The sequence below is a fragment of the Myotis daubentonii genome, chromosome 18 (assembly GCF_963259705.1).
Source record: "Myotis daubentonii chromosome 18, mMyoDau2.1, whole genome shotgun sequence".
In the NCBI taxonomy this organism is placed as follows: Eukaryota; Metazoa; Chordata; class Mammalia; order Chiroptera; family Vespertilionidae; genus Myotis; species Myotis daubentonii.
In genome coordinates, this window is record NC_081857.1 from 16,557,737 (window position 1) to 16,701,915 (window position 144,179).

The 144,179-nt window shown below is 42.4% G+C and overlaps 2 protein-coding genes across 6 annotated transcripts in view; one reads left to right on the top strand and one right to left on the bottom strand.

Annotated features, from left to right (window-relative positions):
* Window positions 1–591, bottom strand: part of PTPN14 (protein tyrosine phosphatase non-receptor type 14) — a 148,976-nt gene extending 148,385 nt beyond the window's left edge. For 2 of the 3 annotated variants that reach the window (XM_059674933.1, XM_059674927.1), the window contains exon 1: window positions 451–591. The gene's annotated coding sequence lies outside the window, so the exon portion shown is untranslated. The remainder of the gene's footprint in view (window positions 1–450) is intronic. The other variant, XM_059674932.1, reaches the window with a different exon arrangement.
* Window positions 592–30,939: 30,348 nt separating this feature from the next.
* Window positions 30,940–81,863, top strand: CENPF (centromere protein F). Of its 3 annotated transcripts, none has more exons than XM_059674598.1 (20): window positions 30,940–31,076; window positions 33,689–33,890; window positions 34,654–34,850; window positions 38,687–38,808; window positions 39,651–39,742; window positions 42,043–42,334; window positions 43,462–43,664; window positions 47,190–47,315; window positions 49,430–49,558; window positions 50,776–50,898; window positions 56,471–56,606; window positions 58,667–62,064; window positions 63,297–66,107; window positions 67,576–67,728; window positions 70,449–70,625; window positions 70,969–71,130; window positions 73,822–73,987; window positions 75,092–75,547; window positions 77,213–77,391; window positions 80,893–81,863. In XM_059674598.1, exons 2-20 carry the CDS (start codon window positions 33,729–33,731, stop codon window positions 81,088–81,090), a joined length of 9,282 nt encoding a protein of 3,093 aa, XP_059530581.1. In that variant the 5' UTR covers window positions 30,940–31,076; window positions 33,689–33,728; the 3' UTR covers window positions 81,091–81,863. The 3 variants fall into 3 exon arrangements, with proteins under 3 accessions (XP_059530581.1, XP_059530582.1, XP_059530583.1); XM_059674599.1 differs by having other exon boundaries at window positions 30,940–31,071; XM_059674600.1 differs by lacking the exons at window positions 30,940–31,076; window positions 33,689–33,890; window positions 34,654–34,850 and having other exon boundaries at window positions 38,793–38,808; window positions 39,651–39,751; window positions 42,051–42,334.
* Window positions 81,864–144,179: the final 62,316 nt, after the last annotated feature.

Here is a 144,179-nt window from a genome sequence, read left to right on the forward strand (position 1 = left end):
AAGATCCTGTCCCCCTACGGGGCAGAGGAGGGTCGGGACGCCTGTCCGTCTCGGCTGGAGCGACAGCAGTGTCCTTGTCTTTCATCCTCCTGTCCCCAGCCCCTGGGTATCGCCAGCTGCCCTTTCGAGGCCCTGTCTCGTGCCCAAAAAGCAGGAGGGAATGAGGAGGAGAGGGCGAGGGTGTGGGTTTAGCCACAAGCCCTCCAGACGGTTCTCACCTTCCCCCTTAACTCCCCAGACAAGCTGTGCGCCTCACAGCGGACGGCTCCCACCGCAACAGAGAAGTCCTGCGGCCCGGCCACCTCGCGCTCCCACTGCCCTGTCCGCGTCCGGCGCCGCCGAGCCCAAGTGCGCTTTGCCAGCCTTTGCCCAAGTCAACCGCGAGGCGCCCGGGGCGCCCAGGCGGCCCCTAACCTCGGGCCCGACTCCCCCGCCCCAGACGGCGCTTACCTGCTTACATGGCCCGGTCGGAGCCCTGGAGTCCCGCGCGGAAAGGCGGACTGTCCCTCCACCGCCGCGGCGGAGCCCCAGCTCCCCAAGGAATGGGTTCCAGTGGCTGGCGGAGGAGGGGCGAAGGGAAAGAGCCGGAGGAGGCGAAAGGGGAGGGAGGGTTCCGCCGCGATCCGGGCGCCAGAGTGCGCGCAGGGGCGCACGGAGCCAGAGGAAAGGAGAGCCCCCTAAGCCCGAGGGTGTCCCGCGCGCTGGGGGCGGAATAGGGGCGCAGCCAGCAGGCCGGGGAGGATGGCTCGAGTGGGAGGGGAGGGACCGCCAGAGGCCACTGAAGTGTCTGCGGCTCCCCGAGGACCAGAGCTGGGAGAGCAGGCAGCAGAGCGAGCCCGAGCGCAGCAACCTGCCCCTGCCAGCGCCCGCTCGGGAGGAAAAGTTGGGAAGAACTTTTAAGGGCCAGAGAGCCCGAGTGGCAGGAAACGCGAGCAGCCGGGAGAGGAGGGAGGAAGGGGCCGTGCGAGTGGGAGGGGACGGAGCAGGCGCCGGCGGCCGCGATTCCCCCACCCCCGGGCCGGCTCGGTGGCGCGGGGGGCCGGGAGGCGGAGGGAGCGCGAGGCGCGCGGCCGGGGCGGGAGGAATGCGGCCGGGAGGGCGCGCGCCGGGGGGGGAGACGGGGGCGCGCGCGGCGGGGCGGGGCGGGGGCGCCCGGGGTGCGCGGAAGCGGAGCCCGAGCTCGGGAGCGGGAGGCGCGCGGTCCCCGGGGACGTCACGGCGCTGGAATCCGAGGAATGCCGGGCTGCCCGAGCTCCTTCCGCAGGCCCCGGAGAAGTGGCGCACTTTGAACGCGGCAGGTTTGGGGAAATGTTTGTAAAGGTGGGGGCAGAGCGGGGAGGACGGGGTTCACCTCCCCGGAGTGAGAGTCGCAGGGGTGTCGAGGGAAGAGCCACCGTAGTCAGCCCAACCTCGCGGTGGGGGCGGAAAGCGGGGAAACGGAAAAGTCCCACCGAGACCTCGGAAAACCGCAGGGGCAGGACCGCGGCAGCAACTTGCCCACTCGGGCCTGGAGCAGGCACAGTCCGTCCTCTATGGGGAAGCCCCCCACGCAGGACGTCCCCATGCAGCCACTGCACTTGGGGACGGGGACCAGGAGATAATGGGTGGCTTCACCGAGCAGCCAATCTCAGGGTTCTCTCTCCAGGACACCCGGCACCTCAGGCCACTGGACCTGCTGTCTTAATCCACCCACCCCATCCCACACACACCCCTCTCCTGGAATCGCAAAAGCCGTTTCTGCGCGCCTGGAGTTGGTATAGTTCATTTTCCCGGTTCTTTCCAAGCCACAAACTCGCCCCACCCTGCCAGGGCAGGCACTGGGAGGCAACTTCCTTAGCACTTTCGGAGGTGGAGTTAATGGCCCGCAGCCGGTTTGATGGGAAAAGCACGGAGCCTGGAGAGGGACCCAAGGCGTTAGGCCTTGCGCTGCTGGTGACCGATCGGCTGACTGAGTATTCCAGCCGAAAGCCTTGGCTTCTGTAGCTGTAGAATTAAAGTTTGCCAACATTTCTGTGGTCCTTTGCATTGCTTGAAACATGCCTTAGGAATCACTCTACCAGGACTCAAGGCCCAGTCCTTCCAACTTTTCTTAGATTGAAAAGGGTCCTTGAAGTCATTGTCACAAGATACTGTTCCGAATTACTTCCTGTCCCACGGTCACAAAAATTCTGGGCCTCTTGGGAAAGAGACTGGGGAAACCAAAAAGCAAGACCTGTTATACCCGTCATGTGCAAATGTGTGGTGACTGTCTTTTCTAAGCATTTGACAATCTCCAGAACCATAGGAAGCAGGGGAGACACCAAAGGGAGAGAGAAGGGGGAGGGTGAAGGGGATTAAGATCCGTTTCTCAAACTTCCAAGGAAACAGCTGGATAGCTTCAATGTGGACTTGCTGGCTTTCCAAAGAGAATTAGGGAGTGCCTTACTGTGGTCCAGGCCGTGTGGAAAGCACTGTGGCTCTGGTGTCATTATCCCCATTTCCGAGATAAGGAAAGTGAGGCATGGAGAAATTCCCTATCTCACCCCGTCACATCTGATAATGGAGCCTCGTCTGGTCTGGCCCAAAAATGCAAGCTACTTATCTCTTCAACACTTGAACCAAACAGAATTAAGGTTAAAGATACGGAAATACCTGCAGGCTTCCCAGGTAGAACCCAAGTGCCTGCTCTTTCCCTGAGATAGAAATGCCACTTGGGGTCTTAGAGGACAGGAAGTGGCATTTGTGTGTTGTTCTAAAATCACTGTGCTACCAAACTCCCAGCACGGCAGCTAAGACAAGTGTGGCGAAGAATGAGCAAAGGACTTACATAGAGACAGACTTCCTTTTTTAAATAGGAAGTCCAACTTGAAGTGACAAAGAGCCTTTCATTCTCTGGATCAGTATGTAAGAGCGAGTCACAGGCTTCTTTCAGAGAGGAAAAGAAGCACCCCGAGTCTGCATCGCACTCGTCTCCTCCGAGTGCCGCAGAGTGAACGGGGGCTGGGTTGATGGGGTGGGTCCCAAGTGCATCACGACGGATTTACTTTACAGCTTTGTAAGAGCCTGTCGATATAAATAACTCCCAGGGCATTTCAACTTGTTGCAAGCCTCATTTCAACTACAATACAGGCAGAATCCCCAGGGCCTCCAGGATTCCTCCTACCTCAGTGTGTTCCTCGTATTAATGTATTAATGCTATACCTTCAAAACATCAAAATCACTGAAAGCAAAGCAAAACAAGCTCCCCAATCAAAGCACACTGGAGAGTAGGCAGGCTCTCTTAGGAAAACTGAGGATCTCTAGGGATCTACTCATTTTTAAAGATATATATATATATATATATATATATATATATATATATATATAATTATGATTATTTCATTGGTTTTTACCCTCAGTCTAATTCCAATTCCTAAATGGATATTTGGCAGGAACAGAGGGAAAGAAAATGGGGAGCTTTTTCAAGATGCACATCCTCTCTGTGCCCCCTGCTCCCATAGCTTATTCAGCATATTCCCTAGGTCTAAGGTAGACTTGGACGGGTGTGTACATGTGTGTGTTTGTAATATTTTAGACAGTATTGAGATGTAATTCACATTCAATAAAAAGACCAAATCTGGCATCCATACGATTGATGGCTTTTTCATATGGATACATCCACCACCCAGACCGAGATACAGAAAATCCACCACAGAAATTTCCCTTGTGTGACTTCTCAGAAAGTATCACCTCTCCAGGTTGACTTCTACCACCGCAGAGTAGTTCTGCTAGTTCTCAAATGTCATTTAACTGGAATTATATTGTGTGTGTACATGTCACAACTTGCTTCCTCCTTCTCCTATTGATATATTGGGCAGGTATATTTTGAAACATTTCCCAAGTAATTCTGTTATGTCTCCTCCAATTCAGAACCACTGACTTATAGCAAAAATATAATAAAATAAGCCTAGATTATTCTACACCTACAGAGTTGTGCAGCGTGGAGTCCATGATACGATGAGTTCTCCCCTTAGAGAGAAGTTCATAGGATCTGCTTGGGAAGACTCACTCCTGACACAGAAGACAGCCCTTCTTCCTTCCTAGTTGCATCTTTGAGGCCTTTCAGTTTGGGGAATTAACAGGGTCTTCCAGCGCTCAGCCTTTCCACAGGTTGACTAAGCCAGGGAGCCACACTACTCTCAAATATTGGTAAAATGATAGACTTTTGTGGAGGCATGGATAAGATAAAAATGCACAAGGTATATTTGGGTTCGCTCTCCGGGCTCACCTGTCTCCATTTCATCATCTTTCCTAATGTCTCAACTCTCATTCCTGAAGCCCCCTCATCTCTGGCCACCAAGCCTTCTGGCCATTACCTCTCCAGTTCATTTTTCTTTCTTTTTTCCATCTGCCAGGAAAAGGCTCCCTGTCTTCCAAAGAGCCTACTTCCTGACCTGAATCAAAGGAGAGAGGGCTCCCATATCCGTACCCGCCAACCCAGGCCCCAAATGAATTATTTCCTTGTTACCCCCTTCAGGAAAGAATGCCAAAGGTTTTTAGGTTGTATTTTTTCAAGCTGCTAGGAGAAAGTTGGATCTGTTTTCCTGGACAGTGTGCCAGCTCCACGGGGCCATGGTCCCGGAGTCAGGTCCAGTGGGCAGACTGGCTCTAGGCAGACCACAAGTTTTTCCAATAAAAATCTGCGAAGTTAAACCAATTGTTTACTCTTTAAAAGTTCCACAGGACAGCAACATATATTAATGAGGTAACTCTGGAAAAGGTAATTCACACACATTATTGGTACTTTCAGGAAGTTGTAAAAGAAGTAAAACCCAGGCCCTATTAAGTATCTTTCCATGTTCAGTGTATTCATTATCGTTCTCTACTAATTTCACCTTAGGTCATAAGCACCCTTTGAATCATGTCTTCAAGGAATGAGCTTCCTGATCATATTCACCAGGTTCCGCTTGCTGACTTTCCCCCCCTCCCTCAGCACCAACCTTGCTTTCCAGCTTTTCCTGGCTTGATGGGAACACACACATCCAATCATATCCCGTTTGGGGCAAACTGCCAAGGCGGAGTCTACCCACCCCTTATTGCTGAAAACCATCTATTATACAGAAGAGGCTTATATGACTGAGATCTCTTCTTCATTTTTATGTAAACACTTTTAAACTTTGTAATGGAAGAGAGTCATTTTTAAAAAAATCCTTCTCCACAGTCATTTACATATGGTTGTTAAAGTCAAAAACATAATCTAATGTTGTGTGCAACTGATCTGGGAGACAGGAAGAATCGTCTTAGTACAAATCCTTCGGTTGACAACGAACAAAACTCCACTTCAAATTGTTCAAGCCAAAAAAGAATATATTGGCAGGATACTGGAACGTGACATGGAATCCACGAGAAAGAAGGGTAGGACCAGAGAACCAAAAAGGTACTCTACTTCTCTCCTCCTGGCTGGGGGTTATATCCTCCTCTTGTGGGCATATCCAGGTTCAACAGCCATGCGACCCTCGGCAAAGAACTAAAGCTCTCACGCCTGGATGCCCTCACCTGTAAAGGGGGAATGGTGAACAGATCTACCTCATGGGGCTGTAGTAATGATGAGTCCATGTGTGAAAAACCCTTAGAACAGTACCTGGTTCACACTGAGCTCTCAATGCTACCTATTAATACTATCATCGACCTCATTCTGTGTCTGCAGGCTGGACTTTTTCCTTCAACGGGGATTGTGTCTCAAATCCCAATTGCCACGAGAAAGAACATGGCTTGAGTTGTCCATCTAGTGTCTTGCAGAAGGACAGGCTGCTGTGGCTGAGCCTAGCTCTTCGGGTGGGAAGTCACTTTTCAAAGAGGGGCCCAGCGGGGCATCAGAAACCACACCAATAAGAGAAAGGAGAAACTTCTCGTCAAAGGGAAGTCCTGGGAATCCCTCCATTCACTCTGTAATGTCCTACACCAGTGGTTCTCAACCTTCTGGCATTTCAATACAGTTCCTCACGTTGTGACCCAACCGTAAAATTATTTTCGTTGCTACTTCCTAACTGTCATGTTGCTACTGTGATGAATTGTCATGTAAATATCTGATAGGCAGGAGGGTCTTAGGCGACCCCTGTGAAAGGGTCGTTCGACGGCCAAAGGGGTCGCGACCCACAGGTTGAAACCGCTGTTCTACACCATCTATGCAAAGATGATTTCTCTTGTGGAGAAGGAAGTAACCTATGGAGGGGAGTGACGGAGGGAGGAGGTAAGGGAACCCATGTCCAGTAAACACTTGCAATGCTCCAGGAACAAGACTAGGTCTTGTATATGCATAATTGGAGGTAATCCTTGTGACAGTGTTAGTGTTACAACTGCATGTGTCTCTCCAAAATTCGTATGTTGGAGTCCTGATATGGTTAGATTTAGAGATGAGGCCTTTCAAGGAGATCAGGTTAAGTGAGGCTGAGTCCAGGGCAAGCAGCCAGGGAGCAGCCCGGTGTTAGGGGAGATTTTGATTTAGTGGTGAAGTCACACTTTCTGGGAGTGTAGAGTCATTTCTGTCCGCAACGTTAATCTCAAAAGGTCAGAGGTACCCCCATTTCTAAGAATAGTTATGAATCTGTCACCCATGAACTGAGCTAAACTGTTCTTCATCCCATGTATGTCCCCACCTGGGCCAGCTCTTAGGAAGGTACACAGCTCTAGAATTTACCATGGCTGGCCAAGGAGCCATCAACACCTTCATGGACTTGCATGAGGGCAGGTAAATGATAGCTGTAATTATCCCCGTCTAATCTCTAAAATACCTGCCTGTTGCCATTTTGTGGCATGATGCTGGGAACAGGTGCCAGGTTGCTGAGAATAACTGGAAGAGAGAAATTCTGAGTGGAATCTTGAAATCATGGTTCATGGGAGATAACAGAAAGGATGGTTAGGCACACTATTGTAAGAAGCCAAGTAAGTAAGCCATTTCTGAGTAAAAAGTCAATAGATCCCCCTTTTCTTTATGTACAGGGATGGGCAAAAGTAGGTTTACACAAAACACAGAGTTAATTCTTTTTTAAAAATATATATACTTTTTTTATTGATTTCAGAGAGGAAGGGAGAGAGAGAGAAAGATAGAAACATCAATGACGAGCAAGAATCATTGCTCGACTGCCTCCTGCATGCCCCACACTGGGGATCGAGCCCTCAACCTGGCCATGTGCCCTGACCTGGAATCGAACTGTGACCTCCTGGTTGATAGGTCAACACTCAACCACCGAGCTATGCCAGCTGGGCTATTCCTGTAGTATTTATTTATTATAGCATTATTTGTCTTATTATAATTGTTATTATTTCCTATTCTTACTTATGATTGATCTTTTAGTTAATGATGGCTGGTTATTTAACCTACTTTTGCCCATTCCTGTACATTTTTCAGTGCTTTTCCACCAACTTTAGGAGAAAGCTATTTGGAGCTAGGGGTCTGTCTTTACCTTCTCATAATGACAGTGTTCAGAATAAAGGGATCTGTCCAGGTATGGCCTACCTACTCTCTGATACTGTCTGGGTTTGCTAATATTTGTAGCTGCACTAAGCCTCTAAAATTGCATCTGAAATCTATCCAGCCTGAGAAAGCTAGATTCCAATCTTATGGGCCACTGACACCATCCTATATAATAAAAGGCTAATATGCAAATTGTCCCCTTGGGAGTTTGACCACTTGCTATGATGTGCGCTGACCACCAGGGGGTGGTGCAGAACAAAGGAAGGCCCTGGCCGGCAGCTGGCAGCCAGGGGAAGGAAGACCCCGATCGGCCCTGATCGCCACCCACCCAGGCCTAGGGACCTACACATGCATGAATTTCGTGCACTGGGCCTCTAGTATTTAAATAAAGCCCTGTAGGTGGCAGTTCATTAGTTTGTTTTTTCTTCATCTCTTTGGGTTCTGGGCTTATTTTATTTTTAAATGTAAATTAAACAGCCAAATGAAGTTGTCAACGAATAATAATGTAAATGGAACTACCAGATTTATGGAGGTAAAAACTGGACAGCCTTCCAAACATATTGCAAATTCAGAGATGGCTGGGAAGTAAAAAACAAGAACGGGGTGCCTTTGATTCTGACACGGGCAGCTGTAGCCAGAACACCCCTCTGAGAGGTATGGGACATCAAAGGAATCTTCTGCTGTGATTAGCGACAAGGAACAACCTTTGCTAGGGGAGGGAGAGGTCAGGTCGTGTTTGGGATGCCTTTCTCCAGAACATGGACACCCCAGCCTGCAGGGCTGAGGTAGGGTTACCTCGGGTATGGGCATGGCTGTGTAGGAGAGTCCAAAGCAGTAAATCAAAACCTCCCCTAAGACCTGGCTGCTTCCTGGATGCCTCCCCTGGACTGAGGGGTGACTCAGAATGTGACTGGCTCTGGGACTTCAAACATTTCTGAGTTATTCCCATGGGCCTGGACAAGGGCAATTAGAGGACTGGTTTGGAATGACTGCTGAGGACCGAGAGATCCCCACAGGGAAAAGCAATTGCCTAGGAAGCTCAATTTTGAGGTGTCTTCTACAACCAGGAGGCAGAGGTACCTTTTGACCTACTAAATCGTAGAGGCTAAGAAATGTTTACAAACGCAAGAAGGCACATGCTGGGCTTCCCTCCGTAATTGGCACCTCTCGTTTTGTGGGACAGGCAAGAGCAAAGTCTTCAAATGGCGAAAGAGAAACGGAATGTTTAGTAACATATGAGAACACACATGGTCTGGCCACTGGCTATATTTCTGATCTGATTTGCAGCTACCCTTCCCTGGGACACTCTGCCCCTGTCATACCCACACTCTGCCATTCCTTGAACATGCCAAGTACTCTCTCACCTCAGGACCTTTGCAACTTACTGTCCTCTCTGCCAGGAACTCCACTTTCTGGCTTGCGCACACACTTCATTCCTTGGACGGACCTTTCCCAGCTGTCCTGAATTTTTTCAAACCCTATTCTCTATTCCTTCACCCTGCTCTGATTTCCATGGCAGCACTCATGCTCCCTCATATTATATTATCTTTTTATGTTCTTTAGTTTATTACTTTTCTCTCCTCATACAACCCTCTGCCCTCCTCAGAAGTTCCATTACAGTAGAGATTTTTTGTTTGTTTGGTTCACCAGTGCATTCTGCGTAGTGCATAGTATATTGTCAACAAATATTATTGAGTATTTGAATAAATTGTAAAAAAAATATTTTTATGTGAGCATATGTGGTTATTTCCCTGTGCTTAGAATTCTACATGTATTATGCTATTTAATCTTTATAACCACCCTGTGAGGTAGGGGTTACAGTCTCCCATTTATTAAAAAAAAAAAATGAGGATTAGCGAGATGAAGTAACTTATCTGTTTGGGTTGTTATTTTTAGATTGTGATTTCTCTGTGTGTTTTTTTGTTTTTGTTTTTTTGGGTGTTTTTTTTTGGGGGGGGGGGCGGGCGATGATGTTTGTTTAAAGGACCTTGAGTTGACATATCCAGACTTACTCTCACTCTTAACACACTGTCTTTCTCAGTTCTTGAACTGCCCCTCTTTCTACTTATTTTATAATTTTTCTCCCTTTAGGCCCTATTCCTAACTTAATTCTTCTTCTCCAAACTGACATCTGACATAGTAGGTCTAAGAAAGAAACTAATTGTTCAGGTATACACTTCAGCCACATCGCTGGCTGACCTCCTGGCCTTGCCATTGACTGACTGTGTGACCTTGGGATATTCTTGGCCATTACTGCTGGAGTGATTGGCCTCCTTCAATTTCCTCTTACTCTTCTGGTGTGCCTAACAAATACACTTTGACACCTGATTCTCCAGGTTTCTTTTTTCTTTCTTTTGTTCTTCACCCTGTCCTTTCCTGGGGTCTCCTGGGGGACCCCCTCAATCTAATCTCCAGCTCATATATTTACTAGATACTTTATTTAAGCAACTCATTGAAATCTTTATTCAGTAACTACAGGATTCTTTCTTTTTTTATTTTTTAAATTTAAATTTTTTTTTTTTGCCCTGGCTGGGTAGCTCAGTTGGTTAGGGCATCATCCCAATATGTCAAGGTTGGGGTTCTAACCGCAGTCACGGCACATACAAGAATCAACCAGTGAATATATGAATGGGGGGGTACAACAAATCAATGTTTCTCTCTCTCTCTCCCTCCCTCCCTCTGTCTCTCTCTTGCCTCCTCTCTGTCCCTCTCTTTCTAAAATCAATCAATAAATAAAACTCTAAGAAAATTTAATTTTTTTAACTTTATTGAGGTATAATTGACAAGACTGTAAGATATTGTAAGATATTTCAAACGTACAACATGATGATTTGAGGTTTGGTTTGGTTTGTTTTTTAGATTCCACTTCTAAGTAATACCAGGCAGTATTTGTCTTTCTTCATCTGGCAGGATTCATTCTTAATATTTTTAATTCTTTTACTGAACTGCCTAGTCTCACTTCATGTTTCCAGTAGTATCTTCTGTCATGTCTTCAAGCATATTTATTATTCTGGTGGTAGATTCCTCTCCTGTTTTCCATGAGATCTGCGTTCTTTTGTATCCCTCAACCTTGCCATGCTCAGAGTTTGCTCTCTGAGCTCACCTCTGTTCCTGTGGGACCATTAGCCGCCTTGATGAGTGAGACGCATCATGGAGCAGGAAGAAGTCTAGCCAGCTTGTGCTTCCCCAGGTGAAATGGTATGTGTTTATTGCTGTGTGCGTCGGTGGGAGAGATACCCGAGGAACTCTGAACCATCTTTTATTTGGAGGCAGGAGCTCTGGATTATAATGGATACCCACAGAGGGGTAGGAGCAGCACGTGTGTGGAGGGGGCTTTCCAGGCACTGGGCAGACCAGCTACACTGACCGCCATGCGCTCATAGAGATGCCAGTCAACGCTCTGCCTTGTAGCTGCCCACCGCTTCTAGCCTGTGCTCTGATCTCCTGCCTCCGCAGTACCAGGAGGGGGAAGCTGCCCACGGCATTGCAGGGGTGGGGAAAAGGCAGAACTAAGAATTGTCTTCCCAAACCTGGTTCCTATTTGTGACCTCAGGCCCTCCCCATCCCTGGCCACCTTCCCTGCCGATGGACCAAATCTACTTCTATCTGCTGCTGGTTACTGAGCACAGCTCTGAGGTCTCTCATCTCCTCTGCCGTCCCTCCGCAAGAGAACACTCCTATTCACACAAACCAAGTCTAGAATGAAAAAGCTGTCAATGCCGCTTCTGAGGGCCTTTGAACGCTGAGTAGCTATTAAGGAATAATAAAGTGTTTTAGACGTGATAACTGGTATTGTGTTTATGTTAAAATAAAGAGTTCTCCTCTTTTAGAAATAAATACTAAAATATTTACAGTTGAAATGTTGTATATGGGTTTTGCTTCCGAATAAAACAGGAGGTGGGAAATGGATTGAACTATAGATAAAACAAGATTGGCAATGAGTTTATGACTGTTGAAGATGGGTGGTGGATATATGGGAGTTCATTATAATATTCTGATTAATTCTGTATAAGCAAAAAGTAATAACATTAAAAGCCTAATAGTAAAAAGTTTAAAATACATAGGTTTCAAAAATAATAAGTTCTCATTTTCAACAATATTGAAGTACATAATTAAAGGGTGGGTTGTTGCCCTGGCTGGTGTGCTCAGTTAGTTGGGCCTTTCCCCACACACCAAAAGGTTGCCTATTTGATTCCTCACCAGGCTGTGGGATGGATCCCCAGTGCGGGACGTGCAGGAGGCAGCCAATGTGTCACTCTCACAGTGATGTTTCTCTTTCCCTTCCTCTCTCTCTAAAACTCAATAAAAAATATTTTTTTAAAAAAGTGGGTTGTCTGTTTTCATAACCCATTTTTATCTAAACATTTCCTGAAGATAATCACTATAATTTTAAACTGATACAGTCAAGGTTTTTTGTGTTGCTACACACACACACACACACACACACACACACACACACACATATTTATATGGGGTTTTTTTTAAGTGCAAGAAAAAGCAGAGGCTAAGCATAAGTTATTATAATATGTAGACTGTCAGTCATTCCTACATTTTGGGTGGGACACACACAGATTTTTTTTTTTAAGTCTATAAGTATACATACCAAACTATTAATATAGGGGAGAAAATTACATTTTTATTTCTGCTCAATTTGGTATTTGAATCTATCAGAGTAAGTCCAAAAGTACTTTGTGGAGAAAACACAATATAAGAATTCCAAACTTAGGAAACACATTTGTTTTGGCGTGGGCAGAAGGAGTCTTCATAAAAACAAGTAATCATAAATATAACCAATGTCTTCATTGATTGTGAACACCACCTCAGACTTTGATTTTTAAATTTTATCAAATTTTTACGTAACTTTTCAAATGCACACACATGCACAAACCTCATGGCCTATGACCTCGATTTGATGTCAGGTGACTTAAGTCTTTAGATCAGCTCTGTATAGGGCACCAAATAATCAATCCTATCAATTCAGTTTTTTCAACCATTCATTTCAGCTAGAATTATTTAATTAAAAGTAGCTGATGAGTTAACCACAGTAGACTCATTGAGGAAAGAGAAGAAGAAAAGAAAGCTCAGCAAGCAAAAAATATAAATAGAAGCCAAGTATCATAACGACACGGACCTTACTTAAAAAACAGAGAAACACTGTGCGTGTGCATTGATCTTGTCTCTCTTGACAAAGAGCAGGAAGATGGACATTTAGGACCCCTCTGAGTGCCAGGAACCACCTACTCCCACCCATCTGCCAAGCCAACTCCATATGTTCTAGAAAACCAATGCAATATTTTTGTGATTTTTTTTTTCCAATTAAGGAGAGCAGCTTTTCTTCCCAGTTTTTCTACAAACTCCTTATAAACACATGATGGTGTTTGTGTAAAATTTCATTTATCGAGGACTATACATAGATGGCTATTGACTAATGTTAATTCTTTTCTATGTACATAGGTGATATTAACATTAATTCAAAAACATTTAATAACCCCCTACTATTTGCTAAGTGCTGATAATACAGACTTGAGTAAGATGTTTTGGGGGAATTTTTTAAACATCTTCCATTTTAGACTGAAGCAGTCCTTGTTGTCATCTTTAGATACCTTCCTGTACTTAACGCAGAATTTTGAATGAATATATGGTTTTTGATAAAGACACAGGGTCTGTTTTTTTTTTAATTATAGAACTTGTGGAAAATGGTGCATAGCTAGTTCTCTTGAGAGAACATTATTACCGCCATTTTTCTGTATTATTGAATTTAAAACACTGTTCAAATGAAATGACACTTGGCATAAAACTTCAAAAAATAATATGACATCATCGAATCATGAAAACAAAATTACGATTTAAAAAAGTGATCCTCAGCACAGAAACACCATTTTTGGCAAAAATAGAACTTTTCTGTAAATCTGTAAAAGGATAAAAATGGATTCTAACTTCAAAATTCCTAATATTTGAAAATTATACAAAGGAAGAAAACAATGTTAAAATAAAGAACAAAAAATTTAATGTAAATAATGGCTGTTCTGCAAAGTAAGTTACATTTTTGTGATATATATATATATATATATATATATATATATATATATATATATAATATTTTTTATTGATTTGCAGCCAGCAAAGTCATTGGTACAAATTTTAGTGCAGAAGACAAGTACTCTAGAAAAATCAGTTTGAGAAATCTCCCCTATATTTGTGGAGGAATAGTCATTTCTTAACCAAATTCTGTTACTAAGAAAGTAAATATTAACATATGGCCACACAAAACTATCAATTTCCTAAAAAATTGCACAAAAATAAGCGAGTTATAAAAAAGTTGGCAGGATGGGGATATATGATTCATGTATAAGAGACCCTCCACGCCAGCTGTTGGTAGCCATGCCTGAGCCACATGGCTCTGACCTCAGTGTTTGACACATGGTGAGCTCACCCAGGTCTTAGCAAGAGTTTGTAAGGGGAGAAAGTGACATTTTTCACTTGAAAATGGGATTTCATCCGAGTAGTTCAACTGTACCTCACTTTGGAGAAAACCTAATATAAAAATTCCAAACTTATGAAATAAGTATATTTGGGGGTGGTATCTCATTTAGGATAAATCACCAAGGCTATCACCATAGGCTTGTCTGTATTATGTGTACCAGTATTAATTATAAAAAAGAATTCAATATTTACACAAACTCAGTGTTTACACACACACACACACACACACACACACACACACACACACACTTTCTGATCTGGATCTGAGGTCAGACATTATTACAGGTTGTAACCACTGGGTATTGGCCTAAAGCCCCTTTTAACTCTAATATTGTATGGTTCTCTGATAGTTCTCTAAGATGTTTCCTTCTGCACCAGTGGCATGAGGAGCTCACAGTTCCCTAATATGTCCCTTCCCCAAACCTCCTATTTGGAAGTGTAGTGGTTGGGCCAGGGCTTGAGGAACTACACAAGTAGTGGACTTCCCATGGTTCTAGAACTATGGCTATTGTACATCTGGATTTTGCTGGACATGTCAGTAAAAAATACAACCTTTCAATCCCCAAATACCAGTAGAGTACTGAGGTAAAATACACACAAAAAGTGTTGTCTTTTCTAAAATCTCTGAAAAAACTAAGTTACTACATAAAGTTTTCCCAATTTCCTGTGTTTCTCCCATATAGTTTCTTAAATTTCCAGTGCCTTCCAACATTATTTATTAGTGGAGGATAGCAGTGCAAACAAGTACCAACTTATATATATGGAAATACATAAAAGACCACTGACTCTAGTTCACTAATTTATTTATGCCTATACATTTAAGCCTGTAATTTTTATTCTTGCATAAACTATCATCATTTCATTCAACACCTGTATCTTTTTAAAAATGCTATTTACTGATGGATGTTAGAGAAAGAGGAAGAGACAGGAGCGAGAGAAAGAGAAGTATCCATTTGTTGTTCCACTTATTTATGCATTCGTTGGTTGATTCTTGTATGTGTCCTGACCAGGGATCAAACCTGCAACCTTGGCCTATCAGGATGATGCTTTAACCAACTGAGCCACGGGGTCAAGGCTCAACACCTATATCTTGAACTTTGTATGTGTCAGGGCTTGTGCTGAACACTAGAGACAAGAGGGTGCTGGACATGCTCTTTGTCTCATGAATGTTAGAAGTAGTGCAGACAGAAATGTTAAATAAATTATTACGCCAAATATACTCACATGGACAAATTGTGCTAATTATAATAAAGGGGGGGACATAATATTGAGAGAAAAATATGTCTCCTAACTTAGAATTTAGTATACTTGAATCTTCAAAATAATTCATCTTTTATATCAGGTGTTTCTTATCGATCATCATGATCTCTGAGTCTAGGCTGGGGAATGTGGAACATCCTGCCTTCCTTTTCCCATCTCTCTTCCTTCCTCTCCCCCAGGTGCCAGGCACCAATTTCATTTTCCCTCTCCCTCCTTCAGAAAAGACAAACAGACACACAAACAAAAAAATAGGCCCCACTTAGATCCAATGATGGAAACCAGACCCTAGAAGAGCCAGCAGTCGTCTAGAATTAGCCATGACAGTGCTCTGCCTGCTGTAAGCGGGTTGTGAATGTGAAGTGAGAACGCATTAAGCAAATAAGCAGACGCACCACGTATCAAGACTCAGGGGGTTGGCCATGGGCCCAAACCCTATGTTCATTTTTCTGTTCTCATTTTGCTTGGCTCCTTGGCAGCATTTCAGCGTTGACTGCCTCCTTCTTGAAACCCAACGCCTCCTGGCACACTTATTGCACACCCCACCTGCCATCTCTCCAGCCACTCATTCTCCACCTTATCTCTAAATGTTGGAATGATTAGTCCCAAACAGCAGAGCCCGGTCTGGACGGTTGGAGCCTAGCCCCAAAGAGCCGAAGCTAGCTGGGTTGTGGATCATGTGGGCCACTTGGATCCTTCTTCTGAAAATGAACATCTACCCCACTGACTGAGCATGGGGGGAGGAGGGGCATGGGGCATTGGGCAGTGGGGACAGGATATTATCTTCAATTTGGTCTACCTTGCTTTCCTTAGCAGTACCAATAGAGGGGAACAGGGGTTGAAGTTAATGAAGTGGAAATGAGATTCTGAATGATCAATGCATTTCAGTGATTTCTGCTCACCCTCACAGGCTCACCGCGTGCAATTTCCTGTAGACTTCCCTGGGTAGAGCAGTCTAAACTCATGAGAAGAAATTAGCTGTCTCTCATGAAAGCTCTATTCCCTCTACCTACCTCTATTATTTTAAAGGAAGACTTAATAACTTAGGGAGGCTTGGCACACCCACCTCGGGGCATGCCTACTCAAATCCCCCTTTCTTTTCTTTTTAAAATATATTTTTATTGATTTCAGAGAGCAAGGGAGAGGAAGAGATACAAACATCAATGATGACAGTGAATCAGTGATTGGCTGTCTCCTGCACGCCTCCTACAGGGGATCGAGCCCAAAACCCAGGGCATGTGCCCTAACTGGGCATCCAACCTGGTTCATAGATCGACACTCAACCACTGATTCACACCAGCTGGGCTCCTTTGCAAGTGATCTTTTTCTTTCTCCTAATCTCTAAGAGTCCTCACAAGGCTTGCAATCATGGGAGCATTGGGCAGCAGCAGCTTGTCCCTGAACTTGTCTCAAAGGCCCCCCTTTTTCTCTAACTCTCCAGAGAGCTGGCGGTAGCCCCGCCTTGGGTCCCTTCTTTCCTGTACATTTTCAGAGAGTCAAACCAGCCCTGTCTAGTCTCTCTCCTGTTGCTTCTTCTATCCTTGTCCATTTCTCCTTTCACTGTCCCCAGCTTTAATAAACGTACTTTAAAAAAAAAAAAACACAAGCAAATAAACAAAAAAAACTTAGGGAGGCCTAGAGTAGAAAACATTTCTACTTTCTGTTTCTTCTAAAAAGCCTTTAAGATATTTTTGTTAAGAGAGAGGGGATTTTTCCCTAGTGTCTTTGGACCCATGTTTCTGAAAAGTCCCTCCATGTTACTTCTCTGCATATGGAATGTAAGTAACGTAATATACCTCCTATGTAGTAATTTCTTCCTCAGTTCCTCCTGCCCTTTTTGGAGAAGTAGCTTTCATTTTTTTCAGAATACTTTTAAATTCTCTCTAATGTCAGAGAACCTCTGCAAAAACCAAATACACGCTTTGTTGACGTGCCGCGGAGGGAGAAGTTGAAATAATATCGAGGCTGGGTGTAAAGCAGCAAAAAGTCATTTATGTCTACCTTCATAGAACAGTAAAGAATAAAAGTCAGCAGAGAAAAAAGAAAAAAAAAAGAATGAAAAGGATAGCCAGAAAAGACAAGAAGAGCTTTTGTCTTTAATTGACCATCTAGCTCAAAGGTTCTACCAGAAGTAGTGGAAATTATAACAGCTCTATGTAGGGAGAGTGCCATGGGTTGAGGTCCTTTGCTGTATATTTTTTGAGGACCTAGAGTTTGGCCTGGAAAGAGGTGAAAGGTTGGGCAGAAGAGAGGTGGAGAGAGAGAATTCCAAGCAGAGTTTGAAAGGGGACATAAAGGTTGGAATGAGCCCTAGCTGGTTTGGCTCAGGGGATAGAGCATGGGCTCACAGACTGAAGGGTCCCAGGTTCGATTCCTGGGCACGTACCTGGGTTGCAGGCTCGATCCCTGGCCCTGGTCAGGGCCTGTGCTGGAGGCAACCAATCAATGTGTCTCTCTCACATCAGTGTTTCTCTCTCTGTCTCCCCCCTCCTTTCCACTCTCTCTAAAAATCAATGTAAAAATATCCTCGGGTGAAGATTAACAAAAAAATTAAAAATTGTAAAGGTCACAATGAGCACAGTGGTGGTGACCGTGGTGGGGGCACAGAGGAAGGTGGTCTGCCTTACCCCAGGGAGGGGCTGCCTCAGAGGAAAAGGATGGAGCCTCAGAAGCTTAAGGGTTAGGGACAGGCCTCAGTGTGACTGGGTAGCAGCCTGCTCTGGTCTGTCTGGTAGGAAGCCTTCATTAAGAGCTTTTTGAACTGCCAAGGAAATTAGCTCCCAATTCCTCTGAGTTAAAGTTCAACTCCTTTCCCCTCCCCCACTCCTTCAAGATCCTGTCCTTTGGCCACAAGACCTTACCGTTGCTAAAATAATGAGGCAGAGAAGAAACGGTTGACATGTTTTCCCTAAGCAATTAATTTGAATAACTAGTGTTCTAGTATTCTGTTCGTTTGTTTTCCACTTAAAATTCAAAACAGACTCCTAACTGCTCCATACAAGGACAAGTTCTGCATTGTCTCTCTCTTTCTCTTTGTTACACACACATACACACACCACACACACCACACACACACACCACACACACATACACACCACACACACATACACCACACACACACCACACACACACACCACACACACACATACACACCACACACACACATACACCACACACACACATACACCACACACACCACACACACACGCGCACACACACCACACACACATACACACCACACACACACATACACCACACACACACATACACCACACACACACACACCACACACACCACACACACACGCGCACACACGCGCGCGCACACACACACACATACTGCCAGAGTTACAACCTCCCTCCCTCCCTCAGTTTCCAGTAGGTCCTGATCCGGCCCCTTTAATACCACTAGCTGGTAAGGGCAGCGGAAGAAATCTTAGCTTCTGACCTTCAGCTCATAAATAAATATGGCTGTGTATATAAGTTGCAGAGGAGAGCAACTAATTGTCATACCCCTTAAAAATGCATGCCACCCTCCCTCCCCCGAAAAAAAAAGATAACATTGGCCCAAGAATCTTGCATTGTTCTTCTTTCCTGAAATCTACCAGGAAGATCTCAGAGAGTGATTAGAGTTGCACAATTCTGATCCTTCGTGAGGTTCTGAAATACTCCTTTTTGGGACATACATGGCTGTGTTGATCTATATTAGATACGGTCTTTGCCCAGATGCCTAACTCAGTCTGCTCTCCCACTCTTATCTTCAAGTGAAATCCAAATCTCCAGGAGGAACTTGAAAAAAAAAACAACCACACAAACACCTGGTCTGGCCCAGAACCTTAAGGGCAGAAAGCCAGAGTAGACTCTCCAGCTGTAAGAATCAAACCATTCATTATCTGGCCTCGGGTCTGCCAGCCCAGAGGGAACAGGAAGCTTGCTTGTGAGTCCAGGGCGATGGAATGCAAAACCCCGAGCAGTTATTGCTGTGGTTTTAAGCTTTGTCCTGGGAGTTAAGAACAATCTGAACTTTCTTCTAAATAACATTCTAGTCAATAAATACCTACCTAGCACCTACGGTCTTTGAATTTACTCCAGTATGAACCCTTTACACAGTATGTTAACACCCTATTAGTTTTTAAAGCCAATCTAATGTGGGTACAGAGTGCCCAGGTCGCCTGGCTGATTAGGTTGCTATTTAAGACAGAGCAGATCAAATACCGTCCCTAAAAAGCCTTAGTAGGCATTTGAATGCCTTACGGACACCTCAGCCAGCTACTGGACAACACTGCCCCTGGGTCACACTTGATTTATAGTTTACAGATTCGTCTAGGCGTGAAGAGCCCGTTTCAGAGGAAGGGTCTGAGTTTACCATCGTTGACATAGATGGGCTTGGAGACTCCGGGCTTGTCAGAAATCCAATTTAATAGCTCATTTCCAAATCCTTTCTTGGAAAAGGAATTCAGATTACATAATCATGAAAAACAAACCTGTTGCCACCCAGCATGAACTAACATGTTACAGTACTTTATGGCCTGAGGTTATCAAGCCCGCACCCAGCTTCATGCACCAAGGAGAACAGTGGGAAAATGAAAACCTGCCAATTTTAAGTTATGCCACTTAGTCGTAGTGACAGGGGCAATTCACCTTAGGACTTGGGGTGGATTAACTAGGTGCTCATTACTGCTGATTAGGACTGGATAGTCATTAGCAACCTAGAAGCCTATTAGAGCAGTACTTTAGATGAGCTCTACTTAGTAGGAACACCACCTTGGGAGTTTCTAGTCAGACTCAAGATTCCCATCAAATGCCTCCTCTGTTGGGCAGCCTTCCCTGACACTGTCCCCCTAGGCAAGTGAAGTAATGAGCTCTGATCTTAGAACATCTATTAAACTTAACCAAATAATTCTGGGATTGTGGATTTTTAAATATTTCATTGAAGGTGAACTTGGAGATAAAAGACTCTAAATTAAAATTTAATCTGCCCTGGCCAGTGATGCTCTGTGGTTAGAGGGTCGGCCCCACGCTCTGAAGGGTCACAGATTCGATTCCCAGTCAAGGACACATACCTGGGTTGCATGTTCAATCCCTGGCTCTGGTCTGGGCATGCGCTGGAGGCAACCAATCAATGTGTCTCCCTCACATTAATGTCTCTCTCTCTCTCTCTCTCTCTCTCTCTCTCTCTCTCTCTCTCTCTCCCTCTCTCCCTCCCTCTCTCTGTCTCCCTTTCCCTCCCTCCCTTCCATTCTCTCTAAAAATCAATGGGAAAAATATCCTTAGGTGAGGATTAAAAAATTTATTTTAATCTACACTTCCTGGTTTAAGAGCCATATACAAACACTGTCCTAAGAGTCCTGCTTCAGGTTCCCAAATGAAATCTATCAGCATGAGGCTGGGTAGACGACCAGACATTAAGGAGGTTACTTTCTCATTTCAGACAGGTAGCCAAATGAGAAGGCTTTTCTGCCTCAAGCAAAACTTTGACCTAAATTTCTATTTTTAACACAGAAGTGAAAAAAAGAAAACAATTTGATTCATCAAATTAGGCAAGCACCAGCTCAGCACATAACCTTTCCTGTGGCTAATATGCTTTATAAACTTACTATGAGGTGTAAAAACCACCTTAGTTCTTCCAGCAGAAATGACAGGTGAGTGGATGACACAACCTAGCCAATGGTAAGTACCAATAACTATCCTTTGACTACTTACCGTGTGGCATGGTGCCGAGAGCTTTACAGCTTCTCTCACTTAATCCTCATGACAGCCCCAGAGTGAAGACAGGTTGAGCAATTTGCCCAATGTCTCATAGCAGGTAGGTGGTGGAGCTAGGAGGTTCTTTGGTTTGACACCTACACCCCTGCACGGTGCAACCCCCTGGTTATCCGATGGCATTAGAATCTAGATGACAAGGAGCAAATACATTCCTTAACTGCTATGATCAACAGGTCACCCTTATACATCCTGAACATCTATTCTGTCATCTTTGCCTTTTTCATGAAATAATGCCCTTTCTCTTAGAAATTAAAAATCACATGCAACCCTGAAAAGTGTGGATTGCCTGTTTTATAAATAGTCAAGGGTTCTTCCTGTTTTCTGGTTCTAGGATCTCAAAAGCAAATTCTCCTGGAAGGGAAAATATAAGGGATAATCTGGTTAGCAGATAGCAGTCGAGAGAGAAAAGCTAGGTTCCTTTAGCTGCTCCTCCTTCTCCAATTGCAAAAAGCAAAGGAGACAGGAATAAACAGTCTTCTTCAGTTCCTTTGTGGGTCATTTGCACTTCTCCTCACCCACTGAGCTCTTGGGCGGGAGAAATGGTTATTCTCCAACGTTTTCTCTCCCTTCCTGTCCTGGTGACTTTCTTTCACCTGGTAGCTGGGAGAGTACCGCCTGATGGGTTTCTACTATTTGGGGGCCTTTTGCTCTCTCATTCACACATTCTACATATATCTATTGAATATTTACTATGTGCCAGGCATTGAAATAGGCCTTAGCGTTCAATGCCCAACTTTTTTGGTGGCTACTCAGAGAACGGGTTTCCTATGAAGTCAAGCAGGCCCCAGACGCTGTTGAGATATTGCAGCTACTCTCAAAATCAGGAGTAGTTTCAGGGTTGGGAGTGTGAAGAAGCAGAAGTCCGGACCTCAGTAAGAGGGGAAGGAAGTGAACCATCATAAGGTATTTGTCTAGGGTCTGAGAAGTAAGGAATGTATGGGAGCCACGGAAGTTGCTGCCTAGTTATCTTGCATCATATTGAACGTAAAGAGCACCTTTTCTGGAACCGTAGCTCAGAGGCTCAGTATTTATGACTTCCCTTCTCCACATGCCAACAGGCCTCACCTAACACATTGGGATCTGAATGCATGTAACAGATATAGGGAGACCATCAATCTCAATTTGTCTGAGACTGTCACACTCTAGGGCTGTTAAAAACATATATATCCAAGGAAAATGTTGAAACATTTTTAAAAAATGTATTTTAGTTGATTTCAGAGAGGAAGGGAGAGGGAGAGAGAATCATTGATTGGCTGCTTCCTGCACACCCCCTACTGGGGATAGAGCACACAACCAGGGCATGTGCCCTTGACTAGAAGCGAACCCGGGACCCTTAAATCCTCAGGCTCACACTCTATCCACTGAGCCAAACTAGCTAGGGCTTAAAACATATTTATATTAATTATCTGAATATTAAAAATAATATAAGCAGAATAATTGTTATATATATGTGTGTGTATATATACACACACACACACACACACACACACACACACACACACATATATATATATATATATATATATATATATATATATAACTTATTTATATATTTATTATATACTAGAGGCCCAATGCACGAAATTTGTGCTGTAGACCCTTGCAGCCCTGGCTGCCTCACAGCCCCAAGTGCCCCCCCCCCCCGCCCTGCCCGCCCACTGATCGTTCTGGAAGGTCAGTCCGCTGTCTGCTCTAATTAGCATATTAGCTCTTTATTATATAGGACAATACACATATTATATATATTATTCAGTTTCTTAGCATTTTCATTTGCTAGTGCTCTGTTACTGAAATATATCTGAAGAATGTAGTTTTTCCAGTATGGTCTTATTATATACATATTTTTTTCATAAATTTGCCACAGTCTTTCTCACTTGACACTTCTCTGTAGCCCACAATACTTTCAACTGAGAAATCTCTCTTCAGGTGGTGAGGCTCATGGTATGCTCAGAAAAAATTCTACTAAGGAGGAGATCCCCAATTCTGTTCTTTTTAGTTCAAAATGTGTAAATATTTCAGCTGAGATATTTTCACAGATCCCTTATGTTTGGCTCCATTCAGAATAAATTTTTAAAACAAATACATTTACAAGGCAAAACTTGCCTATATGTTGTCTCTATTTATATTTTTAAAAAATATCTATATATATATATAAAAGCCTAAGTGACTGACCAGTCGACCAGTTGCTATGACACGCACTGACCACCAGGGGACAGATGCTCAACGCACAGGATCAGGCTCCCTCCTGTCTGGATCAGGCCAAAACCAGCAATCTGACATCCCCCGAGGGGTACTGGATTGCAAGAGGGCACAGGCCAGGCCGAGGGACCCCTAGTTTTGTATAATTCAGATGCTTCAAAATTGTTAGCTTTTGCAGTTTCATTCCATCCTGGGATAGAATATACATTTGTGAAATAAAAACAAGGAGCTCCATCAAAAGATTATTCCACAAGTCAGGATATTTCAAGGCACAATTATATAATTTCATAATTAAATCCTGTAAATTGATTAAGTGCTCAATGTTTAATTTATTCAATTCTTCCCTTGCTCTTATAGGATAAATTTCAATATCTCCCCATTTCCAAATTTTGTTGTTAATCACTGCAGTTCTCTAAAAGCGTAATAGAGCCCAGCCCACATGGGTCAGTGGTTGAGCATCAACCTAGGAACCAGGAGGTTGTGGTTAGATTCCCGGTCAGAGCACATGCCGGGGTTGTGGGCTCGGCCCCCAGAGTGGGGCACATAGGAGGCAGCCAACTAATTATTCTCTCTCATCATTGATGTTTCTACCTCTCTCCCCCCCTCCCTTCCTCTCTGAAATCAATAAAAACATATTTTTTAAAAAAAGCATAATAAAACATTTCTGCTCTGTAGATTTTTTATTTAGCAAGAAATTTATTGACAAGAGGATGTATGAAGAATTTGTATTTCTATGATCTTTACAATAAAAACATTTTATCTTCATTGTTAACATTTTTAACTGAATTTATGATAGCATTCATAATAAAGTCAGATGAATTTTTTTACTTTGATTCTATGAATTTTATGGAAAAAAATTGAACAATGATTGGAATTAATTTTAATTAGAAGCATCTGTTGACACATAAGAATGGAGTCATTTAGCTATCTGCAGAGTTCTTCTGTTAATTAAACGAAACACATTAACAGCTATTGCTTCATATTTCATGCTTGTTTATGAAAACCTTAAAATAATGTCTAAGGTTTAAAGTAAATTCTGGGGCCTCTATAGTATATTTATTACTTATAGTTTTCATTACTACAGGGCCCATGGTAAATGGTAAATGTTGGCAAACATTTTATTTATGTTATGTACTCATCATCAACTTTACTGAGAAATTAAAATTGTGTACTTAATTTTTCACTAAATATGCATTTTTGTTTTGGTTCTTGAACTCATTGCTGCTGAGAGGGTTCATTAAAAAATCTTTAAAAAGATGAAATAGTAATGAACAATAAAGTAAATAAATAGAGCAGTTGTAGATTTATACTACTTAGTATATAACAAAATCATTTTAGCAGGATTGTTCATGCTACTCTATATAAGCTGTGTGGCAGGCATTCTCTCTCTTTTTTTGTTAATCCTCACCAGAGGATATTTTTCCATTGATTTTTAGAGAGAGTGGAAGGGAGAGGGAGAGACAGAGAGAAAAACATTGATGTGAGAGAGAAACATCAATCTGCTGCATTCTGTGCATGCCCAAACCTGAAACCTGGGTATGTACCCTGACCAGGAATCGAACCAGCAACCTTTTGGTCACAGGAAAAACCTCAATCAGCTGAGCCACTCTGGCTGGGCCTGTGTGCTATCCTTAAAGTGGAGGAGTTAGTTTCCTGTGTCAAGAAGGGTTTTGAAAAAGTGGGAGGGGTTATCACTGATAGTTTGGATTTAACCACTTGTTACATGTCTTTGCTTAGGCTATCTCACATACTACCAGAGAACACCATGGTAGAAAGTGGAAGTACAAAGTGAGCTACCAAACCAATCTAGCATTATTTTTGATACACCTATCCTATATAATAAAAGGGTAATATACAAATTGACCAAACGGCAGAACGACCGGTCAGTATGATGTGCACTGACCACCCGAGGGCAGATGCTCAATGCAGGAGCTGCCCCCGGGTGGTCAGTGTGCTCCCACACGGGGGAGCGCAGCTCAGCCACAAGCCAGGCTGACGGCTGGCAAGTGCAGCAGTGGTGACGGGAGCCTCTCCTGCCTCCACAGCAGTGCTAAGGATGTCAGACCTTACAGCTTAGGCCCACTCCCCACGGGCCTAAAGCCGTTAGTTGGACATCTCCAGAGGGCTCCTGGACTGCGAGAGAGCACAGACGGGGCTGAGGGACCCCTGAGCGCACGGATTTTGTGCACTGGGCCTCTAGTTAATAATAATATTCTGTTAAAAGCAGTAACAACAACTCTGGGACACATTAAAACAGACAGATACCAGGAAAATAGAAATAAACCAGGAAGTATATTCACCTTATCTATTGACCACAGGAATGTTTCACAAATTTTTTTTTTTTAACAAGCAAAAGTTTATTTAGAAAGTCACAGAGGTAGAAAAAGTGAGTCATAGAATAAATGGGCTCAGGAAACAACTTAGAGAGGCAAAAGAAGAACCTATAAATGGATTTCTGTACTCCACCCCAAACCTTTTTTCTTTTAGTGTTAACGGTTTTATAGATTTTAGAGAGAGAGAGAAAGGGAGAAGGAGAGAGAAACATCAATTGGCTGCCTCCTGCATACTCCCTACCAAGGATTGAACCAGCAACCTTTCGGTGCAAGGGAGGACGCTCAATAAACTGAGTCACACCAGCCAAGGCTATACCCCAAATCTTTAAATCAGAACTGGGTACAGCCTAAAATTTTGCATTTTAGAAAAGCTTTTAATGATATTCTTAGGGAATACTAAAATTTTATTCCTGGTTTAAGGGAATTTCTTCACCTTTCATTCCAAGGTGTCAAACACCTGATCATAGATGTTGGGAGAATCATGCACTTTATTTCATGGTGAACCTAACACCTGGATCAAAACTATTATTGAAAATGAGCTGGAGACCAATTGAACTGTCATCTCCTTGAACAAACTTGTCTAGCAAGTTGAGAGATTGACTTTTGACTATATGTACATTGTCGTTTTGGAACCTTGGGCCTGTACCAGCCACTTTCTTTCTTTGGGCATCAGGTTTCCAACAAAGGAATAGAAAATATAATAAACAGTGATTTTAACACTTTGGAAGAAATAATCACCATGTAAGCATTTTTTTCCCCTAAGAAATGCTACTGAAAATTTAAAATTATATAAATAATGCCACTTTATTCACAAAATTACTGTTTCAAGGCTCATTAGAGTGTGTTTTGAATTTTTATAAGGTAATTGATTGCAGAATGATGAGGGTTTATCTGTTTAAGCTGTTTTCTTTAGTTGCTTTTTTTTTTTTTTGGCCTGTGAATTTTTGAAAACAGCTCAATCTCATTGACCTCAGCTACAAAATGAGGATTTCAGTCTAGAGGGAATCCAATGTTTGTTCTACTTTCCCAAGTTCATCTTTTATATCTTTCTTGAATGTTTGGAATTTCTTATTATGTGCATGTGTTATTACTTTGTTAATAGGAAAGATTATATAAGCAGAAGGGTTATGGGCCATTATTTTTTCTGTGGTTTTCCTCTACTCTAAACAAACAAATGTTATATTAAAACAAAGTAAACAAGAACATTAGATACATTGAAGGAAGAGAGAGACAGAGGGAGATAGAAAAGAGAATGCAGTGAGTCAGGGGGTGGGGCAGCAGTTACTTTTAAAGATTTTTCAAGGCATAGGGAATCACCTAGTGGTTGGAATAGAAAAAGCTTTTTAAAAGTTCAAGATCCTTTTTCTTGTGCTTTAGTTCATGTCACTGAGTAGTGTCCATATGGTTTGTAATCAATTTGCTTAAAACATATAGCCTTGGCTCACTTGGTTGAGTGTCATCCAGTGCACCAAAGGGTTTCCAGTTCGATTCCTGGTCAGGGCACATATCCAGGTTCCAGTTTGATCCCTGGTCAGGGTACGTGCATCGATGTCTCTTTCTTGACCTCTTTCTCCCTTCCTCTCTTTCTAAAATCAATTAAAAAACAACAAAATGTAGAATATTTTTTTGTAATCAACTTTATTTAAATCATATGAATATGTTGAATATGAAATATTTACCACCCTAAGCTTTTCTTTCCTTCTCAAAAATTCCTTAACATCCAGCTTTGAAATTCTTGTCCCAAAGAATGTGTAAGTTCACCAGTACTTTAGTCAAAAGAAGTCCAGATATGCACAAAACAAGCATAACCCTTATCTACCAGAAAACCCTGGTCTAAATCCACCTGCTACCAGGCAGATCTATTATAATTACACTTCGAATATCACAGGTGAGGTAGGTGAGGTTCCATCTGCATAACAGAAGCTTCTGATACATTTGGGAGACCAAGATGGATTTTTCACTCGTGAAAATAATAAATCATATATATAGTTTGGGTTCTCTCCAAAGCAGAGACTGAGATAAGGACTTAGACGGAAGTTAGGTTGGGTGATGATTCCAGGAAGCAAAGTGAGCAGAAGGGAGAGTGACAGGGAAGGAGGAAAAGCCAGCCGAAGGGTGCCGTTTCACAATTGTTGTGGTCAGTGCCAGGGGTTTGATTCTTCCGGGATCTCTCAGAACAGCCCACGTGAAAGGTGCAACACAAGGCCTTTATTTATCCGCTAGTTCCTGACCCCACTCATTGAGGATCGCCCCTGGAAGCTCTAACTGCCCTCAAAATTCCTGGCTGTCCTTGTATACTGGCTTAACAGGCTTCCTCCGTTTCAGAGAAAGTTCTAGAGCAGGGGACTAGAGTGATCCATGGCTTGCACTTGAGGAGGAAACAGTCTGAGCCCACACAGAACTACCTACCTACCATAGCGGTGGCTGCAATCAAGGCGGGCCAAGGGGATGCCATCAAAGTACTTGCTGTAGAACACACCTTAACCTACTCCACTTGCCTTTGTATTTTTTTAAATATATTTTTATTGATTTCAGAGAGGAAGGGAGAGGAAGAGAGCGATAGAAACATCAGTGATGAGAGAGAATCATGGATCAGCTGCCTCCTGCATGTCCTCTACTGTGAATCAAGCCCGAAACCCGGGCATGTGGCCTGACCTGGAATCCAAACGGAACTTCCTGGTTCATAGGTCTGTGCTCAACCACTGAGCCATGCCAGCCAGGCTTTCTCTCTCTCTTTAGCACGCTGTCACCTTGTCCCACCCACTTCTTTTCCCAGGGGTACCCTCTCTGAAGCCCGCCCACAGTTTTCCCCCTCGTCTTTCCAGAGACCTTTGCTGGGTCTCTCTCTGTCTCTCTGCTTCTCTCTCTCCTAAGCTCCAAGGACCCTTCTTTTGCCCCTGTAACTCATTTCCTGAGTCTATGCAGCCCAGCTGGCTCACTTCTACCTCTGTGAATTTCTAAATAAACTTTTGCTAGTATTAAAAAAAAAATTGAAGTGTAGAAATATCACAGAAATTGCTAGAATAGTTTCCATCACATAACTGTTCAAGAAGTGAATGTATTTCTTCCCTATTTATTACAGAAGAGCATAGCACAAGGCTTGGCTATAGAGTGGCCACTCAGTAGACATCTAACAGCAAGTGTAAATTTCTCATTCAAAACTCTCTATTACATGTCTTTCTATTTCTGTTTTTTTTTTAAATATATTTTATTGATTTTTTTTTTTTTTTTACAGAGAGGAAGGGAGAGGAATAGAAAGTCAGAAACATCGATGAGAGAGAAACATCGATCAGCTGCCTCCTGCACACTCCCCACTGGGGATGTGCCCACAACCAAGGTACATGCCCTTGACTGGAATCGAACCTGGGACCCTTCAGTCCGCAGGCCGACGCTCCATCCACTGAGCCAAACCGGTGAGGCTATTTCTGTTTTCTTTAGGCAGCTAACAAATCTCTCTCTATAAAAGACTAATATGCTAAGTGTCCCTCTGTCCGTCTGACTGGTCGCTATGATGCACACTGACCACCAGGGGACAGATGCTCAACGCAGGAGCTGCCGAGCTGCAGTGACTTGGCAGCGGCAGTTCTTGGGTGATGCACCCTGAAACCAGAGAGGAGGGAGCCCAATTCCTTGCGGGGCCATGCAGTTCCACCTTCAGCCATGGGTTATGTTGTTGCTGGGGCGCTGTCGGCCTGAATCTGGTTTACTGCACACTTGCATTTGTGTTCCACACCCTGTATGACAGCAACTTTACAGAGTGCCCTCTCACATTCCGGGACCTCTCGGGGATGTCAGAGAGCCGGTTTCGGCCCAATCCCCACAGGCCAGGTGGAGGGACCCCACCTACTGGAGGGACCCTGCTCACTCTGCAGACGCAGAGGAGAAACCACAGAGGGTTGGCTCCAGGGTGTGTCCGGCCTGTCTAGCCCAGTCCCGCCGGCCAAATTCTAATTAATTTTCTTTCAATGTGCATGAATCCGTGCACCGGGTCACTAGTAGTTGAATAATAATCTGGGAAGCAACGGGTTTGTAATTGGTGTTGGAGTCAGAATTTGGTTAGAATCCCAGAATGACCAGATACTACTAGACTGTATGCGCGAAGCATAGGGAATTACAAGAGACACAAGGATGAACTGAAACAGATTTTACTCTATAGGAATTTTTGAGTCTGGTGGGGAAGCCAGACATAGAAATGAATATAATGTGTAAGCATTATATTTCTAGGAAGTAATTATTTCTAAGAGGGTGGGTGAGGATAGGAATGTTTTATGAAGAAAATGACATTTGAATTGGGTTCTGAAGAAGTAGCATTTCAGTGAAAGGTCAGGGGCAATATAGGTTGTGCTAACCGTCTAAGGAAAGGTAGAGAGAGGTTTACACAAAATGTAGACTCTATTGAGGAGCATAACACCAGCAGAGATATATTAATTTAACTATTTACCCTAGCTGGTTTGGCTTAGTGAACAGTGTTGGCCTGTGGACTGAAGGGCCCCGGGTTCGATTCCGGTCAAGGGCGCATGCATGCTGGGGTTGGGGACTCGATCCCCAGTAGGGGGCGTGCAGGAAGCAGCTGATCAATTATTCTCTCTTGCCATTGATGTTTCTCTCTCTCTCCCTCTCTGAAATCAATAATATACATATATACATATGTATTTTTTTAAAAAGACAATTCATTGTTTTGCCCCTGCCTTCAGGAGCTTCTTTTTTAGTTGAATTAGGAAATGAAACAAGTACATAAACACACGCAAAACAGTGGGCTTCATAAAAAGGAGAGACTACACCTTTTTGGAGATTCTTCTGGCTTCAATGCCCTCCTGTGGAATCCCTCTTTAGAATATAATCAATGCGGGGGAGGGAGGGGTAGCTACGAAGAGCAGAGGGGGCGGGGTTAAAACAAAAAAGAATATGATCCATGATCAATAAAGGACAGTAGTTAAGAGGCCCTGGGTTCAATGTCAAATCACATAGCTTTTATGTGCCTCGCTTAACTTTCAAATAAAATGAGAAGCCTTACCTAAAAGAATGATCCAGAATGACACTGGATGAAGAATGCATGGCAAGCACAGCACCAAGTATCGATGCCATCCATTATTATGTGTAATAAACAAGTAGAAAAGCAGGTGCAGTATTAAATGTTTTCACCAGAGAGCACTCTCCCGCTGACAGCAGGTGATAGACCACACCCGCCTAATCAGAGGCCGGGTCCCCAGGCTTTTGCGGAAAAAGCGGTTCAAAACTTCCTCCAGCAAAAGCACGTGGGCTCCGCGCCCCCCCCCCCCCCCCCCCGCCCCTTCAACAATAACCACAAAAAAGCACTGTAACTCCGGCGCCGGTACCTCACGTGGGGGGGGAGGGGGGGTCTTGATTTTTAAATCCATCCGAAATGACCAATCAAAGGCGGCGGTCCTAGAGCGCGGAAGCGGATTGGTCCACCGCTGCTTACAGCGACCAATAGGTTTGGAAGCGGGTTTGGTCGCGACCGGAAGTGGGCGAATCGTGAACGGGTGGCGGCCGCGGGCCGTTTGAATAGGGGTCTGGGCTCCTAGCCGCGGAGGCTGCGCCGGCACCGACTCTGCGAGGGGGTGTGTCGCCTTCCCGGCCGGTAAGGTGAGCGTCCTGCGTGGGTCCCGGGTCCGCGGCGGGCGTGGGGGACGGGGAGGGGATGCCTGTGGGACTGCGCTCCCGGGCCCCGGAGGGGCAGCGGACCGCCCCCTCCCACCTGACCCGCCTGGAGAATCGGGTCCCGAGAAAGCTGTGCCCGCACGAGGGTCCCGAGACCCGGCTCGGTCCTGAGCTCGCACTTCGGGGGTTCAGTTTCCAAGTCTGTGAGGTGAAGGAATTGGAGGTGAGCGTGCATTTCCTGTAACAGGAGCCAGGGGCTCCCATCGGATAGGCGGACGTGGGCCTGGTGCCTGGAGAGATGCGAGCGTGGGTTTTGGCCTGAGTGGCGGCGCTGCTGCTGAGTCGCGAGAGCACGTCCCGGTTGCCTTTCCCTTTAAGCGGTTCTCAACCTGGGGGTCGCGACCCCTTTGGGGGTCGAACGACCCTTTCACAGGGGTCGCCTAAGACCATCGGAAAACACATATATAATTCCATATTGTTTTTTGTGATTTATCACTATGCTTTAATTATGTTCCATTTGTAACAATGAAATTGGGGGTCACCACAACATGAGGAACTGTATTCAAGGGTCGCGGCATTAGGAAGGTTGAGAACCGCTGCTTTAAGGGGACGCATTTGTGCTCCGGGCTCTGCTCTGTTAGAGGACCCAGAAGTAGATGGCGTGAGTCCCGGCCGTGAGCGTGGTCTGCAGGAGCAGGTGTTTGCATTCTCCGGCTCAGCAGTGGCCCTGGAGGCGGGAACTGGGTTTTTTTTGGGGGGGAAACGGGGGATTCTGATAAAGGAAAAGCGTACCAACCGGGCTGCAGTGCTGGGGTCTGATGAGTCCCAAGTCAGCTTCCTCGGGGTTGGGTGACTCGGGCATGAAGGGTGTCCTGCAAATATCTGAGATGGAGCATTTTTCTGGGAAGGACGATAGTCCTGTAAATCCTCTTTGCAGGAACCTTGACTTGCAGGGCTTTTCCACACCAAGCCCCCGCCTCGTTCCCCATCCGTTGCCCTCTACATTTTATTTTTAAGGTTTACATATTTTTTGTTTTTTTCCCCCCCCAGTGGCTCCATACAGATTCTTAATCAGAAGAAGTCTGCTCTAATCACAATTAGCCCGGGTCTGGTAGTTGCTTTAACCCCTTTATAGCTGTCTCTTAGATTTTTGAATTGGAAAAGCATCGGACATGCCAGCCTTCCTTGCTTATTTCATAACCTCATCTCTGTCATCCTTCTGGATTGCTCCTTTTTATATTGCGATGTCTGCGGCGTCTTGGTGTTATGATTTCAGTGATGGGCAGAATTGTTGAGGTCAGTCGCAGCGAGTGCCTCTGGGATCCGTACCCCCATCCCTGAATGGGCAAGCCTATTGGGACAGTGTAAATTGTCCTTTGTTGGTGGAGGGGCTTGAGACTCCCTTCAGGAGTTGTTTGGGCAAATGGGAGGGGAGTTTAAGATGCTGCGTTCAAAGAACTGACATCTGGAAGCAAAAGAATTAATAAACAGGCAGAGAAAACACCGCTTTCCAAAGTGTGATATGATATCTAAATTGTTTTCCCAGATCTTTGCTTCTCTCTCTTAATAATCTTTTTTTAAAATCATTTTTACTATTTTCATCAACTATTTATTAGTTATTCTGATAAAAAATTTCATTGACACAGTCAATTGAAATAAAACACTAACATGGTTTTGGGCTTCATTTAGTAAAAAAAATCCTCACCCTGTTGCCAAAATAGCTGGAAAATGAATGATTTTTTCTTTCACTTAAGTACTAAAGACTAATAAATAAAGAACAGTTACCATGCTTTTTCCCCAGCTGATTTAAATGTCCTAAGATTTGGCTGAGAAGGAGGTAGGCCACTTCCCTTTTGGTACCATAAGCTGAAATACAGAAATGTGAAATTGTTCTAAGGCTGTAGGAAGTTGCTGTCATTATTATCCCTTTTTTTGCAAAGGAGAAAACCTCTGCACAGAGCAAGTTAAATGACATGCCCAAGGTCACTGTTTCCTGGTCAAGGTCTGCCTGCAGCATGACTTGACTGCATATTAGTTCTAGTACTAATATGTAGTAATAGCTTTGCCAGTCATGCATTAATTCAACAAATGAGAGCTGGGAAGGTGAGAGGGGTACCTGTGTCATGAGAAACTATGACCAGATTGTGGATCTCCCAGGGGAAGAGGGACAAAGGCAGTGGGAATTGAGGGCATGAAGGGGGGGGGGGTGCGGGAAAGAGCATTTACAAAATAACTTTTGTATTTTATTTGCTCATAGGACCCACTTCACCCAAAACATTATGGCAAAATATTCATATTTTATATAATGGAAACAAACAGCAGTAGGAAGCAGGTAGCAATCTAAGAAGCCAAAAAGGAGAAATAAAAACAGAAAGCAGGGGGATGCCAAACAAGCATATTACGTACTTTGCAATCAGGTTTATTGGTAATCACCGTTCAGAGGATGGGGAAGACAGATGTTATGCCTTGTCATCTTTTGCAGTGAGAAGTTTTCAGACTTGGCTCTTAGAGTGGTTCTGTAGACTCATTAATCTCTGAGACTTTAAGGGTCCTTTTCCTCTCTATACTTAGATCAACAGTCCTGTTCTTCCCTTCAGTTTACTTACAGATGTTTGAATAACAAAGAAAGGAGTCAAAATGAGCTGGGCTTTGGAAGAATGGAAAGAAGGCCTGCCTACAAGAGCTCTTCAGAAAATCCAAGAGCTCGAAGGGCAGCTGGACAAGCTGAAGAAAGAGAGGCAGCAAAGGCAGTTTCAGCTGGAAACTCTGGAGGCTGCGTTGCAGAAACAAAAGCAGAAGGTACCCCTGAAACGCTGGTGTTTACAGCTGTGCACTGGTTCTGTGGGTGCATTGTTTCATCTTGGCCTGTTCGATTTTGAGCAAAATGATTTTGCTATATCTTTAGGTGGTAATGACCCCTCTCCTTTTTAGAGTCATTTTAATTTCAATTACCTCGTTTTTCTCCATCCTCTGTCCTTGTTTCTGCTTACCTGCTTATATTTAGGGGGGACAGGATAGAACACTTTGTGATCCAAATAGCAACCACTTTTTGAGAGTGGGCTTTTCAACGTGATATTCCCAGACCTGTCTCTTCAAGGGCTAGTAAATGAAAACGTAAACAGTCTTTCTTTCTTATCTCTTCACTAACCAGCAAAGTGGTGATACAGTTATTGCTTCTAAAATGTTTTTGCCAGTGGGATAATTTTCCAGTTTCTTGCAATAACGGATTTTAGCAGTCAGATTTGAAAATGAGTTGCCAAGGAAGATGTTTAGGGCTTATTTTTGTTTGTTTGTTTTAATTCTTGAGAGCATACTAAAGCTTTTCTAGGAAGGGAGCGTGTAGCCCCGACCAAAGGTAATGTAATGCATGACTTTGTAGGACTTTTCTTTCTAGAGGCTTAAAGGGAGGTCATTTAAATATCTGCATTCATCAAGCATTGCCACTGGATTATTACAACCCTGTCTCAGAAAATTAGTCGCCAGAATTAAGCTCAGATTTACAAATCCTACCCGGCAAGTTGACGAAGTAGAGACCTCTTTCCTTTTAAATAATCCCCGTTAGGTTGAGAATGAAAAAACAGAGGGCACAAACCTGAAGAGGGAGAATCAAAGCTTGATGGAAATCTGTGAAAACCTGGAGAAGACTAAGCAGAAGATTTCTCACGAACTTCAAGTCAAGGAGTCACAAATGAATTTCCAAGAGGGACAGCTGAGTTCAAGCAAGAAACAAATAGAGAAACTGGAACAGGAACTTAAAAGGTAATTTTTTAAATGGTATTTATATAGATGTCTGTGCGTGTTCATCAGATGCGTTTCTCTTTTCCTTTAGGGATGCAGTTATTTTTCCCAGTGGGGAAAAACCATGATCTCAGGAAAATTGATTCTTTTTTTTTTTTTTTTACTAAACCTATTAGCTTTGTTAATAAGCTAGTTTTCATTTTTATTTATTTATTTATTTTTATTTTTTATTGATTAAGATATTACATATGTGTCCTTGTCTCCACGTTACCCTCTACCCTCCCCCCCCCCCACTCATGCCCTCACCCCCCCCCCCCCCCATTGTCCATGTCCATTGGTTAGGCCTATATGCTTGCATATAAGTCCTTTGGTTGATCTTACCCCCTTACCCCTACCCTCCCCTACCTTCCCTCCAAGGCCCGACAGTCCAATCAATGCCTCTCCGTCTCTGGATCAGCCCTTGTTCATCAGTTTATGTTGTTCATTATATTCCACAAATGAGTGAGATCCTGTGGTATTTATCTGCTCTCCAGTTCCATCCATGCTGTGGCAAATGGTAACAGTTCCTTTTTCTTCTTCCTCTTCTTAAAGAATACCTTTCAGCATTTCATATAATGCTGGTTTGGTGGTGATGAACTCCTTTAGCTTTTTCTTATCCGTGAAGCTCTTTATCTGACCTTCTATTCTGAATGATAGCTTTGCTGGATAAAGTAATCTTGGTTGCAGGTTCCTGCTATTCATCACTTTGAATATTTCTTGCCACTCTCTTCTGGCATGCATGGTTTCTGTTGAGAAATCAGCTGACAGTCGTATGGGTACTCCCTTGTAGGTAACTGACTGTCTTTCTCTTGCTGCTTTTAAGATTCTCTCTTTGTCTTTTGCTCTTGGCATTTTAATTATGATGTGTCTTGGTGTGGTCCTCTTTGGATTCCTTTTGTTTGGGGTTCTCTGCGCTTCCTGGACTTGTAAGTCCATTTCTTTCACCAGGTAGGGGAAGTTTTCTGTCATTATTTCTTCAAAAAGGTTTTCAATATCTTGCCCTCTCTCTCCTTCTGGTACCCCTATAATTCTGATGTTGGTACGCTTGAAGTTGTCCCAGAGGTTCCTTACACTATCTTCATATTTTTGGAATCTCTTTTCTTTTTTCTTTTTCGGTTGGGTCTTTTTTGTTTCTTTGTATTTCAAATCTTTGACTTGATTCTTGGGATCCTCTTGTCTGCTGTTGGATCTCTGTAAATTATTCTTTATTTCAGTCAGTGTATGCTTAATTTCTAGTTGGTCCTTTTTCATGTCCTCCATGGTCTCACTATACTTATTGAGGGATTCATTAAATTTATTGGCGGTTTCCATAAAATTCTTGAAAAACCTTATAAACGTGGCCTTGAACTCTATATCCAGTCGTTTGCTTTCCTCCATTTCTGCCATTTGTGACCTGTTTCTTTGTCTCTGCATTTTGGCTGCTTCCCTGTGTTGATAGAGTGGCCCTGCGTGCCAGGTGTCCTGTAGGGCCCAGTGGCTCAGCCTCCCCAGTTACCTGAGGTGGACACTCTTGGTGCACTCTTGGTGCCTTGGTTGTTGTAGGAGCACTGGGAGGAATTGACCTCCAGGCCAATTGGCTGTGAGAATCAGCTGTGTCTGAAGTGGGAGAACTTCTGTGCTGAAGACACCCTTCTGGGGCAAGACTTGCTTCAGTGGGGCTTTGGTGCTCACTGAGTCTGCTCCCCGAGTGTGTCCCTTATGGATCTGAGGGGTTGCAATCTGGATGGTCTCCCTCTGACCACTGGGTACAGTGGCTCCTGGATCTAAGGAGGTGCTGATTCAGCCTCTGCCTGAGGCCACACAGCAGGAGCCACGAAGAGGCTCAGCTATGAAGCAATGCAAGCCGCTGCGGGGCCTTGGGCCTTCTCTTCGAAAATTGATTCTTATATACTTTAGTCCTATCATTGCATAGCTCAGTACTATATAGATTCATTAAATGGTTGCTCATTTCATTTAAAAATATATTTTTTTATTGATTTCAAAGAGAAAGGGAGAGGGAGAGAGAAACATCAATGATGAGAGAGAATCATTGATCGGCCTTCTTCTGCACACTCCCTATTGGGGATCAAGCCTAGTGTGCAACCAAACAGTGCACTGACTGGGAATCGAACCTTGACCTCCTGGTTCATAGGTAGATGCTCAACCACTGAGCCATGCTGGCTAGACTATAACAACTATTAAGAGTATAGTTTTCTATAGTCTAGGAACTGTTAAGAGTATAAAAACTAGACTACAACAACTACTGAGTACAGTGTTTAAATTCTCACTGGTAACCTTCAAGTGCAGGGCAGGAACTTAATTTTTCTCCATCAATATCCACCGATGTTTCAGGAACATCTCGAACATGTTAGGTTGAACCATTTGAAATGTTGATTGAAAACTGTTGACCATTGGCAATCTCGTGCAGTTAAACTTAACAGGAAACATCCTCATTGAGAGCTTTCTTTGGTGGTGGTGTTGGTTTGTGTTTTCTCCCTAAGAAAATGGAGAAACAAAGGTTTATAAAAAGAATAGGATATACTTTTATTTAATATTTAAAATAAACTTTCTCTTTTTTAATGAAAGGATAAGGAAAAGTTGGGTAAGATGTGAATTTGAGAGGGAAAAGAAACACCGATTTTTCAAGGTTTTTCAAAATTCACCGCTGGAATTACCAGCCTTTGACACTTAGGTAGTCTGTAGATACTCCTCCACTGTCCAATAAGGTAGCCACGGCTACATGTGGCTGTTGAGCTCTTGAAATGTGGCTATTAAAAGCAGATGTGCTCCAGGTGCTGAAGATTTAGTAAAAAAAATACCTTATTAATAATTTATTGATTACAAGTTGAAATGACAGTCTAGAAAACATCGAGTTAAATATTGAGATGAAATCCACTTATTTCTTGTTACTTTTTTTTTTTTTATGTGAATAGAATATTTCTATTGAAGAGCGCTGTCCTACCTACCGAGAGTACAAATCTGAGCTCTGATTTGCTGAGCAGTCATTTCCAGCTCTTACATTGCTTCTTCCCAGGTTGAAGTCGGGGCTGGGGGAGCTAGGGCACCGAGGCACTTTCTTCACCCTCTGCTTTGAGGAATGCGCCCATGGCAAAAAGAATGGTGCACATTGCTAGCCATCCTAATAGGATGTTCAATATATTTCTGTGTTAAGCGAAAATCAGAGACATTAGAGACTTGCAAGAATTGAATCCTCTTTTAACTTAGGTTGCTTGATTCTGAAAGTTGCTCAGAACTGAAGTGGTAGGGAGACTTTGTACATATATACAATATATAGCTTGCTTTCCCCATTTCTTTGTAATTCTTTTCAGTCATATATTTATGCATTATGTTAACTTGATTTTTATATGTCTTAAAAATACCATAAAGCACATGGTACATATATCACATCTATGCTGTTGTCATGTCTGGATAACATATGCCATCCAGTTTTGTGATTTTAGCCCAAGCGTCAGGGATACCAGTTTTCTATGTTTCTGAATTCTGGGTTCTTTATATCCCTGTGACTTCAAATGTAAAATTTACTTGGAATATATCCCCAGCCTCCCAGTTCTTGCTTGTACTATATAGTGGGTATTACAGATCTTCTGTATAGCCTTTATGACATTGTATTTATTGGTTTATATTTCTGTTTCCCTGACTAGACTGAGTTTGTGTGTCTGTCACATAAGCCAGTTTAATTAAATGTCTGTTGGGTAAATGAAGAGGTTAGAATTCTTAGGGTGGGTTTTGTCAGGTTATTGCTCTCTGGGAATGTATGGTGTTGGCATTCTGTAGCTTTCGCTCTGATTTGGCGTCCCTCTTGGGTCCTTTTCTAACAGGTGTAAATCTGAACTTGAAAGAAGCCAGCAAGCTGCACAGTCTGCAGATGTTTCTCTGAATCCATGCAATACACCACAAAAAATATTCACAACTCCACTAACGCCAAGCCAGTATTATAGTGGTAAGGATTTTTTCCCTTCCTATAAATAGTTATTTTATTGAGATTTCAGTTCTGCCAAAGAAATGAATTAATTCAACTTTCAATTAAATTTTTATCTGGGCATTAAAAAAAATGCGACTACTTGCTATAACATATACCTTTGTTTATCTGTTGAACTATATTGAGACATTAGGTTAATTAGTCTTTATGCTTTTTACTTAAACGTTTCTTTTTCTTCACCCAAGGATATGCCTTTTATTTATTTGAGAGAGAGAAACATTGATGTGTGAGAGAGAAACGTCAATTGGTTGCCTCCCGTATGTCCTGACCAGGGATCAAACCCACAACACAGGTAGGTGCCCTGAAAGGGAATCGAACCTGCCACCTTTCGGTGTGCAAGACAGTGCTCCAACCCAACTGAGCCACACTGGCCAGGGCTTAAAATTTTTTTTTTGCTAACATAGGAATTCCACCAATTTTTAGCACTAATTATAGGGAAGCTTTAAAGGAAGCTCCCATTTTCAAGGAATGTAATGACCTCAGTGTCCACTATTGTTAGCTTCTAAATTTCTGCAGAAACACACTCAGGTAGCAGACTTGTTGACTGGCTTAACACTTTTCCTTTATCCTTCTATGGTGTGTTTCAAAAGTAATTCAGTTCCAGAATATTCAAAGCACCTTTGTTTCCATGGATTTTGATACTTGAGTAATTTGATCAGTATCTGTTGCCAGAACTGAAATGTTCTTTCTGGTGTACTAAGGTAGTCATTTCTCAGCTATCTATTACATTCATTATTGATCTGAGAATTCCTTCACGGAATCAGTGATCAAAATAAAACTGGTATCTCCTTGTCTGTGTTTAGGTTCCAAATATGAAGATCTAAAAGAAAAATATAATAAAGAAGTTGAAGAACGAAAAAGATTAGAGGCAGAAGTGAAAGCCTGGCAGGCAAAAGTAAGTCAAGTATGGGCCTTATAACAGAACTAGGGGCCCGGTGCACGAAATTCGTGCACTGGGTGTGTGTGTGGGGGGGGGGGGGAGAGTGTCCCTCAGCCCAGCCTGCCCCCTCTCACATACTGGGAGCCCTCAGGTGTTGACCCCCATCACCCTCTAATCGCAGGATCGGCCCCTTGCCCAGGCCTGACGCCTCTGGCTGAGGTGTCCGGCCCGGGCAGCGGGGACCCGCAGCTGCAGCGGCCCCGCGATAGTGGGCTTCGCTTTAGGCCCAGGCAAGGGACCCCTAGCTCCTGGGACTGCCAGCTTCGACCGTGCCCAGCTCCCATCGCTGGCTCCACCCCTTCTTCCTGCTATCACTGGCCAGGGCGGAAAAGGCACCTGATTCTCTGATCATGGCTGGGGGGCTTGTATTTCTTTTTTTTTTTTTTTTTTAAATATTTTATTGATTTTTTTTACAGAGAGGAAGGGAGAGGGATAGAGAGTTAGAAACATCAATCAGCTGCCTCCTGCACATTCCCCACTGGGGATGTGCCCGCAACCAAGGTACATGCCCTTGACCGGAATCGAACCTGGGACCCTTCAGTCCACAGGCCGACGCTCTATCCACTGAGCCACACCGGTTAGGGCAGGGGCTTGTATTTCTGATGGCTGGGTTTCCGATCACTGTCAGTGGCAGTGGGCTTCTTCCTGCTTTCCCTTTTGCCTCCCTGCATTGTGCCTACATATGCAAATTAACCGCCATCTTGTTGGCAGTTAATTTGCATATAGCCCTGATTAGCCAATGAAAAGGGTATCGTCGTATGCCAATTACCATTTTTCTCTTTTATTAGTGTAGATTAGTGTAGATATGCAGTCAAGAAAGCACTTTGATACAGGCTAGAACAAGGTTAGAAAAATCTGCTTCGTGTAGAGCTGGTACATTTTTCTTACACCAAGAAATAAAGTTCCTGGCTCACTGGTTATGATAGTTCTTAATTTTAAAATAGGTAAAGAGTGAATAAAATAGAGTGGAAGATTGCATTATCTCTAAATGTTAAATGTTCACCAAATGCCATAGAAACTAGCAATATGTTTATTTCCCTATTAAGGTCTAATGATAAGAGTCATGGTTGGAGAGGGTAGGACCAGTTCTTCCGACACTGCGTTGTCACCTGGAGGAAGTGGCTTCATACTCGGTTCCTCTGAAGGACTGTGGTGATTGCTGCCAGGGTCCTGGGGTTGAGGATCCTTATTTATGAAATGTTTATTTCAGAGGAGAATGTTTTCAATATCTCTCCCATTCTTTTAAGTAAGTTGCTGGCAAGGGTTTTAAACTTCATTTTAAAAAGTACATTTTGGCACTTAATAGTGTATTGTATTTCTGCTAAACATAAGAACTTGAGAAGATACCACAATTTTGCAGATAGTTGAATGACAAATTTATAAGTAGATACCTTAATATTGAGGATCAAAAGTTCTTAATATAGATTTAACAATTTTAATTCTTTTTGTGCCTTTAACCCTTGTTTTAGAGTCACCAGAATTTTCATTTGTGACAACAGCATTGCTTATGAAGATGAATAATTATTAATAATTCTGTGGTTTATCCTAGAAATATCATATGCTTCGTTATCTAGTTCAGTCATTATTATCAATTCTGCCCCGATTCCCAGCTCTTCTGTGGAGGGGAGTCTCCATAAACATTAAACCTCTCCCTGTGACAAGAAAAGCACTTGCTATAAAAAATGAAATGTAGCATCTGCAGCCATGTCTTTAATTGTCAGAGTGGGGGCTGAAAGAAGAACAAAAAAATCCAAAGCATTAGGAAAATCCATAGATGCCAATTGTATAACATAAAATATCTTTTGGACATTTTTGGGGGAGTGGTATGGTGGAAAGTGAGATTCTTGAAAGTTTTTTAGGTTAATTTTGATTCTCTTTGTGTAAAGCTACTGAGGGGGTAGCGGGAGCAGGTATGATCAAGGACAGGGGGGAAAAATCAAATTTCAGAATTCAAAATTGCAGTGAATACTCACGTGTTTAATGGAGTATTTGAGGGATGTAAGCTAAATACAAAAGCTGAGCTCATGTGAAATAGAATGGGCCTCAGTAGCACTGGCTTAACCCTTCAGTGCTGGTCTCATCTTTAGAAAATCTCACTGGGTATTGGAGCTTAATGGTTCCCTTGACTTGATGAATGTTCTTTCTTGGTACCTAGTGGAGATGCTAACCTCTTGGCATGACTTTGTGTTCTATTTGAAAATAAGTAGTCTTGAATATTGATTTCTAAAGGTTCTAAAGAGTTTCTATCTTAACAGAAAGCGAGCCAGGCTATTCCACAAAACACCATGAATCACCGGGACATTGCCCGGCACCAGGCCTCGTCGTCTGTGTTCTCATGGCAACAAGAAAAGACCCCAAGCCGTCTGTCTTCTAGTGCTCTACAAACTCCGAGTAGGAGAGATTTCTCTGCATCTCACTGCTCTGGGGAACAAGAGGTGACTCCGAGTAGATCAACTTTGCAAGCAGGGAAAAGAGATGTTAACAGCAGCTTCTGTGATAATTCTAGCAATTCTCATCTTTTGGATCAATTAAAAGCCCAGAATCAAGGTAAACTAAGTTTAAATTTTCCTGAGATAATTTTAGAGGTGATTCCAGGCATTTTTGGTCTTAGAAAGTGCTGATGTGTTTTGTTAGACACATCAGTGGTGGGCATCCCAGTCTGATGATGTTAAATACTGTCTTTTCGATAACGAGAAAAGATATCAGTTTTGGAGTGTATCTTGATTTGTACTAAAAAGCTGGGCCCCTGAAGCCTTCAGAAGTAGGATGAATGGCTTTGATTGTCTTTCCAGAAGCCGGGTGAGTAGGTTGGTCGACACTCCCCACGCTTCTCATCTGGCTCCTTTGTGCCCCATGGAACAGCCTGTGTTCTGGCCGGTTTGGGCCAGAGGTGTGGCATGTGTCTGCAGAACAGCTTTGCTCTGTGCTGCCAGCTTGTCCATATGGGAGCAAACCTGTAACCTTGGCTGCTGCACCACGCTGCAGCTGACAGCCAAGGGTACCAGGTGGTGCTTTGGAATCTTCTCTGCAGACTACGATAATTTCCAGGGCTATGATATATTGAAAATCACCGTCAGTGTTCACTGGTGAGAGCTGTCACACTGCCAATGCCATTGGAACCAATAGTGTGTGTATGTGGGGGGAAAATGAGAAAAAATTATTGTTACTTTTGGCAGTATAGGAGGCTCACACTGTCTTGATCTTTAGTGGAGGTAAAGCTACCCCGGGATATGGGAGGGTGAATTTTTCATTGTTTATCACTTACTTGCATTGAAATGGGCACAGAATACATATTAGTCTGCCAGTGTGTAAAATCAGGTGGTAATTTAAGTAAGGGTGTTATATGTGATGCACTTTTTGCAGCCTCGATCAGGTAATATTCACGATTTTAGAAAAGCATTTTCTACCCCAGGTTTCTCTGATAAGAAGAAAATTTGTTTCTCCTGCTTTCTATAAGTTATTTAATATAAGTAATAACTATATTACTAATAGAGACTAACCACTAAAATTAAATCCAATGAAAGTAGCTTCTGTGTTTAATGTGAATTGACTAGTGTTTGTCTCACCAAAGATTTCAGAGCCGAGTGACATAAATGATAAATTCTGAATTGAGTTGTAAGTTTTTTGTGAAAAGTATATGTTAATTGAAGTATGGATTTTGTTTGTGATTTAAGAGCTAAGGGGCAAGGTTGGTGAGTTGGAAATGCGTCTACAAGGACAAGAAAAAGAAATGAAAGGCCAAGTGAATAAATGGCAAGAACTACAGCTCCAACTGGAGAAAGCAAAGGTGGAATTGAATGAAAAGGAGAAAGTTTTGAATAAAAGCAGGGATGAACTGGTGAGAACAACAGCACAGTATGACCAAGCCTCCGCAAAGGTACGTGACTGTTCGTGAGTTACTGAAAAATCTCCACTTTTTATGCAATTATTTGGGAAGCATACGTCACACTTAAATTATGAAATAAATGATAAAATGAACCTTATTAATAAATTCCAGGCAGTATCGATGCCCTTGAACTAGTAAGTTCTTTAGAGTTGGGTGTATCAGGGCTCAGTTCTGGACTGCCCGTTTTCCCAGCCGAGGGACTTGAGCCAGTCACTTCTCTCCACATCTCAGAGGGTGAAGAATAAAGATTATGTATGAACAATACCTGCCACAGTTCCCAGCACATATAAGAGACTTAAAGTCATGGAGCTTTGAATGACATTTAGGAATTATGATAGAATGTAATTGATCTATTCTTGGGATCCAGTATCCATTTACTCCTTAAGCTTCAGTTAAGGCCTGTTTGAGGGTTTCTTTTGGTTTTTTTTGGTGGTGGTGTGTGGGGGGGGTTGCTTTGGCCCCAACCTGTTTCTCTAGTCTTCTGTTATTCACTCATTCACTGACTCATTTGACAGGTATTTATAGACTGCCTACCTATGTCAGCCATTGTTCTAGACTTGGGGATGGAGCAGTGCGGAATTAGACAAAAATCATTGTCCTGTGGAGCTTCATCCTAATGGGTGATGTAACCTCAATATAGAAATCACAGGTAGTGTGGTATATGGGGACGAGTGTAGAGAAAAAGGAATTATCTTCTAGAACCACCGGACTTATTTGATGTCTCCTAGACGTAATCTTTATCTGGGCTCAGTGTCTTTCTGCTTCGCATACTCTCCTCTTGGAGTACTCTTGACATGCTCCTCTTTTCATCCTTTTATCTCGCCCCACTTTTATATAATTTTAAGTGTTTTCTCTACATATATTTAGAACCATATCTGATCATCACTGTTCTAATTTTTGCTTCAGCCCTAGCTGGTTTGGCTCAGTGGATAGAGTGCCAGCACTCAGTCTGAAAGGTCTCCGGTGAGATTCCAGGTTAGATACCTTGTTTGTAGGCTCCATCCCTGGCCTGGTCACAGGGATGATTCTCTCTGTCTTCCCTGCTTCCCGTCCACTTTCAAAAAAAAAAAAAAAAATTCTTGGGTGAGGATTAATAAAAAAATATTTTTTTTTTTCCTTAAACTGTCAAATAACTTAGAAAACTAAAGAGAAGGAAACTTAGAAAACTAAAGAGTTTTCTTCTTTTCTGGTTCCTTTCACCATTTCCTTTTTGTTTAGACAACTTTTTAAAACCATTTTTTTTAACATTGGTCTGTTGGCTATAGGTTGTTTTACTCTGCCTTTTTCTGAGGATGTCTTGGTTTCCTCCTCATTCCTGGAAAATACAGCCTCAGGGTATAGGATTCTGGGTTGACCGAAGTTATTTTCTCTCAGCACCAACATGTTTTTTCCCTTGGGTCCCCAGTCAATCAGTCTAATCTCCTTTTAGAGCGTTCTTATGTCTGTTTTACTATACAGTGTTTTTAGTTGTTCTTGATGGGAAAAATAGGGAAGTCTACATCTGTTCTGTCTTCTTGGAAATGGTAGTCTAGGTTCATTTTTAGATATTCTCCAAGTGCTGGGCCTTGCACAGAGAAATTCTTGATAAATATTGATTACATCTATGAAGGTAAACTGGAGGGTCGATGGGACCATAGCCTGCCTTGATCCTTACATGTATTCTCCTTTTGCAGTCTGAGTTGGTTTTTGAAGTTAGGAAGACTTGGATTTGAGTTCTGGCCTTGCCACATCTCAATTGTATTGCTTTTGGAGCTATTTAATTAACTTCTGAGCCCAGTTGTCTAATCATTAAAACGGTGTTAAAAATGCCTGTGCCATAGGGTTGTTGTTATTATTGAAGTAATTTTCATAAAGGCTTTAGCGTAGTACTTGGCACATGTGAATTATATTAATATTTGTAATAATTTTTGTTGCATAGAGTTCTTTGTCAATTAAGCTCATTTTCAGTTGCTTTTCTGCCAGCTCGGGCCTTCCCATATATAAGAATTATACTTACCCTTTCACATTATGTGCTGTTGATTTTCGTGTGATAAGATCACTGAATCTTCATTCCATCTGATACATCTGATATAGTGTCTTCTACCAGGTCATGATTGAAATATTTGACTGGATGGTGCCGAGTGCTGAGGACACAGTTCTGGCTTTCTTTCTATTAGTCGTCACTCTGGGTTCTTAAAAATTGTTTGTTCCATGCTTTCTGAATTCCATTTTCCTGTGAGCTACAATCCACTTGACTGAAAATTCAGTCTACCTCTCTCCGGCTTGCCTCTAAGGACAACATGACCTTGTCAGATACGTAGCTGAAATCAAATTATGCATTGTTTATGCTCTTCCCTTAGAATTACCTATTAAATAAAATGGAGCTAATTAATCAAGATCAATACCATGTTCTTTAGTGAAAATACGCTGTTTCTAGTTTGCTTCTTTTCCAAGTATTTGTGAACCGTGTGGCATATAAAGCTGTTGAAATCATGTAGAAACGAAGTGTTGGGGCTCGCAGCAAACCCGGAGTTGAGCACCCACATTTTAGAGATGAAACACAGGCCCAGAGCGCTGAGTGCCAGGGTCATGTGCTGCATATTTTTTCATGGACTTGAGCTCTGGACACTATTTTAGAATATTATGGAACATTCATGACATCTAGTGGTAAGCTACTTTTACGTGGACTATGCATGAGAATGTCATTCAAAAATTTTTGCAGAAAATATAAATATCTCCTGAAAGCTCTTTTTTAACCTACTGTTTCTAGTAAGAAAAAATTACTGCTTCTGAGAACCTTCAGTGGAATGAGTTGCAGGTTGACGAAGGGCCAGCAGAGGGCGCCAAGGGTTCAGTCAGCTACCGTGCCTGCCAAGTGTGGGGGTTTCCCATGATTGTCAACCATCAACATTTTGGACCATGTGGGCAATGATTTTTATCTGAATTGTTTACTCCTGTATCTCCAGTATCTAGCACGGTGCTTGACATATAGTAGGTTTGCAATAAGTATTGAATTCATATTATAAATAATTTCTATAATACTTTTTCTTGGGGATTCAAAAATTCAAGAACAGTTAGGAGAATGACAGAGGTGTCTGAAGGTCCAAGGCAATGTATTAATTTAAAAAATATATGTTTTTATTGATTTCAGAGAAGAAGGGAAAGGGATAGAATGATGAGAGAGAATCATTGATGGGCTGCCTCCTGCTTGCCCCACACTGGGGATCAAGTCCACAGCCCAGGCATGTGCTCTGACCAGGAATGGAACCATGACCTCCTGGTTCGTAGGTCATAGTGTAAATGATGAAGGATTAAATGGTCAAAGGCTTTATATCCTTGCTACTATTTCCCAAACGTAAATTTTATGTGTCCTAAAATAATTACAGTGCTTTTGGTATATGGCTAATAGTTTTAAGCCCAACTTTTTATGAAATATAAATGTCAAAGCACATTGTTAAACTTGGTACTAATTTTTCTAAAGTTCAAAATATTCTTTCCTTGAATAGTTTTGTATTGCACATTTTTATTTGTTGTTAGTGTACTGCATTGGAACAAAAATTGAAAAAATTGACTGAAGATTTGAGTTGCCAGCGACAAAATGCAGAAAGTGCCAGATGTTCTCTGGAACAGAAACTCAAAGAAAAAGAGAAGGAGTTTCAAGAGGTAAGGTGGATAGATTCATTAGGAGTTTGTCGGGATGTCACAGTTCCCCCATTGGAAAAGAGCCATTGGTCATCGTTTGGATGTTCTATAGGGAAATGCTCTCGGGGGGAAAAGATCTCTGTATTTTCCTTCAGTCTTTTCAGTCTTCCAGTTTTTGATCAGAGAAGGAACTCAGTAGTCGGAAATGTTCTTTTGTATCCATATTTTCAGGTTAGTTTGAGATTATTATTCTGAGTAGGAAAGGGTCATATTCTTCTTTCAAACACTCTCCGTTGTGGAATAAATTGAATTACAATCTCTGGCTGTTTGTAAAGCCTGTGGGTTGGCAAATACATTAGAATAGTAGCTGATGAAGTGGGGAAAGGCTTTGGCAGGCAAGTTAGAGCTGAGGATGCCCTTATGTGAATACAGCTGCCAGTGTGAGGTGAGTTAGCCGGGAAGTGTGTGTGTCATACGGGTTGAGGGTCTGCAGACTTCCAATAGGAGTGACTGCAGACTGGAGCTCATCTTGGTCAGATACCGCCTCATACATTCGTTAAACTGTTTATTCCTTTATTGTTTATCTCACCAGAACTACTGTATACCGCAGGCATGATAGAGACAGTTACCCAGAAGGAAGTAATTACGCCTCCTGGGAAAATTATAACCAATTGTGTATTTAAATATTTTTTTAATTTAATTTTTTAAAATATATTTTTATTGATTTCAGAGAGGAAGGAAGAGGGAGAGAGAGAGATAGAAACATCAATGATTAAAGAGTATCATTGATTGGCTGCCTCTTGCACGCCCCCTACTTCGGATCAAGCTGGAAACCCCAGGCATGTGCCCTTGATAGGAATGGAACCTGGGACTCTAGTCCACAGGCCGACACTATCCACTGAGCCAAACCAGCTAGGGCTAAGTTAATGTTTTAATTTCAGTTGATGTTTAGTATTCTATTAGTTTCAGGTGTACAGCATAGTGTTAAGACATTTGTAAAACTTACAAAGTGATCCCCTGATAAAACAAGTATTTAAATATTGTGTCTATTATTTATTGACCAAATAAGATACCAGGTGCTTTGCTAGTTCTGGGTGAACGGGGTGATTAAGACCATGGATTTTATAGTCTAGAACGGTGGTTTTCAACCAGGGGGGATTATTTTCCCTTTCCCAGGGGATATTTAGCAATATCTGGGGACATTTTTAAAAATATATATATTTTATTGATTTTTTTTTACAGAGAGGAAGGGAGAGGGATAGAGAGTTAGAAACATCGATGAGAGAGAAACATCGATCAGCTGCCTCCTGCCCACTCCCCACTGGGGATGTGCCCACAACCAAGGTACATGCCCTTGACCGGAATTGAACCTGGGATCCTTGAGTCCACAGGCCGACACTCTATCTGCTGAGCCAAACCGGTTAGGGCTCTGGGGACATTTTTTATTGTCACAACTGGGTGGAGGAGTTGGGGGCCACTACCAGCATTTAGTGGCAAGGAGCCAGGCCTGCTGGTAAACACCCTGTAATTTGTGACAGTCCCTTAGATAAAGCATTGTCCCCAGTCCAGAATATGAGTAATGTCAAAGCTGGCAATCCCTGGTGCAATAGTGGGGTGATAGGGAGAAACCCCCCAAAAAACAAACAAAACACACACAAGCACACATACATATAAAAAAGTGACCTGTAAATGTCACTCTGGTGTCCTTACCTGGTTATCCAAGTTCATTGGTGACATTTACTTTGTGCCATTCTCAATTGTAAGTGGTGGATGGTATTTGAAATTTTAAACCCCATTTTTGAGTGCCTTTGATTTCTCAGCTCAACTGCGATGGTTGAAGCTCAGCTCTCCTCTCTTTTGCCCCTGGATCTTTCAACACAGATGATTGACTTAAGAGTGGGAATGAGGTGGACACAGGCTAGCTTCCATGTGGTCAACTGGCAGGCTCCTTCCCGGGACCTCGGAGACCTGGATTTGAATACCAGGACCATGCTCTGGCTGATTATGTTCATCATCATGTGGATGGTCCTCTAGGCTCCCTGTTGTCTCTGGCATTTCCTGTGGGGTGCCTGTGTCACCCTGGTATCAGCCTGGGAACCATCGGCAGTGTGACATGTGTGTCCTTTGCTTTTCAGGAGCTGTGCCGTCAACAGCGCTCCTTCCAAACACTGGACCAAGAGTGCACTCAGATGAAAGTCAAACTCACCCAGGAGCTGCAGCAGGCCAAGAACGCTCACAACATCCTGCAAGCTGAGCTGGACAAAGTAGGCGCTCCTTCTCCCCTTTTCCTCGTACCTGTTAATTCTGTGCCGCAGCTGACACAGGCTGCTTGGAAGGAAAAAATGCTCTATCCTCACTTTCCTTTTCAAACAGGAGAGCAAACGGAGCCTGTCTGGGTCTGGATTCTCTCATTTAGAGAAGAGGACAGTGAATGAGGGGGGTTCTTAGATCTGGAAGTCTGTGTAGCTCTGATATTCTGGTTCTTGGTCATGTCACTGGGCTCCCGTCCCAAGTAATTTATGCCCTCAAATCGTCAAAGCCCTGAAAATTACAATCAGTTTACTTACGTAACACTCACTTCAAAAATGATGTCCAGTGTTGTGGCTTTGCATTTCATCTGTGTGGTGAAGGCTCCCATATTTATATCTCCAGCCTGGACATCTGTTCTCAACTTGAGACTCATGGGTCTGTATCTGACATTGCCACTCGCATTTCTAACGCATCTTGTTAATAATGAAACTCCAGTAAATACCTCATCCCAGTAAATATCAATTCTGGTCTTCACATTGCTCAGGCCTAAAGCTTCCTGTTATGTGCAGGTCTTCCTTTTCTCTCTCACCTCAATGTCATCCATTAAAACTGCCGACTCTACCTTTGTTTATTTACATGTACACACATGTGTGTATTTGTATATATCAGTGTATATGTGTGTGCATGATTGTATGTGTATGTGTGTGTGCATTATATAGAGAGTGCATTTAAACTTTTTGTGTTAAAAAACAAAATCTGTATAGAATAAATTTTGATGATAAGTCATTATCAGGCGTGCTCTCTTATAAGCATTATCTGTGTTGGGATAGAATGTTATCAGCCACCGTAGAAACCCTTCTTGTACTACTTATCTCTCTGCTTAGAAGAAACCTGACTTACAGTGTCTGTCTGTGGTTTATATTGAATATGACTGCTGTTTCCGGTGCTGGTCTAAGACCATGTCGTCTCTCCTGGATTACTGCTCTAGCCTCCTAATTGTCTCCGTGCCCACCACTTCTTCCTCAGTCTGTTTACAACCAGCAGCCAGAGTGAGTCTATTAACCTGATGTCACTCTGCTCAGAGCTCCTCAGTCTCTCTGAGTGAGGGTCTTGGCCAACATGGATGGCATCAATTCTTTTATTCCATGACTTTCTTATTATTGGAGAAGAAATGACTATTAAGGAAGTAAAGAACAGGAAACTGAACCCTGACCTTATTTTCTCTCTGTAGGTCACATCAGTAAAGAACCAGCTAGAAAACAAATTGGAAGAGTTTAAGAAGAATGCCTGCCGAACCGAGCAGGCGTTACAGGCAAGTCAGAACGGGGAGAATGAGCTGAGGAGGCGCTTTGAGGTGAGTGAGGAGCAGAGACCAGTGTCTGCCAACTTCCGTTCAGGATGCACTGGGAATTGCTACACCGATTTTCAGTAGCTTATCATGATCATTTCATTGTCTATTTTGCCAGAAGTATGACGGTGTATTTTGTACATAACCTATGTCACAGAACATAGTGCTTTTTTTTTACTTTCTATTCTGATACAAAATCTAATATGCATGTAGCAATTATAGGAAAACTTGACTTGTACTAAGAACATATACTACTCTTTTTTTTGAAAGATTGTTTTAGACCTTTTGGGAGGTGAAGAATAGAAGAAAACGAGGGGTTTTTGAAATGGAAAGAAACAAAATTGGTGAAGGGGTAAATTGAAATCCCTTTTCCAAGGGTTGGCTTTTGAATCATCAAATATTAAAAACCTGGTGGAAAGTCAATGATTTAAATGAGCAGAGTAATGACAGACGAAGAGTTTCAAATTCTTGTGAAAACATCAAATAATTGTAAATTATGTTACTCTGGCTTCAAAAGCCAGCATTAAGTTCAGTGTTGAGCACGGTTGACAGTGTTTTCGTAGATTCGTGCTTTTGTGCACAATGCTGGATGATTTCCCCAGTGGTGTGAGTATAGAACTACCTTGACGTTGCTTCTACTGATAGGGTTTTCTCCATACTTATTTAACTTGGTTTCTCCCTGAATTTACTTAGTGGCCTGGAGTTTATTTTAAAGGGCTTAATGAAGAGCCATTTAGGGCGCTTACTAGCCTGAGACAATTTGAATAGTGACATAAATCAGCGTGGCATTATTACAAAGAAGCACAGCAGAACAGAAGTTTCTTCCCCATCAAATGTCACAGGAAAGAAATTGTTCCACTCATTCTTTAAATATTTTGCAGTCACTTTCTAGATTGCAAAGATTCTCTCTTTGAAATTTTCTGTAAAGAGCAGTCATTTATGCAGGTGAGGAGAGTCGAAAGGTATTTATCTCCCAGCTTTGGAGAGTTAACACGGTTGTAAAATCCGAGCATCTGTCAGTAGCACAGGAGCATGCAGCCAGCCTCAGAGGGGTAATACGGCTGGAGACAGGCGGCCCCAGTTCCAGCCACTGGAGTGGAAGGAAGCTTCGTATCAGAGGATGGTTTCAACAGCGAACGTTTTCAAATGGAAGTGTTTTGTTTCAGCAAAACAAATGTTTGCCTTTTGGCCAGTGGGGACCAACCAGCAGATGCTTCTGCTAACATTTCCACAGGCAGACTGGCACCGAACTCTTCCCTCTGTGAGCTCCCCTTTCAGCCAGGAACTCTCCTGCGACGCCACTGGCGGCCTGGTGGAAGCGTTTTGTAAAAGCAGTCATCTGGTTAAGAGGCCACAGACGCTTTTAAAACAGTCTCCTTGGCCAAGGCGCAGTAGTGGGCTGGGCGTTGTCTTGCAGGTGTTTCTGAAGACTTGGGTGACCCCACAGGGTCTGGTGTGTCAGCTGAGGAGCTGTCCTCCACTGTGAATGCGCCTATACTGAGCTAACTGCCCACCGTGTTGCACTAATATGTCATCGATCTCTGTGTCCAGTGAGGCAGTTGTGTGCAAGGGCCTCGCACAGGGCCAGGGAGTTCATTTAGCATCTGTCTTCATTTATGTGTGTGTCTTCTCTTGAAGATGAGAAGAACTCACATTTAGCTGGCTCTTGCATTTTGAATTGGGATTGGGATTGGGATCAGAAAAGTGATTTAGCCACTTAGAGCGGTGCATAACTTAATGGTATAATGTTGGCGGCTTTAGTGTGAGCGAGAGCTGAAATTGCATTGCTTTTCTGCCACCTACCTGGTGAATGACCTTGGGACAGTGACTTTCCTCTTCTGAGTCTGGCTTTCTTCATCTGCATATAGGGACAAATAATACCCCTTCCTTTTCAAAGCTTCATCGATGATTAAATTAAACCCCGCCCAGTACATAAGTGCTCAGTAGATTATTGCCGTCCACCTGCTCATTGCTTTGGTCTTCACAACTGTTATGGCCTGATTGCTGTCACCCACAGGCACAGAAAGCGATGAGCAGGGGACAGTGCATTTGAGATTTTACACGTTTAAAATTTGCCTGTTCTATCACTGTGGGTCTCTTTCTGTATCTAATTATAAGTATTAACAAGTTTAGCACGCCGATAGGTTTTGGATGCCGAAATAATGTGACAGTTGTACGGAAATTTTCCTTGTTCGTGTTTAGCAAACTAATATGCCACTCACAATGAGAAAGCATCAGTAATGGAAATGTGATTTAATGGTCCAATCAAGGGTAAAGTTAACGTTTAGTATCAAAGTGAATGGAGGGTTTAGATACACTGCTTATCCAGCATCGGCTGCCAGCCCCATAGCATTGTGTTAGGCCATCATGTACCATCATTTGACAGCCAAGGTAGGGGGAACACTTGCTTGGGGACCTTTCTGAGCACAGGATCTGTATTATACCAGATCCTCTAAGGGGCTTGGTCTGGCAGACAGGAATGATGAGATGGAAGGGAAAAACACATCCTTTGCATCCGTCCCTTGTTCATGATACAGACTTCGCCCCAGCAGGGGACGTATTAAGCATCATTCATGGATGGGATCATGAAATAGTGCACAGTAACTGAAATTTGTTTTGTCTGGCCCTAGGAAAGGATGCTTCCCTTGCTGCTCCTAAACCGAAGTTGATTTGGGTGGAATAGCTTGCTAAGCTCAGATGCTGGCTTGTGTTTATAGGGATTTTTGTTGCGTTTTTTCAGACTTGTGCCCAATTTTGCACATCATGTCAGGATGCAGGAGATGCCTAGGAGAACATATCCTTGTATACTTAACTCGTTGTTGATAATGAGCTACCCAATCAAGTCTTAAGTGGCTGTAGCCTTGCAGAAAACTAACTGCTGATTGATGGCAGTTTACAGCTCGATTTTCAGATGTTCATTTTCTAAATTCTGGCTTTTAAAAATCCTTGGGTTGGTCTTAGCCATAGCATTAGCCTGCTAGGTCCCAGGATTGGCTGAATGTTTCTTCGTTAGAAACAAATATTTACGGAGCTAATGCCAGAATAGAGAAAGACATGCTAATCTTTCCATTTCACTTACTATTCCTGTAAATGTCTCCAGTTACAGACAGAGGCTGTGGAGATCAACAGACATGTAAACATAAGTTGCCCCCCTCCCTCTCTGGGATGCACCCAGCTTTAGCTTTGCACATGGTGTCTTCTCAGCTTTCTTGTCACCTCCAGATGTAGATGCCATTTAGTTTGATTGATTTTTTTAGGGTAAGAAAATATTTTATAGGTTGTAAATTACAATGCTACGTCAACCCAGGCGGGTGGGTAAATGCTAGTTCCTCTCTTATGTTGAACACATACAGCTGATCTTAGCACTGATCACGCAGATCTCACTGCTGTTAGATTTTGGGAAGAAATACTAATAATGCTCCATTCACTTGTTAAAGTTCTTCAAGGTATTTTTCATTTCACATTTGTGATACCTTTTGATGATTATCCTGTGTTTGAAGACCAAACAGGAGATTATAGTGTCTATAGTTTAATGATGTTAGTTTAAGTCAATAACACATTTCAAACACACACATGTGTATGTATAGATAGATAGATAGATAGACAGATAGATTTTAGAGAAGAAGTGAGAGGGATAGAGAGAGATAGAAACATTGATCTGTCTCCTGCATGCCCAGCCTGCAACCCAGGCATGTGCCCTGATTGGGAATCCAACTGGCAACCTCCCGGTGCACGGGATGATGCTTGATCAACTGAGCCACACTGGCTAGGGCACACTGTTGTATCTTAATGATCGTTCTTTGCAGACTTGAACACTGCCCAGTATGAATGTCACCCTCAGTCTTGAGATCAGTTGGAGCGGCCCTTTAGTTCTGATTGATGTCTTAATTTGCCAGCAAGGAAGGGAGGCAGGATTAGGACAAAGACAGGAGTTTAACTACAATGGGTTCTGTCTTATCTTGATGATGAAATGAGCATATATATATATATATATATATATATATGAGCACAGCAGATGCCAGCAAGTTTTCAAGTACTTCCTCCTAGCCAGATTCCCCCTCTTCTTGAATTTGGCTTTGCTGCCTCGGTACCCATCTGCTGGTAGTAACCAGACTGATAATTGAAGGCAGCTTTCCAACACAGCACTGCCAGGGCCATCTGTTTTCTAACGGTGCAGTAGGGTTTTGGAGGCTGGGTCTTAATTGTTTCTTTAAGATTCAAAAATTTCTCCTTCTCAGAGGGGTATTTTTTAAGTTTTTTTTTTATATTTTTTTTATTGATTTTTTACAGAGAGGAAGGGAGAGAGATAGAGAGTTAGAAACATCGGGAGAGAAACATCGATTAGCTGCCTCCTGCACATCTTCTACTGGGGATGTGCCCGCAACCCAGGTACATGCCCTTGACCGGAATCGAACCTGGGACCTTTCAGTCCGCAGGCTGACGCTCTATCCACTGAGCCAAACCGGTTTTGGCAGTTTTTTTGTTTGTTTGTTTGTTTTTTAAGTTAACCTTATGAATTCCCCCTCCCCCAAGGATGTGAGACCCTTAATTCTGTCAGTATATGCCAATTCTTTGTGGTCCAGAGGGTGGCATATCATATAAGCTGAGATACTTACAGCTATAAAATCATTAAAGGTTGGAAAACAGGTTGAGGAAGTAGAGGATTTGTGATATTGTGTGTCTTACGTGGTTAATAAGCAATAGCACTTTTCTTTGGCATACAAATATTGCTTGGTTTTAAGACCTCCCCCCCCCATATGTCTCCCTAGATAATACAATGGGGCTACATCTGCGTCTCTGCTACTTTATTTACATGGATACTTCATTTAATCAGGTGCCCAAAGAATCTGTTTTTACTGTGAAACCTCAGTTTCCTCCATCTAGAATGAATTCTTCCTTTTGTGCTTCAGCCCAATTTCCCATAGTACTCGCCACCTCTCTTTAGCAGTTAGCACATCCCCATGTGTATTAAGTGACTGGTAGCACATCTTCCCTCACTGGGTTACTTGCCCTGAGGGCAGAGACTGTCTCACTTAAATTTACATCTTTTATAATGTTCATTTCAGCATGTGGTTCATTGTAGATTTTTTGATAAACATTTATTAAAAGTAATTTACTCATAAAGACATCCCCTTAACAGTGAACCTCAAGATGTAGAGTCAACATTTGTAGTGTGACTTTTTTTGTTCCTTAGTGCATCAGGTATTTGTAAAAATATATTTGATATACATTCAGATATGATAAGAACTTGGAGCTTGTGTCCTTGAGGATCTTTTAAATAGGATTTTTCTTATGAGCTAACGCTTTAACAAGCTTAGGAACAACCAGAAAGCTCAAAGAAATATATTTTTGAAGGAAAATGATTATTGTCAGATTTAGGTTTTTTGATTTGTTTTAACTTCTATTCATAAACTCATTTGGTTCTATAATGTCTAACTTTGTTAAGCACTCAAAGGGAACGTGTGATTCCTCCCCTAGTGAGATATACAATCATTTCCATTAGGGCCTTTCCTAAGGCAGAAGTCGTAGTTTGCTTGAGCATTTGTTTTGATTATAACCAAGTAAATGTGCACTTTAGGAAATGAAGAAGGAAAACCGCTTCTTTGAGAGCCAGTCTGAGCAAAGTGCCAGTAAAGTCTGCCACCTGCAGGAGGAACTGAAGAAGACCAAGCAGCGTTTGACTCATAGCCAGAATTTTGCAGAAGAAATGAAAGGTAAGAAAAACTTGGTGTTTTAGAATTATTTCTCTAAGCTACCATTCCTGAGAGAGAGGATGGATAGCATTAGAAACTTCGCATTTTCCCATATATTCTCCCAGAAAGATGTCTGCATTCGATGTGGAGAAAGTTTTCTCTCGTCCACTTTTTAGTTTCCAAAGTGATAGTTGGGCATTGTTTTATTGGAGCACATTGAGTCCCCAAACGCCTGGTTTTCAGCACTTTGAAACCAGAGGGGTAAATATTTCCCACACAAAAGTAAATTGTCAGTGCTGTCTATTGCCCGAGAGTACTATTGATTGTCTCAAGTGTGTTTGTTAGTTACATTCAGACAGCTCATCTCCTCGCTCATTATCATTTCCCACATAATGGAAAATCACTTTATGAAATGCATGTGCCCCAGTCCTTAATGACCATTGATTTTTGATGGCTAACTTGACTGAATGATTTTATTTCCTTACTTTAGAGCTACACACTAAATGAATCCACTGCTAGGTTCCCATTTATCAGTGTACCATATGTCTTCTACTTCATTTATTTTCTCACCCTGGGGTATTTGCACATCTGAGATTTTTTTTAATCCTCAACTGAAGATATTTTTATTAATTTTAGGGAGAGAGAAAGAGTGAATCATCAATGTGAGAAACATTGATTAGTTACCTCCTATATGTGCCCAATGGGGAATGGAACCTGCAACCTTTTTTTGGTGTGCGGGACAACACTCCAGCCAGTTGAGTCACCTGGCCAGGGCTCTAGGATTTCTTTTAACCTGACCTGTGGATTATGTGTCACACTTGCTGGTGACTGTTTTCTTCTTAAAATTTCCATCTCCCGAAGATAGCTTTTAATTTTTCTACAGCAGTGGTAAAAATGTCAGTCTCTCTTGAAAGAAAACCATGGCAAAAGTGAAGGGTTCCAGGTGTTTTCCAGTGTTAGTTATCAGCGTTATTGTCTCAGGTCCTTGTGAGCAGAGGTGATTAATGGCCCTTGTGGTCAACTGAGAAACCTCATCCAGTAGGTAGAATGAGGTTAGAAGATTAAATATAGGAGCTGTATTGTAACATCTGCATTTAGAATACATCCTGTCCTTATCATCTACTATTAAGTTTCTCAACTTATATTCTCCCTCAATATATTTGGGGTGTATAAAACCTTCCCATCACTGTTGAATGAAATCATTGAGGTTATTCTCAGCTGGGTGGGACCAGTGGGTAGAAGTGTGTTGTTAGACAGAAAACAAGATTTTAATGGAGTTCGAAAAAGCTTCCAGAGAATTCTTGGGTTTATAGACACCACCCTTACTGCAAGGGGCTGGGATGTGGGTGACATTGTTCCTAAGTATTCCTATATAGGCTTTGAGAGTTAGTGATTATAGGATTTTTTACTCTTTTGTATTTAATCCTATATACTTTGGCTAAAATGGTGGAGTAATTATTTTCCTGGAAAATCAGTATTACTCCATAGTAACATGAGTAATTCCATTTCAATGCTGCTTTTGACATAGTTTTCTCTCTTTAAATAAATATATCAAAAGAGTTGAAAAATATAGTCAGAGATGTGGTGAGTTTGTATCCAACCATTGCAAAGAAGCAGGTATCGCAGTAAAAGGAGTCATGATCTTTTACTGGTGGAGTGTCTTGCCTTTAGTTTATAAAACATGCAACATCATTGAAGCACAATAAAATGAGTATTCCTGTACACCTATACATAAACATACACAGAAGAAGAAGAAAAGAAAGTTGCAATGGCTTAGGAAAATAATCTGTTGGTATTTTATATATGTTATGCAACAACCCTTTATTAAACTGCTTAGAAAGAGGATGACCAAATGTATTACCACTTCTAAAAGGACCATGTCTCTCCTTGCTCTAATTGACTTTATATAAGCTTAGATGATTGTCAGGTGATCTACTTTACAGGAGGTACCTGGGCAATAATGCCAGTTTTTACAGTGCTGAGAAGTTGTTAGTTTGTTTAGATTTTTTTTTTTTCAGTTTAAAATTTTTATAAAGTATCAAAAACATTGACAATGCTTTTTATTATTTTATTTTCAAAAGCTAAGAATACTTCCCAGGAAACCATGTTAAAAGACCTTCAAGAAAAAATAAACCAGCAAGAGAATTCCTTGACTTTAGAGAAACTGAAGCTTGCTTTGGCTGACCTGGAAAAGCAGCGTGATTGTTCTCAAGATCTGTTGAAGAAAAGGGAACATCACATAGAACAACTGAGCGAAAAGTTAAGCAAAACAGAGAGAGAGTCTGAAGCTTTATTGAGTGCTTTGGAGGTAAAAAGGAAAGAATTTGAAGAATTGAAAGAAGAGAAAACTCAGTTTTCTCATTGGAAAAATGAAAATGAACAACTTATAAAGCAAATGGAATCAGATAAGGAAAGCTTGCTGAGTAAGATTAATCAGTTGGAAACTTGTCTTAAGACACAAAAAATAAAAAGCAATGAATACAACGAGAGAGTAAGCATATTGGAGATGGAAAGAGAAAACATAAGTGTTGAGGTGAGAAACCTCCACAGTATGATTGATAGCAAGACTGTCGAAGTAGAGGCTCAGAAACAAGCTTATGCAGAGCTACAGCAAAAAGCCGAGTTCTCAGATCAGAAACATAAGAAGGAAATGGAAAATATGTGTGTGAAAGTTTCTGAGCTTACTGGGCAAGTTGAAGATCTGAAGCACAAGCTTCAATTACTTTCAAGTGAAATAACAAACAAAGACCAGCGTTACCAAGACCTGCATGCAGAATATGAGAGCCTCAAGGACCTGCTAAAATCCAGTGATTCTTTGGTGGCAAATGAGGCTCATCACAGAAATCTTTTGGCCTTTGAGCAGCAGTCTGCAGTGAATAATTCCTTTGCAAATATAGGAGAACAAGGAAGTATGCCTTCAGAAAGGAGTGATTGCCATGTAGAAGCAGACCGAAGTCCAGAAAATTCAACCGTCTTACAAAATAGAGTCATTTCTCTTGAGTTTTCATTAGAGTCCCAAAAGCAAATGAACTCAGATTTGCAAAAGCAGTGTGAAGAGTTGGTGCAAATCCGAGGAGAAATAGAAGAAAACCTTGTCAGAGCAGAACAGATGCATCAAAGTTTTGTGGCAGAAACAAGTCAACGCATTAACAAGTTACAGGAAGACACTTCTGTCCATCAGAATGTTGTTACTGAAACTTTAGTTGCCCTGGAGAACAAGGACAGAGAGGTCCAGCTTTTGAATGGAAAATTGGAAAGTGAGCAAGCAGAGATTCAAGAATTAAAAAAGAGCAACCATTTACTTCAAGAATCTCTAAAGGAGCTACAACTTTTGTCTGAAACTCTGAGCTCAGAGAAAAAGGAAATGAGTTCCATGCTTTCTCTAAATAAAAAGAAAATTGAAGAGTTGACCCAAGAAAATGGGACTCTCAAGGAACTTAATGCCACCTTAAATCAAGAGAAGATGGATTTACTCCAAAAAAGTGAGAGTATTTCACAGTGTATAGTCGAAGGGGAAAAAAGTATTTCACAGTTATCTAATCAGTATGAGCAAGAAAGACTTATTTTATTACAAAGATGTGAAGAAACAGGAAATGCATTTGAGGATCTCAGTGAGAAATACAAAGCAGCACAAGAAACGAACTCCAAATTAGAAAGTGTGCTAAATGAATGCACTAGTGTGAGTGAAGATAGAAAAAATGAGTTGGAACAGCTAAAGGAAACATTTGCAAGGGAACACCAAGCATTTGTGGCAAAATTAGCTTTAGCTGAAGAAAGAAACCAGAATCTAATACAAGAGTTGGAGTCATTGCAGGGAGATCTGAGAGCTGAGATTGTAGAGATTCAAAACAATTCCAAGAGCGAGGCTGATGATTTAAAGCAAGAGATCATGACTTTAAAGGAAGAGCACACCAAAATGCAAAAGGACGTGAATGCCTTATCACAAGAGAATGAGCAGCTGATGAACTTAATGAAGATGAAACATGAGCATCAGAATCTAGAATTGGACCCAATTAATGACTCTGTGACAGAAAGAGACAGTGAGAAGAGTAAATGTCATGTTCAACTTCCAATGGAGCTTGAAGTTAAAGATACTTCTCAAGACAATTATGTTGCACAGTTGGAACAATTAGAAGCTAAGATAAGAAATATGGAATTACAACTTGAGGAAAGTGAGAAGGAAAAGAAGTACCTACAGCATGAATTACAGAAAATTAACAGAGAATTAGAATCTAGAAATTTGCTGCAAGACATTCAATCACAAGAAATTAGTGGCCTTAAAGACTGTGAAGTAGATACAGAAGAAAAGTATATATCCATGCTTCATGAGTTGTCAACAAGTCAAAAGGACAATGAGCAGCTGCAGTGCTCTCTACAAATGGCATTGAACAAGCTGAATGAGCTAGAGACAATGTGTGAACTGCTGCGCAGTGAAAAGTTTGAATTAATGTCTGAGCTGAATGACTCAAGATCAGAATGTATCACAGCAACTAGTAAAATGGCAAACGTTGAGAAACTGGTCAGTGAAGTTAAAATATTAAATGATGAAAATGGTCATTGCCAAGATAAGTTAGTGGAAGAAATGCTAGAAGGTGAACATGGTGAACAACAAAATTCAGAAACATCTGTGTCCTTAAATCCTTTAGATAACAGTCACATCTATGAGCACTTGACATTGTCGAGCAAAGAAGTTCAAACGCACTTCGCTGAATTGCAGGAGAAATTCTCATCTTTACAAAGTGAACACAAAACTTTACATGATCAGCACAGCCAAATGAGCTCTAAGATGTCAGAGCTACAGTCCTATGTTGATGTGTTGAAGGCTGAAAATTCGGTTTTGTCAATGAGTCTTCAAAACTCTCCAGGTGACTTGGTAAAGGAAGGGAAGATGGAATCCAGGGAGAGGCGTTCACTGTCACTGTCATTTTCTTGTGTGGCTGACAGCCCTAGTCTTAGTAGCCTGGGGGAATTATCATTTTGCAAAGATCTTCTAGAACAGACAGGGGAAACATCCCTTTGGAATAGTTTGGAAGGGAATGTTTCTACAAACCAGTCCAACCTAGAGGAGGTTTCTTGTAGCAGTCTGGAGGAGGAGGATCTGCCCAAGACTGCTGTCCCATCAGCCTCAGAGAAGAGTGTTGAAGAACTTGAGATCCTCTGTCAGATATACCAGCAGTACCTTAAGAAGCTAGAAGAAAAAATTGAAAGTCAAGAGATCATGAAAAAGAAGGAAATTGAAGAGCTCAAACAGTTACTAAATTCTGAAATGGAAGAGCTCGACTGTCTTCGGAAGCAGTATTTGTCAGAAAATGAACAGTGGCAGCAGAAACTGGCAAGCGTGACGATGGAGATGGAGTCCAAGTTGGCAGCAGAAAAGAAGCAGACAGAACACCTGTCACTGGAACTCGAAGTAGCACGACTCCAGCTACAAGGTCTGGACTTAAGTACCCGGTCTTTCCTTGGCACCGACCTTGAAGATGTAAGTACATGGATTTACATGCTATTTCTCTAATTGCATGTCTAGCAGACACTCAATAAATGTTGAATGGAAATCAATGTTGAATTGACCTTAAAAATAGTTTTAGGGTCCAAGGGCATTGAATATCCCAAAGTTTTTATAAAAAAAACCATCCAGAACTTTAGGAATATGAGTAAGTAAACCTTTTTGGGAGCTAAATTTCCACAGTTATTACATTTAAACACTATTATATGGGAAATTACTACAGAGGGTTTTTAAACTCTCCTGGAAAAAATTACATGGCATCAGAACAGTGTCTTCAGGATGTGTATGTTGCATATTTTCATTCTTTGTGAGTTAATAAAGCACACTTATATAGTAAATTAGAGCTTAGGAATGTTATTGTGATATGAATTTTAAAGTCTCTTGCCCTTTCTATTTTTAATGTTACAGAGTTAAAGTCATGAAACTAATAAGAGTATATTACATGTTACTGAATCATTTTCTAACAATTTGCTCTGATACAAATCTGTAATTTGGTATCAGTCGTTTAAAAAGATCTTTCTTTATAGAAAATGAAATTGCCTAGTTACTTATAACTTTGTCCTTCTAGTCTGACAGCTACACTAATAATTCTGTATGGTTGATGAGTCACACTTTGTTCCTTCTGCCTCTGTAAGATAGGAAAGGCAAGTGGCGAGTCAGCAGGAGTAGTCATAGCCGCTGATCCTCATTTTACAGATGAGAGGAAGGTGATGTTTAGACACGTGATTTTTCTGAGAATGTTAAGCCCTTGGGCTGGAATTCTGGTCAGAAAACGTTATTGCCTTCTCTTATCCAAGAATATCAGAAATGCTGAAGATGGAAGCTGAGCATTTCATGTGGAATTTAGCCTCTTGTTTGATAATCACAGAGATATTATATTTAGGCTATCAGGACTATTTCTAGCAAGAAAAACAATATATGAAATTTAAGAGTATGCCAATATAGACGATTAAATAACTGGAGGTTTGTCTTCATGATAAAGGCCTTGCCAGTGCCTTGCCCAGAGAGAACACTTACAGAACATTTGTTTAATTGTGTGGAGTATTTGGATGGAGAGAAGAGAATGTTGTAAGAAATATTTCATTTGAAGCGATGTATTGAGCCAAGGCAAGAAGCCAGTTGCTATAAAATAATAATTAAGCCTATTTATTCTATTATTATTCTTCCTGAAACATAAAAAGCATTCTTGTTCTGTATTACAACTGCAGGCTATTCAGGGTGGAAATGATAACTGTGACACCAAGGAATCAGAAGAATGTACTACTTCAGAAACTAAAGAGAGAACACCAAAGCAGGACATGCATCCAATTTGTGAAAAAGAAGCTCAGCAGAACCTCAGTCTAGAGGAGGAGAAAAGCACCATGCCTGGGGCAGTTCTGCAGGCAGGAGAAAGTTCTCAGGAGCTGTCCCCAGAAACCAGTTCTGATTCACCACTGGAAGACAAAACCCAGGACTTTCCAGAATGCATTTCTGAGTCATCATTTTCTGGTCCCAATCCTTTGGTACCTATGGATTTTCTAGAGGCTCAGGTAACCACTCAGAATCTACAACTGCAGGTAAAAGAGATATCAAATGAAAATTTGAGATTACTTCATGTCATAGAGGAACGGGACAAAAACGTTGAAATTTTGATAAGCGAAATAAAAGAGTTAGATTCAAGACTCAGTTTACAGGAAGTACAACTAACTACCAAGATTGAAACATGCAGAGAATTGGAAGAAACAGTTGAGGAACTTAAGAAAGAAAAATCCGATTTAATGGGAAAATTGGAATCCTTTTCTTGTGATAACCTGGAGTTCCACCAGAGAGTAGAAAGTTTGGAAGGCCTCAACTGTAGGTTAGAAATGGACACAGCTAAATTGTCACATGAAATTACTCAAGATAATGTAGCCAAGGTGAACGACCACTGGAGAGAGAGGTTTCTTGAAGTGGAAAATGAGCTGCAGAGGATCAAGCTGGAGAAAGGCAACATCGAGCATCATGCCCACTCCATGGAAGCTGACATAAAGAGAGTTCAAACAGAGAAGCTGCAATTAGAAAAAGACTATGAATCTAAGCAGCGAGTTATAAGCCATCTTGAGGAAGAACTCTCTGTGGTCACAAGTGAGAGAAACCGGCTTCATGGAGAATTAGATACTTTGTCAAAAGAAAATAAAGAATTGGACTTGATGTCTGAAAAGATGAAGGAGAAAATTCGAGAGTTGGAATCTCATCAAGAGGAATGTCTACAGCACATTGAGGTGGTGGGAGATGAGCTGAAGGACAAAACTCAGCTCCTTCAGAATTTATCCTCAGATAATGCCCGTCTGCAGGAGCAGCTGCAGAGCTTGGAAAAGGACTCACACACGCTGTCTTTGGGAAAAAGTGAGCTGGAAAACCAAATTGGACAATTGAATAATGAGAAAGAATTGCTTTTAAGGGAATCTGAAAGCCTAAAGACCAAGTTTCATGAATTGGAACAGGAAAAGCTGACCATTGCCAAGGCCTTGGAGGCTGCAGTAATGGAAAAAGGCGAGGTCGCCATGAGGCTGAACTCAACGCAAGACGAGGTGCATCAGCTGAGAAGTGGCATTGAGAAACTAAGGGTCCGCATCGAAGCTGATGAAAAGAAGCAGCTCCACGTCTTAGAGAAACTGAAAGAAAGTGAGCGTAAGAATGATTCGCTTCAGGATAAACTTGAGAATCTTGAAAGAGAATTGCAGGTGGCGGAGGAAAACCAAGAGATGGTAATTCTTGATGCTGAGAATTCCAAAGCAGAGGTAGAGACCCTAAAAACACAAATAGAATTGACCACTGAACGCCTGAAAGCTTTAGAATCAAACCTTGTCACAATACAGTCCGAAAAAGAAAATCTGACTAAGCAGCTACAAGAAAAACAAGATCAGGTGTCTGAATTAGACACGTTACTCTCTTCATTAAAAAATCTATTAGAAGAAAAAGAGCAAGAAAATATGCAGACAAAGGAAGAATCTAAAGCTGCAGTGGAAATGCTTCAAACAGAATTGAAAGAGCTGAACGAGGAGGTGTCGGCCTTGTTTGATGACCAAGAAACCAGGGAGGTCAGAGCGCAGAGCCTGGGCTCCCCAGTGCAGGTTGTGCACCAGCTGAGAAATAGCATTGAAAAACTGAAAATCCACCTAGAAACTGATGAAAAGAAGCAGCAGGAAAGTAAGCATCATGCAGACTTGCTTAAGGATAGAGTTGAAAACCTTGAAAGAGAACTAGAGATGTCGAGAAAAAACCACGAGCTTGTGATTCTGGAAGCTGAGAATGCCAAAGTAGAGGTTGATACCCTAACAGCAAAAATTGAGGAGATGGCCCCAAATCTGAGAGATTTGGAATTAAATCTTGTCAATATAAGGTCAGAAAAAGAAAATCTGACAAAAGAATTACAAAAAGAGCAAGGACGAGTATCTGAATTGGAAACAGTAAATTCTTCATTTGAAAATCTACTGCAAATAAGAGAGCAAGAGAAACTTCAGCTGAAAGAAGAATCTAAACTTGCTGAGGAGAGGCTTCAGGCGCAATTAAAAGAGCTAAAGGAGAAAGTGGCAGCCTTGTGCGATGACCAAGAGACCTGGAAGGTCAAACAGCAGGATCTGAGTGGTCAGGTAGATTATCTTGAACATGAGAAGTCTAAGTTGCTGCAAAGCCTTGATGAGACCAAAAGTAATTACACTATTTTGCAATCTTCTGTGAATGGCCTCATCCAAGAAGTCGAAGATGGCAAACAGAAACTCCAGAAGAAGGATGAAGAAATCCATGTACTCAAAAATCAAATCCAAGACCGAGAGCAGCTTGTTTCTAAACTGTCCCAAGTGGAAGGAGAGCAGCAAGTTTGGAAGAAGCAAAAAGCAGACCTGGAGAATCTGACGGTAGAATTGGAGCAAAAGATCCAAGGGCTGCAGTCCACAAATGACACTTTGCAGCACACCTTCGAAGCGCTGCAGACTTCTTACAAGGACCTGGAGAAAGAGCTGGAATTGACAAAAATGGAAAAAATATCCTTGGTTGAAAAAGTAAGTGACTTTATCTACATTTTCATCTGTTGTCATGAGGGAGGGAAACCACTGGGTGAGTTGTATTTCCCTGTGGATGGTGCCTGCAGTATTGGACCAAACTTTGTAAAGGTCTTGAACTTGGGGGACATTGAGTTGGCTCTAGTAGTAGTGACTCTTTTGCTTTGGGACACATTTGTCTGGGACTCATCTAAGGATTGGCCCAGGTTTTCAGTATGGCACCTGGACATGGGAGAAGCTCTGGGTCATGCACAGTTCCTGGCTCATTGCACTTCCCTTTCTCACAATGCATCAGAATAGTACCCTCCCATACCCAGGTGAGAAGCTGCTAGAAAGGGTATAACACATACTAGTTAGAAGGGATCCCGTTTGTCCTGGGCTGCCTTTACTGCCTTTAGGAGAAAGACCTATTAGGATGGTGATATAATTGTTACAGCAAGACCTTCATGGCTCCCAGTGTGTGTCCTGGGGATTTTGTACTTTCAGTTCCCCTCTCTTTTATCTTCTCTTTTAGTCTCCTGTTATTTGTAAGCTGATGATTAAAGGGAAGATCTGCTGTCAGGAGGCTCACTTACTAATGAAAAATTAAGTTTTTTGCCTTCTTTGCTTGCTTACTGATCTAGCAAAGTGATTCTATCAAATCACATTTTTACTGGACAAATATTAAAGGAGAAAGGGTGTGTCCAGAAAATGTAATCACTTCATAACTTTATTTTTCAAGAATTTCAAGTTTTGGGGTGGCTAGCAAGAGATGGCAGTTCTGGTAGAGATGATTAGAAAAACTATAGCAGGCTGTTTTAATGTCAAGGAGCAGATGCAAACAAGAGAGCTTTAGCTGGCCGTGACTGATTAGAGCAGGGGTGGGCAAACTTTTTGACTCCAGGGCCACAATGGGTTCTTAAACTGGACCGGAGGGCTGGAACAAAAGCATGGATGGAGTGTTTGTGTGAACTAATATAAATTCAAAGTAAACATCATTACATAAAAGGGTACGGTCTTTTTTTTCAATAGTTTTATTCATTTCAAACGGGCCGGATCCGGCCCTCGGGCCGTAGTTTGCCCACGGCTGGATTAGAGCCATGTTTCTTGCAGAGCAGTATGGCATTAGAGGATTCGTAGAGATCCAAGAAATGATAAAAATCTAAGGCACTGCCTCATACAGTAGTCTCTGAGGTGTAAGTTTAATTCAAATTAATGCCTTTATGAAGGATTTTAATACTGAGTAATATCTTTTGTTGTCATTCCTTTCCTTATTTTTGTATTTTAATAAATTTTTGCTGAGAAGAAAAGGTAAGCTCCCCAGCGGGATTTGAGCATATTAATTGAGTGGATTAGTGAAAGGAGGCTTAGCTGGGTCCCATTTTCTTACCAAAGTCTGAAATGATGTCATGAATATGTTGTATGCGAGGGATTAATTTGATCAAAACAGAAAACCAAAAGCATGTCCTGATGAAAGATTTCATTCCAGGTGGACACTATGACTTTGAAGGAAACTGAGCTGCAGAGGGAAATACACGCGATGATGCAGAAAATGACGGGTTTGGAAGCAGAAGTCAGTGGGGAGAAAATCAGGCTCACTGAAGAATTAAATTTAATGTCGGAAGAAATAAAGAACAGCAAAGTAAGCGTCTCTGCGACAGATTGACAATTCAGTGTGCACGCCCTCCTTGTTTGTTTTTGTAAGACCTTCTGTAATGTACCAAACTTTTTTAGCTTTTGAGAAAAATAATCCCACGCATATGTCACGATCAGGCTTGCAGTCATCTCCACCAGCCAGCACTGTCATGAGCCCAGGAGTCACGAGAGGCCTCTGAACACGTGACCAGACCTGTCACGGAGCCCAAGTACTTTTTTTTTCATGGAAGGGGACTCTTGTACTGTATTAACTCACATCAGAAATAGATTTCACGCAGCTTTCAATCGGCCGCTTTCCTAGCCTGCTGCAGATCACAAGCCAAAATGTTGCTAGAGACAGATGCGCATACACTGATCTTGCTAAGAACTAACAAAATACCAGCAAGAAAGCTCAGTAAAATGTAAAGTTAGAGCAGTCTTTGGTGCTATTTTTCTTAAAAATGTTTTTTTATTGATTTCAGAGAGATAAAAGGAGAGGGAGGAGAGAGAGAGAAACATCAATGATAAGAGGGAATTATCAATTGCCTGCCTCCTGCATGCTCCCTACTGGGGACCTAGCTACCAACCTGGGCATGTGTCCTGGAATCGAGCTGTGACTTCCTGGTTCATGGGTCGTTGCTCAACCACTGAGCCACACCAATCGGTCGTGGATGCTATTTTAGAGCCAGGTTAATGTGGCAGATCTATAGCATCTGGGCTGCCACTCGTCACTGCTGTTCCCATAGCAGACACTGCTGATTCATGCTGCCTGCCTTCCTCCTGAGTTTAACTGAGTCCCAGGTAGCAGCCACTGTGCGTGCAGAGCTGGCCGATGTAGGGAAACCCATTTGCCACGCCCAGATGTCCATATGGTCCTCATGCAGCTTCATCCATAAGGAGTACTTAGGAAAGGATAGCAGAATGGAGTTGTGATTATGAACCTGAATAATCACAAAAAGTTGAAGTGACATTTGTAATAGCCTGTGTAAGAAAAAAGTTGAGGAAAGTTGTATTTTTCTTTAAAGTACTACATTCAAGCTAATGAAAATTTAAATCTTTTGGTGTTTAATCTCGGAAATTGACAAGGAATTTTCTGGCAGTGCTGTGTAGAAGGAGTTCCTAACTGATGATAAGTTTGAGTATCGCACCTGCTGAAATCTTTGGCACTGAACATCTTGGGGCTATCCCAAGAATATTGTTATTCATATTTCACTTATAGGTGTTTAACCTTAGGTGTATACAGATGAGAGTGTTGGCTTGCTATTGCTTCATTCACTCAATTTATTCTATAAATAACAAGCACTGGTAAGGTTAGGGGATAGAATGTCGAACCATTAGCTCTCCTGTGCTGCTTGTACTCATAGAGCTTGTGGTCTAGACACACAATAAAGCATTAAACAGGAAACATGAAATAATTATAAACTGTTAAGTGCTATAAATGAAAGAAATAAGATTCTTTATTGTCGAACCATTGGGATTGGGCTGTGGGGGTAGGCAACAACCTAATTGAGATCCGGTGGTCAGAGAATGTTGCCTGTAGGATGAGGAGTCAGATCTGCAAAGAACCAGCTAGAGCATGGAACCTTCTGGGTCTAGGGAGCAGTATGGTAAAGTCTTTGTGTTTTTCAGAAATTGAAGCCATTGTGGCTGAAATCAGATGGAAAATGATATGAGAAAAGATTAGGGAGGAAGGAAGGCCATGGTAAAGTGTTCGAATGAAGTCTGAAGTGACCAAATACACGAGGTTGGTGTTTAAAGGAAAGGTTTGGAGTGGATATATTCATTTGGCTAGTTCAGAATATAGGTCAGATTTCAGAATTATGGCCGTGGTAGGAAATACAGACCAAGCCCAGAGATCCCCCAGTGTGCAGTGTGATGTGCAGGTGGAAGAACAAGCCGGGAAACAGAGAAGCCATGGTGAGTCCAACCAGGGGCAGAGTCGTGTCCCAACAGCCAAGAGTGGAGGCTCTCAAGGCAGAAGGGTCAGAGCCTCAGATCCTACTTACAGGTCAGATAGATGAGGACTTAAGTGTGTTCCTTCGATTTACAACATGGAGGTGGACGATGCCATGAAAAGCTATTTCAGAAGGAGGTGGGATGAAACCAGGCTGGAGTGGGTTGAGTGAATAGGAGATGAGGCAGTGGACACAGTATGTATATAGACTCTATATACACTCGTATGTATATAGAGGCAGCTCTGTGGGATCAGGCACAGGGGAGGCAGGTGCCTCCAGGGCTGTGGTTCTGCCTGTCCTGCACAGAGGAGAGGGGCTAAAGAGTTAGGTCATTTGGAAGGAAATTCTTAAAGTGATAGAACATGGAATCTAAGCTGGCCAAGGAAGAAAACTGTAAGTCTGAAATGTGAAGGTCGTCGTGGTGGTGCTGTTGATGAGGTCAAGGAGTTACTGCAATGGAAACACTTAAATAAGCGAACCTGGTAGCCAGGAGGGTATAGTCTCAGAGTGGTTTAGTGGAAGTCAGGTTTCGGAGATTCTGTGGTCCCATTGGATGTGACCTAGGAGGTGGCTGGGCTAGAATGGGGAAATTGTTACTGCAGATGAAATTGCAATTTAAAGTGAATACACTGCTAAGGATTATAGCATTATTCTGTATAGGTTTTTGTCTTGCCTATAAACTGTTTCTTCCCCCTCAGTACTCAGTATTTCCTGAAGACGTATATCAAGGTTCTTAATTATTTTCCCATGCTTGCATAACTTTATTCATTAGGGTCAATTGAAGGAATTCATGCTAGAAAATAGTGAATTGAAAAGGAGCTTGGATTGCCTACAAAAAGACCAGATGGAAAAGCAAGAGAAAATGAGAGAAGAAATAGCTGGATACCAGCTACAGCTCCAGGAAGCTGAAAAGAAACACCAAACTTTGCTTCTGGATACAAACAAACAGGTGATCCGCGGAGTTTGGTTACTGGGGGAGCTGGAGAGTGTGTGTTGACCATGGAAGTGAAGCATTTTTTTGCAAGAAGGCCAAAGTTCTGCATCATTATTATGCTGTATGACCTTAGGAAGGGTGCCATCATATTTTCCTCACTACCTTCCCCTCCATTACCTGCACATGTCTCATTCATAACTGATTTTTAAAAAATACCTTTCCATCTCGGGGTAGAGTAGTAGGAGAGGCACAAAGACTATTGGTAATGGCCCTTGAAACAGCAGGTCTATTTTTAGTTCATTTTGCTTGCAATGTTTTTACCTGAGCCTTCTGGCTAAAGTAGCATTTTCTGCCCCAGCATGAAATGGAAATCCAGACCTATCGGGAGAAGTTGGCGTCTAAGGAAGCGTGTCTCAGCTCCCAAAAGGTGGAGATTGACCTCTTGAAGTCCAGTAAAGAGGAACTCAATAGCTCTTTGAAAGCGACCACCGAGCTTTTAGAGGAACTGAAGAGAACCAAGGTATGTTTACTCTTTTTTAAAAACACATATTTTTATTGATTACAGAGAGGAAGGGAGACATAGCTGAGAGAGAATCATTGATTGGCTGCGCCTCCTGCACACCCCACACTAGGGATTGAACCCACAACCCAGGCCTGAGCCATGACTGGGAATCAAACCATGACCCCCTGGTTCATAGGTTTACGCTCAACCACTGTGCCACACCAGCAGGGCAATATGTTCACTTTTCATTGCTTCATGACCTCCAATGGCTTATGCAGAATCACCATGGTTTTAATGGTATTGAATTATGAGGTTTCATTTTAATTTTTGTGGAAAAGGTTTTTGCTGTTATAAATAATATCACTCATGAATTCTCTGCTGAGTTATTTTTAAAAGTCAGTGGATGGCCTACAGTCTCATGGCTTATATGAACTTTATCCATTGCTCAGCAAACCCTCTCAAACTACTTCAAGACTTCTTGAGATGGAGGTGAAGGTTGTACCACTGACAGATTAGGGTGGGCCCCTAAGTAATAATTTGGTGGTAATTCCAAATTCTTGCTTGATGGGTCTCCAAGTTCATTGCTGTCATCAAACCCACTTTGGCAAAGGTGAGGCAGGGCATTTGGTCGGGCACAGGTAGGTGTACATTCTCCTCTTCCTCTCCACCCAGGGATCCTAAAACTGTTCTTCAGAGAAAAGGAAGTGAACCCTAGTCCCAGGGTTCTTAGACTGGAGGTGGCGCTTCAGGAATTCTACTTGTAAACGGAGGCTGTTTTGATTTCTACAGATAATTTTCACAAAATGAATACCATTCAGAATGTATAATAATGAACCTGGATAATAAATATTGTCCCATAAAAGTCTTTACTGAAAGATGATTTAAATTTTAAAGATTATGGTAACTAATTGTATATTGAATATATTAAAACAGAAAACTAGGTATTAACTTCTTAGGTTTATTGCTCATATACACTTATCAAGGTGAAGGGAATATACCAATAAAATACACACTCATGCCGAAACCGGTTTGGCTCAGTGGATAGAGCATCGGCCTGCGGACTGAAAGGTCCCAGGTTCGATTCCGGTCAAGGGCATGTACCTGGGTTGCGGGCATATCCCCAGTAGGAGATGTGCAGGAGGCAGCTGATCGATGTTTCTCTCTCATCGATGTTTCTAACTCTCTATCTCTCTCCCTTCCTCTCTGTAGAAAATCAATAAAATATATTAAAAAAAAAAATACACACTCATGCCTGGCTGGTGTAGCTCAGTGGTTGAGCATCGACCTATGAACCAGAAGGTCACGGTTTGATTCCAGGTCAGGGCACATGCCCGGTGGCAGGCTCAATCCCCAGTAGAGGGCATGTAGGAGGCAGCTGCTCATTGATTCTGTCATCATTGATGTTTCTATCTCTGTCTCCCTCTCCACTCTGAAATAAAAATATATGTATTTTAAAAATTATACATACTCATAAAATTTAGAATAATGTTAATGTTCAATGATGTTCTGTTACAAAATGAGATATGTTAGTTTTAATAATGGAAAGATGTAGCTTCAGGTCTACTTTTTTATTCACTTTCTGCCTTTTTAATCTTTAACAGTTTTACTGTGGGGAATGTCTGTGTACGTACCATGTACAAAATGGTACATTGTTGAGTCTATTCAGATCACATGTAATTTCGGTGAGGTACCAGTTGATAAGCATTGTTGAAATGGAATTAATCCATCTCCAATCCAATTATGGTTGGATTCAGAAATAGAAAATTTCACAAGTGCAGATGAACTGTAACATTGCTAATACAAGATCTCAAGGTGAAATACACAGAGAATTAAATTACTAGCAACATGATTATGGTGCTCAAGTTCTTTTATTTTAATAGTTTGGTTTGCCTTTATATATTCATGATCTCTTACCAGAAACTCTTAAAGCTAATTTGTTTTAGAATTATGCATTTTTTAGATGTTACATAATACAATGCACATGCCACATATTATATAATATGCTAGCAGGCTCTCTGGTAATATACCAATCCATATTTCTGTAGCAAAATGTGTGACTCTTCTCACAAGGTGGGATAAATAAAGATTAGAAATACTTTGCTATCCGGTCAAGTTTTGCCTCTAAATCATTTTCAGAGCTTTCTTTAGGATGTTGCAATTGTGGTGAAAGAGCTTGAACTTGCATTGCTGAGAAGTGCATGATGCCATAATTCTCCCACCATTCTATTCACTTTCTAGTTGAGCTACATACCAGATTTAAATTTGTATTGTGAGCCATAATGTTATTTAGCCTTCACTTGGTGTGACTAAGACAAATGCTGTCTTAGGTATTGACATTTTGCACCAGCAGGAGATTACAAATGGGAACATAATTCTCAGAATTTTTGACCCCTAAGAATATGTCCGTGGACTCTTATCCCTGCCCCGTGTTGGATAAACACAGGCAGGGTGAGCCACGTAAGAGAACATTATCTTAGCACCATGCTGTATGCTTGCTGATGCTAAGACGGGAAGTGACAAAACCAGCGTCCATTGGGGAGCCCTGGAAAACAGTAGAAAAGGTGAATTGTTTGATTCATCTTTAGATGTTTCAGTTTGAACATAATCTTAGATTTACAATACATGATTCTTAGTTATATCTCATGGTTATTTTTCTATGTGCTCACTAGAAGAAGTTGAAGGTTTTAAATTCAAGGTTTTGCCTTGTAGACGGACAATCTAAAATACGCCAGTCAGCTGAAGAAGGAAACGGAGCGTGCCCAGGGGAAAATCAAGCTGTTGATCAAATCCTGTAAGCAGCTGGAAGAGGAGAAGGAGCTGCTGCAGAAGGAGCTGTCTCGCCTGGAAGATGCCGCGCGGGGGAAACAGAACTCAGGTGGGGTCAGCTGGGCATGGCCAGGCCAGCGCTCGCTGGTGCGTGTGCGCCAGGCATGGTTTTAGCACTCCGTTTGGTACTGCCCGCTGATTCTCAGCAGATGTTTATTTCCAGTTTTTGAACATTGTGCTCGGCTTGGGGTCATTCATAGGATTCAGAATGAACCCTGCATTTTGAAATAGGATTGTCACATCTGCTGTTCCATGAAACGTACAAAAGACTGGCAGCACTTTTTGCTAGCGAGCCATTGCAGGAAGAGTTTTCATGTGATGATGCCCATCTAAGTAGCTCCTACGTCACAGGCAGATTGGCCTCTGAGCTGGTGCTGGTAACTTACAAACAGCTGGTTCTGGTAGTCCTGGGCCCATCCCCATGGCTCAGCCACGTGAGGGTGGGAGGTTTATTTTTGGGTGTGGAGATAAAATAAAAAAGAAAAGACAACTTTTTTCCACTTATGCCCGAGGGGAATGCTACTTGCCGTGTGGAAAGATGATGGCGAGCATTGTATGCAGGGTGGGTCTTCCCGCCGAGAAGAGTCCCAGAGCATATGGGGCTCCAAGGAGGTTTTCCAATGGCTTTCATGCCAGCTGTGGCAGCTACAAGTTGTCCAAGACTCCCACTTCATAGCCTCCCCCAAGCTTTTGTCCATCAGGTTCTCCTTTGCTTACAAATGGTTTTCAGAGCCTTTGGGGCCTGCCTTGTCACAGGTCCCCTTCTGCCTCCCAGAGCCGTCACAACTGGGACCTCATATTCTTTACCAGCTTAGGTTGTTCACTCACGTATGGTGGAAAGAATGGACAGGGATCATAAGGGATGCGCTGAATTAATCCATTTGCTCTCATATGAACAACTGCAAGAAAGTTTGATAGGCTGGAGGAAATACAAGCTTGAGATTTGGGTATGTCAGCTGTCCTAATAAGAATATTAACCTTGATGTGATCCCTCCCAAATGAGGGTTGTTTAAACTCTAAGAACATGTATAGATATATCTCCCCAACTTGTAAAAAAAATAAAAATAAAAAACACAAGCCCAAGGTTTTCTGCTTTATGATGTCCAGTGTCAACTAGAGGAATGGTGAAGTGACGCGGTACGATTTCTGACAGGTCCTGTCGTGGATGCTAATGTAGATGAATTAAAGACCGAGGTGAAAGAACTGAAAGAAACCCTTGAAGAGAAAAGCAAGGAGGCAGACGAGTATCTGGATAAGTACTGTGCGCTGCTTATAAGCTATGAGAAGTTGGAGAGAGCCAAAGAGATGCTAGAAACACAACAATCTCAACCTAATGTCCGAAGTTCTCCTTCGCCGAAGTCAGTTGTCCCGGGATCATCTCCAGTCCCTTCTGTCACCGAAAAGCAGAAGTCGTCCGGCCAAAGTAAAGGTTCAGGCAAAAGGCAAAGGAACAGTGGGATTTGGGAGGATGGGGGAGGAGCAGCCCCGTCCACCCCAGACTCGTTTCCTAAGAGAAGCCGGAAGGCGGTCCGCAGTGGCACTCACCCTGCCGGGGACGCAGAAGACACCGAGTTTGAGCTCGAGGGGCTTCCAGAAGTTGTAAAGAAAGGTACGGCATAGGTGTAGAACAAGATTATCTGTGTTCTTTTGAAAGTCCACAGGGCATTTCCCATGCAAAAGAGAAGCATTGAGTTTCAGGTTATTTTGCAATTGTACGAACAAAAGTCCAGAAGCGGTTGCCTACTTTTAAGGCATGTGTTTTCCTTTCTGTCAAATAGGACCAAATAGGACCTAGTCGCTCATGTCCCACTGCAGAAACGGCTGGTCCATTTGCGGAGTGACTGTTTGAAAGCTGTTTGGAATTTGACATTCCTGTGCGGGAAAGTCCCCAACTCTAGGACACCCTCCGAGCTTTCCTGTCTGTAGTCAAGGGCTGGCGGGCGGGCCTGCAGATGCTGCCCCCCTGGCTGGAGCCACGGACCACTTCTTTTTTTTTTTTTTGGTTACTCCTTACCCAAGGATATTTTTTCATTGCTTCTTTTTTTTTTTAGAGAGAGAGAGAGAGAAAGTGGAAGGGAAGGGGAGAGACACAGAGAGAGAAACATTGATGTGAGAGAGAGACATCGATTGTTTGACACACACACACACACACACACACACACACACACGGACTAGGGCCGGGGATCAAGCCTGCAACTGAGGTACGAACCCTTGACTCTTCAGTCCTCAGGCCGATGCTCTATCTACTGAGCCAAACCCCTTGGGCAAGGCTTTTTTTATTCTTAAGTTGTCCTCCAAGTGTGGCCCAGGGAACTGTTGTTACTGGTTCATGACCCACCCCCTCCCCAAAACAAACAAACGAAATCAAGAGTAAGAGTTTCAAATTTTCATAGCAGTTTGACATTGTCACAACATCCAAGCACATAATCATTTCTCTATTGATTCATTCTTAGTGTATTATACAATCTGCTATTCATTCCATAGCAGATTTAGAAATTACGCACCGCCCCCCCCCCCCCCCCCCCCCCATTATCAAAACTGATTCTTTGCCATAGATGGGTTGAGAAGCACTGTTCTAAGTAACTCTAGCCCTTAGGAAATCTAACTCCAAAAAAAGTGAGATATCACTTTCTTCTTATTGGTTTTTGTAGTTAAAGGGTTAAAAACAAACCAAACCAAATGTTGCTTTAGTTAGTTTAGTTTAGTCAGTACCATTCCATAGTGTGTGTGATAATCCTGTCCATTAGTGTCCTTGGGTTGACTTTCTCTTGTCATCACAAGTCCCATGGGGTCCTTCTGTGGAAGGAGGGGATGTCTGCAGAGTGGGATTGAAATCCCGCTTAGCAAGGTCAGATCTCTGCCCCTCCTGTCTTTACCTGAGGGGAGTCACCTGAAGTAGCTGTAGCATTTTACCCTCTTCCTCGCTACCCCTTTTAATCCAAATTTTACAGGAGGGCTTACCTGGTGTGTTCTTTCGATCTTAGAAAAACACAAGAATAGAGATCCTCATAGAAGAATATTTTCTGTTTTCCCCTTTTTCCATTGTGGTTTTTTATGTTTCTAATAAGAGAAAACCTGTTAGTTAGTTAGTTAGTTAGTTAGTTAGTTAGTTAGTTAGTTTTCAGTGTGACGACTCCCAGGGTAACTGAGAAGTTAATCTCTGTTCTCTGTGGCTAGGAAGCGTTTATCTGTTAAATGTGACCTAGTGCATATCTTTTCCATTATGGATAGAATTGGACCTAGCAGTGTTGACAGGCAGCTTTTTTGTCCTTAGGCTTTGCTGATATCCCAACGGGAAAGACAAGTCCCTATGTCCTGCGAAGAACAACCATGGCAACTAGGACCAGCCCCCGCCTTGCTGCCCAGAAGTCAACTCCGTCCCCATCCAATATCCACAAAGAGAACCAGGCCGAGGCCTCCAAACCAACAGCTGGTGGCAGCAGATCACAAAAGGTAAACGCCTGTGAACAAGTATCTGCCTTTTGAAATCTAGCAAATGACAGTGCCCCCCGGGCGAGGGTTTGACACTGCCCACTGAGCTCTTAAAATTCAGGGGTGAGGAGGAAAGGTCTGAAACTTCTTTTACTCGTTCAAGTCTGTATTAGAAAAAATGTGTCATTTTGTGCAAGGATTTCCCCTCCTCCATCAGTTACCCCCATTCCTTCCTCTCCCTCTCTCTCTCACATTTAGATTTAACTTTTGGGTGCTGGTAACAACAAAACACTGCAGAGAGCATACTGCGATAGGCCCTGGCCCTCCAGTGACCATAACAACAGCTTTTCCATAAAGCAACCAGTGCTCCAAAGAGTGAAGCTTCCGAGCTGGACCAAAGCTGTTACCTGTAAGATGACCCAGGAGTCAGGCTTAGGTCCTGACGGGGCCAAGGCTGGCTGGCAGCCGCTCCTTCCTCAGTGCACACGAATACCCATCCTGCTGGTCCCACATTTAGGGGATCAAGTGAAGTATTTGGCTCCTAAAGCAGAAAATTGTGACTAGGTAGTAAGTACCCCAGACTCCCATTGTGTTATGCCAGTCCACTTTATTGTAATTGCCTGCTTGAAAATCTGCCTTCTGAATTGCAAAGTGAGTTTTGTAAGCTTCTTTTTTTAAAAAAAATATGTTTTTATTGATTTCAGAGAGGAAGGGAGAAGGATAAAGAGATAGAAACATCAATGATGAGAGAGAATCATTGATGGGCTGCCTCCTGCATGCCCCCTACTGGGGATCGAGCCTGCAACCCGGGCCTGTGCCCTTGATCAAAATCGAACTCAGGGCCCTTCAGTCCGCAGGCCGAAGCTCTACCCGCTGAGCCAAACCAGCTAGGGCTGTGAGGTTATTGATTATGTTCATGCTTTCCCAGTGTCCCATGTCTAATGCAGCATCTCACATTCAACAGATGTGTGTTGAGTGGGTGGAGCTGTTGCTGTTGTCCTGAAGGGACTGCAGTAATAAATACAGGCTTTAAAGATGTGCTAGGAAATCATCTCATGAAATCACCACACAGGTCACTTTTCCCTCCTCTGATGAGGAAGTGATGGTACAGCAGTAGGCATGTGGAGTTCAGACTTATCTTGGAAAACAGGCTTTGCACACTAGGGGGCCTGCTTTCCACACTGCTGTTGAGTCTGCTGAGCGCAAAGTCGTAACCATGGTTTCCTGCAGCTCTGCAACCCGTGTGTTCGCTACAGGCGGCGGGAGGCACCAGCGGTTATGAATTGCTAAGCAATTTTGTGCACGTGTGCAAATGAATGGGGGAGTCCCTCTTGAGAGGAGGTTATAGGAGACTTCGTGATTAGATGCAAACTTCAAAACCCAGCCTGCTGAATTTTAATTTAATTCGGTATTTTCCGAGTCGCCTTATAAAATGCTTGCCTCATCTGTTAAGCATATTTCATTATTCAGCTTGAAAAATATAGAGCAAGGCATCATTTTCCTAAAGCGGCTGTTCAGAAACCCAGGATTACAAGCCTTCACCTGAAGTGACTGGCTTGAGTTTTGAGCAAGATGACTCCTCAGGTCATTTAGCAGGACCCTCCGTGACATCTGACAAGTTCAGAGGGGAAGGTGGCTGAAATGCAGATTAGGTGAGGGTCAGTCTCTGTTCCGTCTCTGGATGAGTAAACCCAGGCGCTCCTCATTTGCTGGGGACCAGGGACCCTGACGTGTGCGGACTTGATCTGAACCTGGGCTTGGTGGGTGCCGGTGGGTGGGCCACTGAATTGTGGAGGACGGTGAAGCGTCACCGCAGCATCGGTCAGTCACCACTTTAGTGGGACTTTGAGTTTTTTTTCCTTCTAATGAGGTCCCTTTTCACCGAGCCGTCCGCATCCTCGCCCTCTCCCCCTCGGGCTGCAGACATAGCTTGTAAGACAGTCAGGGTTTCTGTGCCCTTAGGAGTTTAAGTACTTGGTGAATTTGACCTCATCTCATTATTCACAATCTGAGGCCAACTGACCAACATGAGGATCAAAGCTATGGTTTAAAATGATCACGGACTAATTTCCTCAGCCCAGTATCAGAGAAATTGCACCTAGAGGTGGGGGAAGTCCAGGGATGGGCCTTGGCTATTGAACTGGGCTTAAGAAAGAATTTTATTAGCTCAGAAAAGGGAATCAATGTGATCTCTCTCTCTCTCTCTCTCTCTCTCTCTCTGTCTTCCATGATGGACCTAGAAATTTGAATCTTCTGCATCTGATGGGCTCAAGGGAAACGCCTGCCTTTTATATCACTTTCTACTTTTTAAAATAGTACCATAAAACTCTGTTTTTCGTTCAACTTTCCATGACGGTGATTTTCCACTGAGTCCTGGTCCTGGCCCTTCAGGGCTGCTGCTCCTTTTACGTGTCCTGCACATAATGTGAGGTCGGGGCGAGCTTTCCAGGGATTTGATCTGTTGGCCAGATTTGCTATGTTTTCTGTAATGAAAAGTATTTAGCTGCCTTTTAAAGCCACATACTTCCTATGGAAAGAATATAAATGGAGACATAATTTCCATTCTTCTTACTGCGGCAGAGGGAGGTCCCTGGTGGCCACCGACAGGAAGTGACTGTCGCTGAGCTGCTTCTCGGTCGGTGCTGGGCACGCGTGGCCCTTGTCAGGGCCTGTCCTCTTGTTTTTTTTAAAGATCTTCCTACCTGACTCTCCCACTCCTACCTTAACTTTGGTTAAGTGGAGTTTTTGTGCACGTCAGCTGTCTTGTTCCTCTTTCTCTTCGACAACCCCCACCGCCCCATCTTCTTTTGCTACTGTGTAACCCTCAAAAAGAGTCTTGACTCTGCTTCGCTTCTAAGTCTCATATTTTCCGAGATCCTTCTGGCTTTTAAAAAGGCCAGTCATCAGAACGAAGACTTACTATCACCAGACGTGATTATTAGATGGCTGCCCTTCGGCTCTAATCCAAATCCAATATGGAAGCCAAACAACGATGCAGGGAGCAGGAGAAAAGTGCCGTTACCTGAGGAATAGGTGGTGGGTCATTGAAATGTTGTAGATAAAGCTTATACCCTGTGGAGGTGGTATTTCTCATTTGGATTATACTCATTTGAATAACAGAAGTGGTTCAGTTAGGGTAAACGAAGCTGGTTTGGGTTCTCTGAGGGGATATATTGAATGTTTGCCAGGTAGTCAAGCATATTGTGGGCACAAGGGATACGGAGGTAACGAGGACATAGTCTTTGCCCTCAGAGAGCTGCCCTCTGGGCTGATGGTGTCACACTGGCCTTGGGAGCACGTCTCTGCCCATCAGAGGCATCAAGGACAGTTTGCAAGGTGACTCATCGGAGGTCACGTTTGACATCGTCCTAGCTGTTAGGTAGGGCCTGTTCTTAGGTAAGAAGAAATGGTAAAACTATGTATAACTCCTGGGGAAGAAGAATAGCCTTAAATCTGATGACAAGGGATTTTTCATGCTGTAGAAATATGAATGAAACTCTAACAAAGGTGCTTGTGTTGCAGGTCAAGGTTGCTCAGCAGAGCCCAGCGGATTCAGGCAGCATCTTCCGAGAACCCCCCTCGAGACCTCTCTCGGTCAGTAACCTTCCTGAGAGACGTTCGGCTGGCAGCCCCAGGGAGGGCCTGAGGTCCAAGCGAGGCCAGCCTGCCCCCAGTCCAGAAGCTGGTGCCAAGCCCAACGAGAACTGTCGTGTCCAGTAGAAGAGACTTGTGTGTTAGGACCCTGGCAGGTGGCCGACAGGGGCTTGTCTGTGGTCAGGGACACGTTGTCAGTGGGAAGAAAACAGTTCCTTGTCCATCTCACTACATTGAACTCTTTGGATCCCCCGTTAGAAGTATTAGAAAAGTTTGGAAGCCCCGATCACCTTCCTCATAACACTCCTCTTCAGAGCTGGAAATTGTAGTGTAGAAGGGAGGCTTTTTGTAATGTTGCATTGAGTGTCAAGCGCTATATCATATAACTTCTGTTTGTGTGTGGATTTCATACAAAAAAAATGCGAAACATTTTTCCAATGAACAGCTCCCAGGAAAATGGAAACTTGCCTTACGCTGTTTCCTATGTTTAGTGTTGGGCATGAGATAGTTTCAGATGGAGAATTCCTTTGAGCTGAGTAAAATGAAGGAAAACCATGTTACATGTTCCTAAGGAAAACATGCTCACATATACACATATAGCTGTGTCCATCCTTCTCTTCCAATGTGTTTTCTAAACCTTTGCTTCTACAACATGTACATATTTGTGTGTGGTGGCGGTGGGAGCTGTATGTTTATTTCCAAGTGGCCTGGTTGCAGGCTCCTCAAAGATGTAATATTTCAAATTTTCTGTCATTGTGATGTTTTTTTGTTTTTTTAAGACCGGTTTGATGTACATTCTCACAAACAGTGGTGTTATATTAAAATAAGGCTTTTTTTTTCTTTCTAATAAAAAAAATCACCTTTGTTTCTATCAAAATGATTCCTAAATATAAATGCATTATGAATATTGTGACCACTTCTTGCCAACTTCAAAAACCTCTTACAAAAGTGAAACCAGTCCAGCAAGTATACTCAGTTATAGTAAAAGGTGATTCGGAATATAGGCCATGAAGATTATATGGGAATGTACTGTGTCCAGCCAGTATCTACCATATTGTATGTCCCCATTAAATCATATCAGGATATGAGTATGTGGTATTTTCCAGCTCATTTTGATGACAGGTTTATTTAAAAAATATATTTTTATTGATTTTAGAGAGGAAGGGAGATAGAGAGAAACATCAGTGATGAGAGAGAATTATTGATCGGCTGCCTCCTGCACACCCCACGCTGGGGACTAAGCCCTGACCATGAATTGAACTATGACCTGGTTCATAGGTCGATGCTCAACCACTGAGCCACGCCAGCTGGGCTGATGACAGGGTTTTGAAAATATGCAGGCATTATGAGCCATACCAAATCTAAAAACTTTGGACCAAGACCTTGTGTCCTTGAATCAGGGTAAAAAATTTTCCAGGACATGAGTTAGTAAAAGATCATTTGCTCTTGGCTTTCGGTTCAGATTGATGTATAAACCTTGACCAGTGTTCATTTGTATTTTAACCTCGTCCTTTGCAAGGTGGCCTCTGTTGGATAATGCTGCTGTGATACTAAACTGCTTGGTATTCATGTACTGAAAGCTGATACCCTGACTTTCCTCCCATTTCTCCAATTGCTCGAGGTTGTGGTCCGGTGCAGTGTCCGTATCACAAATCATCCCGAGGCTGCCATGTGCTCAAGGGCATGGCCCCGAGCAGACCTCGCTGGGGCCAGCCCATCAGCTTTGTTGGCTGTCCTCAGTGACTGGAAGATTCCACTCAGAAGGGCTGGATGAGTCGTCCTGTGGGTCCTTGAAAGCCTCTTCACCTTTTCCTGGGTGGGTCGGGGCTGTGGCTCCTTCCTTGTTACAGGGAATACTGAGCGTGCCGGCCATTTTCATGTTCATAACCCTATGAAGGGACAGCCAGGACATTGTTCTTTCCATTGGCCTAACAGCACTCGTAGACTAGGAGCTGAGCTGCATGTAATATGAAAAGTAAGGCCTGGCCAGTGTGGCTCAGTGGTTAAGCTTTGCTCTATGAACCAGGAGGTCAGGGTTCAATTCCTGGTCAGGAGAACATGCTCGGGTTGCGGGTTCATTCCCCAGTGGGGGTGTGCAGGAGGCAGCCGATCAATGATTCTCATCATTGATGTTTCTCTCCCTCTATGAAATAAAAAAAAAAATAGTGTGTTTTTTTAAAAAAAAGAAAAGTATGCTACAGTCCCAGCTTTGAAATACCTCATAAACAGTCGATTCACAGGTAAGATCCCAGCTGACAAATCTATGAGGAAATAGACCAAGCCCAGAAGTCTAGGAATTGAATTCTCATTTGCACTATATGGGGGTTGGCTGAGATGATTCTTTCGTCTTGAATATTCTGTAGGCACTGAGATGGCTGTGTTTTAGGGAATTATCAAGAGTCCAAAGGGAGCGCATCTTCAAGGAGAAGGGAGTAAAACCCCACATTTTAACGTAGCCTGATTTCCTAAGAGTCACCCCTCCACCCCTGCACACACGCAAACCTTTGAGACTTATTTGTGGTTTTTCTCATTTGACGCCAATCTATTTTGTTGGAACCACAGTATCATTTTCACGCATTTGTTTGGACCTGGAAGGATGTCAGGGCACATCTTCCCAGGGCCCCCTCACTCTAGGAGGGGAGATGTATTCCACTTCCCAACAGTTTGAATCCACAAAGATGCCTAACTGCCCTTAGCATGACTCAGGCCATTGATCTCCAGGTCTTCCAGAGTCATCCAGACTGTGTCTGTACATCTTGAAAGTAATTTAAATGAGAGATAAACTATGGTCAATTATTTTTTAAATATATTTTTATTGATTTCAGAGAGGATGGGAGAGGGAGAATAGAAACATCAATGATGAGAGAATCATTGATGAGCTGCCTCCTGCACGCCCCTACTAGGAATTGAGCCCACAACTCAGGTATGTGCCCTGATCGGGAACCGAACCATGACTTCCTGATTCATAGATCACCATTCAACCACTGAGCCATGCCAGTCGGGCCTATGGTCAATTATTTTAAGTCAGAAGTTGTACTAATCATTGGTTGGCTTCTATTTTATATTTCTCTTCTGTGGCTGAGAAAGGGGGTAAATGATTTCTTGGAGGACACCAAGTACTGGAGCAGGTAATTGAGGATCGTTAAACTCTGCTCTCCCTCCCACTTCTATTCCCGTTTTAGAATAGAGGATGGAGCGCTGCTGGGTCCACTGACAGAGAGAACAGAACTTGGAGTACATCAGGGCACCCAGGCTGTTCTCATTAGAAAAGCATGAGGGCCTCAGGCTAGCATCCTATCTCCTGGAAGAGCCAGGTATCTAATGCCACCACTCACCTGAGCTATGGCTCAACTCAAAACACTGCAGAGTTACAGAATTTTCTAAAGTGGTTTCACATGTTGCTCAAACCGTTCACCTTTGCATCTAATGGAGACATTAGGCTATCCATTGTATAGGCTGGGATGAGGTAAGAAACACAGAACTGACTCATATGTCTGGGGACACGGTGTTAATTATAATGTGTCTCAGAACAATATTGCAAAATGGAGATTATCTTCATTGGATAAAAGCTGGAATAGGATCAGAGTTACAGTACAGATATTCAGGTGACAGAAGAATTTCTACTTTTCTCTGTGCAGTGCAGACCTCAAGTCTAGGGCGATGGCATCTGACTGTTCCCTTATATTACAATTTTAAACATAAAATTATAACTACTAATTTAATGCATAAGCATTATTTACTTTAAATAAATCCTTTTAAAAAGTGTTTTAGAAAACCTTGCAAAATCAAAAAGATTTGTAAGGCTTTGGATATGAAAGTTTAGTATAAAAGTAGACATTTAATATATATGTGTATGTATATGTATATATGTGTTTATATGTGTGTGTGTGTGTGTGTATTTCAGAAAGAAAGGGAAAGGGAGAGAGAGATAGAAACATCCATGATGAGAAAGAATCATTGATCAGCTGCCTCCTGAACGCCCCTTACTGGGCATTGAGCCTGCAACGAAGACATGTGCCCTGACCAGGAATCAAACTGTGACCTCCTGGTTCATAGATCGATGCTCACCCATTGAACCACACCAGCTGGGCTGATATTGAATAATCTTGTGAAATGGGTCCTAGTTTAGCACTCAAGAAGAGACCCAAAGACGTTATTAAGTTTGTGGCTCTAGTCTTCATCCCCAGTCCACAGCTCCTCAAATGTTACCACTAAACTCCCAGGGGAGAGAAAATGGATCCAGAGCCCAGGAAGCCAGACAGCAATTTGACAAGTTCTTTTAGAATCCCATTCTGAACCCAGTGGGAAAGTTTTCCTTCTTTTTGGGCCTTGGACAACTCCACACCTAAGGAAAATGTAGTTTATTTAACTTCATTTAACCCTTTGTTATTTAACTTCATTTAACCCTTTGACATAGTGTTTGGGCTTCCAGCTGGAGTTCCTCTGTTGTAACAGTAGGAAATTTCCCTTCTTTTGCTCTTCCCCAATGCCCCTTTACAAGCAGGTTGGAAAATAGCAGCTTTCTATAGACGTTTTAGCGAAACACTGGGATATTCCTGAGTTTTAAACGTGAACAGATCTTACGAATGAAATTGCAGCTGTGTTATCTAACAGCACTTGCCGGCTGGGAGCCCACCCCTCCTGCTGGATGTTGAGCAGTCCCTACGAAGGTGTTACTTTTCCTGGATACCACCTGCTGGTTGCTTGAACAGTCCCCTTGGACTGAGGCCGGCAGTGGGTCCTGAGGTGCCCTCAGTTAGTGCCGGGAGCCGGTCCATGCTTGCTGTTTCAAGGGACCTGGCATATATGGCATACTTTTCTTAATATGTTTGCTCACCTTCTTGGCGCTGTGTTTTAACCAAAGTCACCTCTCCGAGAAAGGTTGAATCCCCAGGTAGGGATTTTCCCCTGAAGTTAGGGAGGGAATAAAACCCCTCAACTAAGTGCCAGGCGGGTAATTAATCCCTTTAACTACGAACAATCATGCTTAAACTACATAATCTTTTCTCCCTGGAATGGAGATAAGAAACGCCCTAACCTTTGTAATAGAGATTGATAGGATTGAATCAACTGGTATAAATACAGTTGTAACAAGACAGAAAGTCTCAGAACTCAGGAGACAGAATTCAGAAGACAGAACCTACACGGAGCCTAGAGACAGAAGAACTTCGCTGGCGAGAGCATGCCAGAGGATCCTGGACCGGGACTGGCCTCCGAGCCTAGAGACAGAGCCTAGCGGGAGAACATGGCAAGGGATCCTGGACTGAACCTGACTACAGAGATTGGCAGGAGAACCTGACTGGAACCTGGACACTGAACCTGACTGGAGAGCCTGGACAGAACCTGGCTGGAGAACCTAGCGAGGGAACATGGCTACAGAACCTCGCTGGAGATCCGAAGCAGAACCTCTCTGGAGATCCGGGCTGGAGATCCTGGCTAGGCTGCTGATCAACTGAACGCTGTCTCCGTGACATTCCTTCTTCGCCGACTCCGTCCACACCTTTGGGGACCCCTGGACCCGCTGGGGTTTGGACCCCGGCAAGTTAGCCCACAATGCTTGGTCTCCTCTGTGCTATTTAGGGCAGCCTATCTCGCATGCCTACACGGTGGGCTGCGGGCACTTCCCTTCGAAGCACAGACACAAGCACAGACACGTGGGGAGGGAAAGAAGTGCCCTGCTGTGATTTGTACTCAGGTGTTTCCTTCTGAAACAGCCACATTCGGAGCAGATAAGTGAGCTGCCTCGGTACATTCAGAAGTGGGCATTCACCTAGGAGACGATCGGGCTTCTTCCATGTGGGTAGACCAGATGATTACAGACTTGCTTTTAACATATTTGAATGGAAGAATAAATGGAGGAGACCCATCATTCCTAGAACTTAAAACAAGTTCTTACTGAGAAGATTTACTGCACACTCCACTTACCAATCTGTTGTTTTGAAAACCAGAAGCCCAAATTAGCATCCTAAGCCTTGTCCAACATGTATAACAAAATTAGATTTTTTTTTTTTCCTCCCTGGAGGTTGTCATAAACTCATTCAAGGAGAGAATATGTTGCTCTTAAGAGTCACACTGATTTCCCAAATGTGGCATAGACTGTAGTCAATAAAGACTTACTTTTTAACCAAATTCACTCAATTTTTTTGTTTTGTTAATCCTCACCGGAGGATATTTTCCCCATTGATTTTTAGAGAAAGTGGATGGGGGGAGAGAGAGAAACATCAATGTAAGAGAGACACAATTGGTTGCCTCCTGCATGTTCTAGGGATGGAACCTGCACTGCAATCCACATACATGTCCTTGACCGGGAATTGAACCTCCAACCCTTTGATATGTGGGCCAGTGCTCTAACTGCTGAGCAACACTGCCAGGGTCCAAATTCACTCAATTTTTAAAAATTATTATCCACAGACAGAACATTTTGGTTGCTGTGGTAGAGATGATTGTCTACCCAACTGTCACTCCTACTTTCTTTCTTGCCATTATAATCCATTTTTGTCCAGGCAGCTTTTGCTCAAGAAACATGGCCCTATCACCAGGGAAGGCATATACTTAGCATAAGCCAGTTGTGGTCACACCATTCTCTGGTTATGATGACCACCTGCAGTAGCCAATGCTGAGACTAGAGAGAAAGCATTTCCAAAATACAGGGTGTCCGATCAGAAAGATGGGTGTTTGTTAAGCCTCTGAACCAACCATGGACTTCTTGTCTTATCAAAAAATACACCATTATTTTTTTTAAAGCAACTTTCATTTGGAAATTCTGTTACTTCACCCACAACCTTCTTGATTCAATTGCAGAGTCTGTTCTCTGCTTTTTTGTTGTTGTTAGTTGACAACTACACTCTGTACACTTCCTTTGAGTTTGACCTGCTATCTGAGTAAGAGAGCCCTTTGAAACCCATTTGCTTAATAATCTTTCTCTGTCGTGAAAAGCCATTCTGCTTAAATGGGTACAGGGCACAGTCTGAAACCCAAGTTACACAAGGGGAGACATGAAGAAAGTATGTAATTTTCTAATGACTCCTGATGCACTCCCTAAGGTCAGTCATTATTCTGCCTATTGTGATTTTCTAAACATCAGGTAATTTAAATTATAATAGCTACCAGTCCAAAATCAAATGGCTTTTAGAGCATCCACCTTTTCTATTATAACAATACAGTTTGATGACCTAGGTTTTCTTTATCACTTTGAAGATGAAGAAATGGAGATCCTGAATAAGGAATCATTTTCTCTGCATCCCCCACTATACCCTAAAACCTAGTCACCCACACATCGCTTTACATTTCCGTCGCTTCTCTTTTTCACATCCGCTCTCTCCAAATAGCACTTACCCTAAAATTCTTTGTAAGCTTGGGAGTCCCTAACACAGTGCCCTGCGTGGAGAAAGCTTCAGTAAATAGTTATTAATCAATCTATAGTTGAATGATTAAAAAAGCAGAACTATAATTGCTCATAGATTTCTTTTTCCAGTTGGAAAAATCAAGAATGCAATTGTGGTCCTAGATTGTTATAAAAAGAAGAAAACTCTCGAGTTAAATAAGTGTTATTTCTAAGGCTGCCATAGCCATGATCACCTCGCCAAACATTTTTTCACTCTACTTCAGACTAAACATCAAGTCTGTCCAGGTTAAGGGTCTATAGTGCCTTAACCCACCATTCCTATTCCTGCTTCCAAACTACTTCTCATCATTCCTTGGGGTCAGTCCTGACCCCTAGTTCTACTGAATCCTCCAGGGCCCAGGTAAGCCTGCCTTTTCTGTGCAGTCTTCCCTGACCATACTCCCTGGCCCTCACCTCCTCCTGGGAGTGCCAGCCTCTCTGGTTGGCACTCATTCACAGCAATGGAACATATGCTGTGCTCTTATGTATATTCCTGTTTCCTCATCTGAATTTGAGGATTCCCTGGGGACAGTAGAGTGTTTTATGCCTTTTTAAAAAAAGTCTTTATTATTGAAAGCTTTACACCCTCCCCCCCACCCTGCCACCCTCCCCATTGACCCTAAGCAAAAGAAGCCTACCCTATGCCTTTTTATTCTCCTAGCCCAGTGGTTGGCAAACTCATTAGTCAACAGAGCCAAATATCAACAGTACAACGGTTGAAATTTCTTTTGAAGAGGACATTCAGAAAGCCAAGAGACATATGAAAACATGCTCAAAGTCACTAATCATCCGAGAGATACAAATCAAAACAACAATGAGGTACCATCTCACACCTGTCAGACTGGCTATCATCAACAAATCAACAAACGACAAGTGCTGGAGAGGATGTGGAGAAAAAGGAACACTTGTGCACTGCTGGTGGGAATGCAGACTGGTGCAGCCACTATGGAAGACAGTATGGAGTTTCCTTAAAAAACTGAAAATGGAACTCCCATTTGACCCTGTGATCCCACTTCTAGGAATATATCCCAAGAAACCGGAAACACCAATCAGAAAGGATATATGCACCCCTATGTTCATAGCAGCACAATTCACCATAGCTAAGATTTGGAAACAGCCTAAGTGCCCATCAGTAGATGAATGGATTAGAAAACTGTGGTACATCTACACAATGGAATACTATGCTGCTGTAAAAAGGAAGGAACTCGTACCATTTGCAATGTCATGGATGGAACTGGAGAGCATTATGCTAAGTGAAATAAGCCAGTCAATAAAGGAAAAATACCACATGATCTCACTCATTCATGGACAATAGAGACCATTATAAACTTTTGAACAATAATAGATACAGAGGCAGAGCTGCCTCAAACAGATTGTCAAACTGCAGCGGGAAGGCCGGGGAGGGTTGGGGGGCAGGAGGTAGGGGGGTAAGAGATCAACCAAAGGACTTGTATGCATGCATATAAGCATAACCAATGGACATAAGACAATGGGGAATAGGGGAGGCTAGGGGACTGTCTAGGGCGGGGGGATAAAATGGACACATATGTAATACCCTTTGTAATACTTTAAGCAATAAAAAAAAAAAAAGAAATTTCTTTTGAGAGCCAAATTTTTTAAACTTAAACTATATAGGTAGGTACAGTGTTATTAACCTACCTATATAGTTTAAGTACTGTTGATATTTGGCGCCTCCCCTGCGCTGCATATCCTGCGGCCCGCCTGCTCTGCTTCTCCCGTCGCCGGACCGACCGACATCCCCCACTACTTCTAACGCCACTTCTTCAAAACAGACTTGCCCAGGCCGAAAACCGACTTCTGCGCATGGGCCAGGAAGTTTCAATCGCACTGTACGTGCGCGCCCGCACGTGGTATTTTGTAGAAGAGGCACACTCAAGGGGCCAAAGAGCCACATGTGGCTTGCGAGCCGTGGTTTGCTGACCACTGCTGGGGTGGGGCCACAACATCAGTAACAAAGAAACAGAATTTCCGGAGGATGAGGCCCAGAAATCAGGATTTAAAAAAGATTCCCAGGTGATTCTAATGTACAGCCAAGGTTGAGAACCACTGGCCACGCCTACAAGGACTTGCTGATGATTGGCACCTGGATGGCAGTTGCCCTCCCTTCTATCAGCACGTGGAGGGGTGAGGACTGGACAGGTGCACTGACTTCTCAGCCTTAGCCCTGGCTGGTACTAAGAGCCGTCCTCTTGGCCCCTTGAGTGTGGCTCTTCTACAAAATACCACGTGCGGGCATGCATGTACAGTTTTGACAAAACAAGACCAAATGGTTCTTAATAAGCAATCAAATCTTCGCCCACAGCTGTTTCAATTGATGGACTGGGTGAGTGTCTTATGGGAACTTTCCACGTGATTAATCGCTGCCTCGGAGTCCACAGAGCTAGCCCTGTTATCCAAGAGAATGGGGCACTTTTCTCTCATTAGCTGGCTCACCGTTTACTCCTGGTCCAGCTCGTTTTCCATCTTGCTCCGAGATAAATAAAGATGGCCTATAGTTCAAGGATCTCATCGCCGAAAGGTCAAGAGATGGAAGCCCAGGAGGTTTGTATGCACTTCATCTTTTCGCTTCTAATAAGGTGACCTTACCGGGCTCCCCAAGTACAGTACAACCTAATGTATCCGTTCCTCCTTGCTTGGAATTGGTGAAAATGTCTTAGGCACTTCAGATCTCCGTCTGTCTGCCTTGTCAGGGAGAAACAGGTTCCCAAAGGAATTTTAAAAAGTGTGTCCGGTCTCAGGAGGAATGTTTCACCTATTTAACGTTTGAACTTATTTTTTAACATCCCTTTTTTGACTTACATGAGCTTTCCTCCCGTTCCTCAACGGTGATTTTCTCTCGGCCTCAAACCTACCTTCCTTTGTGATGCCGCTGCAGGCACTCTGGAATCCGTACTGTGCTTTGCCATCTGATTCCCGGATGGCTTTCGGGGGTCGTGGTGCTCAAGAAACCTGGAGAGTTGGAAGCGGGAGTCAGTGGTTCTCAACCTGTGGGTCGCGAACAATGGAAATACATCCTGCATATCAGATATTTACATTACGATTCATAACAGTAGCAAAATTACAGTTATGAAGTAGCAAGGAAAATAATTTTATGGTTGGGGGTCGCCACAACATGAGGAACTGTATTAAAGGGTCGCGGCATTCGGAAGATTGAGAACCACTGGTTGCTGGCCTCCTCCCAGCATCACCCTTCGGCTCACTCTCCGCTCTGGCCCTGGCACTTCATTTCAGTAGCAGCATCGGGGTTCAGTTCAGCATTTTCCCAACAGGCACCAGCCTCATCACACTCCCTCAGAGCCCCAGCCCCAGCCGGGCCTTCCCCGGGTTCTCTCATTCTAGTAATTTTCACGCTCCCCTCTGTTCCTTTGGCCTTAAGCAGGGCAGCTGCTTATTGCAGTCACGGCCTCTGTGAATCCTTGGGTTCCTTTTTTTCTTTTTCCTCTCTTTCAGTTCTAGGATACTTAATTAACAATACTTGATTAAATTCACTCTGTTTAAATAACTGGTGTCATTTCTGTCCCTTGATTGGGCTCTACCTGACACAGATGACGGAGGTGGTTTTATGTGTTTGGTGGTAATACAACTAATTTTAAATTAATTCTTTAACCCATATTTTTCCACCGAATGTGTTGGAATGCATGACGTGTTCCAGAAACCATTGTTCTCTCCACCAAAACCTACTGACCGGGCTTTCTGCTAATACTTCAGGACTTAAAACAACAACACCACTAAAAGTATCCATTTCCAGCAAGTGAGAATCGATACTGTTCTGTGTTGCCCTGTCCCCCCAGATCCCAGAAAGAGGGGTGTATCCAAGTCAGCCCCACTCTTGTGACTCCTTGCAAGTCCCAGGAGGGAGCAACACAGGCCGCCCCAAGCCTTGTCGCCCCCAGGAGGCTGAGGGCCATGGGCCGTTCCTGTTCCTGGCAGCGGGAGGAGCAGCCCCGGGAGGAGCAGCGGAAGTGACTTAAATATTCCTCCCACATTGCGCAGCAGGCCTCGCGGGCAGGTGCTGTCCGTGGAGCGGCAACTGTGAGGTCAGGGTACTGTCCCCCTGGAGAACTCTGTGCTCAGAGGTGCTGATGCCATGACTCATTTGGTAGCTACTTCTGTTTATCATATTTTCATTTTTATTTTTTGTCATTGGGGAATGGCATCTCTGGCAGAGCTGAAGTTTTTAATTTTAATGAGGTCTAATTTAACAATTTTTTCTTCTATGGGTCATGCTTTTGGTGTTGTATCTAAAAACTCGTCACCAAGCCCAAAGGCACTTTCTCCGATGCTTTTTTCTGGAAGCTTATAATATTGTGTTTTATCTTTAGGTCTATGATCCATTTCTGAGCTGATTTTGTGTGTGAAAGATGTAAGGTGTCTGGATCTTTTTTTATATGAGCGTCTAATTCCTCCAGCAGCATTTGTGAAAAGGATATTCTTTATTGAATTACCTTTACTCCCTTTTCAGAGATCAGTTGACTATATTTGTTGGGTCGATTTCTGAAATCTCTATTCTGCTCTAGGTTCATTCATTTTCCGATAGTGTTTACGTAAGCACCCACAACAAGAATGGAGGGCCATTCTCTTTAGGCACAAAGACGAAAGACAAAGGCGCTGCACGTAGGTAGCTCTTGCTCCTCATAATCAACGCAAGAGCTCACAGTAGAGCTTGGTAACTGCTACAAGGATGTATGCGCAGGTACCACGAGTTTCCAGAATGCACACAGAGCATCCCGCCATCTCTTCCCACCTCTGTCATGACTGTTTACATCAGGGCCCAAAGCGCTGTCATCTTTTTTTTTTTTTAATATGTTTTTATTGACTTCAGAGAGGAAGGGAGGAGAGATAGAAACATCATTGATCAGCTGCCTCCTGCACGCCCCCTACTGAGGATCAAGCCACAACCCTGGGCACTTGCCCTTGACCGGAATCGAACCTGGGACCCTTTGGTCTGCAGGCCGACGCTCTATCCACTGAGCCAAACCAGCCAGGGCAGCACTGTCATCTTTTACCTGGATTTGCTCAATCATCCCCTAACTAGGTTCTCTGATTCTGTGCTTGCCTTTCCTTTAGAGCAGTGATGGCGAACCTTTTGAGCTCAGCGTGCCAGCATTTTGAAAAACTCTAACTTAACTCTGGTGCCGTGTCACATATAGAAATTTTTTGATATTTGCAACCATAGTAAAACAAAGATTTATATTTTTGATATTTATTTTATATATTTAAATGCCATTTAACAAAGAAAAATCAACCAAAAAAATGAGTTCGCGTGTCACCTCTGACACGCGTGTCATAGGTTCGCCATCACTGCTTTAGAGTAAAGTGGGACTGTGTCACTCCTCTGCTCAGAATTAGCAGTGGACTCCCTTCCACCGTGGAGTGAAAGTCAGTGTCCTCACAGGAGCCTTCACACGCTGCTCCTATCATGTTCCTGACTCACCTAATAATTTCACCCCATCATTCTGTCCTGGCTTCTGCTGTCCCTCAAAGGTGCCAGGCAACCTTGTTTCAGGGCTTTGCACATGCGTGGCACTCTGCCAGGGAGAGCTGGCCAGGTGACTGCATGTCCTCTTTCCCGCAATTCCTTTTGGTGTTGATACTCTGTACTATCACCATTCATGACCTGCACAATATTTCCTTTCTTTTTTCTTTTAATCTCTCTCTCCCTCTCCAGTGAGTTTCGGGAAATTATGGAATTTTGTGTCTCCTTTCTTTCCCCTCTTTCTCCTCATCCTTTCTTTCCCTCCATGTGGTGCTTAGAATAATGCTTGGAATATAGTGTGAGCTCATCAAATATTTATGAAATGAAAGCATGGAAAAGAAATAGGGACACTTTGGGGTAACCCCAGGGCAATCTCAAGGAAAGAGGAGCTTATAAAAAGCATTATGGGCATGAGAGCCTGGACATGAAATAAATGCTGAATAAATAAAAAACAACTATTTACTCAAATACCCATTTTACAGTTGAGAACACTGAGGCACAAAGCCTTAAATGGTTTCCTACAATCATGCATCCAAGTAGTGGCAGACGTGACATTTGATACTGTAGAGATATTGTGTTGTTTTCTCATTTCCTCATTATAAAACCATAATCACTAAAGCAAGATGAACTAACTGGGTCAAGGGGATTCATTAGAAGCCAGGAGAAGGCTTCATGAGTTAGAATACTTCTCAGTAGGACTTTGAAGGAAGAGAGCCTCAAATGAAAGACAAGGGAAAAGAGCTCTCTATCTTGCTGGGATGCCTGAATGCAGGAGTGTGCACCAGAGGGTCCTGGTGCAACCTTGGCAAGTAGTCTGGTGACTTTTGCTTACCGGCTAACAGAGGCCACGGAAGGAAGGAGGGAGCTGAATGGCTTTAATATCCCAGCAAGGCCTTCTTCCATTTGCACCACAAGCCAAATGCTGAAGGATTAGGAACACCTGCCGTAGCTGAGAGAACGACACATGTTTCTCACTCCAGGGCTTGTTCCAGGGCGCACCGGAGATGACCTGGAGAGAGTCGTCCTCATCCGAGTCCTTCACAGAGCATCTCTCTGGGACCGCAGCCGGAGATCCCCACTCCAGCACAGGCCTTCAAGGACAACGTGGGGAGGAGGTGAGTGTAGCTGACCACCCAGCGTTGTCCAGTCTAGAGGTACGCGCCAGGTGTAGGCATGTCTGCATCCACACCTCACTCCGAGTTCAATTCAAAAGCAAGTGGCCATTGAACTGCTATCATGGTATCACCAATACTCTCCTTGGTGCTGGTGTAGGTCATTGGGTGTGGTCTCGGCAGGCTCTCCATCAGTGGTGTTCATAGTCCTTCTTGGTTGGTATGACCTGTTTTACTGAAAACTTATACTCTTAGAGAACAAGTAATACTGACGTGTATTTCCAGGTTTATATAACTGATTCCATGTGGCTTTGGTAATCCTATCATATTTTTAGACAGTTACAAAAGATATTTTTCCTCATGGAGTGTCAGGATCATAACTTGAAAAGTTGAGGGCTGTCTTAAGAGGAATGTAGAAGATTAGAAAGTCAAGCGACTAACTTCAATTTTTTTTTTTTTAACCAAAACTGATCCAGGAAGAAATGAGGAGAGAGATTCCTTTTATAAATTCCACAGAGTAAAAAATGCGGCTTTCTTGTTCAAGACTGCTGTAAATCTGTTTCTTAGTTGATTGTCTATCAGAAAATCATAACGTGTTTTAAACATGTTCAGAGTTTCCTCTTTAAATTTGCCATGCTTCTCATGATTCAGTGAACTGGATTGAAAGTTTGCTTTTGGAAATTTAGAAGCTCGCACTGGATTCCTCATTCAATAAAGTGCAACCAAGAAAGAATGGGAACTTTTTTTCATAGCATACAGTTTCCAGTTCTGTTTTCTTTTGTTATGGTTATTTTTGGACATTCAATATTATTTTGTATTAGTTTCAGGTGTACAGCAGAGTGTTTAGACAATCATGTACTTTCCATAGTGTTCCTCCCGATAATCCAAGTGCCCACCTGACACTGTAAGAACAGAACATTTTTAAAATTAATGTATTGCCTTGTAATTTTACACATTTATATCCATTATAAGAGAAACAAGAGTTTTCTCTTTAAGGAACGCATCATGATACCAAATCTCCTCACCCAATGTTTCTATTCTTGGGACCATGTCAGTAAGTCAGCTGCTCTGTAAAATCAGATTTAGGCCGGCCGCAGTGGCTCAGTTTATTGAAGTTTCATCTTGTGCACCAAAAGGTTGCTGGTTTGATTCCCAGTCAGTGCACACACCTGGGTTGCGGGTTTGATCCCTGGAAGGCAACCTATCGCTCGATGTGTCTCTCTTTCTCCCTCTCTCTTTTCCTCTCTCTAAGCATGTCCTTTGGTGAGGATTAAAAATTAAAATAAAAATAAAGTCCGTTTCAGGGATGGAAAGAACAACTTCATTTGCACTGTTCAGGGTCTGACTGACAGCATCGAATTTTTTCTTTGCATATGGCCACATTTTCTCGTACTCACAGAGAGAGGAAAAAAAGTGTGGAACTCTTTTTTTATTCCCTCTGAGGGTTCTTCTCTTTCTCCTCCTCCACTCGGCTGAAAGGAGCAAAGATAAATGGGAATGCTTATTAAAGGATCACTTGTTACAAATAACTGATTAGGAGTTGGACCGTGTCAACAGTTGTTGCTCGCCAGCCTCTTGGCAGAGCTCTGATCACGTTAGGTTTTGTGTAATCAATTTCTTCTAATATGAACCATATTGGATGATTGAGATTTTATGCCTTCTTATTTCCTTTAAACAGCCTTGTGAACCAAGTGCTTATTATTTTGAAATGCAGCCAAATCCTGGCCACCACAGGAGTCCAGGATTAAGATGGAGAGCTTAGTCCTCTAGATATTTTCTTTAAAAAAAATATTTTTTCTATTGTTGACAGTATTATAGATGTCTCCCATTTCCCTCCCCTTTACCCCCCTCCACCCTGTCCACCCCCCCCCCCAGATCTTCTAGATATTTTCTTATGCAGAAAATTCCATTTCTGATTTTATTTTGTATCTGCTGATTATTCAAGTTTTATTAGGAAAGTCACAATAACCCTATAATTTATGGAACTTTTTCTGTAATAAAGCCTTGCTCCTCTTTGTTTTGCCTGTTTTAGGTAAACAGCAACCCAAAATTTAGTATTCGAATTCAGTAATAAACAGCAACCCTGGGGTGGGTGGAGGCCCAGAGAAAAGAGCATAGGGTTTTTTTTTTGGGGGGGGGGGAAGGGTTTTTTTGTCATGCAAATTGACAACCAGCAATGCAGAGGGTTAGATAAGCTGAGAGATTGTGCTTAGAAGTTGTTTGGGCCCTCCATGGGAATGGAGCTATAACAGAGTCATGTTCTAAAGGTTACAGAAGCTGCCATAACCGGTTTGGCTCAGTGGATGGAGCATCGGCCTGCGGACTGAAGGGTCCTGGGTTCGATTTCGGTCAAGGGCATGTGCCTTGGTTGCGAGCACATCCCCAGTGGGAGGTGTGCAGGAGGCAGCTGATCAATGTTTCTCTCTCATCGATGTTTCTAACTCTCTGTCTCTCTCCCTTCCTCTCTGTAAAAAATCAATAAAATATATTTTTTAAAAAATAAAGGTTACAGAAGCCAAATATTTTGAGAAATATGGGGGAGCAGAAGAAAGAGAGGAACTTCATCTGAGCACCTAGGGATGAGGTGGAGAGGCAGCTAAGATTTGAGCAGAGGTGGCCAACTCAAATGCCTGCATTTGAGCTATGTCAGGCGCAGGCAGGCGACCTACATGCAGGGATGCTATTAATAACATTAAACAACTGATATGGTACCAACACTGACCAATCTGAGCGGACACTGGCCACATCCTTTATTTCCTGGATCTTGGGGAGATTTGGAGGATCCTCAGGGAAGGGTCTGGGACAGCTGGAGAGGCAGGGATACATCTAGAAGGCACAGGATAAGTGCTGATGATCAAACAATGTAAAGTACTTCAATAGTCTAACAACTCGTTGGGATAAACTGTACTGTGGATTATCAACCCCTCCCACGGGGGTAAAGTGGGCTCTCTGGAGAGACAGCAGAGAGTGGTGTGGACTGCGGTAAGCTTAAGTCTCTCATAGTTGCAATCCAATGGATTTTATGTTCATTGGAAACGTCCTTTATAAAAACAATTCTTTAACTCTGTGGAGGTAAAACAGCACATCTACGGGGTGATTGTGGGCATTTGTCATCATATGAGACTTTCTACACAGGTTCTGTCTTCATAACTGATATAATGTAATACCAATGTTTCAGGTAAGAAGCCTCAGTTCTTTTTGACCCCTTCATTCATTTCTCCATTTCTTCACTTATTGACTCAACACTACTGGGGCATTATTTTTGTTCTTCATGCTTTGTCATTTACTTACTAATATCTTGGCTATTCATCTCCATCTCCCAACAAACTTCTTGGAATAGTATCTGAGCCCCGTCTTTCTTGAACCTTGACATCATGCAGTAATTCATTTGCTTTTTTGTTTATCTATTTAACATTTATTGGACAACATGCATGCACCAGGCACTGTATGAGGTGCTGATAAAGAAAGACTTATAAGGCAATCTTTTCTTATTGCTCTCAGGAGCTCACTGTCTATCGCAACTCAACTATCCACTGACAAAGTATTATTGAGATTCTGGTTGACATCATCTTCCTCAGTCCTCTGAGATGTTGATTGAATGGCCTTCTCTCTTTTTTTGTGTGCCACTCCCTTCTATTCATGCTACCAGAGTGGTTTCCTCAACATCTCATCTCACCTGAGGGCCTCATTCTTGTTCGGTGTTTTAAAGTTTTTATCGAGCTACCTTGCTTTGCAAACCTCACCTCTCCAGGCCCTTCACACCCTTCTCCCTTTCCTTTGTGGCTTTCAGACTTGCTTGCTCAATGCCAAGCCCTCCTAGCTGCCTCAGGTCTTCACCAGGAAAACTTGCAGCAGCCCAGTTTCTCAATGTCAATGGCTTTCTCTGAGCTGTACTGAGATCACACTTCACCCTTGCTGCGTGGCTGGTACATAATATCACATGTTTCTCATGGTCTGGCTGAAGGTGAAATACCGTGTCCAGTAGTGGAAGGATGCCGCTTGGCAAAAAGAACCAGCAGACACTCAGACTGACTTGGCAGAGGGAAATGGGAGAAAGACAAAAAGAGAGAAGGGCAAGTGCACTTTTTTTTTTTTTTTTTAAGGAAATGTTTCCTTCGTCTAAACATCTAAATGAGTCGCTGTGAATAGTGTGAGTTTTGAAAGCAGCGCTGTGCAGGCCAGACCATAGAGGCTGGTCTGGTTCCATTCAAAGTTGCTTGCTCCTCACTTGACTGCCAGACCTGTGCCAACCCAAAGCAGAGAAGATCCTAGAGAGGGTTGTTCATGGGTGGGTGAGGCTTCTCCCTTTCTGCTGCTCAGAGTTGTCTGGTCAATGCTGCTTATATGCAGGACCTCTGACCTGGTCCTGCTGCCTTTTAAGGATTAGAATAGAAGAGCTATGCCAGCTTCCAGAGATCTACCTACTTCCATACAAGGAAATGACTGCTATATGGAATGCTATGTGTTGAACTAGGTCCCTCCAAAAAAGGTATGTTGAAGTCCTAACCCTTGGTATCTCTGAATGCGACTCTACTTAGCAATCAGTCTTTACTGATGTAATCAAGTTAAAATGAGGTTATTAGGGTTGGTCTAATCCATATCACTAGTGTCCTTCTAAAAAGGGGGAATTTGGACATACAGATAAACACAGAGGAAAACGATGTGAAGACACAGAGGGAAAAGACAGCCATGAAACGCGAGTGACACATTCACATGCCAAGGAATTCCCAAGGTCGCTGGTAAACACCAGCTGCTAGACGAGGCCAGACAGGATTCCCCTCCAGAGTGTCAGAGAGAGCATGGCCCTGCCAACATCTTGACTTTGAACTTCTAGCCTCCCAAACTGTGAGACAATGCATTTCCATTGTTTTGGCATGGCAGCCCTAGGAAACTCATACTCTTTACTTTGTCAATATTCCCACAGCAGGCCGGCCTATGGTCCACCACAAGCCATATAAGAAAACTAGTGGCCCGGTGCATGGATTCATGCACATTGAAAGGAAATTAATTAATTAAATTGCTGCACATTGAAAGGAAATTAATTAATTAAATTGCCAGTGTGCATCATATGTACTGGCTGGTCGGTCAGTCGGTTGGAAATACGTATGGTTGGTCACTTAGCCATATATATATATATATTCCTTGTGGTATGGAGAGAACCACTGTGTTCTGCAGACTCATTTGCACACAAGGCAGTATTTGTCTATAGGCTAATAATATACAGTACCTTCTTGGTTATTCTAGAGCAGTATTAGCCATAATGCAGTAGCCACTGTCATATGTGGCTCCTTTTTTAATATATATTTTTATTAATTTCAAAGAGGAAGGGAGAGGGGAAAGAGAGAGAGAAACATCAATGATGAGAGAGAATCATTGATCGGTTGCCTCCTGCACGTCCCCCCCCCGCCCCACTGGGGATCAAGCCTGCAACCTGGGCATGTGCTTTTGACCAGAATCGAACCCGGGACTCTTCAGTCCATGGGCCAATGCTCTATCCACTAAGCCAAACCACCTAGGGCCACATGTGGCTCTTTGATTTCACTTATATGTGTAATCTAGAGAATACAATAAACAAGCAGAATAGAAACAGAATAGTAGATACAGAGAACATTCTGATGGTTACCAGAGGAAAGAGGGATTGGAGGAATGGGTGAAAATGATGTGAAGGGATTAAGAAGTGCAAAATGGTCGTTCCAGAATATCACGGGGATGTAAAGTACAGCATATTAAGTGCTCAGTCGTCACACGTGGCTGGTAGCTAGTGTGTTGGACTGTACAGTTACGGAACCTGTCCATATGCAGAGCATTCTTCCTGCTGGACAGAAATGTGCCGGAGAAGGGGCCCTCCCAGTCAGTTGAATGTTCTGGTCAACAGAGACACTGCATATGCCTAAAAAAATAAGGATATAAAACAAGAAAGAGAGAAAAAGGAAAAAGAAGCCAGTACAGTGAACACCGAAACTGTGCTTTGATAATTATGAAAGGATGTTATAATCTTGAAGGGTTTTAGAGACAGGAGTGTAAATTTCACCACTCACTGTACTGACCAGGGCCATGATGCTGGTGAGTTGAGAGCTGGGTTGATTGAATGCTAAATAAATCAGCATTTGCTGTCTCAACTATGGCCCAAATATAAAACCTAACCAAGCCTGGGGAATAATTTAGGAACATTTAAAGTCATTAGATTCATTAGCTCTGACTCGAGCAAGACAAAATAAACAACCCTCCCAGCCTGACTTGGAACCAGTTCTTCCACCGCCTTCACAGTCAAAGCTAAACCCTCTGAGTTTAAATATTTTACAAATGTTTTTCTTTGTGTGGCTATGTTGACCCTCATTTCTATGTTGTTGCTTTTTTCAGTGTTTGTTCCATTGTTTTCTGTACCCTAATTACTCACTGTCTCAGAGCTATCGGACTGCTAAGGACTGGGGAGTCTAGCTTGTCTTTTGCTTCCAGTCTGCATTGCAGCTCTACAGACTGTCTATCCCTCCTGTGTTCTGGGCCCCATCCTTCATGGGAGCAGCATCAGGCCAGGAGTGGACCCAGCAGCTCGACCCCTGGCTTTTTTTCATAATGGAATTTTTACATTCTTTCCCAACCTTTGGGTCAGGGTGACATTTAGTTTGCCCCTCTGACCTCTAGCTGCAATTTTCTTTGTCTGGTCTATGGGGAGGGAGACTACATTTCCCTTTTTATTGTGGTTAGAGGGTTCACCAAGGAACAATGGCAAGAATGCAACTCGGAATTCTTTAAATCATGGATCACTAGATAACACTTCTCAGAAAGAGGGGGACTCCAGGAATACATCTATCCTTAAGTGACTGGTTGGCTTGAAGAAATGAACCCCCTTCTCTAAAGAATCATTTTATCTGGACTCAAGAGATACGTGGTGCTGAGATTTGAAATACATTCCTGGAGAAGGACTTCACCCCAAATCCTCAGGGAGAAAAGTCACTATATTCGGCTGCACTGATAACTGTGATTTGGACGTTTACTTCTTTTTTCTCCACCAGAAAAATGTTGTGTTAGTTATGTTGCCAAGAGCTACAGAGCTGAGTGGGCTCCAATGAAGGCTTATTAGAGTGGGATGACGGAGAGGCTGCTGGTACAACAGGCTAATTGTCTGCGGGTGCCCTGTGTGCTCCTTAAGCAGACTTGGCCAATGGGCTGCTTACCTTCCCATGGCCAGGCATCTGATTATGTAACTGACAGGTTATGATGTCAGCCAAGGGGAAGGCTGAATAGATGAAGCAAGAGAGAGGGGTTTAATGGGAGAACATTTTTTATGTTGAGGGTAGAGAGGTTCTACCACATTTTCAAGCCGTCCCCTCACCCCAGGCTTTCTAATCTCTCCCTGAATATGGAAGATACATGGTATTTCTCATCCTAAGAAATTCAACAAATAAAAATTCATCAAAAGGACCCAGAACACCTTTTGAAAAATAGCTATTATTGGGGGGGGGGGGGAAACTGTCAAAATTACCAAAGAAATAATACATATGCAGGATTTCTTTGAATAATGAGATTTGGCAGAAATCTGGTTTGATACAAATTCATTAATTTTTTTTCTCCACTTGGCTTCTGGCCACTTCAGGATTCATTCATATTGGTTTATAATGAGATGCCTTTTCTCTTATATCAGAGCCCTTCTAGACGGACAGTTCTTGGTTTCTACTCCCACATTTGTAGCTGCAGCCCAGACTGCCTTCTTGGAGTCCAGATCTGTATACTCAATCATCGCTTTGGCAGCTTTTCCATTCGATCCCATGGACATCTCAGAATTAAGTGTCCAAAGCTGTCCTTCAACCTCAAATCTGTCAACCAAAATTCTTCCCATGTCCATTTTTATTTTTTAAAATATATTTTTATTGATTTTAGAGAGGAAGGGAGAGGGAGGGAGAGAGAGTCATTTGTTGGCTGCCTCCTGCATGCCCCACACTGGAGATTGAGCCCGCAACCCAGGCATGTGCCCTGACTGGGAATGGAACCTCCTGGCTCACAGGTTGACGCTCAACCACTGAACCACGCTGGCTGGGCCCATGTCAATTTTTAGTAATTCCCCAAATTCACCAGCTTAGGCCAAACACCTTGGATTCAACCTTCTTTTTGCTCCCACATCCCACATCTACCAGATAGAAAATTCTCTTTGAAAAAAATCTCCAGAATTTTACCACTTCCCGCCTCCCCCACTGCTACCATCTGCCACCACGATCTCCTCCTTTGGGACACTGTCACAGGGACTTAAATGACCCCATTTGATGTTCTACTAAAATTCAGACCTTCAGTCAGATTTAAAGTGCTTCCCGTCCCCACTTTCTGAATCCTGCACTGGAGAGGGAGACGGATGCTTCTGTCCATACCCCCAGCTTGTTCTACTTTTCCAACCCCTGTTCACTATCCCAGGCTTTGGACTCCCGAATTGGGAGGAATAAATTAAGAAAATGGACAGCATTCAGAGATTGGTATTTTTTTACGCTCTGCCCTTGATGTTCATGAAGCTAGACCTAGGTCTTCCCCTTGGGAAGCATTTTGTGGTTTTTAGGAAACTCGCCCACTGGGAACCCCCAGGGACCAGTCCTGTGATGTGGGATGTGGCTGGTTATCCCGCAGCACAAGCTCTCAGCCCCTGACGTGGGGCCTTCACCCCATGACTCTCTGGTAAACCTCTAAAGCAAGGTCTCTTTGAAGATGGCTCCAGCCTGGCTCCCGCGAGGCCCATGTGCGGTGGGTGGGGACCTCTCCTACACCCTTGCCTATGAGGAAGCACAGTTCACTCCCAGTGCTGCTCACTGACTTCCTCTGACTGCCGCTCCTTAGCACAGCTGAGCCCTGGCCTCTCCCCTTTAGATAGTTCAGCTGAGTCAGACACCAGTCCACAGAGACGCCCCCTGGAGCCCCCACACTGGATCTCAGAATGGGGAGGAGGGCAAGACACCCCTCTTCTTCCCTTTGTTGGGGGGACAGGGCACGGGGGTGGGTACAGAGCCTAGTGAGAGCTTCTTCAGAGAAATTCTTGCTCTCGGCCTCTTTCAACTCCCAGCCTGTTGCACCCTCAAGATTGGTGCTAGGTTAGGGATTGACAAATGGGGGCCTTGCAAGGCCTGTGGGGCATGTGACAGCTACTATTTTGTTGTCAGTCTACGGGGCAGACAAACAGAACGAGCCCCAGTTCAGCATGCTCCACACTTTAAACGAACAAGAAACGAGTTGGGGTTGTCAGGGTGTCCCCTGATTCGCCCTCGCTCCCACCTGCCTCCTCCTCCTGGGCTCGGAGCCTTCGGGTGGCCACTGTCTCCTCCATGTCAGGCCTCCGCTTAGACAGAGCTTCGCACAGAGACCTGCGTTGCCCGCCCAGGCTAATCCAGCCCCTCTCACACTCTCTCAGCGCCCTCTTCCTTTCCTCCATGTATTATGACCGTGCGTGCGTAATCGGCTGTGTATCCAGGTGGTTGATTTCTGTCTCTCGCACCAGACTGTTGGCTCCAGGACAGCGGCTCAGTTCCCTTGGTTCACAGCAGCCTCCTCGGGTCCCAGGACAGAGTCCAGCACGCAGCTCCCGCTCAGAAACGGTGGGGACCTACAGCACAGTCTCATGCCTCGTTGTCTTGGGTGACTATTGGCTCTGCTGCTGACTAGCCATGGCTCTCAGGGAAGTTCCTTTCTTCAGCTGTAGAGTTGGGGCAACAGTGATATCAGTTCTTAGGTGATATTATCTGGATGGATACACATAAGTGTTTAGAAGTGGGCCTGGCACATAGCAAGTACTTTAAAAGTGCTGAGGCAGGCTCTAACCAGTTTGGCTCAATGGATAGAGCATTGGCCTGCGGACTGAAGGGTCCCAGGTTCGATTCCAGTCAAGGGCAGGTACCTTGGTTGCGGGCACAATCCCTAGTAGGGGGTGTGCAGGAGGCAGCTGATAGATGTTTCTCTCTCATCGATGTTTCTAACTCTCTATCCCTCTCCCTTCCTCTCTGTAAAAAATCAATAAAATACATTTAAAAAAAAAAGTGCTGAGGCCTGGCCAGCATGGCTCAGTGAGTTGTGTCTTATGGTGTGGAAGTGCACAATCTCTTTTTCCCACTCACTCCTTAGAGGGCATCTGGGTTGTTATAGGAACAATTAAAATAGAAATATGACTGGCTAAAACTAGTATATGAAATCTGATATCAAGTTCAATTTGAAGCAAAATGATGACATTATAGAAGGGCTACAGATTTGATGATGAAAAGATTTAGTAAAACATCAGTTATTTTATGGTGTCTTGAAGTTATAAGAAACTTTGCATCACTCTGGAAAAATGTTCATCCGACTATGATGTCTCTAATTGTTAAAAAAAAAAATAAAATGTTTATAAACCCAATGATAGTTATCAATTTGCATGACTCTCATAGAGCTATGGGACATTCTTTTAAAACTAGAGATGTAGAGAATGTTCTATTTTTTGTTATTTTTGTGAAATTCACAAAAGACACATAAAATTAAAGCACTGGAAGTACTTAGATAAGAACTCCTTTCAAAGGTGTAGAATTCTTGATAATTTAGGTAAGATAAATTGTCTCGCTGAGTGTTAAATGATCCTTTTTGGGTATAACAGAAACATGCTATAATTTACTAAATGCATCAAATTACTGGGCCCCTACATAAAGAAAGAAATATCGTCTAAATATAAGTTTCCTTTTAGGGTAGTGGCTTACTTTTCCTGTTTCCCAAGATGCCTGCAGCTCTTATGTGCTTTTTATATGGAGCATTAATTTCGCAACACAATGCTCTTGAGAATTCACAGCATATCTCGTTTCCGCAGAAAAGTATTTTAGAGGATTACGTTGCTTGGTTTTGTGTTACTGGCCCCACATAATCTCATATGCTCTATTGGACTGGATAAAAATTACCTTGGATGGTTTGGGAAATTTTGTGGATGATGATGTAGATATCTATTTCACCATCATATTTGCAATTGGCGTCCAGTTTTCTCCAAGGAAGGGGACGTAGGCACTTGTTAATCTCTAAACCTCTTGATCATGATAAAAAGTTAGCCAACTATAAGCAGTCAGGAAAATTAGTTTTATTAATACCTGCTTCCTGAGATTTCCTGAGACAGTTGCTAATGCACTATTAGGGGGGAATAATAACAAAATGACTAGATGAGCCACAATTGGCTGGGAAAATTCTCTTCTCAAGTGATGGAATCTAAAATACCAATCACATGTCTTCATGTCATGATGTAAGCACAAGATAAAAGTAATGACACGTAATTAATTAGTGAATTGTGGGAAAATGATGGCAAAGCAATCTTTGACAGCCTGGAAAAGGAATATTTCTTAAGCTGACAGTGTATTTTCACTGTACCAGAAGGTGTGTTTGAATAGAGCCATAAGGAATTGTCATTTTTGTTGGTCAAAAACTGACAATTGTATGTGGTCCGGTCTGTACAAACCACACATTAGACAAGACACTTCTAAACAGCAAAATCGCAGCCTGCTCTCACTGTGGCGGGTGAGCTGGGATGAGATGGGGAGAGAAGGTGTAGCAACTGGATCACATGACACAGGAGACAAGAAGTCAAGTCTTTTGTGCAGCAAGCTAGTGATTTTAAAATGTTGAGCAACTGTCAGTCCTTCAGCCTCATCAGCACCTCTGTGCAGAGAGGTGTTCACAGGTGCATTGAAGTGTGAGTCTGGATCGGTCTAGAGAAAGAGGAACCAGCCATTCCCAGCATGACAGGGACCTGCAATTGATGCGAAAACAGTATGGAGAAAAAAACATGGAAAAGGCAAAAAAAAAAAAAATAATAAAAATCATGGAAAGATATGGAACTACAGTGAAAGGAGCAGTGCCTCGTATATATTTCTATCCTGGTGTGTGACATGTTTATTTGTTGCTTTATAAAATAGCTCCTCTTCCCTCCCCGCCCCCACCTCCGACAGATCTGTGGGTTGTACTTGTGTCACTTGAGAACTGCTTTGGATTGATGAACTAGCACACTCCAGTGAGGAACAAAGCCACGCTTCTCTATTTGAAATGTAGCTGCGTTTCCAGAATGAGTTGTTCTAGTTGTTGGCACAAGTAGCCCATGTCAGTTTTAAAAATCATACAACGTCCTGGATCTGAACTTCTGTTAGCCGCTCTTTGCCCAATGCCCTATCTTTGGTGCATTATCAGATGCGCAGGGGAGACTCTCAGAGGCTCCTGCGTACGGAGCATTGGCTGCACACAATAGGAGATAAAAGGAAAGCAGTCGTTCTGTTTCGTGTGCAGGGCTCAGTAATGGTCTGTGTTCTCTCTAGTTGAAGAGGGAAAACAAGGACACGAGGCCAGACAGAGTTTTGGAGTTATTCTCAAGGCACTTTCCCGGTTCCCCAGGGAGCATAGATGGAGAACAACCACTGCACAGAGTAGGTAAAATAAAAATTTAACGCGCAGTTATAAATCCTGAAGAAAGGGGCCGTGTTTCTATCCTTGTCTGACTCTGAGTGACTGTGGGGCATTGGCTGGCGCTGACTTTTAAGAGAAGACTCAGACAGCAACCAGTTGAAAATCCACACACATGGCAGAGAAGCTATTACAAAGGAGAGCGATGCTGAAGGGAGGCTAGGAGCGGAGAGGGGAAAGATTGGGTCCTTACAGGCACCCTTTGCTTTCTACAAAGTTCCTTTCTGCTAAAAGGTGAACTCAGTGCTCAAAGATTTCAACTCATTTTTTCCTTAAGAGGCTATTTACAGCCTACGCTAGGTCATTCACATTAAAATGTAAACAACCATGGGAAATGTCAATTCTATATGAATTGAGACCTCGTGAAGAATCCAAGTTATTTTTGCTTTTAGAGCACTTTCAACATGTGTAGATTGTAATTCAACGTTCATGCACTGTGCACATTTCACTCCCACGCATCTATCATGTGCAAGAATGTAACATCAGGCTGCTGACATTGTCTGTGTTTACAAAGATAATGCAAGAAGAAAAAAGTTATGGCAAATCTTCAAAAAAGGAGAGTTAACCTGATTCTTCCTCAGTCTGAATCACTTTAAAAGCATATCACATTCTTCTCGGAGATGTCCTCTGCTTCTGATTTGGTTACCAGGAAATAGTTAAACTCACATGAGTATTATTATTTTTTTTTTTAAAAAAATATATTTTTATTGATTTCAGAGAGGAAGGGATAGGGAGAGAGAAACATCAATGATGATAGAGAATCATTGATCGGCTGCCTCCTACACACCCGCACTGGGGATCAAGTCCACAACCTGGGCATAGGCCCTTGACTGGGATCTCCTGGTGCATAAATCGATGTTCAACCACTGAGACATACAGGCCAGGCTCAACTTAATATTATTAGGAAATTCCGGGGAAGCCAACATGACTAAGATTGGAATGTATCATTATAATTTTAGGTAACATGAAATTGGCTACAAACACGTTTTCTTGAGGACAGATTTCTGGTTTATTTCTTAGGTTTCACATCCCCGTGGCCAAAATAAGTGCAAATATTTATCATCCCACTGTATTTTACCAACCATCCCTCTCCCTTTGCAACGCAAACCCAGTCAAGATAGTGAAGCCTGTTTCCTACCACATGGCCTGCCATGGGCCTGCCAAGAAACAGGCACACAAATGGCAGAATCTAAAAGGCTGCAGATTGAACGAATAAAGCAGGTGTTTGAAAGATCAGATTAACAAATCGCACCATGTTAACCACGTGGTCGGATTTCATCCTCCCCCTTCATGTTTTTCTATTTATAATATTTATTTAAACATATCTCAGGGGTGAGGAAACACTGTTGGCAGTCACATTTCAAAACCTTTCTGCGTTTTTAATGTTTTCAACCATCTCTTGACCAATAACCTCGGCTTTAATTTTACAGACGCGGCTGAGCTCCGTATCGCTCGCATGCTTTTACTTTCCTCCGGTCACCTCTAAAATCCCTTTGTCCATTGACTGGTGTCGTTGTAAGAGAAATGGGCAGGGGACTTAGACACAGGAACACAGGCGAGAAGGCCACGTGAACACAGAGGCAGAGACTGGAGTTGGCCTGTCACAAACCAAGCAAACCTAGAGCTACCAGAAGCTGAACGAGGCAAGCAAGGATTCCCCCAGGGCCTCGAGGAAAGGTGGCCCTGCCAGCACCTTGATTTTGGACCTCCAGCCTCTAGCGCGGTTAGAGAATAAATTTCTGTTGTATTAAGCTACCAAGTTTGTGATAGTCTGGTGTGGCAGCCCTAAGCAACGAATACAGTTTGATTAGGTTGTATTTGTCAGTCTCTTGACTACCAAGTTACTAGTTTTCCCTCTCCATTCTCACCGCATGAAAGCAGTCGCTAAGTCCAGCCCACACTTTCAGGGCGAGGAGGTTATGCTCCACATTTTGAAATGGGGAGTATTTGGCATTCCTCTATAGGAAAGATTTGTCTCTTTTTTCCCCATTTATTTATTCAGTTATTCATTTATACTATTATGGCCTTACATATGTTTACCTTAAATTTTGGTCAATGGGAGTTCTTCCAATTGGCTATTGTGTCCCTTTGACATGTCCCCATCTTTTTTTTTTTTTTGAGTATTCCTTTACTTACTGGTATCCCCATAGATTTTTGATGCCACTAATCACATGCCAAACTCCCAAGCACTTTTTATTCTCTCCATCCTGATGCATTAGTGTGTGTGTATGTGTGTGTGTGTGTGCATGTATGAGTATGTGTACGCCCATACCATGTTGTCATTACTATAGCTTTTTGGCTTGTCTTATTATGTGGTAAGGAGAGTTCCTTTATCTCCTCTGTACCTGCTGTTCTTCTTTCTCAAAATTATCTTAGTTATTTGTATTAGAGTTCTCGAGAAGTATGAACATTATCTGTGTCAGACATTATTGCTTAGATGACCCCAAACATGATTTCCAGCCTATTTTTTGAGCTACCAAGGATTCCCTAATGAAATATTCTCATTTCCTAGTTAGGGATGGTTCTGCCAGTGAAATGTAAGCTGGAGTCTGTTGTGGGGAGGGGTCCTGTGGGGGAAAATAGTTTTCTTGAAAAATGAGATGGATGTACCTGGCACAACCTTCCCCCTTCCATTTTTCCTTTAATGTGGATACAATGCCTGAAGCCATGGCAGCCACCTTGTACCCAAGATGGAAAAGACAAGAGTTGCAGAAATGATATCCATGGTATTACTGTATCCATGAATGAAGGCAAGCACTATTTGCCTTCAGATAGTGAGAAAAATAAACACTCATTTGATTAAATTACTGTTAAGTTGAGCTTTTCTGGTATGTGTAGCTGAACAAAAGCTTCAGCGGCTATGTAGCTTGTTTTCTGATCTATTTCCTAATTGGATATTGCTGGCATAGGGGAACACCACTAATTTATGTAGTTGGGTCTTGGGTCTAATGAACTTGCTGAGTTTTCTGGTTAGTTCTATTGAACAACTAGGTTTGTCTGTTGGATCGATTTGCTCGGGTTTTCTATGTGGAGGATCAAATCATACAAAAGTAATGTGAGTCTGTATCTCTTCCCAATCCTAATCAGAATTCCTTCATTTCGTTACCTCAATGCACTAGCCAGGACTTCACAGTCCCAACAGCTATTCATTCTACAAATATTTACTGTTTAGGCCAGACATTGTTCTAGCCACTGCAGTGACCAACGCCTCCTCCACTATGCTACTAAGGATACTCTTTTGTTGCTTATCTTAAAGAGAATTCAAGTAAAGTTTCTCTTTACCATGAAACATACTGTGGTTTTGGGTAAATAGCCTTTCTAAGGTCAAGGGAATTCTATCTATTTCTAATTTCCAATAATTAGAAATTAATTTATTAAATTGTATGAGGACCTTTTTATGGACTAATCATGGTAGTGGTGTGACTTTTCTTCCAGTGTTAATTTGCTCTAGGGCCCATTTGTCCATCTTTCTAACAGCCTAGAGCCGTGATCGGCAAACTGCGGCCCCTTGAGTGTGGCTCTTCCACAAAACACCACGTGCGGGTGCGCACGTACAGAGCGATTGAAACTTCGTGGCTACACTCAAGGGGCCAAAGAGCCGCATATGGCTCGCGAGCCACAGTTTGCCGACCACTGGCCTAGAGTATCCATAGAGCTCTCCTCCAACACCATATTTCAAATGAATCAATTTCTTTTTCTATCAGACTTCTTCACTGTCCAACGTTCACATCCATACATAGTAATTAGGACTCTATTGTGTGAACAATCTTAGCCTTGGTCTCCACTGATAACATCTTTGCTCTTGATCTTTCCTGAATCTTCCTTTGTTGCCCTTGTGAGTCTCAGCTTTCTGTGGATTTCTTGGCTGCAATCCCCATGTCTTCATTTTCTATTTCTTCCGTAGTCAAGATTTTTTACTTCTTGATGTTCAAATGCAGTTCTGCTTTGGCACTTTCTTTCACTCACTTCCCGCCGAAGTTATTTCAAATCACTGTTACTTTCTGCATGCAACCATTTCCCTTGTAATTTCTTCTTTAGCCCAGGTGTTATTTCTTAGAATATGTTCCTGTTTCCAAATATGCCAGCTGTCATACTTTTTTATTATCACCTCTGGCCCGGTCTGGTCGGTAAGTTCACTGAGACTATCTTTCCTTATAATACCTGCCACAGATATTTTATACCTCTATAAGGGCTCAATGCACTTTTATAATAGAACTGGTAGTTCTCAGTAGAAACTTACAAAATTGATGTTTACACAGCATCGTTGTCATTGCAGGCTATGCTGATTGATTTTTTTTCTGCCAGACTGTAAAGAATTATCCTCTCAAGAAAGTCATATCCTATAAATCTCCCAGCTGAAGAGGACCATTGAACAAACAAAAAACTTAAGAATTGCAAGTAGATGATTATATTTTTACTTTTGATGCAGCTCATGTATCAACCTAGCGATTGAGCAACTCTCTCCCTCCTTTCATTATGAGGGAAGCATGCCACAAAGCTGTAAAGGCCTGGAAAAATAATGACACAGCACTGTTTTCAGCTCTGTATCTATTTGTTTGCTCAACCCAATGAAGCCAAATGACTTATATAGAACTATAGATGCCATTTCTTGTTTTCATATCCCTTCACACATGTGGCTATTTCACTGTCTGCTGAAGATATTTGAAACTCCTCTCCACCTTAGCCGAAACCGGTTTGGCTCAGTGGATAATGCGTCGGCCTGCGGACTGAAGGGTCCCGGGTTCGATTCCGGTCGGGGGCATGTGCCTGGGTTGCGGGCACATCCCCAGTGGGGGATGTGCGGGAGGCGGCTGGTCGATGTTTCTCTCTCATCGATGTTTCTGGCTCTCTGTCTCTCTCCCTTTCTCTCTGTAAAAAATCAATAATATATATATATATATATATATATATATATATATATATATATATATATATATATATAAAGGAACTCCTCTCCACCTTAAATAAATTGTTGGGGGGGGGTTATCACTTTGCTAGAAATGATGAAATAAGAGTCATTATATGTGGGTCTCTGAAAGACATAAATATATATAAATTTCCATTTAAAATTTCTCAGTTATTTTTAAAACATAGAGACTAAGATATGAATTACGGACACATCTTAAATCACTTACTGGCACAAGGCATTCATAAATAGTTTGATCAAACAGTCCTTCCATTGCTAGTTCTATGCTATTTATTATTCTGACCCTAACTGTTATTTATGGATGACAGACTAAAGACACTGACCTCGGATGAACGACTGTTCTGCGGCATCTATTGGTCACAGTGAAGAAGTCACTATGGAAACTGTGGCCTCTTTCCCCCTCCCCTTGCCCACCCTCCTCCCATTCACTGTTCAAGAGCTCCTGGATACATTCATGTACATTGCACGGGCCATGAGAATTGTGGAGCAGATGACCTTAATTTTGAATGCAGAGCCAAGTTCCTTGGAGGAAAGAGGGATGTCTCTGATGTAGGGAGATGGACTGGGAAAGAGACACATCCTTGGCCAATTAGAGTCTATTTCAAAGAGCCCCACCTAGTCCAAATCAGTTAGGGGACCTCCCACCTCCCCACCCCCAGCCAAAGGCAGGTTTATCTGTAGGACTTAGTTGTTTGTAAGGCACATCTGTTTCTGCTTTTTTTTTTTTTTTTTTTAATCAATTCTTTTGGTATGAAATGTGTTTCCAGATATGAAAACTCAGTTTGTAATATTGTGTCTATAGGGAATGATGGTTCAGCTTAAAACATGGTGACTTGTACCAGTAGTTGTCCAAGGAACCAATCAATAGGTTGTAGGTAGGGGATCATAGGCATCTGAATATTTCTGTGTTTATTTCTTTTTGTACAGGGGCATGTCTCAGCACAAACAATGTGCTCTTTCTCTCATGAGCATGTTCCATTCATTCATTCATTCAACAGAGGATGTTCATGTTCTGCCTCATATTTTTAGCAGAGGTGAATGCTACCCCTTTCCCACTGGGTGGGGGATTAGTGGAGTGAATACTTCAGTATCTTTCTCTTTGGATTAACCAATTTTATTGGTCAGTGCCATGGCCTGACAATGGGAAATTTCTCTCTTTGGAAATGCTTGTGGCCCGTGTTCATGCAAAACGGGCCCACATGACTATTCTCCACATCATAGCTTCCTGGAAGGGGCTTCTTAATGGACTAGGGATAGAGAAGGGGAAGTCTGACATTAGTCTGAGATTCTAACTGCGTTGTCAATCTTGGTCCTTCCCTCCCTCCCTCCCTCCCTCCCTCCCTCCCTCCCTCCCTCCCTCCCTTCCTTCCTTCCTTCCTTCCTTCCTTCCTTCCTAGAACCAAAACATACTTACTACCTTCTGGACTCCTAAGAAACCTATCTGAATGAGAAGTACTTCTACTTGGTCTTCATCCATATTTTGTTGACAATTTGCTCAGCCTCAGATCAACTCTTTACAAAAACATAACATCAGCTGTGGGATCAGTTTCCCTAAAGCCTCTCAATTATGTCCCACCCTGGAGTAGGGTACCAGACTTGCCTACTGGATCCAGAGACATGACTCTTTTGTGGGCACCGGAGTCATCTAAGTTTGGGTTTGCCCACTTTGCTCGCATGTGAATCCCCAGTTGGGTTTTGTGAAATGCAGATTCTGACACAGGACCTCCGGGTGGGCTCTGAGAATCTGCATGTCTAACAAATGCTCAGGTGATGCCCATCTGCTGGTCTGCAGACCACACTCTGAGGAACAGCCCTAGGTTTTAAGGATCTGTGAGTAGTAAATTTCATGTTTTATTTCTTAGAACACATTTCTATCTTTTTTTTCTGTATCCTCTCTGGTTTATTAGAGATTCAATCATTTATTTAGCAAATGTTTTTCAGCACCTACAATATGACTGGCATTACTGTTCACAATTAGTGAACAAAACAGGTGAACACCCCTGCCTTTCAGGGAATACCATAGTTTAAGTATGACTTCTAAGTAAGAAACAAATGCCATATGTCTGTTATACTACCTTTCTTCTGTTCCTAGTTTCACAAAATAACAGTTTAAATTACTATCACAGGACAAAGACACATAGCCCACTCTTTCTTACCCGTGGTTGTATGTGGTGGTCTCTACTTAATGCTGTCTTAATTTTAATAGGAGCTTTAAGAATACTCAAACTGCTTACAATATTATCCTTTTTTTTTTTTTTTTTAAAGAAAAATCAGCTTTATCTTCTGGTTGAAAGTTGTTAAAAGGATAAGCCATGAAGAAAGAGAATGCTAAAACTTTTGCAAAATAAGCATTTTTTTATAAAAGAAAATTTGAGTTCCATATCTCTACAAGTTTTCTTTTAGACTGACTTTCCCACACTTATTATTTTGCTTTTCTTTTTCACCACAGGAAGGAATCCTCAATAAATGTTAAAATTCAGGGTGTCCTGGTGCGCGTTTCTTTCCACAATACATTTCAAGGCAAAGCATTTGAAGTGGAGGAAACTTCAAAGTTGAACCCCAAGCTTTTGAAGTGGATCTCCCCGAGACTGACTTTTAAAACAAGAAACTAATGTGCTTACTCTCCCTTGTGCTTCACACATGACGGAGAAGAAATCTGTAGTGATAATCAGCGCCTCTACCGTGGCCTAAAGAATTTAAACCAAGATGCATGAGTAGCCAAATGGTAATTTAAGATTTTGGAGGTGAAGTAAAAAAAAAAAAAAGTGTTTGAGAGTATAGAAGGAAGGTTGGAGGCTCTCTTTACTATCTGTGAACACTGAGTTAAAACAACTTTAATTTTCAAGCTTGGTTTGGAAGATGTGAAAATGACTGTGAGGTGACTATAAAAATGCAAATTTAAGATATTTAAACTAACCCAACTCATAGAGCTCAAGCCAATCTGTTTTTAGTATGTGTTTAAAATGAGAGCCAAACTGGTTTGGCTCAGTGGATAGAGCGTCGGCCTGCGGACTGAAGGGTCCCAGGTTCGATTCCGGTCAAGGGCACATACCTTGGTTGCGGGCACATCCCCAGTAGGGGGTGTGCAGGAGGCGGCTGGTCGATGTTTCTCTCTCATCAATGTTTCTAACTCTCTATCCCTCTCCCTTCCTCTCTGTAAAAAATCAATAAAATATATTTTTTTAAAAAATAAAATAAAATGAGGTCAAATGTCCTTTGAAATAGAATAAAACAATAAAAAGAGATTTTCAGGAAAGTACAATAAAACCACAATATCTAATTCCCTTTAAAAAAAAAGCAAAAATATTGATAGGATAATTGGTTGTGATAAAATAGTTCTAATAGGTACAAATCATAATTATATGGCAGGTTCCCTTGTTTTCTAAAGGAAGTTGTAATTCTCTAGAGCTTTCTAAACTCTAAATTTTTATGTTAATCAATGACATGTCATGCTGGGGAAAATCTCAAACTCGATGTCTTTTAATTTTGAATTTATCGTCTCCAACAAGGGCTGAAAGAATTAAACACAAAGGAAATACAGAAGCATACATCTTACAATGCCAAACTATGACAAAAAGATACACGTTGAGAAAATAATATGTGATTTCTATCTGAGCATCACCTTAGAGGCGGGGCCTCTCTGCTATGCATGTTACACATATTAAAATGCTCAGTTTCCTAATTCCCGTTACCCCATTTCATTGGTGAGGAAACAGGCTGATTGAACTTGAGTCACTTGCCCTAGGTGACATGGCTGAAGACGAGGGACTGAATGTGGTCTGAACTCTGTTGATTTCCCAAATCCATTCACTCTGCCCCTGAGCAATCACTGTTTTCTCAACTGACCCCCCCCCCCCCCCCACCTGCCCTTCTGTGAAGAAGACAACTTGTTACAATGTGATTTTATAGATGGAGAAACTAAGGCTCAGAGATGTATTTTTTTTTTCTATGAAGAAAAAAAGTTCAGAAAAACAAAACTAGTAAACAGTGGCAGCAGGACTCAGGCAAGTTTATAGTTCTATCTCTTTCTGCAAAATGGAAGTTCACGAGTTAATTCCTGCCCTGGCCTGTGTGGGTCAGTGGTTAGAGTGTAGGCCCACGCATCAAAGGATCAGGGGTTCAATTCCCAGTCAAGGGCACGTACCTGGGTTGCAGATTCAATTCCCTGCTCCAGTTGGGGCATGCAGGAGGCAAACAATTGATGCGTCTCTCTCACATCTATGTTTCTTTCTTTCTCTCTCTCTCTCTCTCTCTCTCTCTCTCTCTCTCTCTCTCTATCTATCTCTATCTCTATCTCTCTTCCTCCCTCTGAAAACTCAATAAAAAATTATCCTCAGGTGAGGATTTACAAAGATAACAGGTAATTAATTGGCATAAACTGGGATAGTAATTTGGCACTATCAAAAATGTCCAATGGCCCTAGCTGGTGTGGCTCAGTTGGCCAGAGCATCATGCCATGCACCAAAGGGTCACAGGTTCAATTCCTGTTTGGGACACATACTGGATGCAGCCAATCAAGGTTTCTGTCTCTCCCTTCCTCTCTCTTTACAAATCAATAGAAACATATCCTCAGGTGAGGTTTAAAAAAAGAAAAAAAAGAAAAAGGTGACCAAAAAGTCGATTCCTTTTCTCTGTTTTTTTTTTTTTTTATCTCTACATTATTAAATGCTAAAAATTATTTCTTCACTCACTTGTTAACAAGTATTTCTTTAGTGCCTGGTATTTTACTTATGAGGAGATTAAAATCTTTAAGGGAGTTAGAATATTTAAGATGCTTCTCACTAATTCTTGTCTCCGGGAAAGTAAAAAGAAAACTTGCATGTCACACTTTTCTTGTTGGAAGCAAACACCAACGAAATCTCAAGGTAGTACCTGTCTCAGCTTTCATATTTATTTTTAATTTTTATTTCAGGCCTCCAATAAGTTGGATCAAATTTCAGTCAGCTGAGACACGACTTAGTTAATTTTGCTGGCAAATTGCCTCCTTGACTCAGGAAAAGTCAAGGCCTGGTCGTGTCTGGGCAGGAATGATCTCTTTGTACCCTGGGGGACATGCTTGCCTACTTTAAAGTAGGAACAAACTCAAGTCGAAGGAGGGCTTTAGTGGGGAAGACTGTCTTTATGCTTGTGGCAGTCTGAAATTGAGGTGGGAGCAACAAGTGTGTTATTATCAAGAGTAAAAGATACTTGGGATCGGGGCAGTATTATTTGCCAACCTTTTCCAATTTCTTTGATTTTTAAATTTGCATTTGTAAACTAAGGCTTATGACAACACTTAAGCTTAAGGCCTGTGTGACCTTTACATCCCCATGTCTTTTACAGCTATGGTCTGATAGTGGGGGGAAGTGTTTGGGGTGGGGTATGGGTTAGGGTAGAAAGTGTATTGTTAAAGTTTTATTAATGTTCAATGAACTAAAGGACAGCTACACAACTGAAATGGCATTTTGGAAAAATACATAGAATATGCTCATGAAATAATGAAAACTAAAAAATGAGAAGACTGCAGATTGAGACCACAGGCATCGTAGAAAAGACTAGAAGGTAAAACAAAATATTAGCTGTTATCTCTGGGTAGGGATGTTTACTATGATCTTAATGTTTTCCTAGTACTTTTCCTCTGTTTCTAAACTCCCTGTGGTGATCATGTATTATTAGTTCAGAAAAGATTCACCAGGAGAAATCATTATTTTCTGGTTTTGGGGGTCAGTCAATAAGATTGCCATTATGTTTAGAGCTAGTTGAAATCTGACTCACAAATCTTGTTTACCTCATTGGCTTTCTGTTTATTTCTTTTTAAAATATGTTTTTATTGATTTTAGAGAGGAAGGGAGAGGGAGAGAGAGATAGAAATATCAATGATGAGAGAGAATCATTGATTGGCTGCCTCCTGCACTCCCTCTACTAGGAATTGAGCCCTAAATCCCAGCAAAGGCCCCTGACCAGGAATCAAAGCATGCCCTCCTAGTTCACGGTTCTACGTCCAACCACTGAGTGACACTGGTGGGGCATGGTTTTCTGTTTCTTTATCCCATTAAAGAATGCTGTGTAGTCATATAGTACTACTCAAGAAGAGATGGAAAACAGATGAGACACTTTAAATAACGTCCCCAAAGAGAGAAAGCAACGAAGAAACGGGACATCATAGAAAAATCAGAGGAATAACCAGGGCAAAGATTCAGAAATCTTGCATTACGGTTTCAGAAAAGTCACCCAATGATTCTCTTGACACCCTTCTCGATCTTTCCTCATATGCTTCTTTCCTTTTTCCATTTTCCCTTTCTTCTTTCTTTCTCATATTCTTCCCTTCTCTTTCAAATCTCTGTGTTTTTGTTTGTTTGTTTGTTATGACAATGATACTATTTAGAACTACCCACTATGTACACTGCAATGTAAGTTCATAAGAGGCTGAACCAGGTTTCCAATTTAGGTCCTCGGACTCCCAACCCCTACTTGCTTCTCCTTATTGAAATCCAAGGGAAGGAAATAGGGTTTGATTTTTTTTTTTTCATAGCAGCACAATTTATAATGACTAAGATTTGGAAACAGCCCAAGTGCCCATCAGCAGATGAGTGGATAAAAAACAAAAGCAAACAACAACAAAAGAACACACCTGTGGTACCGCCCTAGCCGGTTTGGCTCAGTGGATAGAGCGTCGGCCTGTGGACTGAAGCGTCCCAGGCTCCATTCCAGTCAAGGGCACATGTGTAATACTTTCAGCAATAAAGATTAACAAATAAAATCCCCCTCCCCCAAATAAAAATAAAGGAAAATGCAGATTGCAAAAATGCTTGCGATGTTTCCAGATCCTTTTGATTTTCATCCACACAGAAAAGAAAACGACACCCAAAGCAATCATATCTCCCAGCTTTTCCAATATCTAAGGGCAATGCAATATGTGCAACAGATTCAGATGCCATCTTCAAAATCAGAATACAAATGCAAGCGAGGGCAGCCCAGCGCATAAGCCGCTGAAAACAAAGGACTGGACCACCAGCCACGGGCATTTATATCCATGTTTCTAAATAGCTCTCATTCATTATTCACTCAGATATAATTCTCATCTTCAGCTGAGATGAAAGTAGGAGAAATTTCCACTGGTTATGGGTGCAGTGGAATCAAAAAGCAATTTCTTTTTTTGTTAAAAGATAAAGGTGCTGCAAAGCTTCCCTGTACAAATGTGGCCGAGATTCAGCATCAACACCTCCTCCCCGTCCGTTCTCTTGATAATGTTTGTTTCTTCAGTAAATGGCAAACAAATTTGCAACGTTGCTTGTTATGTTGACGACAATGATGCTTTAGCAATGAAGCCTGTCTTTCGCTGCGGATCTAATCTTTTGGAAGTCTTTCTGTCAAGATCTTTGAAGAAAATAAATGGTGTTAGTTACTACAAAGCTTAGTTACCATGCAACTTATTGGCAATTCACATCTAAAGCTTAATTGCCGATGGCATCTCTGTTGTTTTTTTGTTTAACAAGTGCTTAAAAATAGCGTCATAAAGTGAAATTCACATTGTATACAGTGAATCCTTTTAAAGTGAACAATTCAGTGGCCTCTAGTACAGTCACCAAGTTGTGCAACCACCATCTCTATGTAGTTCCAAAACATGTCTATCACTCCTGAGTAGACCCCTATCCATTCAGCAGTTTCTCTACATTCCTTCCTCTCTCCAGCCCCTGGCAACCATCTCTCCATTTATCTTTTCTGGATCATTCCTATAAATGCAGTCATATAACATGTGACCTTTTGTGTCTGGCTGATTTCACTCAGCACGATGTATTTGAGGCTTTTCCACATTGTAGCATGTATCAGCACTTCATTTCTTCCCCCTACCCTCCAGCTTTACCGAGGTGTAACTGACTAGTAAAGTTATATTTATAATGTGATTTCATATCCATCTACACTGTGAAATGATTTCCACAATTGAGTTAACACATCAATCACCTCCATCACTATATATATATATATATATATATATATATATATATATATTTTTTTTTTTTTTACCTGTGTGTGTGTGTGTTAAAACACCTATTGTCTTAGCAAATTTCAAGTATTTAATACAGTTTACCAACTGTAGTCACCATGCTATCCATTGGTCTCGTAGAACTTATTTATCCTCTTTTCCTCATCCCCAGCCCATGGCAACCACCATTCTACTCTGTTTCTGTGAGTTCAATGAAAAAAAAAGTTGTTTTAGATTTTATATACAAGTGCTGTCATGCAGTATGTGTCTTTCTGGCTTATTTCCCTTAGCATAATTTCTTTCTGGTTCATCTAGGCTGTTGAAAATGACAGGATTTCCTTATTTTTTAAGATGGAATAATATTCCTTTGTATTTCCAGGCCACCTTTCTATGTTTACTTATTTATTTATTTTTCTTCTATTCTCTCTTTCTTTCAATGCCTCTTCTGCTGCCCAACCCCTAATGCTCTGGGAATCACCAAATCAATAATTAGGTGCTGTGCCCAGGTTAATTCCAGGCATAGCCTTTGTAGTTACAGGGTATCAGGTGCCTCCGAGTGCCCTGTCTGCAGTGGCCTGAAGACGCTGAATGGCCCCCGGACTGCTCCGAGGGGTGATGAAGAGGAATGCTCTTATATATCACAATCTTTCTGGAACTCCTGGTGTGTCAAATTATCATCTGGGGACAAAATGGAGAATTCACAGGCCCCTAAAAGTATATTAAATGCCATCCTTAAATGGTAGAGTTTTAAGGAAACACCCGTGAGCATGATAACCCCCCTTTTAAATCATCTTACCCCATCCATGGGGCCGTGCAAGAATCATCTACACTAATAAAAGAGAAACATGGTAATTGGCGTACGACCGCTACCCTTTTCATTGGCTAATCAGCGAGATATGCAAATTAACTGTCAGCCAAGATGGCGATCGGCAGCCAGGCAGCTTGAAACTAACATGAGGCTTGCTTGCCTCAGTGACGGAGGAAACCAACGTTCCCCGCCTGCGGCTGCAGGCCCCTGAGCCTGCAGTTTCAAACTCTGTAACAAATACCACTGGTCTTCAGCCAGCAGATTGGCAACATTGTAAGCAAAGGCCAGAAACCTACTTTCAGCCGCGGAGGCCTAAGAGCTGGAGCCAAGCCTCAAGGTAAAGCTGGCCCAGAATAAAAAAAGAAAAAGAAAAAAAGGAGTGGTTGGGAGCTTCAGTCACCCGCCAGCCTGAAAACAGCCCTCAGCCCCTCACCCAGACTGGCCAGGCACCCCAGTGGGGACCCCCACCCTGATCCAGGACACCCTTCAGGGCAAACCAGCCGGCCCCACCCATGCACCAGGCCTCTACCCTATATAGTAAAAGGGTAATATGCCTCCCGGCACCAGGATCAGCGTGACAGGGAGCAGCGCCCAAACCCCCTGACTGCCCTGCGGCTCTGTGTGTGACAGGGGGCGGGGCCCCAACCCCCTGAGCAGCCCTGCTCTGTGCCTGATAGGGGGGAACTCCCCAACCCCCCCTACCCCCAGGGGCCCTGCTCTGTGTGTGATGGGGTAGAGCCATAACCTCCCCATCGGCCCTGCCTTGAGTGTGAGAGTGGCGGCGCCCCATCACCCTGATCGGCCCTGCTCTGTGTGTGATAGAGGGCGGCGCCCCAACCCCCTGATGGGCCCTGCTCTGTGCGTGACAGGGGGCAGCGCCCCAATCCCCCTGATGGGCCCTGCTCTGTGAGTGACAGGGGGCAGCGCCCCAACCCCCGGATTGGCCCTGCTCTGTGCGTGACAGGGGGCAGCGCCCCAACCCCCCTGATGGGCCCTGCTCTGTGAGTGACAGGGGGGGCGCCGCAACCTCCCCATCAACCCTGCCTTGAGTTTGACAGGGGATGGTGCCCCAACCCCCCAATCGGCCCTACCCTGAGCGTGACTGAGGGTGGCATCACAACCTCCCAATCTTCCCTGCTCTGTGCATGATGGGGGGTGGCGCCCCAACTCCCCAATCAGCCCTGCTCTGAGCCTGACCAGGGGCTGCACCTAGGGATTGGGCCTGCCCTCTGCCACCTGGGAGCAGGCCTAAGCCAGCAGGTCGTTATCTCCCGAGGGGTCCCAGACTGCGAGAGGGCACAGGCCGGGCTGAGGGACCCCCCCCCCGCAACCCAAGTGCACAAATTTTTGTGCACCGGGCCTCTAGTTACAAGATAAAATAGGAAGGTACTTCACAAACCACTTAGCAAGAATGGCAATAATTAACATTTTTCCTAAAGAAACACTTTAAATTTGAACTATCCAACTATCAAATCAATCCATTGCTAACAGAGTAACCTTGAGAGTATTTCACTCTAAGGAGTGTACAAACGGTTAGACACCGTTTTGCATATCAATTCGTAGCAACTCAACTCTTAGCTGACCTTTGACTAGCTCTGGTCCCTGAATTAAACATAAAGATAAACTTGTGACTCATCTGGATTTTAAATTTTGGATGCTGCTAGGAGAAGACGTTCAAGTAAATATTGCATTTTAATATGCTTATTTTTCTGAAGAGGGTGAATTGAGCATTTCAGATTTTCAAACCCATAATTCATTTCTCCATGTTTTTTCAAACGGAAAAATGAGCAGAGGAAAAAACCCATCTTTATGACTTTAGCTCTTTGTATTATCTGACTTTGTGTTCAGTGAGATCATTTCCAAAAGGTTAAGTGACTTGGAAATTTACAAGATGTTCTTAGTTTCATGTCCTATTCAGTTTGCCTCCCAGGAGAGGATGTTGAAGACACTGCCCATGTTAGTCATCAGTATTTCTGACCTGTGGAACCATTTAAGTAAAGCTGTACTCAAGGAGAAGGGACGAGAGTAATAAAGATAATATGTATCTGGAGCTATAGCAGTCAGAATGAAATATCATGTGATTCCTGTACATATGGTGCTTTTAATAAGATACTGTATTTCAGAGTGACATAAAAATTATAGAACAAAGAAGATGGTATATAATTAAGAGCTCAATCATGTGGTATAAATTGTAAATGCTAAAAAGATTCAAAGAAAGGAGACATGAGTGTGGGTTTGGAGGATGTGAGACAGACAGCAGAACGATCTGGGACTTTGTTATTGAAGGGGAGGTAGAATTTGTTCAGAAGCCAGGAGGAAGGAGTACAGGCTCCCCAGCGGGAGAGATGAGGAGGTGGCAGCCCTGGCCAGTGCAGCTCAGTTGGTTGAGCGTTGTCCCATGCACCAGAAGGTCACTGGTTCAATTCCCGGTCAGGGCACATGCCTGGGTTTTGGGCTTTATCCCCAGTAGGCGGTATGCAGGACGCAGCCAACCGTTTCTCTCTCTCTTTCTCTCTCTCTCTCTCTCTCTTTCTCCCATCAATGAAAACATTTTTTTTTTTTAAAAAAAGATGAGGTGACAAAGGAGTGTTTTTGCCCAGTGGGAACCTGCTGGAGGAAGTTCTGATTGGAGAAAAGCCATTGCATGGGGATAAAGTTGAAGAAGATGCTTTCTCATGATGATAGAACCACTAAGACACCCAAGCAGCTGTTGGTTCTGGAAGTAATTTTTTCCTACCATGTCAATTTGGGAATATATATCTGAAGAGAGGCTTGTGAACAGATAATGCAGCCGTTTTGGTGGACTGCATCCTGGCCCGGGCTCTTCCTCGCTGTGTGACCTTGGGAAGGTTTCTTCCTTTGTTGAGTCCCCTCACCTCTCTTCTGTCTACTTACCTTGCTTCACTTTCTCCTATTTTTCAACACACACCTTTCACACATATGCAGCTGATTCTGCCTCGGCCCATACACTGCTATCTTCTTATCTTTATACTGAGTCAAACTTTTTCATGAAAAAAATCCTCCTGTGGCTTAAGGCCTTTGCAGGTTATGTGGTCCTCTTTGATGTCCCTCTCCTTTAGGCTCATGACATTTTGAATCTATATCATCCCCCATTCAGTCCTGACCCAGAAACTCTCATATTATTTTTGAGTGTGTGTTTCACACTTGGTTACAATTTTTTTTTATAGCTGTGACCGTGATATAATATTAAATCTACAGGTGGTGCTCATTGTACACATGTCAGTGAAGTCACTGGGTTGATACATCTCAATTTTTCGTGTATTTTTTGGTTATTTGCGTGGACATTCTTAAGGATTTTGTACTAGAGTATGCTTTTAGAAGCTGGGGTCAGGGGGAAGATGTTGTCATATCCACCAGAGTTTTTATTTCCATTTTTTGGAGATCTTTCATAGCAAAAATTGAAATAGGAAATAAGAGAATGAAATCCTGGAAATAAGTCTAGTGAAACATTTCATTAAAATCTATTTATAGTGTGGTTTTTATTTTTATTTATTTTTTTATATTATGTTTTTAAATAAATATTTCCCATGTGATGTTTTCAAAATTTTAGGTGAATAGTCACACAGCTGTGTTTTTCTCCCTAAGAAATTTTATATTTTCATTAGATCTCCCAAACATTACCTTAACAGAGTTTATTATATTTTAATGTTTATTCTTTATATAATGAGCTTTGAGGATTATCACATATTAAAAGCAATTGCCATCCCATTTCCTCAGGCATTTTTATGGAAAAAAATCAAAATTTTGCCACTAAAATAATCGTCATGAAGATAATTATGATCAACTCATAAAACTGTTCACATCTTAATGGCTAAAACAGATTTATAGGAATTTTGTTAATGAATATACTCAATACATATGGAACATCTTAATTGGTAGTTGGGTGGGATAATACATATTTTTCTTTTAATGTGTATTTTCTAAAGACCTGTAAGATTTTTTAAAAAAGCACCTGAATTAAAATAATTTTGTTCTTTTATGTGTTTTACTAAATTCTTCTTAAGAATCTTATTAGAACAATTGTTGCAAAATTATACTCAAATTACCAATGTGGCTTTAACAGTAGAGGAAATGGATTTATTTTCCTTCACGTAGCATTTTACTCTTCAAAATCTGCTTATACTAGTAATGTTAATTTTGAATCCTCCAGTTGGCAAAAATAAACTTCTCTTTTTGTTGCTGTTGTTAAAAAAAAAAGTGTAATACTTGAATTTTAGGGAAAAATCCTACAAGCTTTTCATATGGTTCTTCAGAGTGTACATGTTATCAAGCTACATGGCACAGCAAACTTTATTTTTTTGAGCAAGGCGACTATGTGTATTACCTTTAAAAATTAAGTTTTGAATAATTAATGCATATATTTGGTACATAAATTCAAGAGTTTCAAAAAGAGATACAAGTAAAATACTTTTCTACTTACTCTTGTCTACCAGCAACCCAATTTGCTGAGTTAACTGCAATCAGTTTATTATATGTCCTTCCAAAGAGCTTATGTTTAGAGATATTTTAATATATACATATTCTATGTTTCACTCAAATAGTGGATAGCACAATTCTCCATCTTTTTCACTAAACAATATTTAGTGGGGGAATGTTTAGTTTCAGAACCTGAGTTATACTTTTTAGTGGCTGTTAATTAATCTGTTATATATATGTACCAAGATGTACCAGTCCCCTACCAATTGGTTAGCTTCAGTCTCTTTCTTAATCTTTTGCTCAACAAATAGCTTTGCATCTACAAAGGGAATTCATTTTAGAGTATTTCCAAGGACAAATTTGTAGATGTCAGGTTGTTGGCACAAAGGGACTGTGCCTTTTATAACTTGGTGGACATTGATAAGTTACCAACATAAAAGTTGCACTAGTTTTGCAACAGTGAGAAGGATAAGGGCTGTTTATCTCTGTTCTCACCCAAAAAGTGTCAAATGTTTTGCTTTTTGGAGTTCTGATTTAGTAAGTTCATAAATAAGGTAATAAATGATTTCATGGTTTTATGTAGAATTTCTTTTACTATGAGTAGAGTTCAATATCTATTAAATGCTTGAGCCATTTCTATTATATTACAATTTATCTGTTTATATCCTCTGTCCATTTTTTTTCTATCAGTATGTTGTTGGCCTTAGTAAGAATGACTAAGGTTGGCCATTTACTAAGGCCTAAAGTTGTATCTCTTCATAATGTTTAAAATATGTCTTCATATAGAGTTTTTACATTTGGATTAAGTTTATTTCTAATTTATTCTTTTGAATGTGTGTGTTTTCCTCTCTAGAGTGTCTTCTAACTGGTTTTGAGTGTTTTTTGAATTAATTTTGAACTCAGTTATCTTTATGAGTTCTCATATTTTTTTTGCAGTATAGTAGTTTTGAAGTGGGTTATCTTGGATTTTCCAGGTTTATAAGCATGTAATTTTCAAAGAATGGAAATGTTACCTCCTTCTTTCTACTGTTCATACCTTGTATTTCTTTCTTTTATTTAATTGCATTGGTTGGTAGGTTGAGAACAATACTTGGCAGGTGTGGTGATAGTTAACAGCCTAGTCTTGTCCTTGACTTAATGGAAATTATTGCTTTTTGACTCTTTTAGAAAGCAATTCATCTCGTCTATGTTTCCATATTTATTTGGACATAATTGAGAAGTCTGTTTTGATTTGCGGTCCCCCCCCCCCACTTTTGTCCACTTTTGTTTACTTTCTCTTCTCTTTATTAATTTACCGTTTATTTGCAAAGGGCCAACTACTAAAACTGAAAGTTCATGTTCCCCAGCCATAGGCAGCTGCTGGGTTGGGCCTTCATACCCATGGTTTTACTTTATTTTTCACATCTGGGTATTTGTCTTTTCTTACAGCCTCAGCAATGCATTTGCACGTGTTTACACTATTTTATATAGCGTTGGCAGGTGTTTTATGGCCAGTGGCTTTTAGTCTTCTACATGCTGTTAATGGAAATCCTACATATTTTTTATAAAAAGTTACCAATATTTGTGTTTTAGGAAGTACTTTTCTTTAGCTACTCTCACCCCTTTCTCCCTCGCTGTATTTCTCTCTTCCATTCTCCTTCCCCTTTTATTACGATTTTCATCTTGTAAATACTGGCTTTTGTGTGGTAAGTACTGAATTTCTTGGATTTGAAACATAGTTAGGGAAGCACAGAAACCACAAGGCTTCACTGGCTACACATTGTGGATGAGCTGCAGTTGTATTTTGCAAGAATCCTGAAGAAACTGTTAGTGACAACACCAGACTCTAAGATGACCCTCAGCCAAGGAATGTGGATGCAGAGTTTTAGCTCATGGGAACGAAACTCTTCCTAATGGTCAGAACTTTCACAAACTCTGAGATGTGTGACACACACCCCACCCCCTGCCCCAGCATTTTTCTGCGAGATTGCATGCTTGCTCTACAGTCTGTTCCAAATGTAACAGTGTCTAACATGTAGTATTGGGCTCTCTCAGCTCAGGAACCTTGTCTTCGAGGTTTAGCTAAATATGCCCCAGGTCCCTATCTCTACCTTCTTTGTTCAATGTTCTCCTAAAGTTTTTATTACTATCTGGAGGCTCTTATCCTATAGTCCAGCGGTTCTCAACCTGTGGGTCGCGACCTCTTTGGGGGTCGAACGACCCTTTCACAGGGGTCGCCTAAGACCATCGGAAAACACATATATAATTACATACTGTTTTTGTGATTAATCACTATGCTTTAATTATGTTCAATTTATAACAATGAAATTGGAGGTCACCACAACATGAGGAACTGTATTCAAAGGTTGTGGCATTAGGAAGGTTGAGAACCACTGCTATAGTCAATTTTGACTCTGACAGTCATGTATCCCATTCTTGGCACTAACTGTATTTTTAATTTCTATTAATATTTGTTAGTATGTGTTATTATTTAATTTCTCATTTAAAAAATTACTCAACTAAATGGTAAAATCTTTGAGGAAATGCATAGTCTCTGTACTTCCTTGAATCACTAACACAGTGCCTTGCTCATTCATATTCATGATTATTTGACTAATGTTGGTCTCATCCTTGGCTTCCCATGTTCCACGATGGCAGGAGTCTTGTTCCTTTTTGTTGGATATTGAATCCTTAGGGCTGAACACAGGAGTTAAACCCCATAGCAAGTTCTCAAAATATTAATATTAATGTCAATACTCACTCTGCATTCTAAGGTATTAGAAAATACACTGACTTTTGAAACAGACTTTAGTTCTGTTCTTAATAGCAACAGGAACTTGTACAAATTAATTAACCTTTTTGAAACCAGTTTGCTCATTTGTAAATGAAATAATGATAGTGCCAGCCACACATGATTGTTGCAGTAATTTAGCACTTAGGATGAGCTTAATAAATGGTTTGCTTGAAATAGATACGGAATACAAATGAACTGTTGTCGAGAATTACTTCATGATCCAGAAAGTTCACTACAGAATAACATAAAAGTGCGTTCCTTCCTGAAAGTCCTAGAACACCATAAATCAGAGGATCCTGGGTCACATCCTAGGAGGACTCTGAAATATCATCCATACAATCTCTGCCTAACAGCGCTTTACTCCAGCATTGCCCCATGGGCCGGCTCCCAACGATCGATGTTTAGAATCTATAAAGATGTTCTGTGTCAAAACGGCTTTGTACTAAAGAAAAATTTACAAGATCTAAATTAAAAAGTTGTGTTCTTTAAGGAGTACTTCTCATACTTTTTAATATGCCTTGAGTACGCTATTACTTGTAGCATTTTCCATTCTCATTTGCCCACCAATCCTTTTTTTCTTTACTTGCATCCTGTAGGATTACTTAGTGAGTGTTTCTCAGACTATCCTTGAAAAAAATTTAGGACGGTTGGTTTCTAGTCTTGTGCCAAAATGCTATGAAAGTAACCCATTCCAGTGAATAAGATGCCCTTCTTTAGAAGATAGAAGAAGGGGTTAAAATAGACTTATGGCTAAGTGTAACAGATATTCCTAAAATTCATGCTTTGTGAGAACAACCACTGTAACACTTAAATAATAAGGTAAGTTAAAAAAAAATTGCCTTAATCTCCCTACAACCTTTAAGAGACTCAGATCACCACCTCCCCTTAAGTGTGGAAGATTTAATTGGCATGCTGGAGAGCAACAGAAAGCTTGTTGTCATTCTAAATGCATGCCTCTGAGCAGAGAAATTGAAGCATAACAACAGTAGAACCCTACGGGTAGAACTAGATAGAAATGAATAAGAATATGACATCCTGCATTGCATAGCCAGGAGATTTTCTTTTTGACTCTTTATAGGGGTCAGAAAATGACAAAACTTCTATTCATTGGAGATTATATGGTGCAAGTTGAAGTCTGGTTGCCATTTTTAAAAGTTTTGAGATGCTTTTATGAAGCTGAGAAATTGCTTCTTTTTTTCTTTTTTTTCACATGTCATGGCTGTGAATCTGTTGGAAGCATTACACAACACTGTGGCTATTGTCCTGAACCAACATCTTTTATTATTGCAGTTTACTTTTTAATGATTTCCAAGGGCTGATGTTGAAAAGTTGAGCTCTCTCCAGAATGTTTTGCTTGGACTCGCCATGTGATAATCTGAGATATTGGGAACAGTAATCCCAATAACATTCCCCCCTTTTTAATATTTTCTTTCATTTTTTAAGCAAAACTTTTCAACTTTGCCAGCTTTTCCCTCCAGAGGCAGAAACCATTAAATTTTTTCTGAATAAGAAGATAAAAGGTAAAAAGAATGGTCAGTGTGGCTCAGTGGTTGAGCATTGGCATATGAACCAAGAAGTCACCAGTTCGATTCCCACTCAGGGCACATGCACAGGTTGTGGGCTTGATCCCCAGTAGGGGGTGTGTGGGAGGCAACCGATCAATGATTCTCTCTCATCATTGATGTTTCTATCTCTCTCTTCCCCTCCTTTCTTCTCTGCAATCAATAAAAAATAAAATAAAATAAAATAAAATAAAATAAAATAAAATAAAATAAAATAAAATAGGCCTGGGGAGATAAGAGCTGAGGATCTTCTGTGGCGTTGTCCACACATCTTAAAATTATGTATGTATCTCAGAAAGGCAATATTCTATAAGGTAAGGAGGCCTACAGATATCTATTAATTTTCACATTTGCTTATAACAGGCAAAACAAAGAAAACATTCTCAAAACCTAATTTTTCTATCATGAAAAACATTTATTGAGAGTTTACCATATGTCAGACTTCAAAATAATGGTCAAATCATCACAACAGAAAAGCCTGGATGTCTCCCAGGTGCTCAGAGCCTGGTTCTTACCATCTCCTACTGATGCCTGGCCAGCAGCTGCCGCAGAAATCTATGTGAATTACTGGGGAACAGAGCCACACCTTCCACTCCATTCCCCCTCCCACCTCGCTCTCTCCTCCACCCTTGCCTGTAAAGTAAAAGTACCCTGTTTCCAATGCAAATAAATTGGTAACCTTGAGTAGGGGGAAGGTGTATAATTGAGAATGGGGCACAGAGGGGATGCCTGTCTATTCCTCATGTTTGGACCCCAGCTCAGCCAGCCATACCTGCCTGGTTAATGATGGAATGCAGGTTAGCATCTGGCCCCCTCTCCTAAGAGACCTTTGCCAATGTCTTAGGGCAGTGGTTCTCAACCTTCCTAATGCCAACGACCCTTTAATACAGTTCCTCATGTTGTGGTGACCCCCAATTTCATTGTTACAAATTGAACATAATTAAAGCATCGTGATTAATCACAAAAACAATATGTAATTATATATGTGTTTTCCGATGGTCTTAGGCGACCCCTGTGAAAGGGTCGTTCGACCCCCAAAGGGGTCGCGACCCACAGGTTGACAACCACTGCCTTAGGGGAAGAAGCTGAATAAGAAGTTAAAAGGAAATAAAATAAAATAAAGTAAAATGTGCACCATTCAGTATCTCTTTAAGAAATGGAGCTAAAATGCAGAGTTGGTTAATAGGATGAAACACCAGTGAATTTCCTCCAGGTTAGCCCAGTGACAGTGAGAACGGAAGAGGATTCTGGCTGGGCCCTCAGCTTGGCACCAGAACCTCTTGAGAACGGGAGCATCAGGGAAGGCCGTGTCAGTCATGACCATTTGTGTGCCTGTGAGAGAGGTCCCTGAATGGCCCGGGACCTAGAGAAGCTGGTCTGGTGCTAAGAATTTCAGTGAGCCCTAACCGGTTTGGCTCAGTGGATAGAGCGTATTCAAAATGCCTATTACAGTGCCTGGCACAGAGTAGGTTTATTAATTGCCATTTCCCCAGGATGTGGCTGTAGAAGGGGGTTCCACAGATGATGTTCTGGGCTCCAGCCATACTCTTGTCCTGTCCCCCAGAGAGTATCTGCCTGTCTGCTATTTTCGCTAGGCAGAAATAACCGCTAGTACCATCCCATTCTTTCCCTCATTTTTACCCCCTTCCAGGAGGAGCCTGAAATTGTCGGCTTCCCATTCGTGGAACCCTTTGTTATTTCCCACAGATTTGCTTCCATTTCAGAGCATTTACTGCATCTTTGCAAGGCTGAGTCCTTGAGGGCACCTAACCAAGTCTCTCATAGGCTCATTATATAATGTCTGCTGCCTGTAGATGTTGTGGAATACGATGTAACCATATTGCTCCTTTTCCTATAATGTGTGTTTCATGTTCAGAAGAAATGTTTGGTATATTCTCACCATGAGGATTGTCCAGGCAGTTCTCCACGGTAGTAGTTCTATGATTTAGTTGTAATTTTGATGTGGCGGTGGGAGGAGGCGAGGTCAGCGTTTAACTACCCCGCCATCTTGACCGGAAGTTACCATGAGGGTTAAAAGAGCAGGCAGAGCAGCAGGCGTAGGCAGGCTGGGAGGGGTCAGCAACCTGTTCAGGCTTCCTGGTGTCTCCCACACTTGCTGGGGCCCAGTTCACTGTATCTCTTTTGCACTTGAAGCTGGATATGAGAGAATTTATGCCACCCCGGTCATACGTATGTACAGCTTAGATCTTGTAGTCACCTGTGTCCTGTGTAAGTCATTCACTCTGAACCCGGGCTTAATAGCCAGCCATGAGCTTCTAAAGAAGGCCCTCCCCTCTGCTTCTCCCTGAGGAGCTTGTTACAGTCTCCATACAACATCCTGACCTACCTGTGGCCCTTCAGGTTCCCCAACAGCGTTGGGTCCTAAGGTTGATGGCAGAACTCCTGGCTCTACTGTCTATCCAGCCAGAGACCATTCTCTTGCCCTTGGCCTCACTCAAGGCCAGTGGCTGTCAGGTCCCTTGGTAAATGTATCAGAGCATCTCCCCAAATGTGACTTATTTTGCCTTCCATATTGAAGAGACGCACAGTAGACTGTGCCTCTTTTCTTATCGGTGGGGTGAGGAACTTGTCTTTTCCTTTAGAGGGGATACCCAACACCCCTTACACCAATGAACCCTGACTTACCTTCTTCACTGAGTTACCGGGCCTCCTTAATCCTGTAGGATCTCTCCCCTGCTCTCTAGCACCTGTATCTCTTTTTACGGCATTGAGAGCAACTGCTATTTCCTGCTCCCCAGGACCTGTGAGCATGAGATGATGTCATCAAAGTAGTGACCCAGCATAATGGTTAGGTGGCCAATGTTCTGTAGACTCAGTTGTGGCACAGGCCAGACGGGTGGTTTAAGTGTGGGGCAGGACTGTGAAGGTGCACTGCTCTCTCGCCAAGTGACAGACATTGACTTCTGGCATCATCTCTACATTGGGATACAACGGAAGCACTTGCCAGATTAAGAGCGGCCTTCCAGGGGCCAGACCTCTATTGCTTTGCTTCTATAAGGAGACAACTTCCAAACAAGTCCTTTTAATTGTCATGCGATTCAGCTCCTCAGAACCCACTTCGGTTTCCAAAACCTGTTCGACACTGGCCATGCTGTAAGAATTAAATGGGGGTGTATTGGGTCACCAATCCTGCATTCTTTTAATCTTCAATGATGACATTTTCTCTACAATATCCCCCAGGGAAGCAGTTAGCTCTTGGCTCTTTAGGTTTGGATTTACTGTTTTGGTGAGGAGGAGGAGGAGGAGGAGGAGGAGGAGGAGGAGGAGGAGGAGGAGGAGGAGGAGGAGAAGGAGGAGGAGGAGGAGGAGGAGGAGGAGGAGGAGGAGGAGGAGGAGGAGGCATTGACTTCTATTTCTCTTTTTTCCATCTTATCCCTTATTTTCATAGGCTAGTGAGCCAGTACAGGGGGACTTCTAGTTCCTAAAGATACCCATTTCAGTTCTTGGCTCAGAAACTGGGGGGAAAAACCCTTAAAATGTGTTGGAAGATTTACTGAGATTACCATGTCTGGACTCCATTTATTGTTTGTCACATCAGGACTCTATTTATTGGGCTTGGAATATTTTCCCTTAAAAACAACAGTTACTGTCTCAGTGAGCTGTCCACACAATCTGTTTTGTGGATGCCCTGGTCGCCGCCAAAGAACTGGATGATCCGATTGCTGGCCTTCACACCTATGAGGGAAGGTACCCTACTTGGCTGCTGGAGCTGAAGGCATTTGCTACTCCAGGATCCTTCAAATCCAATTAAAATCAGAAGGCCCATTTCAGGATGGTATCTTGCCATGGAATCCCGAACTTACGCAGATCAGTGACTCAAAGAGCTTTTCATGGATACTGGCACTGTCCTCAAAGGACTCGTGAAGGGTGTGCCTCCTGGATCACATTGGGGCACATAGTCTGAGAGTGAGTGGGCCTGGGTCATGTGGTAGAAACACTTCAGAACTGCTGTCTTCCAAAGTCTTCCGGGCCCATGACCATGTTACACCGAGGAATTCCTGACACTTCAGCTGTGCTCTGTGTGGCTCGACACGGAGGCGAGGGTTCTGTGAGCCAGCTGAGCACACTGTTAGAACCACTCCCAGCTACCAGGCAAGGACATCAGACCCCGAATTTCTGCTAAGTGTGCTCGTGTTGATAAATTCAGCCCCACTATCAAGCTACATTCTTTTCTTCCTCGGCCAGATACTTCAAAATACATTCTTGCACATATTTCCCAGAGTTTGGCCAACATAATAAGCAAGCAACGATCTGAATTGCTTTTGCTGTATTTTAATTTTTTATTTTGGGGCTTGATATTTTTGTTGGCCTCTTGGGGCATGTTTAGATCTGGCTGCCATCATAGCACTGGTGATAACAAGGTGCGTGTGCATGCATGCATGTGTTTGTGTGTGCTCGTGTGTGTGTGTGTGTGTGTGTGTGTGTCTCCTGTATCTATATTCATGTTGGAGTAGAGCATGAGGAGAATTGACTTCATCTTTGCAGGTAGTTCTCTGAGGCCAGGAAGAGACCTTAATTTTTCCCCCCACATATGAATATCCCATTTGAGTTTGCAGCGAGATATGTAAACTATAGAGACATAAAGACCACTCAGAAACCTTTGCCAAATTGTTGAAATCTAATTTCCCAAAGGATTTATTAGCATCACATCTCTTTTCCAGTCTGAGGTGGATTTCCCTGGGTCAGTGGGGTTAGATTGGCTGGGATGGAACTGGTCTCTTACTTTCTAAATCAAAATCAAGACCCAAATTATTCCACCGAGACCTTGCCTCGAATCTGCTAGTCCTTGGCATCCGAAATTCCCTCCTGCTCTCTGTAACCTCGGAGTTCTTTTCCTTTCTTTTCTTTCTCTTGCATTGAAGCATTCGGTCTTCCCTGAGAAAAGGAGATGAACTTGTTTACCATACATATTAATATATTAGACTCAAACATGAACTTGACTTTTATATACTCTCATGGGCATACAAACATATAACTGTAAATTTGAATCAATAAGGAACTCAACAAACATGCTTAAAAGCAGAAACAGAAACCTTTATACATCACTTATAACAGTGCTTATTTTTATACAAAAAATAATCAACTGAACTATAAGAGAATATAATAAATCAGACATATTTTTTCAGTAACAAATATAATAAGCAATTTAAAAATTCAGACAGGAACCCATCCTATGCAAATTTTACCAAGTAGACGTGTCCCCCCCCCCCCCACCCCCCACACACAATAGCATTTGTGCTCACTTGCCTGGGGATCTGTGGAAACTGGCAGCAGAGACAGGTTCTTTTGATTCCTGTTGAGATTCCCATGATGCCAAGTCACTGCTCGCGTCCCTGACCTTGGGCTGATGCCACTCGGGAGAATGTTATTTACCTAAGAAAGAACAAAGCAGCCACCAGAGTTTACATGTTTACATATTATTTCTTTATTTTTATGAAGACATGATTAAGACAACCATAAAACATTGTGAAAGGAAATAACTCTGATTTCACCTCTAATCTGAACTCCGTGCCAGAGCAGCTGTTTCCATGCTCTTGAGTTCCCTTCATCTCTGGATCAGTCAGGACACGCTCAGGCTGCTCTCAGGCTGCTCACCTTTCGTGGGTGCTTAGCAAGCTTCCTGTCCCTTTGATTCTAATCAATTTCACGTACCAACAACCATACCGCAGTTTCCTTCTAGACTTCCATACTTTTATTCTCTCTCTCTTGCTTTCTCTCTGCCCCCCTTGCTTCTCCCTCTTGACTAAATTGCTAATCTGCAGAACAATTATTTTTTAGTACTACATGTCCAAGGAGGATTAGCAGTAGGCTCTGCCCAACCTTTGATTTCTCTCCTATCCCCTCCCCATCCCCCTCCCCCTCCCCCTCCCCCTCCCTCCCCCTCCCTCCCCCTCTCCCTATTCCCCATTGAAATGCTTTCCTGGACACCACACCATTACTCCCTGGTACTCTAATCCATTCAGAGAATTATGCAATGAGTAAGATCCTTTTGACTTGATCCTTGCTTCAAGGCTGGGTTTTAACCAGCTTTGTGACTCCAAGCATTTCTACATTTTGCACTTTCCTGTTAGGGGCTCTCTGAATTTATGGACTCCGTTACCTTTCTTTCTTTTTTAAAATATATTTTATTGATTTCTTACAGAGAGGAAGGGAGAGGGATAGAGAGTTGGAAACATCGATGAGAGAGAAACATCAATCAGCTGCCTCCTCCACACTCCCCACTGGGGATGTGCCTGCAACCAAGGTACATGCCCTTGACCGGAATCAAACCCAGGACCCTTGAGTCCGCAGGCTGACGCTCTATCCACTGAGCCAAACCAGTCAGGGCTCCGTTATCTTTCTTTCTTGCTTTCAAACCGGGACAATTAGTTTCTGAGCTCATCTCGCTCCTGCAAACCTGGCCCAAAGCAACAACAGCACGAGGACACAGTATTATAACGCCCTTTCCTCACCGCTTTCCCCAGAGCTATAGTTCAGTAGGCATGTGATCTGCTCCCCAAATTACCACCCATGACAATTTTTTTGCAAGTTTTTGCCACCGAATAACAACAATTACCACCTTTCCAGTGGCTAATAAAATCTGTTCACAGATGAAGCCAGCAGTGTTCTGGCTGTCTGCCAACGGACCACTCGGTTAAGGTTTTTATTTCGGTAGCGCTCCGCTGGTAGGTATGAGTTTTTACCTCCGTCTGAACAACTCGGTTCTGGTGCAGCAACACACATCTCTAAAATCTTGATGACTTAACACAAGGAGAATTTACTTCTTGTTCCTGATGCTCGGAACAATGGGAGAGTTGGAAGGGGTCAACCTCAGCGAACGTACCTCAATCAGATTGAGGATGTTTTTAGCAAAGGCCAGCTTAGGAGTACCCTCATTAAGTTAATAACAGTGTACCTACCTATATAGTTTAAGTTTAAAAAATTTGGCTCTCAAAAGAAATTTCAGTCGTTGTACTGTTGATAGTTGGCTCTGTTGACTAATGAGATTGCTGACCACTGCTCAAAGAGGGTTGACTCTCACAGTGACTCGGGCCATCAGACTGATGGAGAGTGGCCTGAGCATGTCCCTGGGTGGCTGCTGAGACAGGAAAAGGGAATGTGCAGAGCCATGGGCTGAAATGACACACGTTCGTGCCCCTCACATGTCACTGGTTATGATAAATCACGTGGTTGGGCCTAACTTCGATGTGCAATCCTACTGTACTGGGTTAAATTGCACCCCCCCCCAAAATATGTGGAAGACCTAACCCCCAGGACCTGGGAATGGGACCTTATTTTGAAATAGGGTCTTTACAAAGAGAATCAAGTTAAAATGAAGTCATCAGGGTGGGCCCTCAACCACTATGTCTGGTGTCCTTATAAAAAGGGGGAATTTGGACAGAGACAAACACGCATAGAAGGAAGACGATGTGAAAATACAGGGAGAACATGATCTGTGAGCCAAGGAATGCCCGAGGAACCAGAAGCCAGGAGAGAGGCCCCCAGCGGAACCCACCCTGCGGACCCCTTGACTTTGGACTTCCAGCCTCCAGAACTGGGGAAAATACATTTCTGTTCTTAAGCCACTCAGACTGTGTGTGGTACAGGAGCCCTAGCAAACTAATAACTGTGTCCAGAAGGAGGAGGAAGCTGGTATATTTGTGCACAGCATGAAGGACCACCAGAATGTCTTTATTTACATAAAATATATGTAATTTTACTAGTTTTTCATCCAAGTTTATAGAAATATTCCTTCGCTTAACATTATGTAACGTGTCTTTGTGTTTTTTATGCTGACATCTCATGTTCATTATTAAATTGCTGCATTGTATAATCTAAAGTCTTTAATTGACAACTTTTGTGCTGTGAATAAGTGGTATTAATTGCAAAATCAAACATTTAAAAAGACTATAAAGTTTTCAGTTAGCATCAATTTCCAATAAATCAATAACTATGAGTTACCTAAAGGGGAAATGCATTATACAGTATTGCCAGGAATATACCTGGTGCCGAGTCTTAGAAAGTCAGAGAATCATTGCCAGAATATGACTGAGTTTATTATTGTATAGATAACATGTACCAATCTGTTCTGTTACTAGGCTGTCTCAGAGCTGATAAAAAAAATTAGAGGTAAAAAATTTCTATCTCTAAATATTTCCAGCAGAATTTCATTTTTATCCCTTAATTCAGAGATAAATAAAGCAAGCCCTGGTTTTTCTAGGGAATAGTCCATGAAAAAAAGTCCAAATTAAATTTGTTCTTATTCTCAATACCTGGTGTTGCTCAAGAAGAAGACACTTTGATCTTGAACTCTACTCAGATACATTTACCCTTGAAAGGGAAGTTGTATTACATGCTGGAACACTTTCTTCTTTCCCGCTCCAGCGTTAAATTATGTATGACTCCCTGGTGTATATAAATATTTCCTTCTCGTTGGAATCTCACTTGCAGATAGCAGAATGTCATAAATATAAGTAAAAAAAATAGCAACAGGCTCAGCATACTCAAGGTATATTAATGTCACACATGTATGAAAAATGCATGAGATTCTTTCTTAGAGTGATGATGATGCCATTTTTATTTCTTATCTATATCTCACTCCAAGACGAGTGAACCACATTACAGAACACAATGAAATATTTTCTTTAGGCTACATTTCATGGTTTCAGGGTTGAATTAAAGAAATTCTTATTAAGTGTCCTGAAATATGGGTAGTATGCTGAGACCATGTCTATACCAAGCCTAATTTAATAAACTTAAAAAATATATTTCAGCACAGTATGTGGGAAATAAGGTTCTGAACTCTTGTTCTTGTAATGTGTGTGCAATTTTTCCTATCTACAATAATAAAAGCATAATATGCTAATTAGACCTAATGTCCTTCCAGATGTTCTTCCAGACGACCTTCCAGATGAAGCCAGGGCTTTGAGGGCCGAGGTAGAGGCAGCTGCCACGGCAGGCGGGGGCTGAGGGTAGCAGGGGCTGAGGCAGAGGTGGCCCCCGCTGTGGCCGGGGCTGAGCCCCTTGCACAAATTTCGTGCATTGGGCCTCTAGTATTTCATAAAACTCCAGGTATGGGGAAGTCAGAGTTCTGGTTACCTGAGAGTGTTAAGGAAACGCCCTGTAAAATCAGTTTAATAATTTTTCCATCATCATCAACCAACACCTTTGTCTTCACTACCATTATGATGCAATTGTTTACTGAGCAATTACTACATGCTGGGCACTGCACCAACAGCTTTACATGCATCAAGTCATATAGTCTGCGCAGGAGTTGGATCAAGAAGTTACTGTTATCCCATTTTATAGATAAAGAAAGTACATTTCAGAAAGATTTTATCCAAGGGTACGTATAGCTAGTGAGTACCTGAATGCAGATTTGAACCACCTTGCTATCTCAAACTCTTAGCATTATTCCAGTAATTTCCAAAATTTATTCACGTAATAGCACCCATAGAAAGTGATATTTGTATGAAGATTAGGAAAACTGAAGGGGATTTGGGGAGATTTATACTGGGACTTGGGGGAAACAAGTTGTTATATTTTCCACATGTTATATAAAACTATTACTCATTATAAAAAACAAAAAATGAGGATAATATTAAACTTTAATTTTATAAAACTTATAACTAAAACCTTGTCACAGTTTAAATAAGAGACATAAACCCACTTCCACAACCATGAATTTTTGGTATCAGGTTTTAGACTTGAAACAATGAAACAATTTCTGACCAGGATTTTTAAACGACAATTGCATTTTTAATGACAATCTTGATAAATATCATCACGTAGCAACATTTTACATACAGTCGAAAAAAATTTAAATTCATTTGAATAGTCGTTTATCATGTTGTATTATATTTAATACATCTGAGGATTCCTTTTATCATGTTGAAAGCATCTGTGGTAAATTTCATGTGAAAAGTGATCGGTTCTGAATCCAATCTTTGTCAGCTCAGGGATGTCGGTGTAATGACAAGCTGTGCTTTCTCCTGGAGCTGTTTCCACGAGAGTCCCATCCCCGCACCCCCATTCGCATGGACGTGCAACTGGAGGCTTCTAGCAGAAGCTCTTACACTACAGGGGTCACTGAGTGTTGTGCTGAGAATATGCCATATAGAGGCAAAAGGGGAAGGAAGAAGACTGGATATAGTTTTCCAATATGATTTGAAAAAAGGGATTTTGGCTTAGAGACTTGAAGTCAGTTGTGCAAGTTCAGAGAAGACAAACTTGGATTTGAACCCAAGACCTGACTCATATTTGCCCATCAGATAACATTGTGTGCTTCTGGCTCCTATCAGGATCCTTCCCTGTTGACTGATGTTTAACATTAAAAAAATGAGCAATTTCTAAGTGCCGTCAAAGTCTTGGTTCATCTCTTAAACCATGAGGTTTACTCCTCTGCCATGTTTCTTTGCTTATATGTCTCTAGATATGAAGAGGGTAAAGGGACCATCCAGCCTTATATCCATCAACAGTGCATTCCCAGCTAATAGATGGCAGCTATCACCCAAACCGAATTGAGTGAGTATGTATCCATGATTATTGATTATCCAGTATGTGCCAAGCATTGTGCTAAATGGTGGGATAGTGTACTACCAATTTAGTGGGGGAGGGGATGGAGAAAGCCCTGTAAGTAGAAAATGGGTTGCTGCAAATCGTATCATTACAGAGGATAATGCCATTGAACTCTAATTGAGGGCACAATGAAAAGCTTCCCCCAAAAAGGTGACATTCAAGCTGGGTTTTGAAGTGTGAATAGGAGTTTGACAAACAAAATACGTATGTGCATGTGCATCAAGATCATCTGAGCTTTAGCCACGTGGTGAGGTGATATCATGATACTGTATAATGGAAAGAATGCTGGGTCGGCAGTCAAGAAGCACACGGAGTGATTTGTACACTCTGATTTCTGGAAAAGTCATTCAACATCTCTATCCTGCAGACTGTTGTGTGAAAGTATTTTGAAAAAGAAAAGAATACCGGACACACCTAAGGAGATTATTCTCTCCCAGGACCAGCATGTCTACCCTCACTCTTCCATACAAGAGTTCCGATGATGCCTATTTGAGATTCACGTTTCCTCCCTTGCCCTCTCTGTTCTCCAAAGTCATCTTTTTTTTTTTCCTTTTCATGAAGCATTTCAACGTTGATTCTCACTCAACACCGCATGCTCACTGAGGAATGAAATTTAAAATTATAATTCATATTTGAGCTCCCAGTATAGGTGCAACATTGGGCCTTGTACTGCGAGTTCTGCCTCGGGAATTCCTAACCCAGAAGAAGAGACTGCTACATGCAGTGATACCTCGGACACAGGCAGACAGGGACAAAGGCAGGGAAGCTGTGATGGAGTAGGCGAGGGACACATGCCCTGCACACGGGCAACTCTCCTAGAAATCTAAGGTTAAGTCGTGATAGGTGCCCCCAAAGTGCAGCATGAACATAATGCCCGCAGAGCATTGTTCTATGTACACCCCACTTTCCTTTACATGGTTTCGTTTGATCCTCACAACCAACGTGGGCTCTAGGAAAGGTATCATTTTAGTTTGTGGTTCAGAAATCCAAACGCGGGGAAGTTAACTCACCTCCTGAGTTTACAGTAGTGGGTGGGGGCATTGGGGATTGATTTCTCAATTCAGTGACTTTTTCATGACACCAGCCGGCAGGGTACAGATTTTAGAGGCTGGAGGTGGGATAGAATTGGACCGATGGACAAGTTCTTGATACGGCTTCTCCTTTCAGAGAATTGTTGGTTGGTTGATTTTTGGTGTGGGGATGTGGGGATGTGGGGATGAAACGAACTACCCACAAAGCCAGTTTCATGGATTAACCAACAGGTGGCACCAGGCCCCAATGCAAACCTTTCTCCCTGAAGTTGGAGCACACAGACCACTGATCTTCCCTGAGGCCTTATCCGTTAAATCAGGCAGATGAAAGTAGTGCTCGGAGCTTCCCGAGACGGTCAGGGCCTGCTTGCTTACGCACTTCAAGCCAGTAAGCAAGGACTGGAAGGCAGGCATGAGGAAGAGGAAGGCATCACGGCTTTGGAACATACTGACTTGAGGATATCCATCTGCCAGTTGGAGCTGGATGCTTTGGACAAGCACCCCAATCCGCTCAACTCCAGTTCCTCACCTCTCAAGGGAAGTGGCCGGTGCCTACCTTTCACAATGGTTTTTGTGAAGATCAATCATAATGTACATACAGTGGCTGGCACATGCCAGCGTTCTGCAAATGGTACTGATATTTATCCATATCTATAAAAGAGAGAACCAAGGGGTTGGAAACCTTTTTTCTGCCCAGGGCCATGTGGATTTTTTATAACATCATTCGTGGGCCATACAAAATTATCAACTTAAACATTAGCCTGCTCAATATTTGGTCAAACATGTAATTAACTCACCCCGAATGCCGTGGCAGGGCCAGACCAAAAGATTTCTTGGGCCTTATATGGCCCGTGGGCTGGATGGTCCCCACCCCTGAATAAGGAAACCATGAATATAACCTTCCTAGAACTCCCCACCCATTTGTTCTCAGAAAGACATGTCCAAATAGTTAGTCTGATGTCTACTATTGGAGGGGTATTACTCTTGCAACAGGACTACTAGTATTTGGAAGAGGATTCTTTCATGAATAGTGAGCAAAGTGAAGAGTATTAGGTGCTAGGAAGGCAGGAAACAGAGTCTTTAAGCTATGAAGGTTTTGGTCATCTTTCCCAGAAACAATATTATTTTGTCAAAAGTCCCAAAGGGTAATAGACCAATGCATACTTATTAATTAGGTATAGAACTAAATAGTCTACATTATTGAAATATAAGATATAGACTCTCCCTTTTAAAAATTTATAATTTAATAAGGGAGAAAGGACTAATACATGAAATGACTGAGATTATCAGATTATGATTATGTGTATAGTTAATTGCTTAGTGAGATGCTTGTCTAGGATTAAGGGTGATTTTTGTTTCCTGCCCATCTAATCTGACTCTGCTCATTTCTGTGATGTTTGGAATGGTTGGTTATCAGAGTAATATCTGGGAAATCATAGCCAACCTCAATAAATAATCTGAAGGACAATAATAAATGACATCCACAGAGGAGGTCTCTGTGCTCTGAGCCATGTGGCCCAATACCTTGGACAGAATTGAATGAACTAGGGAAGGACACCTGACCTAAGGCAACCAAAACAGTTCATCAGAAACTTCCTGGGTGACCCAGGAGCATGGTCTACCCCATGGTGAATGCACAACACAATCAAATCCTCTATTCAACATCAAATGAGTCATCTCAAAGATGGTGCTAGATAGGAGGAAAGAGACACAGAGAAAAGTGATAAAAAGAGAGAGAGAGAGAAAGAGAGAGAAACATGGATGTGAAAGAGACCCATTGATTTGTTGCTTCCCTCATGTGCTGGACTGAGATTGAGCCTGCAACAGAGTTATGTGGCCTTGACTGGGAATTGAACCCGGGACCCTTCGGTTCCCAGGCCGATGCTCTAATCTCTGAGACAAGCTGGCCAGGGCAAGGGAAGTTTTTTGTTGTTGTTTTTTTTTTTTTTTAAAATACAGAGGTTAAACTGTCTCTTCCATGTGTAGGTCAACTTTTGCTTTTGTAGTTCCTGTTGCTTTGTTATTTTGGAACCTCTTTATCTGCAGCATTCTCTTCTGAATCCTGTTTCTCATGTAGCTGGATGTGGCAAGCGATGCTCCTTGCACCTCACTAGCAATTAATCCAGTGATGGCGAACCTTTTGAGCTCGGCGTGTCAGCATTTTGAAAAACCCTAACTTAACTCTGGTGCCGTGTCACATATAGAAATTTTTTGATATTTGCAACCATAGAAAAACAAAGACTTATATTTTTGATATTTATCTTATATATTTAAATGCCATTTAACAAGGAAAAATCAACCAAAAAAATGAGTTCGCGTGTCACCTCTGACACGCGTGTCATAGGTTCGCCATCACTGAATTAATCTGTCTCGTTAGCCTCTTCCAATTTGTGACAGTTCCACATTATTTCTGTACCTTTCATGACCTTGACACTTTTGATGAGTGCTGGTAAGTTATTTTGCAGAATATCTCTCAATTTGGGTTTGTCTGAAATTCTGTCACAATCAGACGAGGTTATGCATTTTTGAAAAGGTACCACAGGTGATGTTGTGTCTTAGCATATCATATCAGGAACTAGATATGTCTTACTACTGGTGATGTTAATTTTGATCACTTGGTGAAAGTGGTGTCTGTTGGTTTCCACCCTAAACTTATTCTTATTTAAATATGTTTTTATTAATTTTAGAGAGAAAGAAACAGTATTTGTCCCAAC

What these genes read in the sequence shown, in the direction of transcription:
- CENPF (XM_059674598.1), top strand. Translation starts at nt 33,729, where the DNA reads ATGAGCTGGGCTTTGGAAGAATGGAAAGAAGGCCTGCCTACAAGAGCT. An exon ending in TTTTGCAGAAGAAATGAAAG is followed by an intron (nt 56,607 to 58,666) that starts GTAAGAAAAACT and finishes TATTTTCAAAAG; the next exon opens with CTAAGAATACTTCCCAGGAA. An exon ending in AAGAAATAAAGAACAGCAAA is followed by an intron (nt 67,729 to 70,448) that starts GTAAGCGTCTCT and finishes TTTATTCATTAG; the next exon opens with GGTCAATTGAAGGAATTCAT.